Source organism: Ranitomeya variabilis, chromosome 3 (genome assembly GCF_051348905.1).
Source record: "Ranitomeya variabilis isolate aRanVar5 chromosome 3, aRanVar5.hap1, whole genome shotgun sequence".
Lineage (NCBI taxonomy): Eukaryota > Metazoa > Chordata > Amphibia > Anura > Dendrobatidae > Ranitomeya > Ranitomeya variabilis.
Window position 1 is genome coordinate 235,152,196 of NC_135234.1, and position 144,179 is coordinate 235,296,374.

General features: G+C 45.1%; 1 protein-coding gene across 1 annotated transcript; it reads left to right on the forward strand.

Moving 5' to 3' along the window:
• Positions 1 to 15,278: 15,278 nt before the first annotated feature.
• Positions 15,279 to 64,745, forward strand: LOC143817669 (uncharacterized). The gene is made up of 6 exons (XM_077299160.1): positions 15,279 to 15,831; positions 24,735 to 25,265; positions 61,827 to 62,042; positions 62,191 to 62,405; positions 63,531 to 63,648; positions 64,594 to 64,745. The coding sequence occupies exons 1-6, from the start codon at positions 15,279 to 15,281 to the stop codon at positions 64,743 to 64,745; spliced, it is 1,785 nt and encodes a 594-aa protein (XP_077155275.1).
• Positions 64,746 to 144,179: the final 79,434 nt, after the last annotated feature.

Sequence of the window (144,179 nt, forward strand, 5' to 3'; positions counted from 1 at the left end):
GTCACACTTGGGTATTTTCTATCATATAGACCCCTCAAAATGACTTCAAATGAAATGTGGTCCCTAAAAAAAATGGTGTTGTAAAAATGAGAAATTGCTGGTCAACTTTTAACCCTTATAACTCCGTCACAAAAAAAAATTTTGGTTCCAAAATTGTGCTGATGTAAAGTAGACATGTGGGAAATGTTACTTATTAAGTATTTTGTGTGACATATGTCTGTGATTTAAGGGCATAAAAATTAAAAGTTGGAAAATTGCGAAATTTTCAAAATTTTCGCCAAATATTCGTTTTTTTCACAAATAAACGCAACTTATATCGAAGAAATTTTACCACTATCATGAAGTACAATATGTCACGAGAAAACAATGTCAGAATCGCCAAGATCCGTTGAAGCGTTCCAGAGTTATAACCTCATAAAGGGACAGTGGTCAGAATTGTAAAAATTGGCCCGGTCATTAACGTGCAAACCACCCTTGGGGGTGAAGGGGTTAATGTTAAGTATAGGAAAAAAAACGCATGCTTTTTTTGCGTTTTTTAGTGCTAAAACGCAGCTTACAAAAACGCAAGTGTGAAACCAGCCTAAGTGTGCTTTCGAGGTAGGCCTTAATCAGAGTAACTACGTCAGAGTAGTTTATAATACAATGGAGAAAATAATTTGCAGGTTCAAGATCAAAGAGGTTTTGGTTAATTCAAAATAGCATAAACTTTTCTGAATTCATATAAAGACCACTAGATGAAATGATAAATCCAAAATGCTCCATGATACAATAATGATGCTCAAAGAGATATTCCTCCAGCTCAGTATAAAGATAGTTTTAGAACAGTCTTTTCAGAATGGAGCGGAAAGGAAGGCAATGTAAGTTTAGGTCTCTGGAGAAAATTTGGATGTAATCCAGATAAACTAGAATGTAGTGAAACAGGACATTACGAAAAAACTTAGTGCTGGACCACAGCCGATGCATTGCGCAATCCAAAAGGCAAGAAATTCATATGGTTCTGTACGTGGTTTTCTATTCATCATAAATCTCTTTAATGCTGTTTAGGTTATATGCAGAGCACAGGTCTAATTTGGTGATGATGGAAGGGGTGATGGCTAACTGTGTTTCCGAGTGATTTTATTCAGACCCCAATAGTTTATGCACAGTCTTAGAGGCTGCCTTTCTTTCTTGCCAAGAAGCCTACACCGCCCGGAGACAAACAATTTTAGATAAACTCCTTTTCCAGATTCTCTTCAAACTGGAAGGCGAATGTCGCTTTCTTCTCAGGGAGCGATAGAAGACAAACTCTGGGTGGTTTGCACAGTCAAACGGCGGATGTTGAGTTAGTGTCTCTGCCTTCTGGTTAGAAAAGACATCTGTGAAGTCCTGGTAAGAGGTCAGGCAAATTGGAGACAAAGTAGAGTTTCAGAGAAGGTGGTTGAGGTATAACTTTGAGGCAATCATGAAATCAAGATGATCCACACTGACCAATCTGGTTGTATGACTAATCAATGATCAGAGATTGTATTCAAACTTTAAAATGAAATAAAAATTGATGTATAGTGATTAGTGTTGAGCGATACCATCCAATACTTGAAAGTATCAGTATCGGAAAGTATCGGCCGATACCGGCAAATTATCGGATCCAATCCGATACCGATACCCGATACCAATACAAGTCAATGGGACTCAAGTATCAGGCGGTATCCCTGATGGTTCCCAGGGTCTGAAGGAGAGGAAACTCTCCTTCAGGCCCTGGGATCCATATTAATGTGTAAAAGAAAGAATTAAAATAAAAAATATTGCTATACTCACCTCTCCGACGCAGCCTGGACCTCACCGAGAGAACCGGCAGCGTTGTTTGCTTAAAATTCGCGCGTTTACTTCCTTACGTGAAGTCCCGGCTTGTGATTGGTCGCGTGCCGCCCATGTGGCCGCGACGCGACCAATCACAGCAAGCCGTGACGTAATTTTAGGTCCTTCAGGATTTTAAAATTACGTTCTGGCTTGTGATTGGTCGCGTCGCGGTCACATGGGCGACGCGACCAATCACAAGCCGTGACGTCTCGGGAGGCTGGACACGCGCGCATTTTAAAATGCGCGCTTGTCCTGCCTCCCGTGATGTCACGGCTTGTGATTGGTTGCGTCGCCCATGTGACCGCGACGCGACCAATCACAAAGCCGGAACGTAATTTTAAAATACTGAATGCCTAGAAGGACCTGAAAATTACGTCACGGCTTGCTGTGATTGGTCGCGTCGCGGCCACATGGGCGGCACGCGACCAATCAGAAGCCGTGACGTCACGGAAGGAAGGAAAAGCGCGCATTTTAAGCAAAGAACGCTGCCGGTTCCCTCGGTGAGGTCCAGGCTGCGTCGGAGAGGTGAGTATAGCAATATTTTTTATTTTAATTCTTTATTTTACACATTAATGTAGTTTCGATACCGATACCCGATACCACAAAAATATCGGATCTCGGTATCGGAATTCCGATACAGCAAATATCGGCCGATACCCGATACTTGCGGTATCGGAATGCTCAACACTAATAGTGATGCAAACTGAAGAGATACTTTCTCAGTCTGGAGACATGACCACCAGGAAGGAGGGAGTGATTCATAGAAGAGCCTGAAGACCCACATCTGCCGACAAGCCTACAACTTGCAGTAACCACCGATCGACCAAACCGCTGCATGACCAGCTCTATCCTCGCCTACTTTATTCTCACCCATCCCTTGTAGATTGTGAGCCTTATTATGTATACCCCTCCTCACATGTAAAGCGCCATGGAATAAATGGCGCTATAACAATAAATAATAATAATAATAATAATAATAATAATAGAGATTAGCTTCAGAGACTTCCGCAGGAAAACATAAGGATTCATCAGCCTTTTGGCTACAAAGAAGTGATTACAATTCTCTGCAGCTCTGGAAGCCTTGAAAATTACCCTATGAACTCAGAGGAACTAAAATGAATGGACATAGGAATGACTAGTTTGCTTCTCTTTTTCTCTGAAGAGGCAATTTGCATAATTTGCTTTTAGTGAAGGGTAGAGTTAGGCTACTTTCACACTAGTGTCGTTTGCAATACGTCGCAATGCGTCGTTTAGGAGAAAAAACGCATCCTGCAAAGTTGTCTGCAGGATGCGTTTTTTCCCCATACACTTACATTACCGACGCATTGTGACGTATCGCCACACGTCGCAACCATCGTGCGACGGTTGTGTCGTGTTTTGGCGGACCGTCGGCACAAAAAAAGTTATTTGTAACGTTTTTTTGTGCGTCGAGTCTGCCATTTTCGACCGCGCATATGCGGCCGAAACTTCGCCTCCTCCTTCCCGGACCTTACAATGGGGCAGCGGAAGTGTCGTAAGACTGCTTCCGCTGCCCACGTCGGGCATTTCTTTCACAACACGCGTCGGCACGTCGGGCCGACGCATAGCGACGGCCCCGTGCCGACGCTAGTGTGAAAGCGGCCTTAACCCCAAGAAAATCCCTCCTCTTAATAATAGGGTCTGAAGTTTCCCTGTTTCGCTTCGAGTTTGGAACAGCTTTTGCAAAAGTTATTCCATTCACCATAAAATTCATCAGCAACGTGATGGGATCTTTTGGCCGACGATCATTTTCACTTTGCATAGGTTCCAATATGGCTTCTCTAGGAGAAGATTTTGAAGATGCTTTGAAATGTAGGACACAGGAATCATGAGAATTTTCTTTTGATTGCTCTTTAAAATGTAAGCTTACTCAGTTAGTGAAAGAAATCAAATCATAAATGTGTGTAAGCTGCAATATGGGATTAACGATTAAGGGTACATGACCTGGTTAATCAAACACTCTACGGAAAATGACAGGAAAGATTGTAGAGAATACCGTAATGATACAGCCCATACCAAAGCATCACTAGCTGACAAATAAAAAATATATGCCACTTTTGACTGATTAGAAAAAAAGTTGTTGCAGACAAAGCACAAAGTGTATACTTTGGCTCACAAAGCGCTCCGCTAGATCTTATGATCTTCATCAAAATGGATAACAGTAGGCAAATATGGAGATGTTCCCGCACAGAATGTCACAAGTAAGAATTAGTATGTGGAACGTTTTAAGGAACTGGAGGTGTACCTACAGGAGTTTGAGGCAGAGCATACATGTAGATTGAGTGGTCACACATAGCCTATACAACCTCACATTATCGCGCATTAACTTGCGTAACCAGTCCAGATAAAACATCAGTATCCAATAGTAACATGCACCCTCGGAATTCTGAATATTCTATCGGGGCTCATTTGGTAAGATAAATTCACAAAGGCACTGTGCAAAGGCACAACAGCCTGGATTTTGCAACAGTGAGGACTTAGAAAACAGGCTATATTAGATGGCAAGTAAACAAGATGAGCAGGACACACCAGAACCAAAGAGCCAACATCTTAGACAAAAGCAGGAGACCAGATGAACAGTTAAACAGCAGGTCTGAACCAGGATATACTGTAGATGCAGGTTGTAGAAAGCACATAAGTTTGCAGAGATGATTGCAGTGTAACTGAACAGTATCTAGATAACAGTTTATAATGCTTACAGCAGATTGAGAAGAAGATGCAGGCTGTCAAAACAACAGGAGTTTGCAGAAATCACTGTATTTTTAGTAACTGGAAGGTGGCAAACTCCAAAACCATAGGCAACTGAACACAACACTGAATTGGTAACAGAGGAGGAAGAAGAAGCAACAGATACGATTGATGGGGCGGCTGATGGTTGTTGAGGTCCACTGGTCTGCATTTTTGCGCAGTGGGATTCCCACAATAATGCATGTTGATTGCGCATGTGAAGGTTCATACACGTAGTATTCAAATTATTTCACTTTTTACCTCGACTCAGTTTTTTCTGCAAAGTTTGCAGATTCCAAGAGTTGGCTCATCCTTTGCAGTGTCAAAAAAGTCCCATGCTTGGCAACCCTTGCCACCCCTGCAAGCTGCAGACACATGGATGCTGCTGTCACAGCCACAGTTGTGGTTGAGGATGCATTGCTCATTATGGCTGCATCACTGCGATGTACAGTGCAATGTAACCTTCTCGTCTTCATCCTCAGATGACCTACTCAACTGTATGCCTCTATGTTCATGTCATCTGGGATCTAACACCTCATCATCATCTTCTGTATTATCACATTCCTTGCCCTTGGAGTCACCCTCCTCCTCTTCCTGTCCTGACTGCACAGTACAGTCAGAGTGAGCCTCTGATATTTGAGTCTCATCAGGATCACCCCTTCCCCCTAGGGGTTAACGTCTGATGATGAGGGTCAGGATGCTGCATGGATCCTACTTTGTCCTGCCCCAGATCCAAGCTAGAAAAATATTGGGCATCAGTGTAGGTTTCCTTCTTTTGACTCTGTGAAGCTTTTGAGTACACTTCTGATGACCATGGCATAGAATGTGTGAACAGCTCTTCACACTCACCCATCTATGGTTCTGTACAGTCAGTTGTATGGTTGGACAGTTGGGATGTTGGGGGAAGCAAGAGGAATTTGGGTGCCACATCTTTGGACTGTACTGTGTGTGATGTTGAGATCGAGGAAAAGGAGGAGAGGCCACTTGAAGATGCGCTTGCCATCCACTCAAGCATATGCTCTTTCTGGGCCTCATCAACAAGGTGTACCGCTGTGCATCTGCCAAAGAAAGGTAGTGGAGTAGCCCGTCCAATAAAAGAGGTTACCAGATGTCTTTGCATAGGACGTGATGTTGTTGGTTTACTAGTACTTTCATTAACCTTAACACTTACCCCACGTACACACAGCTTAAACAACAAGCCTACTGTAATTCCTTTTCCACCACGGCCTCGCTTTTTCCCAGGCGTGTTGCTCAGATACTGTGGCAGGAGCACAGCATTTGCAACAAAAAATTAGATTTTAAACTCTGCATCACCTTTGCAAACAGCTGAATTTCAGCGACAGTCAATTCCCAGGTGAAATATGGAGTCCTGTATCGCATTAGTCACAGAAAAAAGAATTGATTGAGTGTGGATGAGGCCTGTTTGACAAAGAAGATATGCTACAAACAATTTGAAAGTCAGATGTCCCCTACTGTAGGAGTTTTGGAGCACAATTATTTTTTAGTGGCCCCTTGGCAAGGCCTCTATAATACACTAGATGCTGCAAACTGTTTGAAAGTCAGGTTCTCTACTGTATGTCACTGGAACAGAAGAATTTATTGTTGCCTCTGGATCAGGCCTCTATAACACACTAGATGCTACAAACAATTTTATAGTCAGGTCCCCTACTGTATGACACTAGGAACAGAATAATTTTTGGATGGCCTCTGGATCAGGCCTCTATAACACACTAGATGCTACAAAGTATTTTAAAGTCAGTTCCCCTACTGTATGATGTTAGGAACATAATAATTTTTGGATGACCTCTGGATCAGGCCTCTACAGCTTAATTCCAACCCAACAAAATGACAAAGTGTGATACGGCATGCTGTCTAACTTTTTGCAACTAAAAAATTCTTTTTTTTTAATGTGAGTTAGGTCTGCAGACAGTTTCATATCACCAAAGCACTAAATGACAAGGTGGGATACTGAGGGCTGTTTCACATTTAGCTACTGAAAAAATAATATTTAAAATGCTATACTCATGCATGGAGCACAATAGAAGCAGTGCACAACACACTTTTAGACAAGTGCCCTGCTGGCTTTGTCTGTGGACCTCAGTAATGGCCCCAAAAAATGCTGGAAGGTAAATTTAACAGCCACAGCGGACCCAGGCTAGCTACACTATCTGATGGATATACAGCCACCTAGCTAACTAGCTAAAATCTGGGATACAGCAGGCTGGTTCACATTTATCTAGTGAAAAAATATTATTTAGTACACTATACTTGTGCATGGAGCACAATAGAAGAGGTGCATAACACACTTGTAGGACAAGTGCCCTGCTGGCTTTGACTGTGGACCCAGTAATGCAACACCTGCAACTAGGATGTCCCATTTTCCCAATGTCATTCATCTCTGACACGTGTCATACCATTCGCCTCCTGATGAACTTTTATAATGGAAGGGAAAGGCGTTGAGGCCATCTCAGACTAGTCGGAACCCAGATAACATCTCACTTGCTATTTGGTGACGTAATAGATATAGTGAAATAGTGGAATAGTGCAATTGTGATAGATATATATATCATGTAGATCTCACTTGCATGTATACTCCTCTATAATCAAATATATACTTATATGCTCACAGCTAATATATACATTATAATAAATGGTTTAAAATGGTTGACACGAACTAATATAACCCAGACAGATCATATGGGGTTTTCCATCCCTAAAAGCAGAACAGAGTCAGATGTTTGGTGACTGCTGATCAAATGTCTCAACTCTGTCCTACATACAGAACTCAAGTTTAGTTGCTTAATCCGCTGTCATATGAGCATTAATCACAATATTCCATATATGTTTAGATAACCAATGACAGAGGAGCTAGACAATATGGTAATTAACTAACCACCCCTGACAACCCCTAACCACTCCTTTCTATGTGAAAATATAAAACTATGTATGTACAATAAAGTACCGGTATTGATGGAATGTTGTTCTGACACAATGGTGTTGCAGTCTCATTCCTTTGAGCGCTCAAAATACTCAGTCTAATTGGGAGCGGCCGCAGAACACACAGAGGGATAAATTTATCCAACCCAAATATTTCCATAACATTAATGGCGCCCAACGTGGGGCACGGATGAAACGCACGGGATCCTTCTGACCGGAGATACGGAGGTTGTAGCCGTGGCCTTGGCACAGGGGCAGGAGACTGCGCAGCTCCATAAGTAAGGTAAGAAAATGTTATCATCTTACCTGAAAGTCCCCTGTGCCCAGTCCTTGTCTATGACTCTTGCCGGTCAGGTGTGGTCTGGTCACAAATTCCCAGGTAGTGTAAAAAATCCGTAGCCACGAATCCAAACCCTGGGAGGTGTCTGCTGTGTGCCGTGTATGTGTTATGTGTTTGAGTAAAATCCGGGAGAGGAAGGAAAAAGTGACTTTTGCTTGTGGTTGCTGGGAAACAGACCGCAGGAGGTCAAATCGCTCGATAAGTTATTGCAGGATTCCTGTGCAATAGGAGAGACAGGAGGTCTTGGGACAGGCAGTCCCATGTTCCAGGCACGGGTAGTGATAACTTAGAGGGCTACTGCAGATTCCCGTAGCCGGCGGCCAGTCAGGCGACCGGAGCGGAGGGTGGTAGAACCCGGCATATGCGTGCCAGTGCGATTGGCAGTAGTCTGTTCCCAGCGCAACCTGCACGTGTCACAGAATTTAAAAAGGGAATCTCCCGGATTGTCTATCTGTATCTGTTTCTGTTTGGTTCTATTCATGTATTGCTGCTTTAAGAATACAACTGTAAAGGAAAGTTTGTTTTTTTTTCCTTTACTTTTTACTTCTCCTTTTCCGAGCAGAGATGTATTGTAAATCACACTGTCACATCTGTTTTTTGTTTTGTTTTCTTTTTCCCCTGACTGTTTTCAGCTGCAATGCTGGCTATGTGTAGTTTTTTTTTTAAAGAAGAAGTTAAATTAAATTGTATCTATCATTTTTGATGTGACATACGTGTTTTCAGATACGTGATTTTAGTGACATTTGATATTATTGCAATAGCATACGGAATAAAAAGAGGAAGTGTGTCTCTGACTGCATTTGAGAGCAGAGATTCTAAAAGAAAAAAGGAGAAGAGAAAAGCCGTTTTCATCTTTAATTTTGTTTACTCTCTTAAAGGGTCTTTTTCTTTTTGCGGCATTTTAAAAAATTTTAATTAAGTTTTCCTCAATCTTCAATCTCTTTACCTTTTTATTTTTTATTTATTTATTTATTTTTGAAAAAAGTTTTTTTTTCTTTCCTCTTGTATCAAAGTTTTGAGTTTTTGGTTGTGAACTAAGTTTTTGACGGTTTTTCTTATCGTTTTGGGTTTTTCTTAGAGTTTTATATACTAATTTTTAGAAGTTTTTTTAGTACTGTTTTCTTTTTTTCATTTTTGTGTGTTTTTCATTTTTTTTGCTTTTGCCATGGGGAATAAAGTGGCCGAGCAACAGGACAGTCTTTTTACTTCCTAATGAGAAAACAGCCCCTAGATAGTGGCAGAACACCAAGGTGTTGAGTATGTGAAGATTTTGGAAGGTATAAAGTACGTGAAATTCATTAGAATGGCAGACTTCAAGCTGCGGAGTGGCATGACGGTAGAAGGGAAAATAAGGGAAGTTAGCTGATGTTAGATTGCTGAATGCCAATACATGGTATGAAGTAGCAGCAGAGCTTACATCGTTTAGGTGGTACAGAAAGTTATGTGAGCAAACCAGGAAGTGATTTTTGTGGGTATGAGATGGGAGAATCTGCGCAGTAGGTAGTTATTTTTGCACAGTATGTGGTGCGCCCCGTCTCTCCCTACAGGGAGAGGGCATAATTGCTCCTCTCTATTATTCTTGTTGTTCTCCTCTATCCTCCTTTTTCTCTGTCAGTCTTTTCTCTCCGCATTCTTCTCTCTCTCTCTCCTTTCCTCTTCCTCCACACTTTTCTCTTCTCTGTCTCCCCCTCTCTATCTCTCTCCTCCATACCCTCCATCTTCTCCTCGCTCCTTCTCCACTCCCCCACCACACCTTTCTCCTCCTTCTTTTCCTTCTCCACACCCATCTCTCCTCACCCTCTCTCTCCCCTCCTTCTCCACTCCTCTCTTCTCCTCCCTCTCTCTCTCTTCCACACCTCCCATCTTCTCCTCCCTCTTGTCCACATTCTCTCTCCCCTCCTACTATTCCTTTGTCTCACTCATCAACCCCTCCTCCTTCTTCTTCGTCTTTTTTCCTCTTTGTTGCCAGCTGGGCCAACGCCCAATTCAAACAATATGGTGCTTACAGCACAAGGTTTCCCTCTATGCCCCTGGCACAAACAAGCCATTGCCAGTTGTGATATCGGGGAAAGAAAGTGAAAATCCCACTCACACAATGCAGTAGGCAACCCCCAGACGTGTCAGGCAGCAGACAGCTCAGCCCTGGGTGCAGAGGGGGGAGGAATGATATCATAACGAGCTCACTGACAGATCCTCCGTTACCTCATTTCACAGTCAAACAATATTGTAACCCTTAAGGTACAACTTCAGCACCGGTCAGAGCTGCCTACATTCACACCAACATAGAACTATAAGCCTAATCCATCACAGCTTCAGCAAGGGGGGAGACATCCTCACAGCAACTTCTAAGTCCAAAATCAGTCAGTGTATGACCCCAGTACAAGCTATCACAACTATTCCTCTGATGAAGATGAAGAGGGAACATCATACATGCTGTCCAGTACTAGGAAAAAGAAACCCACAGGCACCAAGAATGCAGGGGCAGATAGAAGCACCACCATTACACTATGTGCACTGCACTTCAAGTCAGGTGACAATCTTCCAGACCCAGGGATGCATCCCATGCCATTTTACCGAAGAATGTAGCAGAACCAGTGAAAATATGCAGCCACCTGGAATGATCTCTGGGCCATGAATGAAAATAGAAGCAGGTGATGCACTCTGGCCAATCATGAAGGAACAATTCAAACTTCCAGCAGAATCAGACGTACACGCTTGGGAGTCAGGGCCACAGCTAATTGAACAGCTCAGAGAGTGGGCCAAAGGCAGATTGGCAGGACAAGCCATGACATGAGCCAAGATAAGACAGAGTCTGTAAAGAAGTTTCATTGCAGAGTAATGCAAGTATTCCAAGACTTGGGCTTCACCATTCATGACCAGATACACAGGTCTTTGGGCATGGACTGAGACAGCCAATCAGGAAACCACTGATAGTGGCTAGGCCTAGGAACAGGTCAATAGCAGTGGACTGACCCAGAAAAAATGTTTTATGTGCGCCTAGGAGACTGTTTATTGCCAATTGTCACCAAAATTGCCACCATTATAGCACCACAAAAGAGCACAAAGAAGGAAAAGGGTGCCGTGCTGCTGAGAACGCCGGAAGGGAAGCCAGAGGTGAAGAGGCTGCAAAGTGCCGATCAACATACCGGAAGAACTGCTGCAGACTCCAGAGAGGAGACACCGACCTCAATAAGGTTAGCAAAGGGGAGAAGCTATATCGGAGCAGGAGGAAGAAGTGATTGCAGATGCAGCCACAGCCCCTGTAATGCCCCAAGACCTTGGCTTGGATGCAGCCGCCGGTCTCATGGCACCCCGGGCCTCGCCACGAATGCACCTGCAGGCCCCGTCTTACCACCGCAGCTTCAATCAGCAGGCCGGACCCCGCTGCCGCTACAGTGCCCATCATGCCGTTGTCCACAGTAGCCAAAGGGATTGAGTCCCAACCAGGGGTGCAGAAGACAGCCCCTCTCATGGTGACCACTGACCTGGAAGTGCAACCACCCTACAAAGACAGAAGAAGTGTCAAGAGTTACATCTGTGGCAAGTTTGGCCATTTCCAGTACCAGTGCAGGGCACCCACGCCCCTGAAGAGACTGGACCCATGCAATCCAAGAGTTGGTCCAGAGAAACAGGTCAAGGAAGAAGTGCAGAAAGCAGTAAAGTACCCCGTCCATAGGACAGAGGCAAGCAAGCCAGGTCTGCAAGACACTACGCTCCTGACATGTAAAACTTCATCTGCAGGACCAATACCTCAAATTACCCTTAAAATGGATGGCGTTGTCAGATCCAACGTGGTGCAGCCAGAAGTGTGATGACACCTGTGGAACTCGCTGATCCCACCTGCCTATCAGAATCCTCTGTGTCTCGCATGGGCATTGATGGTCAAGTCAGACATTCTCAGCTTACAAAGCCACTGAGCGTGTGCACTCAGCCAGGACACTCTATCCTGTCCCAGTTTGTGGTGTAAAGGACCTTCCACTCAACCTGCTGGGAGCGAACCTACTGCAGAAGCTGAAGGCAACCACAGTGTTTCAGGAAGATGGGACAGTGACACTTTCTTCATCCCTGACCCAAGAAGAGTCATGCTGGGGGCCCTACAAGAACCTTAAACAACTAATGAGGCCTACCCAAGGAGGTACTGGATGTAGTACCAGAAAGTCTATGGTCTAAGGGACCCCAGGTCATGGGAAAACCTCAAGTTGCCCCAGTACAGGTGTCAATCAAGCCAGGTACCCCGTACCCTCGTAAGGCCCTGAGTCAAGCTGCCTCTGACCAACTGAAGGTCTACCTGGAAATAGGAATCATTGTTCCTTGCACATCGCCTTGCAATACCCCGCTTTTCCCCGTCAAGAAAAAGACTGTAAAAGGAGAGCCAGCCAAGTTCAGAATGGTATATGACCTGAGAGCTGTGAATGACGCCACGGTGTTTGAAACTGCATTTATGCCGAACCCGCACACTCTGCTCTCAAATGTGCCTGCCACAGCAAACGTGTTCACAGTGAACAACCTGGCTAATGTTTTCTCCAGTGTTCCCCTTCATCTGGAAGACCAGTTCCTGTTTGCCTTAATGCACCAGGGGGGACACCACACATGGACAGTGATGCCACAGTGGGCCCAGAACAGCCCTCCACAGTTCACCAGAGCAATGTCCACAGTCCTCACCAACTGGGTCACAGAATATGCAGAAGTAACCCTGCTACAATACATGGACAATCTACTCCTTTGTGCAGTTGACTTTGACACGTGTAAAGCCCTTTCCTTGTATCTCCTACTCTACCTGGCGGAGCAGCACTGCAAGATCTCAAAGAACAAAGTCCAGTGGTGTCTGAAGCAAGTTACGTTCCAGAGACACTGTATTGCTCACCAGGCGAAACACTTGACAGATGACCGGAAGACCACAGTGGAGAAGATGGTCCCTCCAACAACTCCAAAGGTGCTACAGGCCTTCCTTGGTCTAGTTTCGTATTGCAGAGCCTGGATCCCTGATGCTTCCGTCCTAATGCAGCCTCTGTGTGAATACGTCAGCGTGACCCCGTTCCTCCAGACAGATGTGGCCTTCAGTTCGTTCAAGAAGTTAAAAAGCTCTGTAGTCTCAGCGCTAGCACTAGGCCTATCTGACTACAAGAAGCCATTCCGTCTCTACTTGATGAGAAGAGAAGGCCTTGCTACTGGAGTCCTGACACAGCTTCAGGGGGGGTGTTGTGAATTAGACTTTTTTGGCTCCCTCTTGTGGTCACTAGTGATATGACTCTGGGATTGTCTTTACTCAGTTTGGCACCCACCTGGGTCGTTAGTCCAGGGGTGTTGCTATATGAACTTCCTGAATTCTCAGTCTGGTGCCTGGCATCATTGTATCAGTTCTTTCTGTTTGCTCCTGTCTGCTGGTCCGGGTTCTTGCAAAATTAAGCTAAGTCTTGCTTCCTTGTTTTTTGGTTATTTGCATTGCTCTTATTTTTTGTCCAGCTTGTACTAAATGTGATTCCTGATTTTGCTGGAAGCTCTAGGGGGCTGGTATTCTCCCCCCGGGCCGTTAGACGGTTCGGGGGTTCTTGAATATCCAGCGTGGAAATTTTGATAGGGTTTTTGCTGACCGTATAAGTCATCTTACTATATTCTGCTATTAGTCAGTGGGCCTCTCTTTGCTAAATACCTAGTTCATTCTTACGTTTGTCTTTTCTTCTTACCTCACCGTTATTATTTGTTGGGGGCTTGTATCCAACTTTTGGGGTCTTTTCTCTGGAGGCAAGAAAGGTCTATCTTTTCCCTTCTAGGGTTAGTTAGTTCTCCGGCTGGCGCGAGACGTCTAGAACCAACGTAGGCACGTTCCCCGGCTGCTGCTATTTGTGGTGCTAGGATTAGATATATGGTCAGCCCAGTTACCACTGCCCTATGAGCTGTTTTTTTGTGTTTGCAGACTTGGTATTTATTCCTGAGACCCTCTGCCATTGGGGTCATAACAGTATGCCAGGCCAACATTGAATGTTTAATGCATTGCAGAAGTGGGATTATAAGAAAGGAAATTCTGAGTTTTTTTTTTTTTCCCTCTCTTTCTTCCTCCCCTTTACCTCTGAGTGGCTTATGCTTGCTGCAGACATGAATGTCCAGACCTTGATTACAAGTGTGGATCAGCTTGCTGCTCGTGTGCAGAGCATACAAGAATTTGTTACCAGTAGTCCAATGTCTGAACCTAAAATACCTATTCCTGAACTGTTCTCTGGAGACCGATTTAAGTTTAGGAATTTCAGGGATAATTGTAAATTGTTTCTATCTCTGAGACCCCGTTCGTCTGGAGACTCAGCTCAGCAAGTTAAAATTGTTATCTCTTTCTTGCGGGGCGACCCTCAGGATTGGGCTTTCTCGCTAGCGCCAGGAGATCCGGCATTGGCGAATATTGATGCGTTTTTTCTGGCGCTCGGATTGCTTTACGAGGAACCCAATCTTGAAATTCAGGCAGAAAAAGCCTTGCTGGCTAATTCTCAGGGCCAGGATGAAGCTGAAGTGTATTGCCAAAAATTTCGGAAATGGTCCGTGCTTACTCAGTGGAATGAGTGTGCTCTGGCCGCAAATTTCAGAAATGGCCTTTCTGAAGCCATTAAGAATGTGATGGTGGGTTTCTCCATTCCTACAAGTCTGATTGATTCCATGGCGCTGGCTATTCAAATTGATCGGCGTTTGCGGGAGCGCAAAACTGCTAATCCTCTGGTGGTGTTGTCTGAACAGACACCTGATTTAATGCAATGCAAAAATGTGTTTTTACTGTGGTGATTCTACACATGTTATATCAGCATGCTCTAAACGCCTAACAAGGGTTGTTAGCCCTGTCGCCATTGGGAATTTGCAACCTAAATTTATTTTGTCTGTGACTTTAATTTGCTCATTGTCTTCCTACCCTGTTATGGCGTTTGTGGATTCAGGTGCTGCCCTGAGTCTTATGGATCTGTCATTTGCCAGGCGCTGTGGTTTTGTTCTTGAGCCATTGGTAAATCCTATCCTTCTTAGAGGTATTGATGCTACGCCATTGGCGGAAAATAAACCGCAGTTTTAGACACAGGTAACCATGTGTATGACTCCTGAACATCGGGAGGTGATTCGTTTTCTTGTTCTGCATAAAATGCATGATTTGGTCGTTTTGGGTCTACCATGGTTACAGACCCATAATCCAGTCTTGGATTGGAAGGCAATGTCTGTGTCAAGTTGGGGCTGTCAGGGAATTCATGGTGATTCCCCACCAGTGTCTATTGCTTCCTCTACTCCTTCGGAAGTTCCTGAGTATTTGTCTGATTTTCAGGATGTATTCAGCGAGTCCAGGTCCAGTGCTCTGCCTCCTCATAGGGACTGTGACTGCGCTATAGATTTGATTCCAGGTGGTAAATTTCCTAAGGGAAGACTATTTAATCTGTCTGTACCTGAGCATACCGCAATGCGTTCGTATATCAAGGAATCTCTGGAGAAGGGGCATATCCGTCCATCCTCTTCCCCTCTTGGTGCGGGATTCTTTTTTGTGGCCAAGAAGGACGGATCTTTGAGACCTTGTATTGACTATAGGCTTCTGAATAAAATCACTGTTAAATTTCAGTATCCTTTGCCTCTGTTGTCGGACTTGTTTGCCCGGATTAAAGGTGCCAAGTGGTTCACCAAGATAGATCTTCGTGGGGCGTACAACCTTGTGCGCATTAAGCAGGGAGATGAATGGAAAACTGCATTTAATACGCCCGAAGGTCATTTTGAGTACTTGGTGATGCCTTTTGGGCTCTCTAATGCTCCTTCAGTGTTTCAGTCCTTTATGCATGATATTTTCCGGAAGTATCTGGATAAATTTATGATTGTTTATCTGGATGATATTCTGTTTTTTTCTGATGATTGGGACTCGCATGTAGAGCAGGTCAGGATGGTGTTTCAGGTCTTGCGTGAGAATGCTTTGTTTGTTAAGGGCTCAAAGTGTCTCTTTGGAGTACAGAAGGTTCCCTTTTTGGGTTTTATTTTTTCCCCTTCTGCGGTGGAGATGGACCCAGTCAAGGTCCGAGCTATTCATGATTGGACTCAACCCACGTCAGTTAAGAGTCTTCAGAAGTTCTTGGGTTTTGCTAACTTCTACCGTCGTTTTATTGCTAATTTTTCTAGCGTTGTTAAACCTTTGACGGATATGACCAAGAAAGGTTCTGATGTTGCTAACTGGGCTCCTGCAGCCGTGGAAGTTTTCCAAGAGTTGAAGCGCCGGTTTACTTCAGCGCCTGTTTTGTGCCAGCCTGATGTCTCACTTCCCTTTCAGGTTGAAGTGGATGCTTCTGAGATTGGGGCAGGGGCCGTTTTGTCGCAGAGAGGCCCTGGTTGCTCTGTAATGAGACCATGTGCTTTTTTCTCTAGGAAGTTTTCGCCTGCTGAGCGGAATTATGATGTTGGCAATCGGGAGTTGCTGGCCATGAAGTGGGCATTTGAGGAGTGGCGTCATTGGCTCGAGGGTGCTAAGCATCGTGTGGTGGTCTTGACTGATCACAAAAATCTGATGTATCTCGAGTCTGCTAAACGCCTGAATCCTAGACAGGCCCGTTGGTCATTGTTTTTCTCCCGTTTTGACTTTGTGGTCTCGTATTTACCAGGTTCAAAGAATGTGAAGGCTGATGCTCTTTCAAGGAGCTTTGTGCCTGACTCTCCTGGAGTCGCAGAACCAGTTGGTATTCTTAAAGAGGGAGTAATCTTGTCAGCCATTTCTCTGGATTTGCGACGTGTGTTGCAGAGATTTCAGGCTGGTAGACCTGATTCTTGTCCACCTGACAGACTGTTTGTTCCTGATAAGTGGACCAGCAGAGTCATTTCCGAGGTTCATTCCTCGGTGTTGGCAGGGCATCCGGGAATTTTTGGCACCAGAGATTTGGTGGCTAGGTCCTTTTGGTGGCCTTCCTTGTCACGGGATGTGCGGTCATTTGTGCAGTCCTGTGGGACTTGTGCTCGAGCTAAGCCTTGCTGTTCTCGTGCCAGCGGGTTGCTCTTGCCCTTGCCTGTCCCGAAGAGGCCTTGGACACAAATTTCCATGGATTTCATTTCAGATCTTCCGGTGTCTCAGGGCATGTCTGTCATCTGGGTGGTATGTGATCGCTTTTCCAAGATGGTCCATTTGGTATCTTTGCCTAAGCTGCCTTCCTCTTCCGATCTGGTTCCTTTGTTCTTTCAGAATGTGGTTCGTTTACATGGCATTCCTGAGAATATCGTCTCTGACAGAGGATCCCAGTTTGTTTCCAGGTTCTGGCGATCCTTTTGTGCTAAGATGGGCATTGATTTGTCGTTTTCGTCTGCCTTTCATTCTCAGACTAATGGACAAACGGAACGAACTAATCAGACTCTGGAGGCTTATTTGAGGTGTTTTGTTTCTGCAGATCAGGATGATTGGGTGACCTTCTTGCCGTTGGCTGAGTTTGCCCTTAATAATCGGGCTAGTTCCGCTACTTTGGTTTCGCCATTTTTCTGCAACTCTGGTTTCCATCCTCGTTTTTCCTCGGGACATGTGGAGCCTTCTGACTGTCCTGGGATAGATTCTGTGGTGGATAGGTTGCAGCAGATTTGGAGTCATGTGGTGGACAACTTAAAGTTGTCACAGGAGAAGGCTCAGCGTTTTGCCAACCGCCGCCGTGGTGTGGGTCCCCGACTTCGTGTTGGGGATTTGGTATGGCTGTCTTCTCGATTTGTTCCTATGAAGGTCTCCTCTCCTAAATTTAAGCCTCACTTCATCGGTCCTTACAAGATATTGGAAATCCTTAATCCTGTGTCCTTTCGCTTGGATCTTCCGGTGTCGTTTGCCATTCACAACGTGTTCCATAGGTCTTTGTTGCGGCGGTACGTTGTACCTGTGGTTCCTTCTGTTGAGCCTCCTGCTCCGGTGTTGGTTGAGGGCGAGTTGGAGTACGTGGTGGAGAAGATCTTGGATTCTCGTCTCTCCAGGCGGAGGCTTCAGTATCTGGTCAAGTGGAAGGGCTACGGTCAGGAGGATAATTCCTGGGTGGTTGCCTCTGATGTGCATGCGGCCGATTTAGTTCGTGCCTTTCACACTGCTCATCCTGATCGCCCTGGTGGTCTTGGTGAGGGTTCGGTGACCCCTCCTTAAAGGGGGGGTACTGTTGTGAATTAGACTTTTTTGGCTCCCTCTTGTGGTCACTAGTGATATGACTCTGGGATTGTCTTTCCTCAGTTTGGCACCCACCTGGGTCGTTAGTCCAGGGGTGTTGCTATATGAACTTCCTGAATTCTCAGTCTGGTGCCTGGCATCATTGTATCAGTTCTTTCTGTTTGCTCCTGTCTGCTGGTCCGGGTTCTTGCAAAATTAAGCTAAGTCTTGCTTCCTTGTTTTTTGGTTATTTGCATTGCTCTTATTTTTTGTCCAGCTTGTACTAAATGTGATTCCTGATTTTGCTGGAAGCTCTAGGGGGCTGGTATTCTCCCCCCGGGCCGTTAGACGGTTCGGGGGTTCTTGAATATCCAGCGTGGAAATTTTGATAGGGTTTTTGCTGACCGTATAAGTCATCTTACTATATTCTGCTATTAGTCAGTGGGCCTCTCTTTGCTAAATACCTAGTTCATTCTTACGTTTGTCTTTTCTTCTTACCTCACCGTTATTATTTGTTGGGGGCTTGTATCCAACTTTTGGGGTCTTTTCTCTGGAGGCAAGAAAGGTCTATCTTTTCCCTTCTAGGGTTAGTTAGTTCTCCGGCTGGCGCGAGACGTCTAGAACCAACGTAGGCATGTTCCCCGGCTGCTGCTATTTGTGGTGCTAGGATTAGATATACGGTCAGCCCAGTTACCACTGCCCTATGAGCTGGTTTTTTGTGTTTGCAGACTTGGTATTTATTCCTGAGACCCTCTGCCATTGGGGTCATAACAGGGGGGAAAGCAGAGACTTTCGGACTACTTTTCAGCTTGCCTGGATCCAGTTGCAAGGGGAGCCTCTTCCTCCCGCATGAGAGCAGCAGTTGCAGCACACGCCCTCCTGGACAGGACTACTGACATCAGTGGAAAAACCATTGGAAATCCTGGCTCTGCATGACATCTCAGCAATCCTCAACCAAACCCAGCCAAAACATCTCTCCACCGCCAGGCATCTTCGCCTCCAGTGCTCTCTACTCCTGCCCGACAATGTCACCATCTCCAGATGCACAATCCTCAACCCATCCACTCTACTCCCACTCCCAAGGGGGGATACAGATATGGACCTTCAGATAAAAAGTCTGATCAAAATCTGCATGATACCTTCTGCAGGGATCTGAATTTGCTCCGGACGGATGACCATGATTGCTTCAGCATCATGCAACAGGAAACAGCAGGACTACCCAAGGTGGCAGAAGAGCCACTGACCAACCCAGAGTTGATCCTCTATGTGGATGGCTCCAGATTTGCAGATGATGAAGGAAGATTCCACACGGGAGGTGCAGCGACCAGCAATCAAGAGACCCTGTGGTCCAGAAGTCTGCCGCCCAGTCTGTCAGCCCAGGAAGCAGAACTGATAGCGCTGATGAAGGCCTACCAGATGGCAGAAGACAAGACTGAGAAAATGTATACCGATTCAAGGTACTTGCATGGCATAGCACACGACTTCGGACCCATCTGGGCTGCAAGGGACTTCCTCACAGCAAGCGGAACAACCGTGAAGCATCATGGAGCTATTAAGGACCTGCTGAACACACTTCAACTTCCAAAAGTGGTGACAATACTAAAAGTCAAAGCGCATGGGAAACTGAACACAGTAGGGGCACGAGACAACAACATGGCGGATATGGCAGCGAAAGAAACAGTCAAGGGAAGACAATATGGACAAGTGGAAGAGGTCGTAGAGCTGGACGGCTACTACAGGATGGCTGAAGACAGGAAACCTGACAAGATGACATCCTGGGATCTGCTCAAAAAAGCTGCAAGAGCAAGCCCCAAAGGACAAGAAGGAATGCTGGATGCAGAAGTGAGCAACACATGAAGAAGGAAGGGTATACTCAATGGACTACAAACCCTGTTTACCCTGAAGCATGTACCCTATGGTGGTCCAGTGGGCACATGGGCCCACACACAGATTAAAGACACAGATGAATGATCCGATTGGTGCTTACTGGTTCGCTCCAGAAATCTCCACCCTAACAGCCAAGTTCATAAACAGCTGTCTGACCTGTGGCAAATGCAACCCTGGAAGAATGAAGAAAGTTCCCACACATCAACTTGCTAGACCACTGTACCCCTTCCAGAGGATCCAGATAGACCACATCCAGATGCCACCAAATGGAGGATTCGAATATGCCCTTGTGGCCGTGGACATGTTCTCAGGATGACAGCCAGAAGCTTTCCCAGTGAAGAACCAGTCAGCAAAGACTACTGCAAAGAAGCTACTCTCAGAGACGAGATATGCAGCTATGGGGTCCCAGAAGTGATAGAGAGTGACCAGGGACCCGCATTCACAGCAAATCTCACACGAGAGATCTAGCCAGCAGTAGGGTCAGACTTAGGCCAACACACTCCCAATCACACTACTCAGTGTTAGGCACACTCCCAGAGGCCCAGAAAAGCTGTTACCATATGAAATTTTGTTTGTGTCCAGTCCCAGGTTAGGGGTATCCTTTCCCTCAGCAGCTGACTATGTAATATGATACTTTGTCTGCTTATGTAATTGAAATCACCAAGAAACTTGCTAACATCCATTCTCGAGTTTTTTTCTTCATTGCCAGATCCAGATTCAGTGTCCGGTACGCACTCCTAAGCCAGGAGACTGGGAGTTGGTGGAAAAAAGTTTGTAAGGAGAACACCACTCGATCCCAGATTTGATGGTCCTGTTCAAGTGCTGCTGATGACACCAAACTCTGCGAAACTGGAGGGAAGACCCGCTTGGATCCACTCATCGCATCGCAAGAAAGCTCCCCTACCAGAAGATGACACCCAAGCCAGAATGATGTTGCGGCCTGACCGAATAGATGACCTACCTGATAAAGACTACACATCGCTCACTACACATGCTATTGACTAAGAGACTGATTGCAACAAACCCCCTTTAGGGACAGATCTCCTGACCGCCCATTTGCGAAAAGTCTGTACGGAGTGGGGCACAGGCGTTAGGCTTGTGTCAGTTCGCCGACAGCACAAAAGAGTTGCAGCGCTTTGGGACAGGAGGCTAGGATTAGGGCAAGTGATATCTAAGGGGGGCTTGTGATAGATATATATATCATGTAGATCTTACTTGCATGTATACTCCTCTATAATCAAATATATACTTATATGCTCACAGCTAATATATACATTATAATAAATGGTTTAAAATGGTTGACACGAACTAATATAACCCAGACAGATCATATGGGGTTTTCCATCCCTAAAAGCAGAACAGAGTCAGATGTTTGGTGACTGCTGATCAAATGTCTCAACTCTGTCCTACATACAGAACTCAAGTTTAGTTGCTTAATCCGCTGTCATATGAGCATTAATCACAATATTCCATATATGTTTAGATAACCAATGACAGAGGAGCTAGACAATATGGTAATTAACTAACCACCCCTGACAACCCCTAACCACTCCTTTCTATGTGAAAATATAAAACTATGTATGTACAATAAAGTACCGGTAATGATGGAATGTTGTTCTGACACAATGGTGTTGCAGTCTCATTCCTTTGAGCGCTCAAAATACTCAGTCTAATTGGGAGCGGCCGCAGCACACACAGAGGGATAAATTCATCCAACCCAAATATTTCCATAACACAATAGTGGCATGGTAACTTTAGAAACCCTGCTGTGAACATTATACAGGGTCAACGCTTGTAGTGCCAATAATGCTCAGAAGTTGATTTGAAAAGATTGGTTTCTATTTATATCACGACAAGTGTATTATCATTGTTGGACACAGGTGGGCCAGATTTGTGTCATGTTTACAAATATGTGAGTTTGCTGTGTGTTGCACTTTATCTATTTTCTGTATGGAAATTAGGACAAATATCAAGCACTGTAGCACTTTACTGCATCTCCTGAATACACCAGCTAGCGGTTGTGGGATATGACCTTTTTGTCTGCCTTTAAACATATAACCTTTGAGCCCCTCACACATCGTATTTTCCTTTTTCCTCTTACTATCTCTCTTATGGTTTGAGAGTAATTAAGGGATACCGTAAAGGGTAAGTGAGGGGAAGCTGACGTCGAGCGGGTCACCACTTGTTAGGGAGCCAACCTCCGCGGCAAGGTAGGGTTAATGATTTAGAGTGAGTGGAGGGTAAGTTAGTTCAGGCTTCTTCCTGATTCCTTCTCTACAACCTCGAGTGCATCATTTGCTGGGTATCTGTTGTCAATTCGTTTTTTTGACATTTGATTGTGTGATGCAGCGATCACTAATGGATTGGGGAATACTCGCTTGGCAGCAAGATTTAAGGTACAAAGGAACACTTTGTCAGGACTCTGAACATTTTTTACCTTTTGTGCATTACTTCCCTTTTTCAAGATGGCGTCTTTGGTATCATGTGCACTGTGTCTCCTGCTATAAAACTCCACCACAGCCTTCAGTCTGTGCTAGAGTATTCTGCCTTGCATCCAGCTCCTGACCTCTGATTACTCCCTGGCTATAAACCTGCTCCTGAGAACCTGTGTTTTGATCCTGCTACTCTGCTCTGAGTTCCTGCTGCATACACAAGTTTCCAGTAATCCTCCTTCATCTGCTGTTCGTGTTTACTTCCATCTGAATTTCCTGGTCATGTAAGCTGTTGCTGCTTTGCAATAACCTGAGACTATTAAACAGGCCTCCCTGGTGGAGCTAAGATATGATTTGAACTGCCTAAAAAGCATATCTATCTGTGCCTGGACTAAGACAAGGATTTATTCGTGTCAAGTATCCTCAAGAATAACTGTGCTTCATAGACTTTCTGCTTGATTGCATTTTCCTCTAAAGTTTCCTATAGACTGCTAAGCTGCGTTTATTATTTGCACCAAGTGTTGTGGACTTGAGTTTCTCTCTGCAACTGTTTGAATCACCGTGTGATAATATAGACTTTACCACTTATAAAACTGTGTCCTGTAGTTGTCTTGTTACACGCAAAGAGTCTCCTGAGTTATCCCCTATAATTATTACAGGATACTCTAGCCTAAAAAAAAAGGAGACTGCTGGAACAATGACTGCAGAAAGCAAATTAGAGCAGGTGTTTTCCATAATTAGATCACTGCAGAAAGATGTGGAAGGTCTGCAAAAGAAGTTTGGAAGCTTTGAACACAATCAACAAGTGTTTGGACAAACTTTGCAGGACTTGAGCAACCGCATGGCAGCCCAGGAAAACAAACTTGCTGGCATAGAGTCCCAGTATGGACGGGCTTTTCAGGACATAAGCACGCAAATAGCTGCACAAGTGACTTTACCCTCTGGACAACTGCCACCAGCTGGCCCACCTAAGTTGCTAAATTTCGTGGCTTTGTGAATCAATGTATGCTATATTTTGATGTGCATGCTGACTGTTTTCCTACTGATAGATCCAAAGTATTGTGTGTAATAATGCTACTGACCTCACGAGCGCTCGCCTGGGCGAATCCGATGATTGAGTATCGTGACCCACGGTTAAATGACTTGGATGATTTCTTGGCCGCTATGGCATTAATGTTTGATGACCATAATCACCGAGCCACCGCTGAATTTGCTTTGTTGTCTTTACGCCAGGCTAAACATTCTGTTATTGAGTATGCCACTGAATTTAGGAGATTGGCGGTAGATACCAATTGGGACAGTTATGCACAATTTCCTATTTTTAAAAGGGGTCTGTCTAGTATTGTAAAAGATGAACTAGCCCGCTCTGAGTCACCACAAGAGCTAGAGACATTTATACAGCATTGTGTGCGCATAGACATTCGCCTTACTGAGCGTAGGCAGGAGAAATTTGCTGCATATGACTGTGTTTCTAACTTTTCCCTTCCTTCTAAAGAGCCTGCAGGTAAAACCTCTCGGGAGGTGGAGAAGGTGCCCATGCAAATTGATTCCGTTCAGAGGCGCGAGAGTAATGAGCGTTGGGAGCATCACCTGCGTGAAAGTCTATGTTTCTACTGCGGCCAGTCTGACCACTTCTTGATCAATTGTCCTAAGTGTCCTAGACGGCCTAACAAGGTGCTAGCAGCAATAGGGGAGTATGACAACTGTGATGATGAATCTGATATCTCTGAATGTAGCCTGCCTTTAAACGCTGTATTCCATTCACTTTCTATGACTTCACCCCCCAAGGAGCTGAAGGAAAAGAACTCTCACTGTTCTCTCCCTATTAAGATCCTGTGTTCAGGACAGTGGATTTCCAGTTCAGCTATGATTGACTCTGGTGCAGGTGGCAATTTCATGGATATCGCATTTGCCAAGGAACATGGTATTAAAATTCAGCAAAGAGCCTCTCCAATTACCATGGAAACAGTGGATGGGTCACCTTTAATCTCTGGGCCTGTGGATCAGGAGACCGTACCCCTTGAAATTTTGTTGGAGTCTAAGCATCAGGAGCAACTTTCTTTCTTGCTAATTTCTTCTCCTCATTTTCCTGTGATTTTAGGCATTCCTTGGTTGCGTTCTCAGAACCTAATTATCAACTGGGAGACCAAGGAGATTATCTTCCCAACAAGGAGCAACTCAGCGTTAACAGAAGCTGTCCCTGAGTCCACGGCTACGGAACCACATGTACAGGTATTTTCTTTACCTCCAGCTTATAAAGAGTTCTCTGACATCTGTGACAAGAAGAATGCAGATCAGCTTCCTCCACACAGGCATTAAGACTGTCCCATTGAGCTGCTTCCCAGGGCAGCCATTCCTTTTGGTAACGTATACCCTTTGGCGGCACCTGAGCTTCAAGCCTTAAAAGAGTATATTGATGAAAATCTGGCCAAAGGCTTCATACGTCCTTCTTCCTCACCAGCAGGGGCACCTATCTTTTTTGCAAAGAAGAAGGATGGGACCCTGAGACCCTGTGTTCACTATCAAGAACTCTATAAGGTAACCGTACGAAACCGTTACCCTTTGCCTCTGATTCCCGAATTACTGGAAAGAGTCCGCCATGCTAAGGTGTTCTCTAAACTGGATCTTTGTGGGGCTTATAATTTGGTGCGTATTCTTCCAGGGGATGAGTGGAAGACAGCATTCAGATGCCGGTATGGACACTTTGAATCTCTTGTGATGCCCTTTGGGCTTTGTAACGCCCCTGCAACATTTCAACACCTTACTAATGACATTTTCAAAGATTTGTTGGACCAGTTTGTAGTGATCTATTTGGACGATATACTAATCTTTTCTGACTCTCTACAGGAACATGAAGAACATGTCAAAACTGTTTTAAGATGTCTGAAAGAGAACCATCTGTATATTAAGCCGGAGAAATGCGAGTTCCATCGTTCTGAGATACAGTTCTTAGGTTATATCATCTCTCCCCAGGGGCTGAACATGGAATCTGGTAAAATTCAGGCTATCCTTGACTGGCCGGTACCCAAGAACGTTAAGGAGGTCCAACATTTTATTGGTTTTGCAAATTTCTACAGATGCTTCATTCAAAATTTTTCTGATATTGTCCGTCCCATTACTTCCTTGACAAAGAAGGAAAAGCCCTTTAAGTGGTCATCACAGGCTCAAGAGGCTTTTGATCTACTTAAAGTCTGTTTCACGTCAGCACCGCTGTTGATACGCCCAGATCCAACACTTCCTTTCATTGTGGAGGTGGACGCTTCTGATAATGCTTTGGGGGCTATTCTCTCCCAAAGAACTGGAGAGAAGGGTCTGCTACATCCTTGTGCTTTTTTTTCCCGTAGACTAACCTCAGCAGAGAAGAATTACGACGTGGGAGACAAGGAATTGCTGGCTATTATTGCGGCTTTCAAAGAATGGAGGCATCATCTGCAAGGAGCTGCACAACAGATCATAGTGCTAACTGACCATCGCAATCTAGAGTTCCTTAGATCTGCTAGATGTCTTTCTCCTCGTCAGGCTCGTTGGAACTTATTTTTAAATCAATTTAACTTTGTTATCTTGTACCGTCCAGGTTCTTGTAATGGGACGGCTGATGCTTTATCCCGAATCCATGCTGCGGATTCCGTACCTGGAGCCCCATCCAAGACCATTCTATCTGATACCAATTTCATCGGAGTTATCCACGATCAGGACTTGTGGAAGGAGTGCAGGGAGGCCTATGAAGGTGATGTAATTCTGGTCAACCCACCTGTGGATATTAATCTTGTCTTTAAGAGTGGCATGTGGTTCAGAGATCGGCGTATCTACGTCCCGCAGGTCGTCCGTCTGCAGATCCTCAAGTTTGGTACATGACTCCAAGTTGGCTGGTCACAGGGGGGTACAGAAGACACAAGAGTTCCTGAGCTGATTCTTCTGGTGGCCAACATTTTCCTGAAGGATACCAAGGACTATGTTCTCTCTTGTGAGGTATGTGCCTGTTACAAGACTCCTCATGTGGCACCTACGGGTCTTCTACAGCCATTACCTGTTCCGTCCCGCCCTTGGTGGTCTATATCAATGGACTTTATTGTGGAGCTGCCTACATCGGGGGGCATGAATACAATCATGGTGGTAGTTGATCGCCTGATTAAAGCTGCTCATTTTGTTCCATGCACCGGCCTCCCCTCAGCTAAAGATACAGTGAACTTGGTTATGCATAATGTCTTTCGGTTGCACGGGGTTCCGGATGAGATCATCTCTGACCGTGGAGTACAGTTCACTTCAAGATTCTGGAAGGGGTTTTGCTCTGCACTCAATATTAATGTCTGTCTCTCTTCTGCTTACCATCCCCAGACAAATGGTCAGACTGAGCGTACCAACCAGATGCTTGAACAATATCTAAGATGTTATGTCAGCCATCTCCAGGATGATTGGTTGGAGTTGTTGCCGTTAGCTGAATTTTCATATAATAATTCTCAGAGCGCCTCCACTAAATTTACACCTTTCTTTGCCAATCTGGGTTATCATCCGTGTATTTTACCTAGGTCTCCAATTAATTCTCCGGTTCCGGCAGTGGAGGAAAGGCTGACTGCGAAGAGACAGAATCTGGAGGTTCTGAAGGAATCCCTGACCACAGCTCAAGAACGTTATAAGAGATCGGCTGATAGATTCCGTAAATCTGCACCCATGTTCCAGGTAGGAGATTCCATGTGGTTAGCAACTAAGAATCTGAAGTTAAACGTTCCTTCGCAAAAACTTGGACAGAAATTCTTTGGCCCTTTCAAGATCAACGGTATTGTGAGCTCTGTGGCCTGCCGGCTGAAGCTGCCTAGGACAATGAAGGTACACCCAGTTTTTCATGTATCTTTACTAAAGCCTGTATCTCCTAATACCTTCCAGGGACGTGTTGTGCCACCTCCGCAGCCTGTGGTGATTGATGGGCAAGAACAATTCGTGGTGGAGGAAATTATTGATTCCAGGATTCGCAGGAATCGGCTCCAATATCTGATAAGATGGCAGGGATATCCCACTGAGGAAGACTCTTGGGAACCTATGGAAAACATCAATGCCCAACAGAAGATTTCTTGTTTTCATCAGAGATTCCCTGAGAAACCAGGTCCAGGATCATCCTGAGGCCGCTTCTAAGGAGGGAGTAATGTCAGGACTCTGAACATTTTTTACCTTTTGTGCATTACTGCCCTTTTTCAAGATGGTGTCTTTGGTCTCATGTGCACTGTGTCTCCTGCTATAAAACTCCACCCAGCCTTCAGTCTGGGCCAGTATTCTGCCTTGCATCCAGCTCCTGACCTATGATTACTCCCTGGCTATACACCTGCTCCTGTGAACCTGTGTGGTGATCCTGCTACTCTGCTCTGAGTTCCTGCTGCATACACAAGTTTCCAGTAATCCTCCTTCATCTGCTGTTCGTGTGTACTTCCATCTGCATTTGCTGGTCATGTAAGCTGTTGCTGCTTTGCAATAACCTGAGACTATTAACCAGGCCTCCCTGGTAAATAATAATAATCTTTATTTATATAGCGCCAACATATTCCGCAGCGCTTTACAGTTTAACAGTTTCAAACACAAGAGTCATAGGTAACAATGTTAACAATACAGTAATAAAGCAAAATAAGACAAAATAAGACGACCCTGCTTGTGAGAGCTTACAATCTACAATGAGGTGGGGAGAGACAAAGTACAGGTGTGTATTTACAATGATGTATTTACAATGATGGTCCAGCCATCTTCAGGGGGTGGGAGGTAGATGGAGATAGTGAATGGGCTACACACACACAAACATAAAATGAGTTTGATTAGGGAACGTGATAGGCCGCTCTGAACAAATGTGTTGAGCTAAGATTTGATTTGAACTGCCTAATAAGCATATCTATCTGTGCCTGGACTAAGACAAGGATTTATTCGTGTCAAGTATCCTCAAGAATAACTGTGCTTCATAGACTTTCTGCTTGATTGCATTTTCCTCTGAAGTTTCCTATAGACTGCTAAGCTGCGTTTATTATTTGCACCAAGTGTTGTGGACTTGAGTTTCTCTCTGTACCTGTTTGAATCACCGTGTGATAATATAGACTTTACCACTTATAAAACTGTGTCCTGTAGTTGTCTTCCTCCACGCAAAGAGTCTCCTGAGTTATCCCCTATAATTATTACACACTTTTTGCACATAACAGTTTATGCAGTTTATTATAGAGTCATAAACCGTACCACAAACAGTTCATTACACACTGTATCAGGACATGACATTAAGTTACGGTCTTTAAACATGCTGGACCTCACTCCATCCAGTTACCATAGGTGACTGCATAGATCATAACGCTTCTTAGTACTCGGCTATAATATGAAGTCTCTAAATACACCAGACTTCTCTGTCCAGTTTCCGCATGAGACCACACGCCGAACAGTTCATTATATCCACTGGAGAAGCTGCATTACGGGGACCACCAACTTTCCTGACAGGCATATACCAGTCAGTTGCAGACCGACAGAAGGACGGTAGCTTCCCCAACACAGTAGCCATCACTGGATCTGCAGATCCATGGCCGCACCTCATGCTCTTTAGGGATCTGGTCCACACACTGGACCTCCCAACACAGTGGCCACTCAGGATCACGGCCTCACCAGGTGCTCTTCAGGGATCCGGTCCCCACTCTGGACCTCCCAACACATAGTCCTTTCCTCTCACAGGACCTTACAGCCAAAAACCATTCAGGTCTATACACTCAGAACATGTGACCCACACCCTGGCCACATTATGAGGCTGTAAGTACTCCCATAGGTGGGAGGTGTGTGTGGTTAGCCAGACCCACCCAGCTCTCCAGCTAACCCTGCAAGCCTCCCTTTAAAACTACACAAATACTTGTGGGACTATAGGTCACAGAACAACCTTACTTCAGGCTTACAGCGCAGAGTATCTTCCTCTGCGACACACATACCGGCCATTTACAATAATGTTGGACGTTGTCTCATCAACACAGTTATGCCTGCGACTGCCATGCATTCCTATGGCCTCAATATGCCTCCATGCATATTCTGAGGAGACCATGCAGCGCCCCCTACCAGTAATAGGGGTCACTGCATCACAATTGTTATAATTTTTGGGGGGATTTGATTGTCTGGGCTCCTTTGGAGGAGAACTATCTTTGGGACACCTCCTCCTTTGGTTCACTGGCTTTGATGTACACCATCTTCTTCCTTCTGATCACTACAGCATCATCCCTGTTATTTTGTATGTTGATTTTCTTACTGCTTGTGGTCATCATAAACTAGGGATTGTTAGGTGACATTCAGGGGGAGCCGATGATGAGCGGGGGTGCCAAATTGCAACCAAGCTAGGGTGCCAACCTCCGCTGTTAGGAAGGGTGCAGATAGGGTCCAGCAGGGCCGTTCATGGTGTTGGTGTCCTTAAAAGGAATCTGTCACCCCAAAATTGGCCTATAAACTAAGGCCACTGGCATCAGGGGCTTATCTACAGCATTCTGTAATGCTCCAGATAAGCCCCCCGATGTATCCTGAAAGATAAGAAAAACAGGTTATATTATACTCTACCAGGGGCGGTCCCCGCTTTGGTCCGGTCCGATGGGCGTCGTGGTACGAGTCCGGCACCTCCCAGCCTCATACGCTGATGTCCTCTTCTTGTCTTCTTGCTGCGGCTCCTGCACAGGCGTATTTTGTCTGCCCTGTTGAGGGCACATCAAAGTACTGCAGTGCACAGGCACTGGGCTTCTCTGACCTTTCCCGGCACCTGCGCAGTGCAGTACTTTGCTCTGCCCTCAACAGGGCAGACAAAGTATGCCTGTGCAGGAGCCGTGGCAGGAAGACAAGAAGAGGACATCATAGTATGAACATGGGAGACACCGGACCCGGACCCAGACTGCAACACCCAATGGACCGGAATGCAGCGGGACCGTCCCTGGGTGAGTATAATATGACCTGTTTTTCTTATCTTTCAGGATACATCGGGGGCTTATCTACAGCATTACAAAATGCTGTAGATAAGCCCCTGATGCTGGTGGCCTTAGTTTATAGGCCAATTTTTGGGTGACAGATTCCCTTTAATAATGAATCCTTGTTTGGATCTGCTGTTGCAGGCATTTGAATATTTGTCTTGTTTAATGATTGAAATAAAATTGGGTTTTTAGGTATCAGTTTGTGTTAGCCATCTGTGGACCTCAGTAATAGCCAAAAAATAAGCAGCGAAAATCTTTCTGCTATCAGTGCCAGCATCAGGAGCAGACTCTCGGCGCTGTTGCAGTGTCAAAGTAGCTCTAAAACAAGATGTCCGCTCTTTATATGGAGAGTGTCATGTGATTTCAGCAGCCAATGACACAAGCAGTGGTGTCAGGACATTGTGGATGTTTCCTGCACCCTGATTGGCTAGCCGCAATATGCACACATAAAGTTAGGGAAACAAAATAAAATACTGTTCACAAGGACGCTGCACTTCTGAGCTCTGCAAACCCCCTCCCCTCATCAAACACTTGCTAAACGCTCATGATACACTACCATTATCATTGCTAACGTGCTGAAAATACTTTTATGGCAACGCAAATAATTTCCTGCACTTTTTACCGAATGTTACCAATTTTTTTCTGTTCTGTTCTGTTTGGCATGTTCACACAGAAATACAGAGCATATGGCTCAAAGCCTATTAATGACTTGTAGGGTGGCTGCCTTATCGATATTATTGCACCTGTTTATTTGCCATCTTTATTTGGGCCCGCTGCACCTTGGTTAGTGCAATTGTTTGGAGGCCTTGGACAGGTAAGCATCTCTGCCTGCGTACTGGTGGTTTTTTGTCTAGAATACTGGAGGTTTTTCCTCTTATGGTGTTTTTTTTGTTAGATTAGGACCGGCAATATGTAAGGACCCTTGACGTGGGTTGCCGGCTTAAGTATTGTGGCCATAATATCAACCAATACCTTGCATATATTGTTATGTTTTTGTGCACTTTATATCTTTTCATGGTGCAGCTGGGCCCTAGACGGCTCTGTAAACTGTGGCCTCTGTTCACACAGGATGCATTACTGTCAGCAATGGTTAGCCCGCTGTATGGCGTCATTAATAGGCTTTGAGCCATATGCTCTGCATTTCTGTGTTAACATGCCACATACAGATTATTTATTAGTACAGGTGTACCAAGTGGCCAATTCCTGATTGTAGGCTGGCTGCATTATCGGTATTATTACACCTGTGTATTTGCTATCTTTATTTGGGTCTGCTGCACCTTGGTTAGTGCAATTGTTTGGAAGCCTTGGACAGGTAAGCATCTCTGCCTGTGTACTGGTGGTTTTTTGTCTAGAATAGTGGAGGTTTTTCCTCTTATGGTGTTTTTTTTGTTAGCCTCTGATGGTGAAGATAGGCTTTGGCAGCAGTAGTCACCAGGTACTACTCCAAGGCAGTCCCCGGGTCTGCAGCAGCTGAAGCACCGGTATGGGGTACAAGATGACAGAGGCAAAGATGTGGTCAAATAATCCAGGGTCAGAGCAGGTGGTTCAGGTTCAGTAAATGTAGCCGAGATCAGGAGCGGAGAGATCACAATAAGCAGAAAACGAGCAGGGTCAAAAGCAGAAGAGTCAAGTCAAACATGCACCAAAGCAAAAAACCTAGAAACAAACTGAAACTAAGAACCCATGATCAGGCAAGGAGTGGTGGGAGGAGCTGCCAAATAAACCCGTTGCTGCCTAGGTAAAGGCTGGGGAAGGCAAACTCTGCAAGACACATCAGGGCCAAATTGGTGTAGGATGTGGCCGCGCCTCCCTATAGCCGTGTGGAGATAAGGAGCAGAGCTGGCAGTAAACACAAGGCAGCACAGAAAGTTAATCTGATACTGGGGAAGCAAAATGGTGAATGCAGTGAGTAGAGAGGCGCTGAGAAGGCTTGCGAGAAGCTGGCGTGACACAAAGCTTCACCCTGTACAAGTAATAGTACAGTCAAGACTTGAATATTTCAATAACTTTAAACTTTATTTTTTTTTTACATAAGGAGGATTTTACCTTAAATTTGAAGACCTTAGCACAAATTCATATTAAATTGTGTGTTAGCCCAACTGCCGTGAGAAGGTGACTTCATTCAAGTGGGTTATTACAATGGCAAACATAATATGTGCTACCTCAGCATTTGCACAAGAGCCCAATGGTACCTTCCAAGAAGATTGCTACAATATTTTAGGGACTGGTATGATGAATGTCATCATTTTTCATTACAGGCATGAGTACACAACTCAAAGACGGTGATTACAGTTCTCCTCATCCTCCTTCATGGACAGGGCACAGTGCACACCTACAAAATTCAAAAACACCTCAAAGATTATCTTTAGTTGATTGTTGTCTATGGCAGGGGTGAGTATACCATTGGTGCAACCTGAGCAGCCTCATAGGAGCCCAAGAGATAAGGGGTCCATTGTCACCTCCAAAGCAGGTAGAATTTTGCATTCTGCTGAGTTATTGGACTGTACAGGGCCCATATAAGGTTCTTGCACAGGAGTCATATCTACCTGTGTTTCCCAGTCATCTAATAATAATAATAATAATAATAATAATTTTTATTTATATAGCGCCAACATATTCCGCAGCGCTTTACAACTTATAGAGGGGACTTGTACAGACAATAGACATTACAGCATAACAGTAATCACAGTTCAAAATAGATACCAGGAGGAATGAGGGCCCTGCTCGCAAGCTTACAAACTATGAGGAAAAGGGGAGACACGAGAGGTGGATGGTAACAATTGCTTTAGTTATTTGGACCAGCCATAGTGTATGGTCCATGTAGCTACTTTAAAGCACATCTCTAAATGCTTTTAATATCAACTTTGACAAGTTATTTTCCCCTATAATTTACAGAAAATAGAATAATAAAATGTACAATCAGTAAATAACAAATTACAAAAAAATAGAATATATTATAGTATTAAGTTCCATTGCAAAAATAAGTATTACATAAGGGGACTTGTTTGTCAAATTGATTGAAAAAGAAGCAGTTGGAAAATGAAATAAGGTTTTAGTTAATTACTTGATAATGCAGTTCTCAGAAATAAGTGAATCATAACGATTATTGGCCAGTGTTAAAGAGCCTTAAGATTAAATCTTCGTAATAGTATAGCAGCTACAGAAGTATAGATTTATCTGGAAATAGCCGAGTTCCAAAAGGAGCTTTTTAGTCTCTGTTTCACAATGCATCCAATAATGGTAGAGAAAAAAAGTATCCAAATTTATACAATTATACAAACAGCGCATTTTAGCACTGGGTCAATAGGATACCACAATGACTTATCCAACTACACTGACCACTTTAGCTTTTTCTTTCTGCCCAAAACTTTTCTTTTACAGTAATCTATATGTGAAAACCATAGACGGTGCAGTTTTATGAATGGAGCAACACATATTATATAATTTATTAAAAAATAATAAATAGTTGGACAAGGTTAGAAGTATGTTACTTGTCCATCATTATTACGTTTATTACTAATGTTTATAGAGCCACTAAAATCCCTGAGTAGAATTCCTGGTAATAAAATATCAATATTATTTTGTTCTGCGCACTCCCACCTGTAACACACACTTTATTTATAGAGGCCTCTCAAGTACACGTTTGACGTGGCAAAGCAATGACGTGGCAAGGTGAGAGTTAAAATTCGACAGCCCTTGAAAGCTGCGTACCCCCTCAAGCCCCATACAGGGGTCAGATACAGGACTGGCGTGTCAAGTTACAAGAATGTGAAGAAAGGGAGATTTAGGGCTGGAGATGCCACACAGAAGAGTGTGTTGTTTGTCTGCCTTTGAAATAAGATGCAGCCCAGAGAGCAGGAGGAGGGGAATCTACACCAAAATATTTCTATGAATTATAGCTTGCCCTTGGCTATGACTTGTGGGGGGTGGGGGCTGCTTTCTGGGGATCACATTTCCACAGGTGTTCCTCTGTTTGTCTTCCAAGTTCATTCTTTTTTTCTTGCCTTCTGTCCATCACTGAAAAATGCACCACCGAAGAGTGTCTTTTATCTAATGATAACTGTTCAACCATCCAAATGACTCCCAATGCTTACACTCCATTTCCTCAATCAGTGCGCTCTCACCCAATGACCTACAAAGCACCTTCATTAAGTTAAGAAAAACATTTCATCAGAAATTAAAACAAGGAGATGATTTATAATCATATTCCACATCCTTAAAACACTAGCAGGGCTATCCTTCCTAAATATCTTCATTGGGGCAAGGATTTAGTTTTTTGAGATTTTAGGATATATTCCACCAAACCATCCGTATTAATAATTTCCATAAAAATACACATAAAATCGAATCATGAACCTTCGGAATAGTTTGTGTGCAAGTTCAAAGATGGGGCCAAAATAGTCTAAAAAAGGTAGGAACTGTTAAAAAATATTTAATGTGATACTTACTCTACACTGCGACCAGTCACATATTTAGCGTTCCTTTTAAGTGTTTTGCAAAATGCAACTTTATGTTGCAGAATAAATACTATACATTTTGATAATTAGCTCTAGAATTATTTTAATATTTCAGACAATTGGATATGAGTATATGGTTTTCTTTATTTTGAACCTATATTCAGTACATTCATTTTATATTGTAGATCCGACATTGCCATTTATTGCTTTCAGACTGTGTATTTTAGCTTTCGGTAATTTTTCACGCAAAAAAATAGTCTGAGTGTCATCATTTTTTCATCAGATTTACATGCACTTGTATTGGTAATTGTGCTCTGTGATAAGGATAAAAATGGACATGCCTCCATATTTTTTTGGGGGGGCCTCATGGTCCGCAAAAGCCATGGAAATGTGAACTGGTGCATAGATTGTAATGGGTATGTGTTCTAAAGAGCACGTATGTGAAAAATGGACGTCTGAATGAGGCCTGAAGCACATTGCTAATTCTGCGCAGCTGTTTTCGAAACTCCCACAGAAGTGAGAGGCATGGTCATGCATTACCATCTCAAGTTTTATGCTCTAGATTTGGCAGATTGTGGCCTTTTCACCAAGTGGTTCTGGGGACCTCTGTTCACCACAAAGCTGTTGGCACGAGATGTAGGTGTTTGTAGTGCCATCTTTACATTCAAAATTCTGACAACTGGAGCTCATCTGACCATTAATAACCACTAACAACGTGCAGAAACCTATGGTGATAGTTGGCGTTTTGTATTTCAATCTCAATCAAGGTCCACTATGTAAGTATTTAGAGGGGTATTCTAATTTCAATAATTAAATAGCCTTCTTCATCCCTTAGGCTCACACTACATATATTGAAGGCTACAAACATCATATGCCCATCTGCCAAATGGACACCATTGGGGAAAAAAGCACAAATGAAGGCCATTTGATCATCTCCATTTGTGTCATTGCAGTCTATGGCTCTATTGGGGGTTCTGTCTGAATCTCATTTTTCAGATGCAACCCCCTGAATGTAATTTGGAAAAAGCCCTTACTTTCAGTGGATAAAATCTGCCCTAGTTATGTGACAATTACAAAGATGCAGTGCAGATTATGGTTCCAATATATATATCAGAGCTCTGTCTTAGGCCTCATTCAGACATCTTTGGGTTTTCAAATAGTGAAAAAAATTATCACATGTCATTAGTGTTTTGGATCTGAGTTTCAGCAGTGTTGGGTCAGTTAACACAGAAAACAAATAGATGTGTGATGGGTCCACTAAACAATATAAACCTATAAACATGACACATAACCAATATATCGAATAAAATGTATATTTATTGATTACATATGAAAAAACAAGAATAAAACTTCAAGGGAAAAAATACCTGAAAGTGCAGGCTACTGGAGTGTAAAGAAATATATGATCTGTGTGCAATGCTGTATAAATATACACTTATATGTAAGGTAAATACGGACCTATATGGCACGTATGCTGTATACCAGCTATATACAATGTGAATAGATGGTATACAGCATTTTATTCACTTTTATTCGATACCTTAATGTTTATAATTTTATAGTTTTTAGTAAGTGTTACAATTCTAACATCAGTGTGTTTCATCATTGGTTTCTTAAAAATGTTTGTATTCAATAATTATTAATAAAAAGCAGAAAAATATTTTTTTTACCAAACAATTTCCATGACTTAAAAAAGTATCATTATGAAAAAGGGATTCACACTATACAGTCTGTTCTTTAGGGGAGGAGGGGAAAGCAGCATGCCAAAATATGTTAAAAAGTAATTATTGTTATTTGTGCATTGTAAATAAAACAGAAATGTCTTATTGGGGTCAAGTAGGACCCCTTGATGTTAAAGTTTTCTTCCCAAAGATGGGTGGATTTAGCCTCACAGCAGACAGGACCTGTGGGTCAGAGCTGGCCTTTCAGACACATCTGACACTTGTATAATAATCTCGGCAGGACAGGAAGGTCCGTGGTGGGGGCATTCTTTGCCCATTCCTTCCCTCAATGCTGAAATATCCCCCTCTGTGGCCTCAGACAGTTCTCAAACAACAACTGTCTGCAGGGCCGGCTAATCCCTCACAGGTGACCAGCCGACGCCTCCGGCTCAATTTAGGCATTCCTAGGCCTCTGTTAACCCCTGCAGCACCGCCTATTGGAGAAATTTCAAAACTGTCATCATAGAACATTAAGCTCATTTTAATACATTGAACTACATGACAGTATACTTAATAAAGCTGAAAATAGGCACATGGATTTGCTTGCTAAGATTACATTTCCAATATTGGAACGTCAAATGTTTAAAGCCTCATGTATACCATCTTTTTCCTACATGTTCTGATTTAACATTTGCATTTTGCTAAAGAGGGAATTGAACTTTACTAATGGTGACTTTGGATTGAATAAATTTCCATTGGCCAAATGGATTTATAGAATTATTGGTGTAAATGTTCTGAAATGCTAGAATTGGCTAAAATGTCAAAGCTTCTACGTCATATTTAATTCTGGAAATGTTTTACTTCAGGACCGTATTGTACATGTCATCTATGACCAGCTTTAAACAAGTGAGTTAACATGATCTGAAGACATTTCCCCAAGGTCAAAGAAACCTTAGAAATATGAATCCTTGCTTTCCCTTGGAGGCACATTAGTTGTACAACCAAACCTTGTTCATAGACAAAAGAAATACCTGCCCCATAGAACTCAGAAGAGGTTGACACCATTCTCAAGGCCAGATCCTTACACAGATATGTTCCTTCATTTGATGTGTTGTAAACTCCTTGTGCACAACTAAAACAGACTTTACTTCAGCCGTCTTGACTGACAGGCTGAGCATTTAGGGAATCCTCCCTCTTTCCTGACCAGAGTCAAAGGTTAAAAGCTTGCCGCATTATTAAAATGAAGACAAAAGAATCCTTTCATATGTGAATCTCTAGCACATGTGGGATCCAGACCTTTATAAAAACTTAACACTGCACTGATCCTTCAGCTGTACGCAGTCATCTGCTCCACAAGGAGTATGGGACTACTTCAATAGGTGGAGAAAGCACCAGCCATATATTTCCCTACTAGCCTAATATTTATGTAAAGTACGAATGAAACTAGACCAAATGTGAAATGTCAGCATTTAGAAATTAAATAAAGTTTACAACATAAACAATACAGTGCTTTTATACAGATGGGTATGGCATCCAGTATAAGGTTTGAATGGTAGAAGAGCTACATATAAGGGCTATAGTATGGTGGAAGATGCTGCTTCTAGGTAAAAATAATATTGTAAAATTGTCCTTTATACATTTACTGTACATATTCATTGTTACATAGCTACCTGTGACTAGGGTTGAGCGACTTTCATTTTTTTAAGATCGAGTCGGGTTTTGGGAAACCCGAATTTGTCCAGAGTCGAGTCGAGTGCAGTCGGCCGATTGTCGCTAAAAGTCGGGGATCGACCGAAACACGAAACCCAATGCAAGTCAATGTGGAAGCATAGTCGGCAGTGAGTGGAGGCCAGGAAAACACCTACAGTGCCCATTTTAATGCCAAAAACATCCATTCTTGTTTCTGAAGCTTGTCAATCTTAATTAACTTTATAATAATAGTTGGGCATTGGAACTTGGGGGTCATTTGGCAAAAGTTGTTGGGGGTAGGGCTGGTTCAAGATTTTAATGGGCCCAGGAAACGTGGACTACGTCACGGCAGTGGAGCAGGGAGAGGTAAGTATTTCAACGTTGCAAGTGCTGTGATCCTGAGCAAGCAGGGGGGGCCCACTCATTCGCATTGGCACTGGCACAGGGCCCCTCAAAGTATGGCGGTGTGTTTGCATGGCGGGGGCGCCTCCCAACAGCAGCGACACTTTTGCGTACTCTGAGGTGCCCTGTGCCAGTGACGTCGCCAACGAGTATGCCCCCCCCACCTGATGAAGGAACCTGCACTTTCATCTGCACCTTCCTCTTTGTCCCTGTGTAAGGTGGTATAACATGCGGGAAGGGGAACCTTACTTTCAGCAGGGTCAGATTCTGGCTGTGTAGAGTGCAAGGGGAATGTAGTGGTCTAGGTCAATGTACCAGCAGACTCATCTAGCAGTGGCTGGGCAATGGGCAGGATGAGGAGGAAACAGATATAGGGCCAAAGAATAAATTAGGCTAAATGCAGTTCAAAATTGGTAACAGGACTAAACAGGCGGCATTGCTTTGTTCAGTGGAGTAGCAAAGCCAAGAGCAGCAAACACTTTTTCAAGGGCCCAACCACACCAGTAGGCCAAATGCAGTTTAATATCTGATACTATAGGCCAAAAGCCAGAAGGTAGAAGCTCAGCTGTATTCAGTTGAGGACAAACACCAGGCAGGGGCAGACACCGTTAGTAGGCCCTAAACACCATTTTTTTTAAAATAAACAGCACTTAATGAGAGCCAGAAGGTTGAAGCTCAGCTGTATTCAGTTGAGGACAAACACCAGGCAGGGGCAGACACCGTTAGTAGGCCCTAAACACCATTTTTAAAAAACACAGCACTTAATGAGAGCCAGAAGGTAGAAGCTCAGCTGTATTCAGTTGAGGACAAACACCAGGGAGCAGCAAACAGAGGTATTAGGCCCCATCCAGCAACTTAAAAAAAAAAAAAAGCTTAATAAGAACCAGAAGGTAGAAGCTCAGCTTTATTCAGTTGAGGACAACACCAGGGAGGGGCAGACACCGTTAGTAGGCCCTAATCACCAATTTTTAAAAACACAGCACTTAATCAGAGCCAGAAGGTAGAAGCTCAGTTTTATTCAGTTGAGGACAACACCAGGGAGGGGCAGACACCGTTAGTAGGCCCTAACCACCAATTTGTTTAAAAACAGCACTTAATCAGAGCCAGAAGGTAGAAGCTCAGCTTTATTCAGTTGAGGACAACACCAGGCAGGGGCAGACACCGTTAGTAGGCCGGAACCACCAATTTGTTTAAAAACAGCAGTTAATCAGAGCCAGAAGGTAGAAGCTCAGCTTTATTCAGTTGAGGACAACACCAGGGAGGGGCAGACACCGTTAGTAGGCCCTAACCACCAATTTTTAAAAACACAGCACTTAATCAGAGCCAGAAGGTAGAAGCTCAACTTTATTCAGTTGAGGACAACACCAGGGAGGGGCAGACACCGTTAGTAGGCCGGAACCACCAATTTGTTTAAAAACAGCAGTTAATCAGAGCCAGAAGGTAGAAGCTCAGCTTTATTCAGTTGAGGACAACACCAGGCAGGGGTAGACACCGTTAGTAGGCCAGAACCACCAATTTGTTTAAAAACAGCAGTTAATCAGAGCCAGAAGGTAGAAGCTCAGCTTTATTCAGTTGAGGACAACACCAGGCAGGGGCAGACACCGTTAGTAGGCCGGAACCACCAATTTGTTTAAAAACAGCAGTTAATCAGAGCCAGAAGGTAGAAGCTCAGCTTTATTCAGTTGAGGACAACACCAGGCAGGGGCAGACACCGTTAGTAGGCCGGAACCACCAATTTGTTTAAAAACAGCAGTTAATCAGAGCCAGAAGGTAGAAGCTCAGCTTTATTCAGTTGAGGACAACACCAGGCAGGGGCAGACACCGTTAGTAGGCCGGAACCACCAATTTGTTTAAAAACAGCAGTTAATCAGAGCCAGAAGGTAGAAGCTCAGCTTTATTCAGTTGAGGACAACATCAGGCAGGGGCAGACACCGTTAGTAGGCCCTAAACACCATTTTTTAAAAACACAGCACTTAATGAGAGCCAGAAGGTAGAAGCTCAGCTGTATTCAGTTGAGGACAAACACCAGGGAGCAGCAAACAGAGGTATTAGGCCCCATCCAGCAATTAAAAAAAAAAAAAAAAAAAAGCTTAATAAGAACCAGAAGGTAGAAGCTCAGCTTTATTCAGTTGAGGACAACACCAGGGAGGGGCAGACACCGTTAGTAGGCCCTAACCACCAATTTTTAAAAACACAGCACTTAATCAGAGCCAGAAGGTAGAAGCTCAGCTTTATTCAGTTGAGGACAACACCAGGGAGGGGCAGACACCGTTAGTAGGCCGGAACCACCAATTTGTTTAAAAACAGCAGTTAATCAGAGCCAGAAGGTAGAAGCTCAGCTTTATTCAGTTGAGGACAACACCAGGCAGGGGCAGACACCATTAGTAGGCTGGAACCACCAATTTGTTTAAAAACAGCAGTTAATCAGAGCCAGAAGGTAGAAGCTCAGCTTTATTCAGTTGAGGACAACACCAGGCAGGGGCAGACACCGTTAGTAGGCCGGAACCACCAATTTGTTTAAAAACAGCAGTTAATCAGAGCCAGAAGGTAGAAGCTCAGCTTTATTCAGTTGAGGACAACACCAGGCAGGGGCAGACACCGTTAGTAGGCCGGAACCACCAATTTGTTTAAAAACAGCAGTTAATCAGAGCCAGAAGGTAGAAGCTCAGCTTTATTCAGTTGAGGACAACACCAGGCAGGGGCAGACACCGTTAGTAGGCCAGAACCACCAATTTGTTTAAAAACAGCAGTTAATCAGAGCCAGAAGGTAGAAGCTCAGCTTTATTCAGTTGAGGACAACACCAGGCAGGGGTAGACACCGTTAGTAGGCCGGAACCACCAATTTGTTTAAAAACAGCAGTTAATCAGAGCCAGAAGGTAGAAGCTCAGCTTTATTCAGTTGAGGACAACACCAGGCAGGGGCAGACACCGTTAGTAGGCCGGAACCACCAATTTGTTTAAAAACAGCAGTTAATCAGAGCCAGAAGGTAGAAGCTCAGCTTTATTCAGTTGAGGACAACACCAGGCAGGGGCAGACACCGTTAGTAGGCCGGAACCACCAATTTGTTTAAAAACAGCAGTTAATCAGAGCCAGAAGGTAGAAGCTCAGCTTTATTCAGTTGAGGACAACACCAGGCAGGGGCAGACACCATTAGTAGGCCAGAACCACCAATTTGTTTAAAAACAGCAGTTAATCAGAGCCAGAAGGTAGAAGCTCAGCTTTATTCAGTTGAGGACAACACCAGGCAGGGGTAGACACCGTTAGTAGGCCGGAACCACCAATTTGTTTAAAAACAGCAGTTAATCAGAGCCAGAAGGTAGAAGCTCAGCTTTATTCAGTTGAGGACAACACCAGGCAGGGGCAGACACCGTTAGTAGGCCGGAACCACCAATTTGTTTAAAAACAGCAGTTAATCAGAGCCAGAAGGTAGAAGCTCAGCTTTATTCAGTTGAGGACAACACCAGGCAGGGGCAGACACCGTTAGTAGGCCAGAACCACCAATTTGTTTAAAAACAGCAGTTAATCAGAGCCAGAAGGTAGAAGCTCAGCTTTATTCAGTTGAGGACAACACCAGGCAGGGGTAGACACCGTTAGTAGGCCGGAACCACCAATTTGTTTAAAAACAGCAGTTAATCAGAGCCAGAAGGTAGAAGCTCAGCTTTATTCAGTTGAGGACAACACCAGGCAGGGGCAGACACCGTTAGTAGGCCGGAACCACCAATTTGTTTAAAAACAGCAGTTAATCAGAGCCAGAAGGTAGAAGCTCAGCTTTATTCAGTTGAGGACAACACCAGGCAGGGGCAGACACCGTTAGTAGGCCGGAACCACCAATTTGTTTAAAAACAGCAGTTAATCAGAGCCAGAAGGTAGAAGCTCAGCTTTATTCAGTTGAGGACAACATCAGGCAGGGGCAGACACCGTTAGTAGGCCCTAAACACCATTTTTTAAAAACACAGCACTTAATGAGAGCCAGAAGGTAGAAGCTCAGCTTTATTCAGTTGAGGACAACACCAGGGAGGGGCAGACACCGTTAGTAGGCCCTAACCACCAATTTTTAAAAACACAGCACTTAATCAGAGCCAGAAGGTAGAAGCTCAGCTTTATTCAGTTGAGGACAACACCAGGGAGGGGCAGACACCGTTAGTGAGCCGGAACCACCAATTTGTTTAAAAACAGCAGTTAATCAGAGCCAGAAGGTAGAAGCTCAGCTTTATTCAGTTGAGGACAACACCAGGCAGGGGCAGACACCGTTAGTAGGCCGGAACCACCAATTTGTTTAAAAACAGCAGTTAATCAGAGCCAGAAGGTAGAAGCTCAGCTTTATTCAGTTGAGGACAACACCAGGCAGGGGCAGACACCGTTAGTAGGCCGGAACCACCAATTTGTTTAAAAACAGCAGTTAATCAGAGCCAGAAGGTAGAAGCTCAGCTTTATTCAGTTGAGGACAACACCAGGCAGGGGCAGACACCGTTAGTAGGCCGGAACCACCAATTTGTTTAAAAACAGCAGTTAATCAGAGCCAGAAGGTAGAAGCTCAGCTTTTTTCAGTTGAGGACAACACCAGGCAGGGGCAGACACCGTTAGTAGGCCGGAACCACCAATTTGTTTAAAAACAGCAGTTACTCAGAGCCAGAAGGTAGAAGCTCAGCTTTATTCAGTTGAGGACAACACCAGGGAGGGGCAGACACCGTTAGTAGGCCGGAACCACCAATTTGTTTAAAAACAGCAGAATCAGAGCCAGAAGGTAGAAGCTCAGCTTTATTCAGTTGAGGACAACACCAGGCAGGGGCAGACACCGTTAGTAGGCCCTAAACACCATTTTTTAAAAACACAGCACTTAATGAGAGCCAGAAGGTAGAAGCTCAGCTGTATTCAGTTGAGGACAAACACCAGGGAGCAGCAAACAGAGGTATTAGGCCCCATCCAGCAATTTAAAAAAAAAAAAAAAAAAAGCTTAATAAGAACCAGAAGGTAGAAGCTCAGCTTTATTCAGTTGAGGACAACACCAGGGAGGGGCAGACACCGTTAGTAGGCCCTAACCACCAATTTTTAAAAACACAGCACTTAATCAGAGCCAGAAGGTAGAAGCTCAGCTTTATTCAGTTGAGGACAACACCAGGGAGGGGCAGACACCGTTAGTAGGCCGGAACCACCAATTTGTTTAAAAACAGCAGTTAATCAGAGCCAGAAGGTAGAAGCTCAGCTTTATTCAGTTGAGGACAACACCAGGCAGGGGCAGACACCGTTAGTAGGCCGGAACCACCAATTTGTTTAAAAACAGCAGTTAATCAGAGCCAGAAGGTAGAACCTCAGCTTTATTCAGTTGAGGACAACACCAGGCAGGGGCAGACACCGTTAGTAGGCCAGAACCACCAATTTGTTTAAAAACAGCAGTTAATCAGAGCCAGAAGGTAGAAGCTCAGCTTTATTCAGTTGAGGACAACACCAGGCAGGGGCAGACACCGTTAGTAGGCCGGAACCACCAATTTGTTTAAAAACAGCAGTTACTCAGAGCCAGAAGGTAGAAGCTCAGCTTTATTCAGTTGAGGACAACACCAGGGAGGGGCAGACACCGTTAGTAGGCCGGAACCACCAATTTGTTTAAAAACAGCAGTTAATCAGAGCCAGAAGGTAGAAGCTCAGCTTTATTCAGTTGAGGACAACACCAGGCAGGGGCAGACACCGTTAGTAGGCCCTAAACACCATTTTTTAAAAACACAGCACTTAATCAGAGCCAGAAGGTAGAAGCTCAGCTTTATTCAGTTGAGGACAACACCAGGGAGGGGCAGACACCGTTAGTAGGCCGGAACCACCAATTTGTTTAAAAACAGCACTTAATCAAAGCCAGAAGGTAGAAGCTCAGCTTTATTCAGTTGAGGACAACACCAGGCAGGGGCAGACACCGTTAGTAGACCGGAACCACCAATTTGTTTAAAAACAGCAGTTAATCAGAGCCAGAAGGTAGAAGCTCAGCTTTATTCAGTTGAGGACAACTTGAATTAGGGACTGCAGACAGACTTAGCAGGCTGTCCCGTGTGTGGACCATGCATCCAATACATTAACCCATTGAGCCACAAAGGACACGTAACCTTCCTTGGCCATGCCTACAGGTCCATGTGTCTGTTGTCAGGTGTACCTTTGGACTCACAGATTGACAGAATGCAAGGACAATGCAGTCTTTAACATGCTGGTGGAGGGGTGGGATGGCTTTTCTCGCAAAAGAATTGTCTACTGGGTAGCTCATATCGTGGTACATCGTAGTCCATCCTGGCTTTATTAATATTAAATAAAATAAAAAAATAGGCTATATGCACTTTATAATTGGTTCCAGGGGTACACGGGCAGCAGTGGTCTGGTCAGTGGAGTCCTAGTGGAAGGAGGGACCGCAGACAGGCTTCGAAGGCCTGACACAATAAAATGGGCTGGCTGGAGGCACTTTATAATTGGTTCCAGGGGTACACGGGCAGCAGTGGTCTGGTCAGTGGAGTCCTAGTGGAAGGAGGGACCGCAGACAGGCTTCGAAGGCATAACACAATAAAATGGGCTGGCTGGAGGCACTTTATAATTGGTTCCAGGGGTACACGGGTAGCAGTGGTCTGGTCAGTGGAGTCCTATTGGAAGGAGGGACCGCAGACAGGCTTCGAAGGCCTAACACAATAAAATGGGCTGGCTGGAGGCACTTTATAATTGGTTCCAGGGGTACACGGGCAGCAGTGGTCTGGTCAGTGGAGGCCTAGTGGAAGGAGGGACCGCAGACAGGCTTCGAAGGCCTAACACAATAAAATGGGCTGGCTGGAGGCACTTTATAATTGGTTCCAGGGGTACACGGGCAGCAGTGGTCTGGTCAGTGGAGGCCTAGTGGAAGGAGGGACCGCAGACAGGCTTCGAAGGCCTAACACAATAAAATGGGCTGGCTGGAGGCACTTTATAATTGGTTCCAGGGGTACACGGGCAGCAGTGGTCTGGTCAGTGGAGGCCTAGTGGAAGGAGGGACCACAGACAGGCTTTGAAGGCCTAACACAATAAAATGGGCTGGCTGGAGGCACTTTATAATTGGTTCCAGGGGTACACGGGCAGCAGTGGTCTGGTCAACGGAGGCCGATTGTAATGAGTGTCTGCCAGTTAGTAGTCAAAAACAACAATTAAATTTGAATGTCTTGCATTAAAACAAAACAAAGACACTAAAGGGTGCAATCATTATGTTCAGGGGTGGGATCCTCTGCGTTGTTTCAGACCTACTAATTTAGCGCAAAGTATTTACTGTGGTAAATAGAGGACACTGCCCCTGACTATGTTAAGAACCATCATACATGTCAACACAATGGTATTGTCAGTGGCAGGTATGGAAGGATGTCAGCGCATAGACTAAACATTGGTGGAAGTGTGAGAGATAACTGTGGAAGTGGTAGAGCAATGTTTGACCTGGGGGTGGGTGAACTCTCTTGTGGCCGGTGGTACAGGCCCAGGGCCCCTCATGTTACAACAGTGTGTCTGACGTTGGGTGCGCACCACCACCGCCAGAGACACTTTATTGTACTATGAGGGACCCAGTAGCAATGCCGTCGACCAAAAGCGAGCACACCCACCTCTTCAGACAAACAGCAGTCTCACGGGTGCTTGCGCCAAGTCGCGATACCACGGCCCCGTGTGGGGAGTTTGGCCATTTAGGGAGGTGTAAACATGTCGTATGCTGGACAATCAGCTGCAGAAAACTAGACATTAGAAAAGTAATTCACAGTAGTCCACAGGCAAGAGCTTTTCATAGGAAAGCTAGGTGTCGCCCGGGCAAGGTGGGGCAAAAGATTTCGAAATCCAGTTGTGGTTCATTTTAATGAATGTTAGATCGTCAACATTTTGGGTAGCCAGACGAGTCCTTTTTTCGGTTAATATTGAACCTGCAGCACTGAATACTCTTTCTGATAGGACACTTGCTGCCGGGCAAGCAAGCTCCTGCAATGCATATTCTGCCAATTCTGGCCAGGTGTCTAATTTTGATGCCCAGTAATCAAATGGGAATGACGGTTGAGGGATAACATCGATAAGGGATGAAAAATAGTTAGTAACCATACTGGACAAATGTTGTCGCCTGTCACTTTCAATTGATGCAGCAGTACCTGTCCTGTCTGCGGTCATAGCAAAATCACTCCACAACCTGGTCAGAAAACCCCTCTGTCCAACGCCACTTCTGATGTGTGCACCCCTAACACTCCTAGTCTGCTGCCCCCTGGAGCTCGTGTGAGAACGATCACGTGCGCTGTGTGCTGGGAATGCCTGAAGCAAACGGTCAACAAGAGTTGATTGTTTGGTTGCTAATATTAGTTCCAAGTTCTCATGTGGCATAATATTTTGCAATTTGCCTTTATAGCGTGGATCAAGGAGGCAGGCCAACCAGTAATCGTCATCGTTCATCATTTTCATAATGCGTGTGTCCCTTTTTAGGATACATAAGGCATAATCCGCCATGTGGGCCAAAGTTCCAGTTGTCAAATCTCTGGTTGTGATTGGTTGAGGGGCAGTTTCAGGCAAATCTACGTCACTTGTGTCCCTCAAAAAACCAGAACCCGGCCTTGCCACACAACCAATTTCCAGTGCCCCCGGGAAAGCTTCCGCATTAAAAATATACTCATCCCCATCATCCTCCTCGTCCTCCACCTCCTCTTCGCCCGCTACCTCGTCCTGTACACTGCCCTGACCACACAATGGCTGACTGTCATCAAGGCTTTCCTCTTCCTCTGGTGCAGACGCCTGATCCTTTATGTGCGTCAAACTTTGCATCAGCAGACGCATTAGGGGGATGCTCATGCTTATTATGGCGTTGTCTGCACTAACCAGCCGTGTGCATTCCTCAAAACACTGAAGGACTTGACACATGTCTTGTATCTTCGACCACTGCACACCTGACAACTCCATGTCTGCCATCCTACTGCCTGCCCGTGTATGTATATCCTCCCACAAAAACATAACAGCCCGCCTCTGTTGGCACAGTCTCTGAAGCATGTGCAGTGTTGAGTTCCACCTTGTTGCAACGTCTATGATTAGGCGATGCTGGGGAAGGTTCAAAGACTGCTGATAGGTCTGCATACGGCTGGAGTGTACAGGCGAACGTCGGATATGTGAGCAAAGTCCACGCACTTTGAGGAGCAGGTCGGAGAAACCAGGATAAGTTTTCAATAAGCACTGCACCACCAGGTTTAAGGTGTGAGCCAGGCAAGGAATGTGTTTCAGTTGGGAAAGGGAGATGGCAGCCATGAAATTCCTTCCGTTATCACTCACTACCTTGCCTGCCTCAAGATCTACTGTGCCCAGCCACGACTGCGTTTCTTGTTGCAAGAACTCGGACAGAACTTAAGCGGGGTGTCTGTTGTCGCCCAAACACTTCATAGCCAATATAGCCTGCTGACGCTTGCCAGTAGCTGGCCCATAATGGGACAACTGGTGTGCAACAGTGTCATCTGCCGATGGAGTGGTTGGCCGACTGCGGTCTGTGGAAGAGCTGTAGCTTCTGCAGGAGGACGAGGAGGAGGAGGAGGAGGGGGTGCGAACGCCTACAGCCAACTGTTTCCTAGACCGTGGGCTAGGCACAACTGTCCCGAAATTGATGTCCCCTGTGGACCCTGCATCCACCACATTCACCCAGTGTGCCGTGATGGACACATAGCGTCCCTGGCCATGCCTACTGGTCCATGCATCTGTAGTCAGGTGCACCTTTGTACTCACAGATTGCCTGAGTGCATGGACGATGCGCTGTTTAACATGCTGGTGCAGGGCTGGGATGGCTTTTCTGGAAAAAAAGTGTCGACTGGGTAGCTCGTATCGTGGTTCAGCGTACTCCATCAGGGCTTTGAAAGCTTCGCTTTCAACTAACCGGTAGGGCATCATCTCTAACGAGATTAGTCTAGCTATGTGGGCGTTAAAACCCTGTGTACGCGGATGCGAGGATAAGTACTTCCTTTTTCTAACCAGAGTCTCATGTAGGGTGAGCTGGACTGGAGAGCTGGAGATCGTGGAACTTTCGGGTGTGCCGGTGGACATGGCAGACTGAGAGACGGTTGGAGACGGTATTGTTTCCGCTGGTGCCCTAGATGCAATATTTCCTCCTACAAAACTGGTGATTCCCTGACCCTGACTGCTTTTGGCTGGCAAAGAAACCTGCACAGATACTGCCGGTGGTGCGGAAAATGGTGGCCTTACAGTGACGGAAGGGATGTTGCGTTGCTGACTAGCTTCATTGGCTGAGGGTGCTACAACCTTAAGGGACGTTTGGTAGTTAGTCCAGGCTTGAAAATGCATGGTGGTTAAGTGTCTATGCATGCAACTAGTATTTAGACTTTTCAGATTCTGACCTCTGCTTAAGCTAGTTGAACATTTTTGACAGATGACTTTGCGCTGATCAATTGGATGTTGTTTAAAAAAATGCCAGACTGCACTCTTCCTAGCATCGGATCCCTTTTCAGGGATTGCAGACTGAGCTTTAACCGGATGGCCACGCTGTCCTCCAACAGGTTTTGGCTTTAACACGCGTTTTGGGCCAGATACGGGCCCGGTAGATGGAACCTGTTGCGATGTTGATGCCTGCTGCGGCCCCTCCTCCACCTCCGCTTCTGAACTACTTCCGCCTGCACCCTGTTCCCCCAATGGCTGCCAATCGGGGTCAACAACTGGGTCATCTATTACCTCCTCTTCGAGCTCGTGTGCAACTTCGTCTGTGTCACTGTGTCGGTCGGTGGTATAGCGTTCGTGGCGGGGCAACATAGTCTCATCAGGGTCTGATTGTGGATCAGTACCCTGAGAGGGCAATGTGGTGGTCTGAGTCAAAGGAGCAGCATAGTACTCTGGCTGTGGCTGTGCATCAGTGCACTCCATGTCAGAATCTACTTGTAATGGGCATGGCCTGTTAAGTGTTTCACTTTCTAAGCCTGGGACGGTATGTGTAAAGAGCTCCATGGAGTAACCCGTTGTGTCGCCTGCTGCATCCTTCTCTCTTGTTGTAGTTTTTGCTGAAGAGGACAAGGAAGCGACTTGTCCCTGACCGTGAACATCCACAAGCGACGCGCTGCTTTTACATTTACCAGTTTCAGAAGAGGAGGCAAAAGAGCTAGAGGCGGAGTCTGCAATGTAAGCCAAAACTTGCTGTTGCTGCTCCGCCTTTAAAAGCGGTTTTCCTACTCCCAGAAAAGAGAGCGTTCGAGGCCTTGTGTAGCCAGACGACGAAACTGGCTCCACAGCTCCAGACTTAGGTGGAATATTTTTATCCCCACGACCACCTGATGCTCCACTACCACTACCATCATTACCAGCTGACAATGAACGCCCACGGCCACGACGACCTCTTGCACCAGACTTCCTCATTGTTTTAAAAACTTAACCAAAGTAACTTTATTTGTTGCTGTCAAACAACTTACATGGTGAGCTATAACTTCAGTATGATTTCAATATCCCTTAACAGGTTGGTGAGACCACAAGGAAAATCAGGCACAATGTTACACACTCTGTTTTCTGTGGCACCAAATCACAGAGATGCCACACACGCAGGACTGTCACTCAAGCACAAATGTCAATATTAATCTCCCACTGTTTTTTTTTTCTTTTCTTTTTCAGGGAGACTTTAGAAACAAAATAATAAAAAATAAATAGGCTTTCTATGGCCCACTGAGTGAGAGATGGCACACACAGGAGTCAGGAGTGGCACACAAGCAGAAAGGGCAATATTAATCTCCCACTGATTGATGTAGTGTTTTTTTTTCAGGTAGATTTTAGAACCCAAATCAAGCAAAAAAATTAATAGGCTTTCTATGGCCCACTGAGTGAGAGATGGCACACACAGGAGTCAGGAGTGGCACACAAGCAGAAAGGGCAATATTAATCTCCCACTGTTTTATTTTTTTTTTCTTTTTCAGGGAGACTTTAGAAACAAAATAATAAAAAATAAATAGGCTTTCTATGGCCTACTGAGTGAGAGATGGCACACACAGGAGTCAGGAGTGGAGCACAAGCAGAAAGGGCAATATTAATCTCCCACTGTTTTCTTTTTTTTTTCTTTTTCAGGGAGACTTTAGAAACAAAATAATAAAAAATAAATAGGCTTTCTATGGCCCACTGAGTGAGAGATGGCACACACAGGAGTCAGGAGTGGCACACAAGCAGAAAGGGCAATATTAATCTCCCACTGATTGATGTAGTGTTTTTTTTTCAGGTAGATTTTAGAACCCAAATCAAGCAAAAAAATTAATAGGCTTTCTATGGCCCACTGAGTGAGAGATGGCACACACAGGAGTCAGGAGTGGCACACAAGCAGAAAGGGCAATATTAATCTACCGCTGTTTTATTTTTTTTTCTTTTTCAGGGAGACTTTAGAAACAAAATAATAAAAAATAAATAGGCTTTCTATGGCCCACTGAGTGAGAGATGGCACACACAGGAGTCAGGAGTGGCGCACAAGCAGAAAGGGCAATATTAATCTCCCACTGTTTTATTTTTTTTTTCTTTTTCAGGGAGACTTTAGAAACAAAATAATAAAAAATAAATAGGCTTTCTATGGCCCACTGATTGAGAGATGGCACACACAGGAGTCAGGAGTGGCACACAAGCCCTGACTGAGGCCAATATTTTTCTCCCACTGATTGATGTAGTGTTTTTTTTTCAGGTAGATTTTAGAACCCAAATCAAGCAAAAAAATAAATAGGCTTTCTATGGCCCACTGAGTGAGAGATGGCACACACAGGAGTCAGGAGTGGCACACAATCAGAAAGGGCAATATTAATCTCCCACTGATTGATGTAGTGTTTTTTTTTCAGGTAGATTTTAGAACCCAAATCAAGCAAAAAAATTAATAGGCTTTCTGTGGCCCACTGAGTGAGGGATGGCACACACAGGAGTCAGGAGTGGCACACAAGCCCTGACTGAGGCCAATATTTTTCTCCCACTGATTGATGTAGTGTTTTTTTTTTCAGGTAGATTTTAGAACCCAAATCAAGCAAAAAAATTAATAGGCTTTCTATGGCCCACTGAGTGAGAGATGGCACACACAGGAGTCAGGAGTGGCGCACAAGCAGAAAGGGCAATATTAATCTCCCATTGTTTTATTTTTTTTTTCTTTTCAGGGAGACTTTAGAAACAAAATAATAACATATAAATAGGCTTTCTATGGCCCACTGAGTGAGAGATGGCACACACAGGAGTCAGGAGTGGCACACAAGCCCTGACTGAGGCCAATATTTTTCTCCCACTGATTGATGTAGTGTTTTTTTTCAGGTAGATTTTAGAACCCAAATGAAGCAAAAAAATAAATAGGCTTTCTATGGCCCACTGAGTGAGAGATGGCACACACAGGAGTCAGGAGTGGCACACAAGCCCTGACTGAGGCCAATATTTTTCTCCCACTGATTGATGTAGTGTTTTTTTTTCAGGTAGATTTTAGAACCCAAATCAAGCAAAAAAATAAATAGGCTTTCTATGGCCCACTGAGTGAGAGATGGCACACACAGGAGTCAGGAGTGGCACACAAGCAGAAAGGGCAATATTAATCTCCCACTGATTGATGTAGTGTTTTTTTTTTCAGGTAGATTTTAGAACCCAAATCAAGCAAAAAGTTAATAGGCTTTCTATGGCCCACTGAGTGAGAGATGGCACACACAGGGGTCAGGAGTGGCGCACAAGCAGAAAGGGCAATATTAATCTCCCATTGTTTTCTTTTTTTTTTCTTTTTCAGGGAGACTTTAGAAACAAAATAATAAAATATAAATAGGCTTTCTATGGCCCACTGAGTGAGAGATGGCACACACAGAAGTCAGGAGTGGCACACAAGCCCTGACTGAGGCCAATATTTTTCTCCCACTGATTGATGTAGTGTTTTTTTTTCAGGTAGATTTTAGAACCCAAATCAAGCAAAAAAATTAATAGGCTTTCTATGGCCCACTGAGTGAGAGATGGCACACACAGGAGTCAGGAGTGGCACACAAGCAGAAAGGGCAATATTAATCTCCCACTGATTGATGTAGTGTTTTTTTTTCAGGTAGATTTTAGAACCCAAATCAAGCAAAAAAATAAATAGGCTTTCTATGGCCCACTGAGTGAGAGATGGCACACACAGGAGTCAGGAGTGGCACACAAGCCCTGACTGAGGCCAATATTTTTCTCCCACTGATTGATGTAGTGTTTTTTTTTTCAGGTAGATTTTAGAACCCAAATCAAGCAAAAAAATTAATAGGCTTTCTATGGCCCACCGAGTGAGAGATGGCACACACAGGAGTCAGGAGTGGCACACAAGCAGAAAGGGCAATATTAATCTCCCACTGTTTTCTTTTTTTTTTCTTTTTCAGGGAGACTTTAGAAACAAAATAATAAAAAATAAATAGGCTTTCTATGGCCCACTGAGTGAGAGATGGCACACACAGGAGTCAGGAGTGGCGCACAAGCAGAAAGGGCAATATTAATCTCCCACTGTTTTCTTTTTTTTTTTCCTTTTCAGGGAGACTTTAGAAACAAAATAATAAAAAATAAATAGGCTTTCTATGGCCCACTGAGTGAGAGATGGCACACACAGGAGTCAGGAGTGGCACACAAGCCCTGACTGAGGCCAATATTTTTCTCCCACTGATTGATGTAGTGTTTTTTTTTCAGGTAGATTTTAGAACCCAAATCAAGCAAAAAAATAAATAGGCTTTCTATGGCCCACTGAGTGAGAGATGGCACACACAGGAGTCAGGAGTGGCACACAAGCAGAAAGGGCAATATTAATCTCCCACTGATTGATGTAGTGTTTTTTTTTCAGGTAGATTTTAGAACCCAAATCAAGCAAAAAAATTAATAGGCTTTCTATGGCCCACTGAGTGAGGGATGGCACACACAGGAGTCAGGAGTGGCACACAAGCAGAAAGGGCAATATTAATCTCCCATTGTTTTATTTTTTTTTCTTTTTCAGGGAGACTTTAGAAACAAAATAATAAAATATAAATAGGCTTTCTATGGCCCACTGAGTGAGAGATGGCACACACAGGAGTCAGGAGTGGCACACAAGCCCTGACTGAGGCCAATATTTTTCTCCCACTGATTGATGTAGTGTTTTTTTTTCAGGTAGATTTTAGAACCCACATCAAGCAAAAAAATAATTAGGCTTTCTATGGCCCACTGAGTGAGAGATGGCACACACAGGAGTCAGGAGTGGCACACAAGCCCTGACTGAGGCCAATATTTTTCTCCCACTGATTGATGTAGTGTTTTTTTTTCAGGTAGATTTTAGAACCCAAATCAAGCAAAAAAATAAATAGGCTTTCTATGGCCCACTGAGTGAGAGATGGCACACACAGGAGTCAGGAGTGGCACACAAGCAGAAAGGGCAATATTAATCTCCCACTGATTGATGTAGTGTTTTTTTTTCAGGTAGATTTTAGAACCCAAATCAAGCAAAAAGTTAATAGGCTTTCTATGGCCCACTGAGTGAGAGATGGCACACACAGGAGTCAGGAGTGGCACACAAGCAGAAAGGGCAATATTAATCTCCCACTGATTGATGTAGTGTTTTTTTTTCAGGTAGATTTTAGAACCCAAATCAAGCTAAAAGTTAATAGGCTTTCTATGGCCCACTGAGTGAGAGATGGCACACACAGGAGTCAGGAGTGGCACACAAGCCCTGACTGAGGCCAATATTTTTCTCCCACTGATTGATGTACTGTTTTTTTTTTCAGGTAGATTTTAGAACCCAAATCAAGCAAAAAAATTAATAGGCTTTCTATGGCCCACTGAGTGAGAGATGGCACACACAGGAGTCAGGAGTGGCACACAAGCAGAAAGGGCAATATTAATCTCCCACTGATTGATGTAGTGTTTTTTTTTCAGGTAGATTTTAGAACCCAAATCAAGCAAAAAAATAAATAGGCTTTCTATGGCCCACTGAGTGAGAGATGGCACACACAGGAGTCAGGAGTGGCACACAAGCCCTGACTGAGGCCAATATTTTTCTCCCACTGATTGATGTAGTGTTTTTTTTTTCAGGTAGATTTTAGAACCCAAATCAAGCAAAAAAATTAATAGGCTTTCTATGGCCCACTGAGTGAGAGATGGCACACACAGGAGTCAGGAGTGGCACACAAGCCCTGACTGAGGCCAATATTTTTCTCCCACTGATTGATGTAGTGTTTTTTTTTTCAGGTAGATTTTAGAACCCAAATCAAGCAAAAAAATTAATAGGCTTTCTATGGCCCACTGAGTGAGAGATGGCACACACAGGAGTCAGGAGTGGCACACAAGCAGAAAGGGCAATATTAATCTCCCACTGTTTTATTTTTTTTTTATTTTTCAGGGAGACTTTAGAAACAAAATAATAAAAAATAAATAGGCTTTCTATGGCCCACTGAGTGAGAGATGGCACACACAGGAGTCAGGAGTGGCGCACAAGCAGAAAGGGCAATATTAATCTCATGCTGTTTTCTTTTTTTTTTCTTTTTCAGGGAGACTTTAGAAACAAAATAATAAAAAATAAATAGGCTTTCTATGGCCCACTGAGTGAGAGATGGCACACACAGGAGTCAGGAGTGGCACACAAGCAGAAAGGGCAATATTAATCTCCCACTGATTGATGTAGTGTTTTTTTTTCAGGTAGATTTTAGAACCCAAATCAAGCAAAAAAATTAATAGGCTTTCTATGGCCCACTGAGTGAGAGATGGCACACACAGGGATGGCACTCTAGCAGAAATGCCAATCTTAATCTCCCACAAAAAAAAAAAAAAACAGGGACTGTCCTACAATTACTATCTCCCTGCAGTAATCTCAGCCAGGTATGGCAGGCAGCAATAAGGAGTGGACTGATGCACAAATTAAATAAAAAGTGTGGACAAACAAAAAAGTTAGCTGTGCAGAAAGGAAGGAACAAGAGGATATGTGCTTTGAAAAAAGCAGTTGGTTTGCACAGTGGCGTACACACAGCAATACAGCTATCAGGGAGCCTTCTAGGGCAGCCCAATGAGCTACAGCGCTGAGGAAAAAAAAAAAATGTAGGTTCCACTGTCCCTGCACACCGAAGGTGATGTTGGACAGTGGAAATCGCTACAGCACAAGCGGTTTGGTGGTTAATGGACCCTGCCTAACGCTCTCCCTGCTTCTAATGAAGCGGCAGCAACCTCTCTCTAAGCTCAGATCAACAGCAGTGAGATGGCGGTCGGCGGGAACGCCCCTTTATAGCCCCTGTGACGCCGCAGACAGCAAGCCAATCACTGCAATGCCCTTCTCTAAGATGGTGGGGACCAGGACCTATGTCATCACGCTGCCCACACTCTGCGTTCACCTTCATTGGCTGAGAAATGGCGCTTTTCGCGTCATTGAAACGCGACTTTGGCGCGAAAGTCGCGTACCGCATGGCCGATGCAACGCTGGGACCGGCTCGGTTTCATGAGACGCCGACTTTGCCAAAAGTCGGCGACTTTTGAAAATGAACGACCCGTTTCGCTCAACCCTACCTGTGACCAATAAAAAAAATTGTGAACACATCCAGTAGCTACCAGGGTTTTTGTCTGAAGACATAATAGATACATGTGATCTCACAGCTTTGAAAGTGGTATTATTGTGGTTCACGTAAATCTCAGCCGACTATTTCCTAACTTGCCTCAGAGAACAGAACAATATAAAAACTAAAGGCATAAGTGGCACTTACTAATGTGAACCCTTGCCACTCCAGTGCCACCATTACACTATGACATCTGTAAGAAAGTAGCTGGATTTTGGATCTGGGTTTTAGAAACAGCTGGAAGAGCTGGGTGGGACTGGTCATTCCCATCCTCCAATCCAGGAGGCCCAGCTGATATAAAATGGCAGCTGAGATGCTCCATAATGGTCTGTGTATGTGTGGAGGTGAAAAGACTTTGTATATGTTGCTTTGTCTCTGCCAGAGCCTGTGAAGAGGAGGTATCTCAACAGGTGAGCCCTTGCTATTGTATGGACTGGCTATATTCTGTTTGTTTTGTTTGCCTATATGCTGAAGGAAAGGCTTATTTTGTCTTCAAATATGCTGGAAAGTTTAAGAACTGTAATAAACTTTCCTGTTTGTATTAAGAAGCTTTGTAACTGTGTGGCCCTGAGGGCTACCAAAGATCATACATCCCCTTACACATTCTATTCATTCAGTCACCTGACTTCTGAGGCCAATGATTGACTGCAGGGAGGAGTGACTGATGGAAGTGAAGTCTTACCTTCCAGTGGTACAATAATGGCTGGAACTAAAAAGCAGTATTGACACTCATATCAAACCATGCAACATACAATATTGCCCCCTTTCTTCCTCCTCAAGATGAAAAATAGTTGTTTGTAGTGAATGCCATGCTGAATTGTGCTTTACTTGGTTGCACCTATCACCATTCCCTAATGGAATTTGTTAACAATTTATGTTTTTCAAGCATAATAATGAGACAATAACAAGACAGTCCCTGATTCCAGTGATGTGTAACTTACCAAGCTAATTGCTGTAGTTTTTAAATCACTGTTTTACTGCTTGCTGTAGATCAGCTAGCTCTCTCACTGATAAGTGCTATTTAAGTCCAACTGCACCACTGATTGATAACATTCTGCCTCTAAAACTTATTTTAAATGAATGGGGACATTACCAGTGAGAGATATGTATCTAAAGAATGAAAGTAGAACTGAACTTTATCTTATAACAATTATGTTAGCAGCTGCAGCTCTCACAGCTCTGATGTTTTTCAACCTTGGCTGCCTATAAGGTGGAAGCTGAAGCACTGTGAGGACACATGCAGATGTGTCAGTTATAATCACACACAGTTCTGCCGTGAGACAAGAAGAGCAGTGAGCTGCCCCTACATGTCACATTGGTAACGCCTACTTTTATTTAAAATAAGCTTTGGAGGCAGATCACTGTCAAAGATATACTTTTGAACTTTTGAATATCAAACGCTTTTGAATACCTTTGGGCCATGGTCCCGGCTAATACTTCAATCCTGTCCTACCTATAGCTATAGTACTTAAGTCCTTACAAAATACCACATGATAAGTTTTTGTCAACATTCTCATGTTTAAAGGATAGCATGATGACTTGACTTGACTACTAGTACTATTGTAAAGGAGTGGAGAAACTGTTGACACCCCCTTGAAGATGTTATAGTGATATAATGCATTGATATGTTTTGAATTTTGTTTTATCTTTGTTGCAGCATGCAGTACTTAGTTAGCCAGTGCATGGGATTAAGTAAGTGGGCATACAAAATTGACTTTCCTGTTTTGAGGCAGGTAGGGAAGAGCACTGAAAAAAGAAAGACCTATTGTCCTAATGTTAGCAGGTCTGCATTGAAAAGGGTGTTGTGTGGAAAGAAGGGAGACCATACTTGGATAGCGCATTCTAAAGAAAAGAAGTACAGTGCCAGAAATCTGCTGTGTGTACTCTGCACCCATATCTGTGGGAGTACTGTGCCTTTAAACCTCTGTATGTACTCTTCAGCCCTGCCTGTGGGAGTACTGTTCCAATAATCCTCTATGTACTCTGCAGCCGGGTGTGTACAAGTAGTGTGCCAAATAAATAATTCTTGTCTGCAACCATCTTTTTGTGAGTAGTGTGTCTAAAAAAGAATTCTACTCTGCAGCCATCTTTTTATGATTAGTGTGTCTAAAAAAATAATTCTACTCTGCAGATGTCTCTTTCCCATTTGTGGGAGAAGAAAATATTTTTATTCTACCGCTTTGTCTAAAGGAGTAGTGTGTTTAAAAAATAATTCTACTATGCAGCTGTCTGTTTTCCATTTGTAGATTTTGACTGCGTACTCTGCCAAAAAGTTGCCGTGTGTATTCTGCATCCTTACCTGTGAGAGTATTGGGCCAAAAGCTGCTGCATATACCCTGAAACCCAACCTGTGGAAGTACTGTGCCTTTAAGGTGCTGTGAACTCTGCAACCCCGCCTGTGAGAGTACTGCACCTTTAACCCCTTTCCGATATCGGGCATAAAAGTATGACGATGTTGGACTCCCTCCCTTTGATGTGGGCTCCGGTGGGGAGCCCACATCTTTCCCTGCACATATCAGGTGTTTTGAACAGCTGACATGTGCCCAGAATAACTGTGGGTGGAATCGCAATCCACTTGCGGCTATTAACCCGTTAAATGCCACTGTCAAACGTTGACAGCGGCATTTAACTTGCGCTTCCGGCAATCGGGTCGGAAACCTGCCCACCAGTGACCCCCCGTAATGTGATGGTGGGTCACCGGTTCATTGGCATGACAACCAGAGGTCTCCTGGAGACCTCTATGGTTGTTACTACTAGATTGCTGTGAGCGCCACCCAGTGGTCGGCGCTCATAGCAAGTGAGTAATTCTACTACATAGAGGCAATCAGATCAATGTCTCAATGAAGCATAGCCGATCGGGTTGTGGCAGCTTCTAGTCTCCCATGGAGACTATTGAAGCAGGCCAAAAGTAAAAAAAAAAATGTTTTTAAAAATATAAAAAAAATATATATAAAAATTCAAATCACTCCTTTCGCCAAATTCAAAATAAAACAATAACAAAAATCAAACATACACATATTTGGATCGCTGTGTTCAGAATCGCTCGATCTATCAACAACAAAAAAGGATTAACCTGATCACTAAACGGCGTAGTGAGAAAAAAGTCAAAACGCCAGAATTAAGTTTTTTTTGGCCACGGTGACATTGCAATAAAATGCAATAACAGGCGATCAAAAGATCATATCTGAACCAAAATAGTATCATTAAAAATGTCAGCTCGACATGCAAAAAATAAGCCCTCACCAAATCCGAGATCAAGAAAGATGGAGACACTACGACTATCGGAAAATGGTACAATTTTTTTTTAGCAAAGTTTGGAATTTTTTTCACCACTTAGATAAATAAAAACCTAGACTAGCAGGTCAGTTTTAGCACTTAGGGAACCTAGCAAAATAACATGTGTGCGATTGCACTTTTTTGGCAATTTCATTGCACTTGGAGTTTTTTTCCAAATTTTTAGTACAGCCATGGTAAAACCAATGGTATTGTTCAAAAGTAAGCAAAAAATGAAAACGCAAAACCGAAAATAGCTCCGGGGGTTAAGCCGCTATGCGTACTCTGCAACCACGCCTGTGAGAGAACTGTGCCTTTAATAAGCTGCTGTGTGTACTCTACTCCCCCCGACTGTGGGAGTACTGTTCTTTTAAGCCGCTGTGTGTAAATTGCAACCCCCCAATTGTGGCAGTACTCTACACCACCCGCCTGTGAAAGTATTGTGCTTTTAAGCTACTGTGTGTACTCTGCAACCCTGCCTGTGGGAGTACTGTTCCCATAATCCGCTGTATACACTCTGCAACCCCACCTGTGGGAGTACTGTGCCTTTCGTTGACATTTGTATGCTAAATAAATCATTTTTGTGGACTGCTGTGTGTTTTCTAATAGTGTTACAAACAAATAATTGGCATCAGCTTTCTTGCTGTCATGTGCAGGCCAAATAAATCTTTTTTTCTGGACTGCTGTATGTTTTCTAGTAGTCTGAGAAATATATAATTGGCATCAGGCATCTCATTGCCATTTGTAGTTCAAATAACAAATTTTTCTAGACCCCTGTGTGATTTCTAGTAGTTGCAAATAAATAATTGTCATCAGCTATCTCGTTGGCATTTGTAGGCCAATGAAATAATTTTTCTGGACCACTGAGTATTTTGTAGTAGTCTTGGAAATAAATAATTGGCATCTGCTATCTCATTTCCATTTGTAGCCCAATTAACTATTTTTTCTGGACCCCTGTGTATTTTCTAGTAGTATTACAAATAAATAATTGGCCTCAGCCACATCATTGCCATTTTTAGGCCAAATAAATAATTTTTTGGACTACTGAGTATTTTGTATCAGCCTTGGAAATAAATAATTGGCATCAGCTATCTCTTTTCCATTTGTAGGCCAATTAACTCGTTTTTTATGGACCCCTGTGTGTTTTCTAGTAGTGCTGCAAATAAATAATTGCCATCAGCCATTTCGTTGCCATTTGTAGGCAAAATAAATAATTTTTCTTTACCATTGTGTATTTTATACTAGTCTGAGAAATATATAATTGGCATCAGATGTCTTGTTGCCCTTTTTAGGCCAAATAACTAATTTTCTTGATGGCTGTTTGTTTTATAGTAGTCTGAAAAATAAATGATTGCTCTTCCCCATGGTAATGCTGTGGAAAAAATCATGTGTGCACTGTACAATGTTTACATTCTGAGTAATTTTGTAGGCCCAACTACCACTCTACTAATAGTGAGGGGCAGAAAAAGTAGAGGCAGTTTGAGACTGAATGGCTGAGAGTGCCTCCAGTTCCTTCCCTTTGTGTTACAATGGGCCCCTCTTAATCATGGCCCTAGTTCCAACAAACACGAAAATAAAAATGGAGTACAACTCACTAGCTAAAGTATTTAGGCATGGTTGCCTGCTTTGAACAATCATTTTTTCAAGGGAAACACTTTAAGCCTCTGGGACCCTTAGGCAACAGCATTGGGGAGGCATCCCAAAGCAAAGGGGCTGGGACTACAGGTAGCAAACCTCGCATCAGACTGCCAGCTGTATCAAAAATCAAACTACAAGCTTTTTATCAGCATCTGTTCTACTGTATGTCACGGAAGGTAAAAATTTGGCTCTGTGGGGTAACTGTGAAAATGTGATGCTAGTTACCACTCACGGATAGACCGTGAGGCAGAGAAGTCGTACTTTCCTGGGTCAGTAGTAAGAAAGCATGTAGAATACCAAGGGGAAAGACAAAAGCGTAAGTCAGGTGACTGTCTGGGGTCAAAATACCAGGAGATAGCGGATCAAACTAAAAGACAAGACAAAGGTATAGTTGTCATGCTGGCTTCGGACTCTGTTCACACTGGGGAGTCAGTTGTGCAGTCTTAGAACTTTCTGTTGCTCAGCCTGAGTTTGGGGTGGTTTGTTCACAGATGTTCAGCTTGGCAGGAGTTAACTTCTGATTAGTGGCTGAGGCTGCTGGGAGCGCCTTTTTCCTTTTAGTATGGTTCAGAACATTCCTGGACATCGACTATATCATTTGCTGGTTTTCTGCATACCAGTCCCGTGTTGGAGTAACTGCTGATACTCAAGTCTGTATTTAGGAGTTTGGTGAAGTATACTTTGTTGTTTGTTTATTTCCCTATTTGTATTGTGTTTCCCTCACACACATATTGTGTCATCCTGTTAGTTTGCTTTGTGGTGCAGTTTACTTATTCCCTGTCTTTCTTTATCTGTGGTTTCCATTAATGTTCACCTTCTGGGATGGGGGTTGGGGGTTTAGCTCTGGACTGGACAGGAGATAGGGACAGGTCAGTGACTCAAGCCTCCCTACCATCAAGGGTACTCCCGAGTTAAGGAAAGACAGGGCTCACCCTAGTCTGAGGGTCAGTGCATGGGCCCTGAATCCTCATCTCCTGTTATCCCATAGCTTCCCGTGACATTATAGAGAGACCAAAAACTTTAACTTCCATGGATCCCATAGCTTCCCTGACTAGACAGTTGGATGCTCTGTCTATCCAGGTTAAAGAGCTTAAAGGGGCGGTTCAGCAACAGGCCTTGTCAGCTTCTGCGGTGAAGTCCGTAGCATTGACTAGGTTATCAGAACCAAAATCGCCCTTTCCAGAGTGGTCTGCAGGAGATCGCAGTAAGTTAATTTCTTTCCGCAAATCCTGCAAACTGTATTTCCGTTTGCGTCCTCTCTCTTCAGGGGTGAGGTTCAGCTTGTGGGTATAGTGGTCTCATTGCTAAGTGGACTTTTTGTCTACCCTCTGATTCCCCTGTGTTTAAATCAGTGGATGTTTTTTTCTCTGCACTCGGCCTTTTCTGTGACGATCCAGATAAACTGGCTTTTGCCGAGTCCAAGATTCGTTCTCTCATTCAGGGGAACCGGCCGGCTGAGGATTACTGTGCTGAATTTCGCCGCTGGTCCATGGTTACTCAGTGGAACGACCGTGCTCTTAGGAGTCAGTTTTTGCAGGGAGTTTCTGAAAGGATCAAGCAGGCTTTGGTGATGTATGAGACTTCCACCTCTATGGAGGTTGCCATGGCACTTGTAGTCCGTATTGACCGCCGTTTTTTTTAGTCATGGGAGGGGGCAGCAACATTTATAGCAACCCCGAAGACCTTTGTAGAGCCAATGCACATCACAGGGATGTTGCATGAAAATAAAAAGCCTTTTATCTCTAAAGGAGGGGGGGGTCTGTTTTTTAAAAAGGGCCATTATATTATCGCTTGTCCCATGGTATCGAAAAAAGATGCACCGGCGGAAAACTGGTAGGCTCAGGGGGCTTGGAGGATCCCAGCCTGAGCCTACGTATATCCTCCATGATGGCATCTCAGTGTATTTTCCCTGCAAAGGTTATAATCGGGGGACAGGAGGTTTATATTGAGGTTTTCTTGGATAGTGGTTCTGCGGCGAATATTATTGATTAATATTTCGCCCGCACATCTGGGTTAAGAGTCGACAAGCTCCCTAGTCCTATTCGGATTGTGGCCATTGATGTGTCTCCACTTTCTCAAGGGGCTTTTACGGAGGTCTTACATTTGGAGCGTTTAACATGCACTGTGCTAAAAAAGCTACCTGCACAGGTAGTTTTGGGGTTCCCTTGGTTGTAAGTTCACAATCTATTAATTGACTAGAAGGCACAGGACATAGTCCAGTGGAGTGCATTCTGCAAAAGAGAACCACCTTGGCACGTGTATTTCAGCTGTGATTCCTGGTATCCCTGAAAATTAACTGGAATATTCAGATGTGTTCTCTGAAAAGGGGTGTCAAGAGTTGCCACCATACTTGCCCTATGACTGCACTAAAAGGTTGAAACCAAGGGCCAAACTTCCTATGTGCAGAATGTATAATCTGTCCTGTCCGGAAAGACAAGCCTTTAAGGAGTACATTACGGAGAGTTTGAGTAAGGGTCATATTATACCATTGAGGTCTCCAGTGGCAGCCGGTTTCTTCTTAGACAAGAAGAAAGATGGCGGATTACGCCTGTGTCTTGGGTTTTTCAAATTATTCAGGAAGTTCATCAAAAACTTTTCTGTGGTTGCTAAACCTTTAACCGACATGACTAAAAAGGGTATAGACTTTACTAACTGGTCTGAGAATGCTATGGGCGCTTTTGATTGTTTGAAGGGAAGCTTCACTTCGGCGCCCATCCTTGTTCAGCCGGATGTGTCCCTTCCCTTCACTGTTGAGGCGGATGCTTCTGAGGTAGAGGTGGGGGCAGTGTTGCCTCAAGAACCGCCTCTTGGTAAATTGCACCCTTGTGCCTTTTTCTCATAGAAGTTGTCACCAGCAGAGCGCAATTATGACATAGGTAACAGGGAATTGCTAGCCATTAAGTTGGCTTTTGAGGAATGGCAACATTTCTTGGAGGTGGCCGCTCATCCTGTTGTGGTGATTACTGACCACAAGAATCTCTTGTATCTGGAGTCAGCCAAGCATATTTCCTCTAGACAGGCTTGCTGGTCACTGTTCTTGAAAAGGTTCAATTTCTTCGTTACTTACTGTCCGGATTAGAAAAACACAAAGGCTGATGCATTGTCCAGAAGTTTTCCTGGTGGAGAACTACGTGAGGAGCCGGTGCCCATTCTCCAGATGGGTGTGATAGTGTCGGCTATCAGTACTGAGGTAGAAGCTGAGATAGCTGAGGCACAGGAGGAGGTACTGCTAGGTTTTCCTGTTAACAGGTCTTTTTGTTCCTTAGCACCTTCGCCTTAAGGTGTTGGGGAGCACCATGATTTCGTCCTGGTTGGTCATCCAGGGTTTAAGGACACATTGGAGCTTCTGTTGTGTCGATTTTGATGGCCCAAAATTCAGAGGGATATCACCTCCTATGTATAAGCCTGTTCCACTTATGCGCGTTCCAAGTCTTCACACTCTCATCCTTCTGGTACGTTGTTTCTGCTTAGTGTGCCTAGAAAACCATGGAAAGATATTTCCATGGGTTTTGTTATGGATCTACCTTCCTCTGCTGGTAACACTGTTTGGTGGTAGTGGACCGTTTTTCTAAAATGACACATTTCGCTGCACTACCATCCTTACCTAATGCCAAGACACTGGCTCAGATATTCATACGTGAAATGGTGAGACTCCATGGGGTTCCGTCTGACATTGTGTCTGATAGGGGTACCCAGTTTGTTGCTAATTTCTGGAGAGCTTTATGTTCGTGCTTTCGTCGGCTTTATATCCGCAGTCGAATGGACAGAGCACATGAATCAAAATCTAGAACTGTATTTGACCTGCTTTGTCTTTGACAATCATGTGGAGTGGTCGACTTTCCTTCCTCTCGTGGAGTTCACCATTCATAATCATCATAATGAGTCCTGTTATGATCTGGTGGCCTAAGCGCAGCATGAGACGTACTCTGGAGAAGGTGGTACCTGTACTGACCGCAGACCCTGAACTTAACACCGCAACTAGAAGTAGCTGTGGAATGTACCTATCACTCCCTAGACATCTCAACACAGCCGGAGGACTAATTACCTCTAGAGATAGAAAAGGGAAAACTATCTTGCCTCAGAGAAAATTCCCAAAGGATAGACAGCCCCCCACAAATATTGACTGTGAGAGGAGAGGGAAAAAACATACACAGACTGAAATCAGAATTTAGCAAAGGAGGCCACTTCTAGCTAAATAGAAAGAATAGGACAGAGTACTATGCGGTCAGTATTAAAACACTAGAAAATATCCCCACAGAAAATACAAAATCTCCACAGCTAACTAAAGATATGGAGGGTATATCTGCATCTCCAGAGATACCAGCTTGGCTAAACAAATCCTTATACAGACCAAGCTGGACAAGACAAAAACATAGAAAAGAACTGAACAATAAGGCCACAGCATGTGGACAGCAAAAATCAAGGCCAGAACTTATCTTTGTTGAAATGAACAGCAAAGCAGGAGAGAGCAGGCAGGGATGTGAATCCTCCAGGAACAATGGACAACTGGCACTGACTAAAGGGTCAAGCAAGGCTAAATAGCCCAGTCAGGATTGCAAAAACTTGACACACCTGATGAATGCTGCGATCCAGAGACAGCAGCACTACCACTTATAACCACCGGAGGGAGCCCAAGAGCAGAATTCACAACAGAGTCCTCTGGGAAGTGCCCTTTTTTCTGTGTGTATGGCCAACACCCTCAGTTCAGCACTCTTCGTCAAGGGTATTCTTCTGGAGTCCCTGAGGAGGATTGGGTGGGTGTGTCATTATTGTCTACATGGAGGAAAGTTAAACAGTGTTTACTTAGTATGGGTTCTAGGTATAAGAGTGTGGCTGACTGTAGACGTGTGCCTGGTCCAGACCTGAATGTGGTTGATTTGGTGTGGTTATCCACTAGGAGCATCAAACTCAAGTTAACATCATTTAAGTTGGGTCACCGCTTTATCGGTCCATTCAGAATCTTGGCCGTCATTAACCCACTGGCCTTCCGATTGGACTTACCTGCCGTGTACAGGAATCATAATGTTTTCCATAAGTCTCTTCTGAAGAAGTTTGTGAGTTCGGGCGATGTTACTCACGCTCCTCTGCCGCCAGCCTTAGTGGATGGCTCTTTAGAGTTTGACGTATCCAGGATTGTTGACTCTCGTATCGTTCATTGCTCTCTACAATATCTGGTGGATTGTGGAGACCATGGTCCAGAGGAGAGGACGTGGGTGCCTACGACAGATATCCATGCTGATCGACTAGTCACAGGTTTTCATTGTCGTCACCCTGATGAACCAGGTCTGCGACATCCTGAGGGCCCTGGGGTCCCTCGAAGAGGGCGGGGAACTGCTGTGGCAGCTTAGTTCAGAATCTTTACGCACTGGGGAGTCTGTTGTGCAGTCTTAGACCTTCCTGTTTCTCAGCTTGAGTTTGGGCGTCAGTGGTGGTTTGATCCCTGATGCTCAGCTTGGCAGGAGTTAACTTTTTGATTAGTGGTTGAGGCTGCTGGGAATGCCTTTTCCCTTTTAGTATGGTTCAGAACATTCCTGGACATCGACTAAATAATAATAATAATAATAATAATAATAATAATCTATAGCATTTGCGTGTTTCTTGCATACCGGTTCCGTGTTGGAGTAGCTGTTGATACTCAAGTCTGTATTTAGGAGTTTGGTGAAGTATACTTTGTTGTTTGTTCATTTCCCTATTTGTATTGTGTTCCCCTCACACACATATCGTGTCATCCTGTTAGTTTGCTTTGCGGTGCAGTTTACTTATTGCCTGTCCTTCTTTATCTGTGGTTTCAATTACTGTTCACCTTCTGGGGTGGGGGTTTAGCTCAGGGCTGGACAGGAGATAGGGACAGGTCGGTGACTCAAGCCTCCCTACCATCAAGGGTACCCTCGAGTTAAGGAAAGACAGGGCTCCCCCTGGTCTGAGGGGCAGTTCAGGGGCCCTGGTTCCTCATCTCCTGTTTCCCCATTACTTCCCGTGACGATAGTCAAAACATGGTCCAAAGGGGCAAACACTCACCAGGAAGCACAAACTACGTCTGGCAGGGATCAGAGGCAGAAGGTCAGTTAAGCATCTGGGCAATCTCCAGAGCAAAGAATACTTGGAGAAAATCCTGCACCTCCCAGTCATAGATTGGACAGCCAAGCTGTCAATGAAAGTATTGACAGCTCAGCACACCCATAACAAGAATGAAAGGCCGAGCCATCAATCAAAGCAATGACAACTCAACATGATCCAGACCCAGTCAGGACCTCCCTCTTTTGCTTCTGCTCACCAAGCCCAAGGGGCTGCATTGCAGCGCATACCTCGCTGTTGTAGGGAGCTTTTCTGGAGCTCCACAGCCATAAAAACAGAACAGCCGTGCAGCTACAAGCTCCCTCCGCCTCTTCTGTGATGTGCTGGTGTCAGATGATGGGGCCTACATAATGATGTAATCGCACTGGCACATACGCGTCCTGGGCACCGGAGAGGAGCTGCAGGGGATCATATGAGAGGTGTAAAAAACTTTTTTTTATTTTTCTGAAATTAATGAAATGGTGTGGGGAGCAAATGATTGACGGTGGAGGATGGGGGACAGTAAATGATGATGTAATAAAGGATCATTGGGGGAGTGCAAATATTGATAAATTGGGGTGAGGGAGAGCAAATTATGAATTGAGGGTGGAGGAAGGGGACAGCAAATAGTGAATTTGGGGTGAGGAGACTAAATTATGATGAATTGAAGGTGGAGGAGTGTAAAGGATTTTGTATTGAAGGTGAGGGAGTGGGTGGGTATGAAGTAGTGATGAGCGAATGTACTCGTTACTCGAGATTTCTCGAGCATGCTCGGGGGTCCTCCAAGTATTTTTTAGTGCTCGGAGTTTTAGTTTTTAGCACCGCAGCTGAATGATTTACATCTGTTAGCCAGCATAAGTACATGTGGGGGTTGCCTGGTTGCTAGAGAATCCCCACATGTACTTATGCTGGCTAACAGATGTAAATCATTCAGCTGTGGCACTAAAAACTAAAACTCTGAGCACTAAAAAATACTCAGAGGACCCCCGAGCATGCTCGAGAAATCTTGAGTAACGAGTATATTCGCTCATCACTAGTTAGAAGTAAATGATAATAAATTGAGACTGGGGGATGGGGTAGAGCAGGGGTCCCCAACCTGTAGCTCGGGAGCCATATGTGGCTCGCGGTCCCATGAATTGTGGCTCGCGGCTGTCTGTCAGCTTGGTGCATTATCTCCAGTTCTAGCAAACAGGTATGAAGAGCACATCTGAAAATGGTGAATTTTGTGAGCAGCCCTGCATAGAAGAGCAGATCTGGATGCACATATATTGGTCTTAGTGGTTTTGAGATGATTTAAGTATGGTACGCTGGAGACAGGATGACACCACATGTCAGAGGAGGTGCTTGAAGCTGGATGTGACAGTGTCTTGGGAGTGCTTTATAGGAGAATACTGAATGGGGGGTATTGTAGGAACCCCTTGATCTTTGTATACTGTTTCAGGGTGATTGATTTTTGTGGAAAAGCTTTAGTTACCATTATGCCTGTAATGGGGGCTTTGGTTGTCACTATTGTGAGGGGGCGGAAGCTGAATTTGGCTCACGAACCTCTCTCAAGGCTGGATGTGGCTCGCGACCCTCTCACAGAGCGGAATGTAGCTCTCAAGGTCAGAAACGTTGGGGACCACTGGGGTAGAGCAAATAATTATAAATTGAGGGGGCTCCCTGCGTGCGCCCATCAGAACAATGTGATTAGATTGCGTTGTTCTGAGGGTCTCCATGGAGACCCCCGGCCAAGAGCTCCTGAGAGTAGGAGCTGAGAAGCTACCTTCCCTGCCTGCCAGATGCTGATCTGATGCTCTGCAGTGCAGAAACATTACAGAGTATCAGATCAGCGATAAATATAATAAAGCGATACAAAAATAATTATTTTTTCTACAAAATAGTTTTTATTGCGTAAAAGCGACAAAACATAAAAAATATAAATGGGGTATCGCTGTAATCGTACTGACTCGAAGAATAAAGCTGCCTTAGCCTGAGCACTTACTCAAGGGTTTCCATGTAAATCTCTGTAGTACGTGATTCAGTCGGCCTATAATGAGGTAGATGGAGGCACAGTGGACGTTACCTCACCTGTGATCCACTGGTGTCCATCTTTTTAGGCGAGTATAAAAGTGCAGTTGACCACAGTTTTGTGCACTTCTGAAAAGAAGGACATTGCTGAACAGAAGCCAGATGGAATACAGAGTAACTATGCTGCATCATTATAGTGAATGGATTCTTTGGGGGTGTCTTCTGCTTCAAGTCACTCGGAGATTTAGATGGAAACCCCAAATTAAATGCTTAGCGTAGAGCGCCATACGGCGAAGCACACATATGGGGTATTTCTACATTCAGAAGAAATTTTGGGACATATTTTGATGCCATTTTTACTCATTTCCTAGTATGAAAATGTAAAATTTAGGGCTAACACACTTGTTTGGTGGTAAAACTAATGTTATTGTTAACTATTGTATGGTGCAATTTTACAGTTACTCATATGAAAATTTTAAAAAATTGGAATTTCTTTGTGAAGTTTAGTTTTTTACTTCCACATTCCATTAATTCTTGTGAAATACCTGAAGGGTTAATAAACTTCTTGAATGTGGTTTTTAGTACCTTGAGGGATACAGATTTTAGAATGCTGTCACTTTTGGGCATTTTCTGTCATATAGGTCCCCTAAAGTCACTTCAAATGTGATGTGATCCCCCCAAAAAAAAGATTTTGTAAATTTTGTTGTAAAAATGAGAAATCGCTGGTCAACTTTTAACCCTTATAACTTCCCAACAAAAAAATGATGTTTCAAAAATTGTACTGATATAAAGTAGACAAGTGGGAAATGTTATTAATTAACTTGTTTGTGTGACATAACTCTCTGATTTAAGGGAATAGAAATTAAAAGTTTGATAATTGCTAAATTTTCAAAAATTTCTCAAATTTCCAATTTAAAAAAAAATAAATATAAGTAATATCAAATAAATTTTACCACTATCATGAAGTACAATATGTCACAAAAAACAATCTCTGAATTAGTGGGATACATCAAAACCTTCCTGAGTTATCACCTCATAAAGTGACAGTAGCCTGGTCAGGAAGATAAAAACAGGCTTCAGGTTAAAGTGGTTAATCTTTATTTTCAGTTTTCAGCTAATGATATGCTTGTGCTCCAGGGTGGGCCTGGAGAGGGGTCTTTATGTGGTGCTGTGCTTAACTATTCATACTGATGGCTTGTGACATGTCACTGAAAAAAAATCACCTTCAGCAGGCAGGCGCTAGCGGCTGCGCCTGCACTGCAGCGTGTTCGCATGTATAATGAGCATTTAATTATTTTATTTGCTGGTATAAATAACTTCAGGGAAAAAAAAATCTGTCTCAAAATGATGCTGGCAACACCTGTACAGTAGCATCTATCTGCGATCCGATAGAGAAAAAAATATAGTTTCCACCAAGATTGCGCCTCTGGCACAGTATCAGTAGCGGGTACTATGTCACATTGGCAAAACCCCTGAGGTGCCAGAACAGCAGAACCCCACACAAGTGACCCCATTTAGAAACTACATCACTATATGACTTCATCTGAGGGTGCAGTGATTATATTGACACCATGGGTGTGTCACAGAATTTTATACCATTGTGAAGAAAAAATAACTACATTTTTACCACAAAAATGTAGTTTTAGCCCCAGATTTTACATTTTCACATGGGGAGATGGGTTAAAATGTCACCAAAATGTGTCACACAATTTCTGCTGAATGTGGCAATACCCCATATGTGACTGAACAGTACTGCCTAGTCCAACGTCAAGACTCGGGAGGTAATGAGCGCTATTTGACTCAAGGAGAACAAATTGTCTTAAAATAGTTTGGGTAATGAATATACAAAGCCCCTAAATGCCAGAAGAGCAGAATCCCCCTCAAGTAACAACATTTTGAAAATTATTCCCCTCTGGGAATTTATGTACAGATGTAGTGATAATTTTTCTCCATGGGTGTTTTCCAGAAGCAAGAAACAATGGATATTGCTAAGTGAAAATTGAAAAATCTGACATTATAGTTCCCGTATGTTGTAGTACCTATACATTGTGCCTAGCTCGTGCCTCTGGAGACATGGGCCACATAAATTAAGCATGCTCTCATTACTACATAAATGCCAAACATGCTATTTGCAGTTTAGGCACTGTGCCAGTTCAACTCACTCAGTGGTATATGGAGGTAGAAAAAAGGAACACTGTATCTTTAAATATTCAGTTGGCTTATTATATGGCTGCATAAACCAACAAGAAGGGGAAAGTAAATCACAGCACTTTGAGCAAAAACAGGAAAACAACAAAGAAAACAAAATGCTGTACACAGTCCATATATTGTGGGAAGCTGCCCTCTCTGCAGCACCACAGGTTCAGTCTTTCCTCCTCAGGAAACAAACCAGTACTGTTATCATTGACAGCAGACGTAGTCTGATGGCAGGAGTAGTCTCTCATCAGCTGGCGTCTACTGACCTGTGGGTCACAGTATCTCTGCGGGATCACGCTGACATCAGACAGCATGACCCTCCAGCGCTCTGACGGCGGTAACATTTTTTTTAAAATTTGAGCACAGGCATCGGTTGATGAGACCACTTCTCCCATCAGTGGCTCCTGCTATCACTGTTATCTCTGACAGCAGACGTAGCCTGATGGGAGAGTAGTCTCTCATCAGCCGACGCCTTTTACTACGGGTCACCTCTGCGGGGTCATGCTAGTGCAGCGCCCCAGAGTCCTGGTCGTTGCAGTGCTGTGGCTTCGCCGCTAAGGGGAGCCATGGTACGTTCGATGGCACCGAAGGAGTTCCTCCAATCAGGTATCACAGACACCAATATGTTTCACAGCTGGGCCTCCGGGGGGAGCTAAGGGTGCTATTCATTAGGCCACTCCCCACCATAGTGGGTAAACTGGGGGTCAGGCAGAAAGTTAGAGAGAACGCTGACGGGATTGAACGGAGCAACACCCTGTGGCAGGGGGTGTTGTGAAGGGAGAGACTGTAGGGTCTCTGCCAGGGGTGGGATCCTGGCAGAGGCTTGGCATTGAAAGAACGTAACGGGTCCGCGCAGGCTCCTGGAAGCGGCGGGACTCAAGAAAGGACTAGAAGCGAGATAGATTGTGCTGAGTGAGAAACGAGATCAAGCAGAAGGAGAATACCAGCAGGGGTTGTGCTGAAAGAGGCAGCACCTTGCCGAGGCGCAATACCGGTGGCCGGAACGCCGAGGGAGTGGATTAGAATACAGCTTCAAGCCATACTCCAAACAGCGGCAGGACAGTCGGTCTCAGGCGGGCTGTCTACCACATATCACCTATGAAGTCTTGGGGGGCAATTGCGGGAGAGGGGCGTCTCTAGGGTCCCGGAAGAACTCCAGGCCTACCTGACAAACGGGTGCCATTCCAACCTGAATACAGGGAAGGGGTGGATTACAGAGGAACATCAAATCGAGTTGTGAGGGAACTTAAGAAACAGACACAACCGTTGTGGGGTCACTTTCCGTGAGCACAGCAGGGAAGGACTACAACACATAGCGCTAAGAAGGAAGGCACAGATTTCCACCTGAGAGGAGAACTCTGGAGGTGCCATTGGACCGGCCGGACTTGCGTAGCCTGGTGAACCGTATTCCGGACTGAGGACTCAGAGATCTCCAGTAAAGAGGTAAAGAGACTGCAACCTGGTGTCCTCGTTATTTACCGCGACTTACACCCCACAACTGCACCGCTACATCGCTACCATTACTACCACCTATTGCACCGGACGTCCCCCACTGACGGACAGGGCCACGGACCGGGTCTAGCCACCGTGACAACCCCGAGACTGAGAACTAGAGGCCCGGCTCCGGGTACCCCTCGGCCCTGCGGCGGTGTGGGGGCGCTCCAATTTGGCGTCACGAACAGGATCTACTTAAGCCTGAAGAATCAGGTCATGTGTGCCTAGAGACTGTGATTTGTTGTGCTTGGACTGTACTTTATTACAAAGACTGTGCTGCGCCAGTTGCCGCCAAAATCTGCCGCCATTGTAGCGCTGAGGAGAGCGCAGGAAGAGAAGAGGGGCGTGGAGTGGGCGTAGACGAGCTGGAGAGCGCGAACAGTAATGGCCGCCCAGTCTAAGTATTTCTGTGTCCTGAGGACGTGCCCGTCAACAGCTGAGGTACGCCTCCTGATCTTGGTCGGAGGGTGGAGACCATGGGGACGGGGCCGCCCACGGAAGAGACCGCGAGAAGGAGACGCGGGAAAAGAGCAAGAAATGGCGGCACCAGAAGCACCACGCGGAGCTGAGTCGGCTCAGTCTGAGGCCGCGGCGTCCGAGACAGACTCCGAGGCACCGCTGCTGGGAGGTCTGACCCTTACCGAGTCCCCGATGGGCCGACTTCCGACGCCGTTATCGGAGGGACGTGTGGCTGCGGCTGAGGCCCGCCAGCTGGCCCGCCGACTGAGGGCCGATGCCCGCGTGCTCACCCGGGTGGGCCAACCCACCGAGATTAAGCTGTCTCCCATTGCTCCTTACCCGGGCCCGGCTGAAAGCACCCCACCTGCACCGGGTCTGAAGATCATGCCGGATGCGGAGCACTTACGGCGCCTTATGGCAGAGTGGCGGAGCCGGCCCCAGCCTGCAGAACAAGTGGACTTGGTTGGTGTCCCCGAGATTCCGCCCTCGCACTGGGGTGTTGTGGTGGCCTTCCATCCCCAGCAAGGGAGAGGGGTCATACAGGAGATTGGGGAGCCGATCCAGGTCCGGGTGGACCGAGAAGAGGTGGAACCTTCTGGCAGGCGGTTTGATTGTAACCTGGAGCCGGGGGACGCCGTCACCTATACGAGGTGGAGAAGGAACACCAGTGAGACGGGCTGGTTTGCCCGGGGGGTCCAACGATGTGTCGCCCTCCAGGCTGCTGCTGGGACACCAGAAGAGGATAGTCCTGGAGGAAAGGCAGCGGGACCTGACCCCGCGGAACCAGGGGAAGTTCGACCTCACCGCGCCCCGGAGAGGCGGGTACGCCTACCGACGAGAAGGACCTCCCGGAGAGGGATTCTATCTTTACTGGAGCCAGGATGGCGTCCTGGCTCACCGGACCGATCTGTGGGTCTGGTGAAGCCAGGAAGGAGATCACCTTCCGCTGAACCTCAGTAAGATATTGCTTTCAATGTTGATGAAAATGTAAATAGTTGCTACTTTATTGTTTTAACTGTTCTTTTAAGTTGCTGCTAAACCTGTCCAGGGTTAATGGATCCCTCTGTTGACCCGGGATCCCCTTTGTTTGTTTTCCTTTTTCTGAAGTTTTTGCACAAAGTTATACAAACTGCAGTAATCATGGACTGTGCATGATTCGAACTTCCTTTGTAAATAGTTTGCACCTTCTTAAAGGTGCTTCCTACTGGTTTTAGCCAAAGACACTTTGCGAAGATATTTGCCCTATTGGTTTGAGCCAAAGACACTTTGTGAAGATACCTTTCCTACCGGTTCTAGTTAAAGACATTTTGCGAAGATACCATACCGGAACCTTTGCGTGGGCTGGTAGGCTGAGGAGACGAGCTACCTCGGAAAGATTTGGTCCCCTCTTAAAGGGGATGTGAAGAATTGAACTTGAGAAAGATACTGTTGCAGAACAGTAATGCCATGATGATGCTTTGAAAAGAAATGTAACTGTTTTACATGCTAAGTTATATGTGTTGAATTTGTTGAAATGTGAAATCTAAATAATGTTTTGCAGAAAGAAAAGATGCAGAGAGCCCGTAGGGGTAGAGATAGAGATCTGCATAGCTGAAAGTAAGGAAGTAATGATGAAGGTGAGGATAGAAGGTCAACCCTGCGTCCCCATAGAAAGTTACTTTGTTACTAAGGACAGAAGGCGAACCCGTAGGGGTTAGAGAGTGAGTCCTTAAAGGAGCCGAGTAGAGCTGGCTCAGAGTTCTCTAAAAAGAAAGGAATGTTATGTCTATACTATGTATAGTAGCGAAAGGCAGTAGGCCCTGGCTGAACGGGGCGGTCCTGTAAAAGAAAGGAGAGGCAGTAGGTCTGGTGCCATAGGGACAGGCGGTCCTGCAGGTTCAAAGTAGGAGAATGTGAAGTTACCTTACCCTGTAATGTGATTATAGGAAGGCCTTTGGTAAACTAAGAGTGTATGTTTCTTAAAGGCAATGTTAATTTATTGTTCCAGAATTTGCACTAAGTAGAATACCCGGTTGGGTAACAGGAGATATGCATAGCCTGTAATTTATAATGTTGACTATGTTTGTAACGTTAAAAGTGTCCTCACCTCCCATAAAGGGAAGCCTGTTCAAGTATGCTTATTGTTTTACACTCAACAAAATTGTATGTCTTTTTGCTAATCTGTATTGTTGTTTTTCTTCCCAGTCCCGGAGTACTGTGTTTAACCAGGGGGGAGTGCAGCGCCCCAGAGTCCTGGTCGTTGCAGTGCTGTGGCTTCGCCGCTAAGGGGAGCCATGGTACGTTCGATGGCACCGAAGGAGTTCCTCCAATCAGGTATCACAGACACCAATATGTTTCACAGCTGGGCCTCCGGGGGGAGCTAAGGGTGCTATTCATTAGGCCACTCCCCACCATAGTGGGTAAACTGGGGGTCAGGCAGAAAGTTAGAGAGAACGCTGACGGGATTGAACGGAGCAACACCCTGTGGCAGGGGGTGTTGTGAAGGGAGAGACTGTAGGGTCTCTGCCAGGGGTGGGATCCTGGCAGAGGCTTGGCATTGAAAGAACGTAACGGGTCCGCGCAGGCTCCTGGAAGCGGCGGGACTCAAGAAAGGACTAGAAGCGAGATAGATTGTGCTGAGTGAGAAACGAGATCAAGCAGAAGGAGAATACCAGCAGGGGTTGTGCTGAAAGAGGCAGCACCTTGCTGAGGCGCAATACCGGTGGCCGGAACGCCGAGGGAGTGGATTAGAATACAGCTTCAAGCCATACTCCAAACAGCGGCAGGACAGTCGGTCTCAGGCGGGCTGTCTACCACATATCACCTATGAAGTCTTGGGGGGCAATTGCGGGAGAGGGGCGTCTCTAGGGTCCCGGAAGAACTCCAGGCCTACCTGACAAACGGGTGCCATTCCAACCTGAATACAGGGAAGGGGTGGATTACAGAGGAACATCAAATCGAGTTGTGAGGGAACTTAAGAAACAGACACAACCGTTGTGGGGTCACTTTCCGTGAGCACAGCAGGGAAGGACTACAACACATAGCGCTAAGAAGGAAGGCACAGATTTCCACCTGAGAGGAGAACTCTGGAGGTGCCATTGGACCGGCCGGACTTGCGTAGCCTGGTGAACCGTATTCCGGACTGAGGACTCAGAGATCTCCAGTAAAGAGGTAAAGAGACTGCAACCTGGTGTCCTCGTTATTTACCGCGACTTACACCCCACAACTGCACCGCTACATCGCTACCATTACTACCACCTATTGCACCGGACGTCCCCCACTGACGGACAGGGCCACGGACCGGGTCTAGCCACCGTGACAACCCCGAGACTGAGAACTAGAGGCCCGGCTCCGGGTACCCCTCGGCCCTGCGGCGGTGTGGGGGCGCTCCACTGACATCTGACAGCGTGACCCTACAGGGCTCTGACAGCGGTAACGATTTACCAGCAGTAACGTTACCGCCGATCAGAACCACTGCACCAGTGTTTCCCATCCTGTCACACAGCCTGGGAAACACCGGCATTTGTGTTATGTATGCATATGTTTTTTACTTCCATTGACTCCAATGGCGTTCGACTATAATCAGCGAATACTCGGCGATTAAGTCGGCGAATATTGCAAATTCGGCAATCATGATATGAACCGAACATTGAAATATTTATTCATCTCTAATTATCACACAGTGAAATATGCTTTTGTGCACAAAAATAAGTTTTTGAATAGTATTCTGAGAGCTATAATTTTTCTAGATTTCTGCTGAGTCGGCTGACAAATCATGTGAGGGCTTATTTTTTGCTGGACGAGTTGACGTTTTTATTGGTACTATTTTCAGGCACATAAAATGCACCTTTTTTCATTAAAGGGAGTCTAGAAGTGGATCTAGATTTTAAGCACCCAGGGCAAAAATTCAGTTTGGCGTCACCTCCTATACTACTCAAACTGCAGCTTATGCGTTTTTTAGTAGCTGTCATGTGACTGCTTAATTTGTATGTGATTTGTATTCTTACAGTCACGTGCCAATAAACTGTTCTTTCTAATTTCTTAATGTTTAGTGAAATACTACAGCCCCTGCTTCAGTCAGAGAAGCATGAAGAGAAACTAATCAGCACATAACTGAAAGTATGAAAATTGCATGAGTGGTCATGGTTAGCACAGCAGCCTTGCAGCGCTGGAGTCCTGGGTTCTAATCCCACCTTGGACAACATCTGCAAATAGTTTGTATGTTCTCTCCGTGTTTGCGTGGGTTTCCTCCGGGCACTCCGGTTTCCTCCCACATTCCAAAGACATACTGATAGGGAATTTAGATTGTGAGCCCCATCGGGGACAGCGATGATAATGTGTACAAACTGTAAAGCGCTGCGTAATATGTTAGCGCTATATAAAAATAAAGATTATTATTATTATGTGATGATGGCTGGAACTAACAAGCAAAACCAAATCCTGACAGTGAGTATGTTATATGCTGTTATCATTGGGTGACTTGAGTATGGTTCAGTGCTTAATTTTATAATTAAAGGCATTGTTCAGGTTCGTGATGAGTCTGCTGTCACTCCATGTGACATGTGACTTTAGACTTCTGAATCCTCATAGCATATGCACTGCATGCTGTCAGGAGTCTCCTGTGCAGGCGGCAAGAGCATGTTGTTATGTGACTGCAAGTATGCAATTTGCATACTTCTAGCAACATTCTAACTAAAAATGCGATTCCTCATTTAATAAAAATTAATTAAGGAAGGCAGCAGGTGTCTAGTCGGCACATGACCGCATGTATGCAAACTGTATGGCTAGGTGTCCTCCAGCTCTCACTGTCAGCACCAGAGTATTATGACATGGTGCATTGCGTACTGGAAGATTCAGAAGAATGCAGTCACAAAGAGTGAATTCAGACTTTCGTCAGAATCCTGAATGACCCATAATGCTCCTTACATAAATACAAATGTAGTAACCCTTAACTTGTCTGACAACACAATATTTATTTTACATGGCTAGGTATTAAGTAATCTTATAAGTTATGGATTGTTGCATGTGGTCAGGATCAGGATCAACAGCAGCACAGAAAAAAATCACTAGCACCCACATCAGTAGAAAAATATAGCAGCACAACCTAAATCAATGCAAAAATTCATCACCAGAACCACCATCAATACATGAGTACATTACAAGACCTCCCATTAGAACAGAAATACAGCAAGAGAACCACCATTAGTACATGAATACAACACCAGACCCACCATTAGTACATGAATACAGTTCTATCATATGAACCTACAATTCCTAGTATGTCAAAAAACAATGATAAGGAGATGCTGGAAGTTTGTTGTTTTTAATTATCATCAGACTGCAGACATATAGGAACCACAGTGCTGATGAGATGCAGGCAGTATCAAAAATAAACATTTACACACAAGTGCCTAAAGGTACCATCACACTAAACGATATCGCTAGCGATCCGTGACATTGCAGCGTCCTAGATAGCGATATCGGTGTGTTTGACACGCAGCAGCGATCAGGATCCTGCTGTGATATCGCTGGTCGTTGATTAAAGTTCAGAACTTTATTTGGTCGTCAGATCGCCGTGTATCGTTGTGTTTGACAGCAAAAGCAACGATACCAGCGATGTTTTACAATGGTAACCAGGGTAAATATCGGGTTACTAAGCGCAGGGCCGCGCTTAGTAACCCGATGTTTACCCTGGTTACCAGTGTAAAATGTAAAAAAACAAACACTACATACTCACCTTCGCGTCCCCCGGTGTCCGCTTCCTGCACTGACTGAGCACCGGCCATAAAGTGAAAGCACAGCACAGCGGTGACGTCACCGCTCTGCTGTTAGGGCCGGCGCTCAGTCAGTGCAGGAAGCGGACGCTGGGGGACGCGAAGGTGAGTATGTAGTGGTTTTTTTTTTACATTTTACACTGGTAACCAGGGTAAACATCGGGTTACTAAGCGCGGCCCTGCGCTTAGCAACCCGATGTTTACCCTGGTTACCCGGGGACCTCGGCATCGTTGGTCGCTGGAGAGCGGTCTGTGTGACAGCTCTCCAGCGCCCAAACAGCGACGCTGCAGCGATCGGCATCGTTGTCTGTATCGCTGCAGCGTCGCTTAGTGTGACGGTACCTTTATAGGTGACATCTTGCCAAATGCCAGAAGAGCCTGTCTGGCAGTGGGCTGCCTTGTCTGCTACATTGTTAACAGAATCAGTGTTCTCAAGACATCCGTACCATTAAGAGTTTTGATGGAGCACAAAGTCGCTGACTCCTTCACTTACCCCACCAGGCCACAGGTGTCATTATAAATGTTGGTCTTGTAGTAAATCTTCCTTTCCTCCATCCAGGGTAATATTAGTAATATATCCCATCTTGTTCATGGGGATGGGGACAACATGTGCCAGTGTGATTTCAAATGCCAGGACTAAATTTCAGCCCCAGTCCGTACCTGGTGATACCTATAGAGCCCGGGGCGTGCTAGAGTCCCTGTAAAAAGGGTCAAGTCACCAGTCATACAGGTTATGTCCTATCCTATGTGGGGGACAGAGAGAACAGCTGTGAGGACCTTATGTGAAGCCATAGGCAGTAAGGGAATACAACACCACCGCGCCACCTGGTAAAGGGAGACTCTGGACTCGCTTCCATGCCAGCCGGACCCTACCTGCCCTACGATCTGGTACCCTGGACTGTGGCTGCCTGAAGTCTTCAGTAAACCAGGTAAAGAGACTGCAAACCGGTGTCCTCGTTCTTTACTGCACCATTCACCATCTTCCATCTACACACTGGGAGCCCTGGGGATACACTTCACCTGTGGGAAGTTATACCATCTAGCTGCCATAATATCAACCCAGTGGACCACATAAAGGAGCGTTGGTCCCCACTGACTGAATACCACACGTGGCGTCACGAACATAAGCTCTATTCCCCAAATCCCTTTAAAGACTTTCCCCCTTTTACATGGGCGCCCAGGGCCATGGATCGGGTTGCCACCGTGACATCCCCCTGTGAACACCGGTGTAAAGATTATAACGGATAACTCAGGAGACTCTTTGCATGGAACAAGACAACTACAGGACAGTTTTATAAGTGGTAAAGTCTATATTATCACACGGTGATTCAAACAGGTGCAGAGAGAAACTCAAGTCCATAACACTTGGTGTAAATATTAAACGCAGCTTAACAGTCTATAGGAAACTTCAGAGGAAAATGCAATCACGCAGAAAGTCTATGAAGCACAATTATTCTTGAGGATACTTGACACGAATAAGTCCTTGGTGGTCCAAACACAGATAGATATGCTTATAAGGCAGTTCAAATAATATCTTAGCACAACCAGGGAGGCCTGGGTAAAAGTCTCAGGTTTAAGCAGAGCAGCAACAGCTTACATGTCCAGCAAATGCAGATGGAAACAAACACAAACAGCCAGATGGAGGATTACTGGAAACCGATGTATGCAGCAGAAACTCAGAGCTGAGTAGCAGGATCTCCACACAGGTTCACAGGAGCAGGTGCAGGTGCAGGTGCAAAGCCAGGGAGTCATCAGGAGCTGGATGCAAGGCAGAATACTCTAGCACAGACTAAAGGCTGGGGTGGAGTTATATAGCAGGAAGACACAGTGCACATGAGACCAAAGACACAGGGAAGTAATGCACAAAAGGTAATCAAAATGTTCAGAGTCCTGACATTACTCCCTCATTAGAAGCGGCCTCAGGACGATCCTGGACCTGGTTTCTCAGGGAATCTTTGATGAAAACGAGAGATCTTCTGTTGGGCATTGATGTTTTCCACAGGTTCCCAATAGTCTTCCTCAGGGGGATATCCCTGCCATCTTATCAGATATTGGAGCCGATTCCTGCAAATCCTGGAATCAATAATTTCCTCCACCACAAATTGTTCTTGCCCATCAATCACCACAGGCTGCGGAGGTGGCACAACACGTCCCTGGAAGGTATTAGGAGATACAGGCTTTAGTAAAGATACATGAAAAACTGGGTGTACCTTCATAGTCCTAGGCAGCTTCAGACGGCAGGCCACAGAGCTCATAATACCGTTGATCTTGAAAAGCCCAATGAATTTCTGTCCAAGTTTTTGTGAAGGAACGTTTAACTTCAGATTCTTAGTTGATACACACGGAATCTCCTACCTTGAACATGGGTGCAGGTTTACGGAATCAGGGATTCCTTCAGAACCTCCAGATTTTGCCTCATCTCAGTCAGCCTTTCCTCAACTGCTGGAACCGGAGAATTAATCAGAGACCTAGGTAAGATACATGGATGATAACCCAGATTGGCAAAGAAAGGAGTGAACTTAGTGGAGGCGCTCTGAGAATTGTTGTATGAAAATTCGGCTAACGGCAGTAATTCCAACCAATCATCTTGGAGATGGCTAACATAGCATCTTAGATATTGTTCCAACATCTGGTTGGTACGCTCAGTCTGACCATTTGTCTGGGGATGGTAGACTGACATTAATATTGAGTGCAGAGCAAAACCCCTTCCAGAATCTTGAAGTGAACTGTATGCCACAGTCAGAGATGATCTCATCCAGGACCCCATGCAGCCGGAAAACATTCTGAATAACCAAGTTCACTGTATCCTTAGCTGAGGGCAGGCCGGTGCATGGAACAAAATGAGCAGCTTTAGTCAGGCAATCAACTACTACCATGATCGTATTCATGCCTCCCGATGTAGGCAGCTCCACAATAAAGTCCATTGATATAGACCCCCAAGGTCGGGACGGAACAGGTAACGGTTGCAGGAGACCCGTAGGTGCCACACGAGGAGTCTTGTAATGAGCACATACCTCGCAAGAGAGAACATAGTCCTTAGTATCCTTCAGGCAAGTTGGCCACCAGAAAAATCAGCTTAGGAACTCTTGTGTCTTCTGTACCCCCTGTGACCAGCCAACTTGGAGTCATGTACCAACTTGAGGATCTGCAGACGGACGGCCTCAGGGACGTAGATATGTCGATCTCTGAACCACATGCCATCCTTAAAGACAAGATTAATATCAACAGGTGGGTTGGCCAGAAATACATCACCATCATAAGCCTCCCTGCACTTCTTCCACAAGTCCTGATCATGGATAACTCCGATGAAATTGGCATCAGATAGAATGGTCTTGGATGGGGCTCCAGGTACGGAATCCGCAGCATGGAATCGGGATAAAGCAACAGCCTTCCCATTACAAGAACCTGGACGGTACGAGATAATAAAATTAAATTGATTACAAATAAATTCCAACGAGCCTGACGAGGAGAAAGACATCTAGCGGATCTGAGGAACTCAGCTCAGCTGTCTTCCACTCATCCCCTGGTTGAATACGCACCAAATTATAAGCCCCACGAAGATCCAGTTTAAAGAACACCTTAGCATGGTGGACTCTTTCCATTAATTCGGGAATCAGAGGCAAAGGGTAACGATTCCGTACGGTTACCTTATTGAGCTCTCGATAATCCACACAGGGTCTCAGTGACCCATCCTTCTTCTTTACAAAAAATATAGGTGCCCCTGCTGGTGAAGAAGGACGTATGAAGCCTTTGGCCAGATTTTCATCAATATACTCCTTTAAGGCTTGAAGCTCAGGTGCCGCCAAAGGATATACGTTACCAAAAGGAATAGCTGCCCCAGGAAGCAACTCAATGGGACAGTCATAATGCCTGTGTGGAGGAAGCTGATCTGCATTCTTCTTGTCACAGATGTCAGAGAACTCTTTGTATGCTGAAAGTAAAGTAAATACCTGTACCTGTGGTTCCGTAGCTGTGGACTCGGGGACAGCTTCAGTTAATGCTGAGTTGCTCCTTGTTGGAAAGCTAATCTCCTTGGTCTCCCAGTTGATAGTTGGATTCTGAGAATGCAGCCAAGGGATGCCTAAAATCACAGGAAAATGAGGAGAAGAAATTAACAAGAAAGAGAGTTGCTCTTGATGATTAGGCTCCAACAAAATCTCAAGGGGTGCGGTCTCCTGATCCACGGGACCGGAGATTAAAGGTGACCCATCCACTGTTTCCATGGTAATTGGAGAGGCTCTTTGCTGAATTTCAATACCATGTTCCTTGGCGAATGCGATATCCATAAAATTGCCACCTGCACCAGAGTCAATCATAGCTGCACTGGAAATCCACTGTCCTGTACACAGGATCTTAATTGGGAGAGAACAGTGAGAGTTCTTTTCATTTAGCTCCTTGGCTGGTGAAGTCATAGAAAGTGAATGGAATGCAGCGTTTAAAGGCAGGCTACATTCAGAGATGTCAGATTCATCATCATAGTTGTCATACTCCCCTACTGCTGCTAGCACCTTGTTAGGCCGCTTGGGACACTTGGGACAGTTGATTAGAAAGTGGTCAGACTGGCCACAGTAGAAACATAGACTTTCTTGAAGGCGATGCTCCCGGCGCTCATTACTCTCGCGCCTCTGAACAGAATCAATTTGCATGGGCACCTCCTCTACCTCTCGAGATGTTTTACCTGCAGGCTCTTTGGAAGGAAGGGAAAAGTTAGAAATACGGTTATAGGCAGCAAACTTCTCCTGCCTACGCTCAGTAAGGCAAATGTCAATGTGCACACAATGCTGTATAAATCTTTCTAGCTCTTGTGGTGATTTAGAGCGAGCTAATTCATCCTTTACAATGCTAGACAGACCCCTTTTAAAAATAGGTAATTGTGCATAACTGTCCCAATTAGTATCTACCGCTAATCTCCTGAATTCAGTAGCATACTCAATAACAGAACGTTTAGCCTGGTGTAAAGACAATAAAGCAGATTCAGCGGTTGCACGGCGATTAGGGTCATCAAACATTAATGCCATAGCGGCCAAGAAATCATCCAAGTTATTTAACCGCGGGTCACGAGACTCAAACACCGGATTCACCCAGGCGAGCGCTCGTGCGGTCAGCAGCATTATTACACACAATACTTTGGATCTATCATTAGGAAAACTGTCAGCATGCACATCAGAATATGGCATACATTGATTCACAAAGCCACGAAATTTGTTGCGATCACCATTAAATCTGAATGGGGGCAACTTAGGTGGGCTAGCTGGTGGCGGTTGCCCAGATGGTAAAATCGCTTGAGCAGCCATTTGTGTGCTTATGTCCTGAAAAGCCCGTCCATACTGGGACTCTATACCAGCAAGTTTGTTTTCCTGGGCTGCCATGCGGGTGCTTAAGTCCTGCAAAGTTTGTCCAAACACATGTTGATTGTGTTCAAAGCTTCCAAACTTCTTTTGCAGACCTTCCACATCTTTCTACAGTGATCTAATTATGGAGAACACCTGCTCTAGTCTGCTTTCTGCAGTCATTGTTCCAGCAGTGTCCTCTTTTGAGGCTAGAGTATCCTGTAAAGATTATAAGGGATAACTCAGGTGACTCTTTGCATGGAACAAGACAACTACAGGACACAGTTTTATAAGTGGTAAAGTCTATATTATCACACGGTGATTCAAACTGGTGCAGAGAGAAACTCACGTCCATAACACTTGGTGTAAATATTAAACGCAGCTTAACAGTCTGTAGGAAACTTCAGAGGAAAATGCAATCACGCAGAAAGTCTATGAAGCACAATTATTCTTGAGGATACTTGACACGAATAAGTCCTTGGTAGTCCAAACACAGATAGATATGCTTATAAGGCAGTTCAAATAATATCTTAGCACAACCAGAGAAGCCTGGGTAAAAGTCTCATGTTTAAGCAGAGCAGCAACAGCTTACATGTCCAGCAAATGCAGATGGAAACAAACACAAACAGCCAGATGGAGGATTACTGGAAACCGATGTATGCAGCAGAAACTCAGAGCTGAGTAGCAGGATCTCCACACAGGTTCACAGGAGCAGGTGCAGGTGCAAGTGCAAGCCAGGGAGTCGTCAGGAGCTGGATGCAAGGCAGAATACTCTAGCACAGACTAAAGGCTGGGGAGGAGTTATATAGCAGGAAGACACAGTGCACATGAGACCAAAGATGCCATCTTGGAAAAGGGCAGTAATGCACAAAAGGTAATCAAAATGTTCAGAGTCCTGACAACCGGACCCGGTACCGGGTACCCCACGGCCCTGGCGGGCGACTCATCTTGGCGTCATGAACAGGATGGACCGACGACCCTGAAAATCGGGTTATGTGTGCCTAAAAGACTGTGTTGTGTTGAGAGACTGTGAATTGTGAATTGCCGCCAAAAATGGCCGCCATTTCTGCCGCCATTATAGCGCCACGAGAAGCGCCGGAGAAGAAGGGCGTGCCAGCATGGGAGGAGACTACCAGAGCGGCGTGAACTTTGATGAACGCCCCCTTTACATGTTATGACACGATGAGGACGTGCCCGTCTGCCAAAGAGGTCAGCCTCCTGATCTGCTATGGCGGGAACAAGGGGGAAAAGAAGCCCCAACCCCAGAAGACAGAGCAGCAGTGTGCATGTGTGGCCGCAGACCTGGGAGAGAGGATGGCAACCAGCAGTCACCCGGAGCGTGGGGAAGCAGCCGAAGAGAATCTGGACTCACCATTGCCAGAGAATCCGGACTTCCTGGAAGCGCAGGTGGAGGAGCTGAGCCACCAGCTCCTGGACACCGAGCTGACTGCAGTGAAGAAATGGAAAGCAGCCCTGCGCCAGAAGATCGTGCTGGAGGAGCCGCAGCAGCAGCCAACATCAGCAGCCTCACCAGCGGAGCGGACCGACACATCAGACTCAGGTATAGGAAATGACCCTGCCCCAGTGACCAACCCCGCTCCCGTGGCTGCTCCTGCCCCAGCCAGTAACCATGTTCCAGTGACTGCTCCTGCCTCAGCTACCAACTCCGCTCCCGCGACCGCCCCTGCTCCAGCTGAAGGCCCTGCTCTAGTGACTACTACCGCCACAACCAACGAGACACAGGTAGGCCCGCTCCCCGCTCCATCAGCCCCCCGACCTGGTTGGGGTCACTATAACTTCCCCTGGGATCAGGAATCCGGGATGGAGAGGCACCTGAGTGCTCCACTAACACCCATCAGCACCCCACTGGAGGTGAGCGCAGAGGGGGTAGTCTTCCAATGGGAAATTCAGGGAGCAGAACTGATCGGGTTCCCTGGGAAGGCCCAGCCAGAGGGATCCCATATAGAAGTCCTCACTTTGGTGGAGTACAGCCAGCGTTTAGACCTGAAATGGTGAAAAGAGAATGAGGAGTGCCAAGCCAGGTGCAGAGCTTTTAATGAAAGGGATCTACACGCTGAGGCTCAGGCCAGCAAAAACCGACAAACAAATCAGGGCCCGCTAAGGCAGGGCACAGTGGTAACCTTCAAGCTAAGGGAAGGCTGGGGGTTTATTAAAGAGCCAGGCCTGTATGCTGAGGTCTTTGTCAACAGACGAGATGTAGAATCGCACCTCTGGGAAGGACCAAACAAAAGGCTCCAGCAGCGCCACCTACTGTGCTCAGTAAATGATCGATTAATTAATGTGTGTCTATAAAAAGAAACCCAGCACCCCAGACCTTCACTTGAACTGCAACTTGAGCTCTGACAACATGCCAAAAATCCACCCTGCGACCAAAGCCTGGACTATGAAGAGGCTGAAGACCAGATCCACTGCAGAGGTGGCTGGCACCTTTAATGTGTCTCAGCGTGAAGTACAAAGAATTAAAAAAAGATTTGAAGAGACGGTGTTAAGGTTTGCGGAACGCACCGAATATATTTATTGATGTGATTGGTGCGTTCGCAACCCGGGATCCATGGTGCAGGAAATATCCTGCCGCTAAGTGAATGGCGGCACAGTATGGCGGTATTAACCTGCTCTGTTAGCTTCTCAGAGTGGCTGAGAAAGCAAAGCTCTGTGCCCTGTTAACTCTCACAGAGACACAGGCTAACTACCCAGAAGAGAGCAGTCAGTGGTCATTCATGCACACAACACTCCTCGCCGGAGGTGCCAGCATTCTAGGGGCTTATTTCTGCCGCGTCCCTGAATACTCTCATACACAATCTCCTCGCCAGAGGTGCCAGCATTCTAGGGGCTTATTTCAGCCGGGTCCCTGAACACATTCACGCATATGACCACAGTGGTGCAAAGCATGTAACTTTAGAAGATACTAGCGCATGACCGTGGGGCCATGCGAGCCTTAAATAGCTGCAGCACGTACAAGACCTTCCAAAAGAGGACCAATGAGAAACTGCTACAGAGCCTGCGTACCTACAGGACCTTCCTAGAAAGACCAATAGATTTGGCTGCAGTATCTGAACATGTGACCCTTGATCTCCAGTGAGAGATCTTACCCTGGGCATGCTCAGTGTGTGCAAAGCAGGACTTAGTCCCAGAAAAGCCTGTTCGCCGTAGATCAGTGCAGGGTACAATAGCAGAGCCTGGAGAGGCAGCAATAACCCTTTGCACTGAATCAGACTCAGTGAGACGCTGGGACCGACATCTCCGCTGAGCAGGCTCCACTGCGGCCGATGGAGAATGGGAGACCGCAGCAGACACGGATCGAGATTCCCCCTGTGCAGCAGAGGAAACTCGACTCCTAACATTACCCCCCCTCCTAGGGCCCCCCCCTCCTTGAGCCTCGCTACACTCAAAAGCTGCAATGAGCAGTGGAGCCCGAATGTGCTCCACAGGCTCCCAGGTTCTATCCTCTGGACCGTGACCCTTCCAATTTACCAGATAAAATTTCTTGCCACGTACCACCTTGCACCCCACAATAGCATTCACCTCAAACTCATCCGTGGATGAACCCGATGTCCCGGCAGATGACTCAGAAAACCGGGACAAATGAAAGGGCTTTAAGAGGGAAACGTGAAAGGTATCGGTGATACCAAGGCGTGGAGGAATAGCCAAATGGTAGACCACAGGGTTCACCTGTTCCAGAACCTTGAACCGGCCAATGTAGCGAGGCGCAAACTTAGTGGACTCAACTTGCAGCCTGATGTTACGGGTGGAGAGCAACACTAAGTCACCAGGAGCAAAGGTCGGAGCGGGGCGCCGGTGTGTATGAGCCGAGACCCTCATTCTCTCTGTGGAGGCCCGGATGGCATCCTGTGTGCGGTCCCAGATGTCACGTGCCTCCACCGCCCAGTCTGCCACCCTAGAATCGGTGGATGACACGGGCATGGGCACAGGGACACGCGGATGCTGGCCGTAATTAAGGAGAAAAGGAGTCTGACCAGTGAAATCGGCTACGGCGTTGTTCAAGGCAAATTCCGCCCAAGGTAGCAAAGATGCCCAGTCATCCTGCCTAGCAGAGACAAAATGATGTAAGTATGTCACCAGAGTCTGATTGGTTCTCTCTACCAACCCATTCGTCTCGGGATGATATGCAGAGGAGAGATTCAGCTCTATGCTGAGTAAACGGCAGAGCTCTCTCCAAAACCGAGATGCAAACTGGGGACCCCGGTCGCTGACAACTTTATCAGGCATTCCATGTAAGTGCCAGAAACACATGGGCTACTTGCACACTGAACAAGTCTGTAGGAACCTGTTCACACCACCAAAAAACTTGAAGACACAAAAGCACAGTGAGGTAAAAAATACTCTGTTGTAAAAAAAATCACAGTAATAAGCAAGTGCTAGTCAAAAGATGTAAAGAAAACAGGGTATTTAGTTGATACGTTTTTTTGCAAAAAAATGTATACTAAGCTGCTCCACCAAATCGCCAAGGTATACCCTTATAGAGCAGTCCTAACTAATGTATGCAATCCCTATCTGATGTATTTAAAACCTGATTATCTGTATAGTACCTGTATAAGCAGGGTTCAGAGAGAAAAAAATATACATGTGGACATGCAGGATGGAACAGCTTAAATGCAAATGACCCACAGAGGAGTGGTGGACTCCCCAGTCTTGTAGAAACAAGAGAACAAATATAGAACCAGAAACACATGGGCTACTTGCACACTGAACAAGTCTGTAGGAACCTGTTCACACCACCAGAAAACTTGAAGACACAAAAGCACAGTGAGGTCAAAAATACTCTGTTGTAAAAAAAATCACAGTAATAAGCAAGTGCTAGTCAAAAGATGTAAAGAAAACAGGGTATTTAGTTGATACTTTTTTTGCAAAAAAATGTATACTAAGCTGCTCCACCAAATCGCCAAGGTATACCCTTATAGAGCAGTCCTAACTAATGTATGCAATCCCTATCTGATGTATTTAAAACCTGATTATCTGTATAGTACCTGTATAAGCAGGGTTCAGAGAGAAAAAAATATACATGTGGACATGCAGGATGGAACAGCTTAAATGCAAATGACCCACAGAGGAGTGGTGGACTCCCCAGTCTTGTAGAAACAAGAGAACAATTATAGAACCAGAAACACATGGGCTACTTGCACACTGAACAAGTCTGTAGGAACCTGTTCACACCACCAGAAAACTTGAAGACACAAAAGCACAGTGAGGTCAAAAATACTCTGTTGTAAAAAAAATCACAGTAATAAGCAAGTGCTAGTCAAAAGATGTAAAGAAAACAGGGTATTTAGTTGATATGTTTTTTTGCAAAAAAATGTATACTAAGCTGCTCCACCAAATCGCCAAGGTATACCCTTATAGAGCAGTCCTAACTAATGTATGCAATCCCTATCTGATGTATTTAAAACCTGATTATCTGTATAGTACCTGTATAAGCAGGGTTCAGAGAGAAAAAAATATACATGTGGACATGCAGGATGGAACAGCTTAAATGCAAATGACCCACAGAGGAGTGGTGGACTCCCCAGTCTTGTAGAAACAAGAGAACAATTATAGAACCAGAAACACATGGGCTACTTGCACACTGAACAAGTCTGTAGGAACCTGTTCACACCACCAGAAAACTTGAAGACACAAAAGCACAGTGAGGTAAAAAATACTCTGTTGTAAAAAAAAATCACAGTAATAAGCAAGTGCTAGTCAAAAGATGTAAAGAAAACAGGGTATTTAGTTGATACGTTTTTTTGCAAAAAAATGTATACTAAGCTGCTCCACCAAATCGCCAAGGTATACCCTTATAGAGCAGTCCTAACTAATGTATGCAATCCCTATCTGATGTATTTAAAACCTGATTATCTGTATAGTACCTGTATAAGCAGGGTTCAGAGAGAAAAAAATATACATGTGGACATGCAGGATGGAACAGCTTAAATGCAAATGACCCACAGAGGAGTGGTGGACTCCCCAGTCTTGTAGAAACAAGAGAACAATTATAGAACCAGAAACACATGGGCAACTTGCACACTGAACAAGTCTGTAGGAACCTGTTCACACCACCAGAAAACTTGAAGACACAAAAGCACAGTGAGGTCAAAAATACTCTGTTGTAAAAAAAATCACAGTAATAAGCAAGTGCTAGTCAAAAGATGTAAAGAAAACAGGGTATTTAGTTGATATGTTTTTTTGCAAAAAAATGTATACTAAGCTGCTCCACCAAATCGCCAAGGTATACCCTTATAGAGCAGTCCTAACTAATGTATGCAATCCCTATCTGATGTATTTAAAACCTGATTATCTGTATAGTACCTGTATAAGCAGGGTGCAGAGAGAAAAAAATATACATGTGGACATGCAGGATGGAACAGCTTAAATGCAAATGACCCACAGAGGAGTGGTGGACTCCCCAGTCTTGTAGAAACAAGAGAACAATTATAGAACCAGAAACACATGGGCTACTTGCACACTGAACAAGTCTGTAGGAACCTGTTCACACCACCAGAAAACTTGAAGACACAAAAGCACAGTGAGGTCAAAAATACTCTGTTGTAAAAAAAAATCACAGTAATAAGCAAGTGCTAGTCAAAAGATGTAAAGAAAACAGGGTATTTAGTTGATACGTTTTTTTGCAAAAAAATGTATACTAAGCTGCTCCACCAAATCGCCAAGGTATACCCTTATAGAGCAGTCCTAACTAATGTATGCAATCCCTATCTGATGTATTTAAAACCTGATTATCTGTATAGTACCTGTATAAGCAGGGTTCAGAGAGAAAAAAATATACATGTGGACATGCAGGATGGAATAGCTTAAATGCAAATGACCCACAGAGGAGTGGTGGACTCCCCAGTCTTGTAGAACCAAGAGAACAATTATAGAACCAGAAACACATGGGCTACTTGCACACTGAACAAGTCTGTAGGAACCTGTTCACACCACCAGAAAACTTGACCACTCCTCTGTGGGTCATTTGCATTTAAGCTGTTCCATCCTGCATGTCCACATGTATATTTTTTTCTCTCGGAACCCTGCTTATACAGGTACTATACAGATAATCAGGTTTTAAATACATCAGATAGGGATTGCATACATTAGTTAGGACTGCTCTATAAGGGTATACCTTGGCGATTTGGTGGAGCAGCTTAGTATACATTTTTTTGCAAAAAGAGTATCAACTAAATACCCTGTTTTCTTTACATCTTTTGACTAGCACTTGCTTATTACTGTGATTGTTTTTTACAACAGAGTATTTTTGACCTCACTGTGCTTTTGTGTCTTCAAGTTTTCTGGTGGTGTGAACAGGTTCCTACAGACTTGTTCAGTGTGCAAGTAGCCCATGTGTTTCTGGTTCTATAATTGTTCTCTTGTTTCTACAAGACTGGGGAGTCCACCACTCCTCTGTGGGTCATTTGCATTTAAGCTGTTCCATCCTGCATGTCCACATGTATATTTTTTCTCTCTTAACCCTGCTTATACAGGTACTATACAGATAATCAGGTTTTAAATACATCAGATAGGGATTGCATACATTAGTTAGGACTGCTCTATAAGGGTATACCTTGGCGATTTGGTGGAGCAGCTTAGTATACATTTTTTTGCAAAAAAACGTATCAACTAAATACCCTGTTTTCTTTACATCTTTTGACTAGCACTTGCTTATTACTGTGATTTTTTTTACAACAGAGTATTTTTGACCTCACTGTGCTTTTGTGTCTTCAAGTTTTCTGGTGGTGTGAACAGGTTCCTACAGACTTGTTCAGTGTGCAAGTAGCCCATGTGTTTCTGGTTCTATAATTGTTCTCTTGTTTCTACAAGACTGGGGAGTCCACCACTCCTCTGTGGGTCATTTGCATTTAAGCTGTTCCATCCTGCATGTCCACATGTATATTTTTTTCTCTCTGAACCCTGCTTATACAGGTACTATACAGATAATCAGGTTTTAAATACATCAGATAGGGATTGCATACATTAGTTAGGACTGCTCTATAAGGGTATACCTTGGCGATTTGGTGGAGCAGCTTAGTATACATTTTTTTGCAAAAAAACATATCAACTAAATACCCTGTTTTCTTTACATCTTTTGACTAGCACTTGCTTATTACTGTGATTTTTTTTACAACAGAGTATTTTTGACCTCACTGTGCTTTTGTGTCTTCAAGTTTTCTGGTGGTGTGAACAGGTTCCTACAGACTTGTTCAGTGTGCAAGTAGCCCATGTGTTTCTGGTTCTATAATTGTTCTCTTGTTTCTACAAGACTGGGGAGTCCACCACTCCTCTGTGGGTCATTTGCATTTAAGCTGTTCCATCCTGCATGTCCACATGTATATTTTTTTCTCTCTGAACCCTGCTTATACAGGTACTATACAGATAATCAGGTTTTAAATACATCAGATAGGGATTGCATACATTAGTTAGGACTGCTCTATAAGGGTATACCTTGGCGATTTGGTGGAGCAGCTTAGTATACATTTTTTTGCAAAAAAAGTATCAACTAAATACCCTGTTTTCTTTACATCTTTTGACTAGCACTTGCTTATTACTGTGATTTTTTTTACAACAGAGTATTTTTGACCTCACTGTGCTTTTGTGTCTTCAAGTTTTCTGGTGGTGTGAACAGGTTCCTACAGACTTGTTCAGTGTGCAAGTAGCCCATGTGTTTCTGGTTCTATAATTGTTCTCTTGTTTCTACAAGACTGGGGAGTCCACCACTCCTCTGTGGGTCATTTGCATTTAAGCTGTTCCATCCTGCATGTCCACATGTATATTTTTTTCTCTCTGAACCCTGCTTATACAGGTACCATACAGATAATCAGGTTTTAAATACATCAGATAGGGATTGCATACATTAGTTAGGACTGCTCTATAAGGGTATACCTTGGCGATTTGGTGGAGCAGCTTAGTATACATTTTTTTGCAAAAAAACGTATCAACTAAATACCCTGTTTTCTTTACATCTTTTGACTAGCACTTGCTTATTACTGTGATTTTTTTTACAACAGAGTATTTTTGACCTCACTGTGCTTTTGTGTCTTCAAGTTTTCTGGTGGTGTGAACAGGTTCCTACTGCTTGTTCAGTGTGCAAGTAGCCCATGTGTTTCTGGTTCTATAATTGTTCTCTTGTTTCTACAAGACTGGGGAGTCCACCACTCCTCTGTGGGTCATTTGCATTTAAGCTGTTCCATCCTGCATGTCCACATGTATATTTTTTTCTCTCTGAACTCTGCTTATACAGGTACTATACAGATAATCAGGTTTTAAATACATCAGATAGGGATTGCATACATTAGTTAGGACTGCTCTATAAGGGTATACCTTGGCGATTTGGTGGAGCAGCTTAGTATACATTTTTTTGCAAAAAAACGTATCAACTAAATACCCTGTTTTCTTTACATCTTTTGACTAGCACTTGCTTATTACTGTGATTTTTTTTACAACAGAGTATTTTTGACCTCACTGTGCTTTTGTGTCTTCAAGTTTTCTGGTGGTGTGAACAGGTTCCTACAGACTTGTTCAGTGTGCAAGTAGCCCATGTGTTTCTGGTTCTATAATTGTTCTCTTGTTTCTACAAGACTGGGGAGTCCACCACTCCTCTGTGGGTCATTTGCATTTAAGCTGTTCCATCCTGCATGTCCACATGTATATTTTTTTCTCTCTGAACCCTGCTTATACAGGTACTATACAGATAATCAGGTTTTAAATACATCAGATAGGGATTGCATACATTAGTTAGGACTGCTCTATAAGGGTATACCTTGGCGATTTGGTGGAGCAGCTTAGTATACATTTTTTTGCAAAAAAAGTATCAACTAAATACCCTGTTTTCTTTACATCTTTTGACTAGCACTTGCTTATTACTGTGATTTTTTTTACAACAGAGTATTTTTGACCTCACTGTGCTTTTGTGTCTTCAAGTTTTCTGGTGGTGTGAACAGGTTCCTACAGACTTGTTCAGTGTGCAAGTAGCCCATGTGTTTCTGGTTCTATAATTGTTCTCTTGTTTCTACAAGACTGGGGAGTCCACCACTCCTCTGTGGGTCATTTGCATTTAAGCTGTTCCATCCTGCATGTCCACATGTATATTTTTTTCTCTCTGAACCCTGCTTATGCAGGTACTATACAGATAATCAGGTTTTAAATACATCAGATAGGGATTGCATACATTAGTTAGGACTGCTCTATAAGGGTATACCTTGGCGATTTGGTGGAGCAGCTTAGTATACATTTTTTTGCAAAAAAACGTATCAACTAAATACCCTGTTTTCTTTACATCTTTTGACTAGCACTTGCTTATTACTGTGATTTTTTTTACAACAGAGTATTTTTGACCTCACTGTGCTTTTGTGTCTTCAAGTTTTCTGGTGGTGTGAACAGGTTCCTACAGACTTGTTCAGTGTGCAAGTAGCCCATGTGTTTCTGGTTCTATAATTGTTCTCTTGTTTCTACAAGACTGGGGAGTCCACCACTCCTCTGTGGGTCATTTGCATTTAAGCTGTTCCATCCTGCATGTCCACATGTATATTTTTTTCTCTCTGAACCCTGCTTATACAGGTACTATACAGATAATCAGGTTTTAAATACATCAGATAGGGATTGCATACATTAGTTAGGACTGCTCTATAAGGGTATACCTTGGCGATTTGGTGGAGCAGCTTAGTATACATTTTTTTGCAAAAAAACGTATCAACTAAATACCCTGTTTTCTTTACATCTTTTGACTAGCACTTGCTTATTACTGTGATTTTTTTTTTACAACAGAGTATTTTTGACCTCACTGTGCTTTTGTGTCTTCAAGTTTTCTGGTGGTGTGAACAGGTTCCTACAGACTTCTTCAGTGTGCAAGTAGCCCATGTGTTTCTGGTTCTATAATTGTTCTCTTGTTTCTACAAGACTGGGGAGTCCACCACTCCTCTGTGGGTCATTTGCATTTAAGCTGTTCCATCCTGCATGTCCACATGTATATTTTTTTCTCTCTGAACCCTGCTTATACAGGTACTATACAGATAATCAGGTTTTAAATACATCAGATAGGGATTGCATACATTAGTTAGGACTGCTCTATAAGGGTATACCTTGGCGATTTGGTGGAGCAGCTTAGTATACATTTTTTTGCAAAAAGCGTATCAACTAAATACCCTGTTTTCTTTACATCTTTTGACTAGCACTTGCTTATTACTGTGATTGTTTTTTACAACAGAGTATTTTTGACCTCACTGTGCTATTGTGTCTTCAAGTTTTCTGGTGGTGTGAACAGGTTCCTACAGACTTGTTCAGTGTGCAAGTAGCCCATGTGTTTCTGGTTCTATAATTGTTCTCTTGTTTCTACAAGACTGGGGAGTCCACCACTCCTCTGTGGGTCATTTGCATTTAAGCTGTTCCATCCTGCATGTCCACATGTATATTTTTTTCTCTCTGAACCCTGCTTATACAGGTACTATACAGATAATCAGGTTTTAAATACATCAGATAGGGATTGCATACATTAGTTAGGACTGCTCTATAAGGGTATACCTTGGCGATTTGGTGGAGCAGCTTAGTATACATTTTTTTGCAAAAAAACGTATCAACTAAATACCCTGTTTTCTTTACATCTTTTGACTAGCACTTGCTTATTACTGTGATTTTTTTTTACAACAGAGTATTTTTGACCTCACTGTGCTTTTGTGTCTTCAAGTTTTCTGGTGGTGTGAACAGGTTCCTACAGACTTGTTCAGTGTGCAAGTAGCCCATGTGTTTCTGGTTCTATAATTGTTCTCTTGTTTCTACAAGACTGGGGAGTCCACCACTCCTCTGTGGGTCATTTGCATTTAAGCTGTTCCATCCTGCATGTCCACATGTATATTTTTTTCTCTCTGAACTCTGCTTATACAGGTACTATACAGATAATCAGGTTTTAAATACATCAGATAGGGATTGCATACATTAGTTAGGACTGCTCTATAAGGGTATACCTTGGCGATTTGGTGGAGCAGCTTAGTATACATTTTTTTGCAAAAAAACGTATCAACTAAATACCCTGTTTTCTTTACATCTTTTGACTAGCACTTGCTTATTACTGTGATTTTTTTTACAACAGAGTATTTTTGACCTCACTGTGCTTTTGTGTCTTCAAGTTTTCTGGTGGTGTGAACAGGTTCCTACAGACTTGTTCAGTGTGCAAGTAGCCCATGTGTTTCTGGTTCTATAATTGTTCTCTTGTTTCTACAAGACTGGGGAGTCCACCACTCCTCTGTGGGTCATTTGCATTTAAGCTGTTCCATCCTGCATGTCCACATGTATATTTTTTTCTCTCTGAACCCTGCTTATACAGGTACTATACAGATAATCAGGTTTTAAATACATCAGATAGGGATTGCATACATTAGTTAGGACTGCTCTATAAGGGTATACCTTGGCGATTTGGTGGAGCAGCTTAGTATACATTTTTTTGCAAAAAAACGTATCAACTAAATACCCTGTTTTCTTTACATCTTTTGACTAGCACTTGCTTATTACTGTGATTTTTTTTACAACAGAGTATTTTTGACCTCACTGTGCTTTTGTGTCTTCAAGTTTTCTGGTGGTGTGAACAGGTTCCTACAGACTTGTTCAGTGTGCAAGTAGCCCATGTGTTTCTGGTTCTATAATTGTTCTCTTGTTTCTACAAGACTTGGGAGTCCACCACTCCTCTGTGGGTCATTTGCATTTAAGCTGTTCCATCCTGCATGTCCACATGTATATTTTTTTCTCTCTGAACCCTGCTTATACAGGTACTATACAGATAATCAGGTTTTAAATACATCAGATAGGGATTGCATACATTAGTTAGGACTGCTCTATAAGGGTATACCTTGGCGATTTGGTGGAGCAGCTTAGTATACATTTTTTTGCAAAAAAACGTATCAACTAAATACCCTGTTTTCTTTACATCTTTTGACTAGCACTTGCTTATTACTGTGATTTTTTTTTTTTACAACAGAGTATTTTTGACCTCACTGTGCTTTTGTGTCTTCAAGTTTTCTGGTGGTGTGAACAGGTTCCTACAGACTTGTTCAGTGTGCAAGTAGCCCATGTGTTTCTGGTTCTATAATTGTTCTCTTGTTTCTACAAGACTGGGGAGTCCACCACTCCTCTGTGGGTCATTTGCATTTAAGCTGTTCCATCCTGCATGTCCACATGTATATTTTTTTCTCTCTGAACCCTGCTTATACAGGTACTATACAGATAATCAGGTTTTAAATACATCAGATAGGGATTGCATACATTAGTTAGGACTGCTCTATAAGGGTATACCTTGGCGATTTGGTGGAGCAGCTTAGTATACATTTTTTTGCAAAAAAACGTATCAACTAAATACCCTGTTTTCTTTACATCTTTTGACTAGCACTTGCTTATTACTGTGATTTTTTTTTTACAACAGAGTATTTTTGACCTCACTGTGCTTTTGTGTCTTCAAGTTTTCTGGTGGTGTGAACAGGTTCCTACAGACTTGTTCAGTGTGCAAGTAGCCCATGTGTTTCTGGTTCTATAATTGTTCTCTTGTTTCTACAAGACTGGGGAGTCCACCACTCCTCTGTGGGTCATTTGCATTTAAGCTGTTCCATCCTGCATGTCCACATGTATATTTTTTTCTCTCTGAACCCTGCTTATACAGGTACTATACAGATAATCAGGTTTTAAATACATCAGATAGGGATTGCATACATTAGTTAGGACTGCTCTATAAGGGTATACCTTGGCGATTTGGTGGAGCAGCTTAGTATACATTTTTTTGCAAAAAAACGTATCAACTAAATACCCTGTTTTCTTTACATCTTTTGACTAGCACTTGCTTATTACTGTGATTTTTTTTACAACAGAGTATTTTTGACCTCACTGTGCTTTTGTGTCTTCAAGTATTCCATGTAAGTGGAAGATGTGTTTAATGAACAACGCCACCAAGGCCCGTGCAGAAGGTAACCGTGGTAGCGGCACCAAATGCACCACTTTCGAGAAATGATCGGTGATGACCAAAATGATGGTACAACCGCGAGACTTGGGCAAACCCACCACAAAGTCCATCCCGACCATCTCCCAGGGCCTGTCTGCCACCGGCATGGGGTAAAGTAACCCAGCAGGCCGTTGTCGTGAAGACCGATTCTGGGCGCAGGAGACACACGCCCGAATACAGTCCCCGACGTCACGGGCCATATGCGGCCACCAGTACGTCCTCGCCAAAAGCTCAGATGTCCTCTTGGTTCCAAAATGTCCACCCACTCTGGACGAGTGAGCCCAAGAGAGAACCTCCAGTCGCAAATTCGCTGGTACAAAAGTCTTACCTGGGGGCACAGACTCTAGCGAAACCGGGGCCACAGTTTTCAGGCTCTCAGAGGGGACAATAAGCCGAGGCTCCTCATCCTCCTCCTCAGATGACACTACGGAGCGGGAGAGAGCATCAGCACGAATGTTCTTCTCCCCAGAGAGAAAATGGAGAGTAAAATGGAACCAGGAGAAGAACAGGAACCATCTGGCCTGGCGAGAATTCAGCCACTGGGCCGTCTGTATGTACACCAAGTTTTTGTGGTCGGTGAATACTTGGAAGGGAAAGCGAGCTCCCTCCAAGAGGTGTCTCCACTCAGAAAAAGCCAACTTCATTGCTAGCAACTCCCTATCCCCGATGGAATAATTCCTCTCCGCTGGTGTGAAGGTCTTGGAGAAGAAGAAGCAAGGATGCTTCCGACCTTGAGCATCCTTTTGGAAAAGGACTGCTCCAGCACCAACGGATGAGGCATCCACCTCCATAATAAATGGCTTATCTACATCGGGGCGATGTAGAATAGGAGCGCTAGCGAAGTGTGACCTAATCAAAAGGAATGCCTTGGAGACATCCTCCGACCACAACTTGGGATTTGCTCCCTTCTTGGTGAGGGTGACCAAGGGAGCTACCAAAGTTGAAAAGTGTGGAATGAACTGGCGATAGTAATTGATGAACCCCATAAAGCGCTGCACCGCTTTAAGTGAATGGGGTTCCTGCCAGTCCATCACAGCCTGTAGTTTGGCAGGATCCATAGCCAAACCCTGGGCAGAGATGATATAACCAAGGAATGGCAAGGACTCCTGCTCAAACACACACTTCTCCAACTTGACGTAGAGGGAGTTTGCCAATAAGAGGTCGAAGACTTTGCGAACATCTCTCCGGTGCGTGTCAATATCTGGAGAGTAGATGAGAATATCATCCAGATAGACTACGACCGAGGTGGTGAGCATCTCCCGGAAGATGTCATTCACAAAGTCTTGGAAAACGGCTGGGGCATTACAGAGCCCGAAGAGCATCACCAGATTTTCATAGTGCCCATCCCTGGTGTTAAAAGCCGGCTTCCACTCGTCCCCCTCACGGATGCGAATCAGGTTATAAGCACCCCGCAGATCTAATTTAGTAAATACCCTTGCTCCCTGTAGCCTATCAAAGAGCTCAGATATCAGGGGTAGAGGGTACTTGTTTTTAACGGTGATGGCGTTAAGACCCCTGTAGTCAATGCATGGACGTAATTCTCCACTCTTCTTCTGAACGAAGAAGAACCCAGCCCCTGCAGGTGACACTGACTTCCTAATAAAACCCCTTGCCAGATTATCTTGGATATACTGAGACATTGCCTCCGTCTCCGGGAGAGATAACGGATAGACTCGACCCCGGGGAGGCTCAGCACCAGGCAAGAGATCGATAGGACAGTCATAGGGGCGGTGAGGCGGAAGGGTCTCCGCAGCCCTTTTGGAGAACACGTCCGCATAAGGCCAATAGTGCTTGGGGAGAGAAAGATCTGCGGGTACCTCAGTTGTAGCAACCTGAATGCACTCCCTCTGACATCTACCCTCACAGGATTTACTCCATCCCAAAATTTTCCCTGAGGACCACTCTATATGAGGAGAATGAAAACGAAGCCAGGGTATCCCCAACAGGACCTCATCAACTCCCTCAGGAAGGACCAAAAGAGAAATAATCTCCTGATGTGATGGAGATACAGAAAGAGTGAAAGGGATGGTTTGGTGTGTAATCTGTGAAGGTAGTGTCGACCCATTTACCACTCGAATGGTTATTGGCTTGGCGAGCATCACCAGGGGTATTGCGTGTCGCTGAGCGAAAGCGGATGACATAAAATTACCTTCCGCCCCAGAGTCCACGCAAAGCTCTACCATAAGAGTGGATGGGCCTATGGTAATTGTCCCCTTGAAGGACAATTTTGAGGTAAACGTCGCCGTGTCTAATGTACCTCCTCCAACTGCCACTAGACGCTGACGTTTCCTCGACCGCTGCGGACACTTGGAGGCAAGATGTCCGGACTGCCGGCAAACAAGACAGACCTTAAGGGCACGAGCGGCCTGGGACTTAGACCCCGCTCGCGACCCCCTTATGGCCTCATGTGACTCGAGCGCCTGGACCGGAGATTCCAAAGGTCTGGCGAAGGTGGGAGCCAGCCGAAACCTCTGCTTACACTGGGCTCGCTCCAACCCTCGCTCGTGAAAACGAAGGTCTATGCGAGTTGATATAGATATGAGCTCCTCCAGTGTAGCGGGAATCTCCCTAGTGGCCAAAGCGTCCTTCACATGGTCAGCCAGCCCCCTCCAAAATACTGGGATGAGGGTTTTATCTGACCACTCCAACTCAGATGCTAAAGTCCGGAAGAGAATGGCAAATTGGCTGACCATGGTCGAACCCGGAGTCAATGCCAGCAGTTGGAGCGCCGTATCATGGGTAACTTGAGGTCCTACGAAGACCTGCTTCAGAGTACCCAGAAACCGAGGAACGCTCTGCACCACATGATCGTTGCGCTCCCACAGCGGCGTAGCCCACTCCAAAGCTCTGTCCGATAGGAGAGAAATTACAAATCCCACCTTTGCCCGCTCTGTGGGAAAACGTGCAGCCAGGAGCTCGAGATGTATACCGCACTGGCTCACGAATCCCCTACAGGACTTACTGTCCCCAGAGAATTTTTCAGGCAACGGAAGGTGGGATAAGGTTGGAACAGAGGTGGCAGTGGGTAAAGCTGCTGCAGCCACGCTAGCAGCCTGAACAGCAATTGCGGTAACATCCACCACCGAGGTTGCACGCTCGAGAGACGCCAACCGGCTCTCCAGCAGCTGGATGTACCCCTGCAATCGCTGTTTGTCCGCCATTACTTAGCCAGACCCTGGCGCTAGTATACTGTTAGGGTTTGCGGAACGCACCGAATATATTTATTGATGTGATTGGTGCGTTCGCAACCCGGGATCCACCGTGCAGGAAATATCCTGCCGCTAAGTGAATGGCGGTACAGTATGGCGGTATTAACCTGCTCTGTTCTTCACAGAGCGGCCGAGAAAGCAAAGCTCTGTGCCCTGTTAACTCTCACAGAGACACAGGCTAACTACCCAGAAGAGAGAAGTCAGAGGTCATTCATGCACACAACACTCCTCGCCGGAGGTGCCAGCATTCTAGGGGCTTATTTCAGCCGGGTCCCTGAATACTCTCATACACAATCTCCTCGCCGAAGGTGCCAGCATTCTAGGGGTTTGTTTCAGCCGGGTCCCTGAACACATTCACGCATATGACCACAGTGGCGCAAAGCATGTAACCTTAGAAGATACTAGCGCATGGCCGTGCGGCCATGCGAGCCTTAAATAGCTGCAGCACGTACAAGACCTTGCAAAAGAGGACCAATGAGAAACTGCTACAGAGCCTGCGTACCTACAGGACCTTCCTAGAAAGACCAATAGATTTGGCTGCAGTACCTGAATATGTGACCCTTGATCTCCAGTGAGAGATCTTACCCTGGGCATGCTCAGTGCGTGCAAAGCAGGACTTAGTCCCAGAAAAGCCTGTTCACCGTAGATCAGTGCAGGGTACAATAGCAGAGCCTGGAGAGGCAGCAATAACCCTTTGCACTGAATCAGACTCAGTGAGATGCTGGGACCGACATCTCCGCTGAGCAGGGTCCACTGCGGCCGATGGAGAATGGGAGACCGCAGCAGACACGGATCGAGATTCCCCCTGTGCAGCAGAGGAAACTTGACTCCTAACAGATGAGAGATGTGTTTGACAAGCCCAGGTCCAGCAGACCCAGCAAGACAACTGCTCAGTAGGAATGTTTGCTGGTTAGAAAATCGAAAGCAAGCCCCTCTTCCACTGCAGCAGAGCTCCAACAGGCCTGGTCACCTCAAGTCCCTGTGTCAAGTAGAACAGTTTGTAGGATTCTGTCTCGAAATGGTTTATAGTCGAATCAGTGCCCAGAAGCCAGCACTAAACAAAAGGTAAATAAAAAAAGTGTGGCATTTGCAAAGTCCCACAGCCTGCTAAACAGATGGACGCTGGAAAAGTGGCAGAAGGTGGATTTCTCTGATGAATCTTCAGTAGAATTTCACCACAGCCACCGCAAATACTGCAAGAGACCTACTGGAGCCCGTATGGATCCAAAATACATCCAGAAAACAGTTAAATTTGGTGGTGGAAAGATCATGGTCTGGGGTTACATTAAGTATGGGGATGTGCGAAACATTTGCAAGGTGGAAGGCAATATCAATAGCGTAAAATATTAAGAAGTATTAGCTATCTCTTATATTCCAAATCATAAAAGGGGTCAAATTCTGCAGCAGGATAGTGCCTCATCTCATACATCCATCTCTACAACAAAGTTCCTCCAGGCAAAAAAGCTCAAGGTGCTCAATGACTGGCCAGGCCAGCCCAGTCACCAGACATGAACATCATTGAGCATGTTTGGGGTAGGATGAAAGAGGAAGCTTGGAAGACAAAACCAAAGAATCTAGATGAACTCTTGGAGGCATGTAAGACTGCATTCTTTGCTATTCCTGATGACTTCATTACTAAATTGTATGAATCATTGTTGAACCCCATGGATGCAGTCATTCAAGCTCATGGAAGTCACACAAAATATTAAATATGACTCGAATAGCACCACAACTTCATTCACCAATGTTATGCAACATATATTTGTATTTTAAGTTAATTATTTGTTTGAATATCACATTACTTTCTCTGGGCAACAAAACTTTTGTCTTGCCAAAATCTGACCATTCTGTATCCATTAACTGATCAATATTTCTGCATTGATGACAATTAGTGTTGAGCGATACCGTCCGATACTTGAAAGTATCGGTATCGGAAAGTATCGGCCGATACCGGCAAAGTATCGGATCCAATCCGATACCGATACCCGATACCAATACAAGTCAATGGGACTCATGTATCGGACGGTATCCCTGATGGTTCCCAGGGTCTGAAGGAGAGGAAACTCTCCTTCAGGCCCTGGGAACCATATTAATGTGTAAAATAAAGAATTAAAATAAAAAATATTGCTATACTCACCTCTCCGACGCAGCCTGCACCTCACCGAGGGAACCGGCAGCGTTGTTTGCTTAAAATGCGCGTTTAATTCCTTACGTGAAGTCCCGGCTTGTGATTGGTCGCGTGCCGCCCATGTGGCCGCGACGCGACCAATCACAGCAAGCCGTGACGTAATTTCAGGTCCTTCAGGATTTTAAAATTACGTTCCGGCTTTGTGATTGGTCGCGTCGCGGTCACATGGGCGACGCGACCAATCACAAGCCGTGACGTCATGGGAGGCAGGACAAGCGCACATTTTAAAATGCGCGCGTGTCCAGCCTCCCGTGACGTCACGGCTTGTGATTGGTCGCGTCGCCCATGTGACCGCGACGCGACCAATCACAAAGCCGGAACGTAATTTTAAAATCCTGAAGGACCTGAAATTACGTCACGGCTTGCTGTGATTGGTCGCGTCGTGGCCACATGGGCGGCACGCGACCAATCACAAGCCGGGACTTCACGTAAGGAAGTAAACGCGCGAATTTTAAGCAAACAACGCTGCCGGTTCCCTCGGTGAGGTCCAGGCTGCGTCGGAGAGGTGAGTATAGCAATATTTTTTATTTTAATTCTTTATTTTACACATTAATGTTGTTTCGATACCGATACCCGATACCACAAAAATATCGGATCTCGGTATCGGAATTCCGATACAGCAAATATCGGCCGATACCCGATACTTGCGGTATCGGAATGCTCAACACTAATGACAATTTATTTTCTTAACCTAAACCACATTTTGGAGTGTTTCAGCTTTCAAAAGAATAATTATACAACCAATGGATGAATTTAACTTCAGGTTGTAAGCTTTTATTTACATAACACGGATAAGCAACATAACTAGAGATGAGCGGTGTTCGAGTCGAACTGTTCGCCAATTTCAAATTCGAGCTGTTTTGGGCGGTGTTCGAGTCATTCGTTGAACTCGAATAATTTGCTTAAAATTCGGCTGTTCGAGTTTTTGTTCGATAACTGTTCGTTCACCAAAAGCCTAACTTGATTTGCACATTAAAACTGTTTATCATTGTTAATAGACTGTTTCAGTGTATAGTGGGCGGGGGATAGATCTGAGCTGAAATAATGTCGATCTCCATTTTTTTTTCTTTCCCGCATTTACAGTGGGGCAGTGCAGTCTCTCAGCCTATCAGCAGTGCACACACACAGCAATGTGCATGTGATGCACACAAGCAAGGGCATGTGTCATTGGCTGTGTATGTCACATGTCCTTGCCTTGTAAGAACCAGCCATTTGCCCCGTCGCCACCATTTCCTCACTGCTGCAGCTTAGTGTTAGACGGCACCGCTGCTGCTGTGAGCGCTATAGAGTATAAGAGTGTGAATTGTGAGCGAATTGTCAGAGAGATAGGTTAAGGGAGTCGGGAGGAGTCGGGACTAGTTATAATATCAGCCCTTTTCAGGGTAAGTTACAGCAGTTCCTAGCACTTTTTGCCAGGCAGGTCTGAGCCAGTGCTGTGCAAGTGTTTGTCACAGCATTTGGTGTAATCTAGCTCAGCCAATCCTTTTGGGCTAGTAGCATTGTCTGATAGCCATCTGAGTAGCCCGTCTGTGAATCTAGCTACACCGCCTGTGTATCTCAATTTTTACTGCATCTAACCCAGTAAATAGTTTTAGGACTAGGAGCAGTGTCTGCACGCCTGTGTATCAAAATTTTTACTGCATCTAACCCAGTATATAGTTTTGGGCCTAGGAGCAGTGTCTGCACGCCTGTGTATCTAAATTTTTACTACATCTAACCCAGTAAATAGTTTTGGGCCAAGGAGCAGTGTCTGCACGCCTGTGTATCTAAATTTTTACTGCATCTAACCCAGTAAATAATTTTGGGCCTAGGAGCAGTGTCTGCACGCCTGTGTATCTAAATTTTTACTGCATCTAACCCATTAAATAGTTTTGGGTCTAGGAGCAGTGTCTGCACGCCTGTGTATTTAAATTTTTACTGCATCTAACCCAGTAAATAGTTTTGGGCCTAGGAGCAGTGTCTGCACGTCAGCGGAGTAGCCCGCCTGTGAAGCTAACTAGACCACCTGTGTATCAAAATTTTTACTGCATCTAACCCAGTAAATAGTTTTGGGCCTAGGAGCAGTGTCTGCACGTCAGCGGAGTAGCCCGCCTGTGAAGCTAACTAGACCACCTGTGTATCAAAATTTTTACTGCATCTAACCCAGTAAATAGTTTTGGGCCTAGGAGCAGTGTCTGCACGCCTGTGTATCTAAATTTTTACTGCATCTAACCCAGTAAATAGTTTTGGGCCTAGGAGCAGTGTCTGCACGCCTGTGTATCTAAATTTTTACTGCATCTAACCCAGTAAATAGTTTTGGGCTTAGGAGCAGTGTCTGCACGCCTGTGTATCTAAATTTTTACTGCATCTAACCCAGTAAATAGTTTTGGGCCTAGGAGCAGTGTCTGCACGCCTGTGTATCTAAATTTTTACTGCATCTAACCCACTAAATAGTTTTGGGCCTAGGAGCACTGTCTGCACGCCTGTGTATCTAATTTTTTACTGCATCTAACCCAGTAAATAGTTTTGGGCCTAGGAGCAGTGTCTGCACACCTGTGTATCTAAATTTTTACTGCATCTAACCCAATAAATAGTTCTGGGCCTAGGAGCAGTGTCTGCACGCCTGTGTATCTAAATTTTTACTGCATCTAACCCATTAAATAGTTTTGGGTCTAGGAGCAGTGTCTGCACGCCTGTGTATTTAAATTTTTACTGCATCTAACCTAGTAAATAGTTTTGGGCCTAGGAGCAGTGTCTGCACGTCAGCGGAGTAGCCCGCCTGTGAAGCTAACTAGACCACCTGTGTATTCAAATTTTTACTGCATCTAACCCAGTAAATAGTTTTGGGCCTAGGAGCAGTGTCTGCACGCCTGTGTATCTAAATTTTTACTGCATCTAACCCAGTAAATAGTTTTGGGACTAGGAGCAGTGTCTGCACCCCTGTGTATCTAAATTTTTACTGCATCTAACCCAGTAAATAGTTTTGGGCCTAGGAGCAGTGTCTGCACGCCTGTGTATCTAAATTTTTACTGCATCTAACCCAGTAAATAGTTTTGGGCCTAGGAGCAGTGTCTGCACGCCTGTGTATCTAAATTTTTACTGCATCTAACCCACTAAATAGTTTTGGGCCTAGGAGCAGTGTCTGCACACCTGTGTATTTAAATTTTTACTGCATCTAACCCAGTAAATAGTTTTGGGCCTAGGAGCAGAGTCTGCACGCCTGTGTATCTAAATTTTTACTGCATCTAACTCAGTAAATAGTTTTGGGCTTAGGAGCAGTGTCTGCACGCCTGTGTATCTAAATTTTTACTGCATCTAACCCAGTAAATAGTTTTGGGTTTGGGCCTAGGAGCAGTGTCTGCACGCCTGTGTATCTAAATTTTTACTGCATCTAACCCAGTAAATAGTTTTAGGCCTAGGAGCAGTGTCTGCACGCCTGTGTATCTAATTTTTTACTGCATCTAACCCAGTAAATAGTTTTGGGCCTAGGAGCAGTGTCTGCACACCTGTGTATCTAAATTTTTACTGCATCTAACCCAATAAATAGTTCTGGGCCTAGGAGCAGTGTCTGCACGCCTGTGTATCTAAATTTTTACTGCATCTAACCCAGTAAATAGTTTTGGGCCTAGGAGCACTGTCTGCACGCCTGTGTATCTAATTTTTTACTGCATCTAACCCAGTAAATAGTTTTGGGCCTAGGAGCAGTGTCTGCACACCTGTGTATCTAAATTTTTACTGCATCTAACCCAATAAATAGTTCTGGGCCTAGGAGCAGTGTCTGCACGCCTGTGTATCTAAATTTTTACTGCATCTAACCCACTAAATAGTTTTGGGCCTAGGAGCAGTGTCTGCACACCTGTGTATCTAAATTTTTACTGCATCTAACCCAGTAAATAGTTTTGGGCCTAGGAGCAGTGTCTGCACGTCAGCGGAGTAGCCCGCCTGTGAAGCTAACTACACCGCCTGTGTATCTGAATTTTTACTGCATCTAACCCAGTAAATCCTTTTGGGCCTAGTAACACAGTTTGGCCACTCAGTTCTGCTCAGTTTTCATCCATAGGTTCTTGTGCCAACAACTACAGATACAGAGTTGCCAATTAGTTAAGCACCAAAATGAGTGGCAAAAGGCCTGCTGCTGGTGGAAAGGGGAATAGGTGTGTTGGAAAGGGAAAAAAAGGTTGTGTCCATGGGGTAGGTGGTAAAGCAACAGTAACATCTGCAGAAGAAAGACCATCTTCCAGCCAAAGTAAGATGTCTACTTCTTTTTGTGGACAATCTGATATGATCCCTTTCTTACAACCATCGCTACGAGCATCGCCAAAAATTCCAGATGAGGCACAAAAACAGCAGGTGCTTGAACGGATATCAAGTGCTCATTCAAGTGGGCTCTCCTCCATGTCAAATTCAACATCACAACTACTCCAGTCCTCAGAGTTGTCACCCCAATCGCACTTGCTTCCTCACAGCTCCCAAGTCTCCAGCCGCGCGTCTGAGCATGGGGTAACACAGATGGTTGAGTCTGCAGAGCTGTTTACTCATACTATAGCCTGGGAATCAGAGGTCTGCTCCAGAGCTTCTGCGAATCCAGTCGAGGAAATAATCTGCACTGATGCCCAGAATCTTTTTGAGTCGGATCCAGGCCCAGATGAGGAAGGTTCTGAGCATAATGTAGACCCTCGTTCCCAAACTGTAACTCCTATTGGTGGAGACAATGAGGAAGATGATGAGACTGAGATACCTGATTGGAAAAAAAACTTGACTTTTTAGTCAGGGCAGGAAGAGGTTGTCTCTGAGGACGACGGGTGTGAGAACACAAAGGATGATGATGGCGAGGTTGGAGACCCCACTTACTGTCAACCCACAGTCCGCCTGTCCATGAGGTCAGCAGAGGAGGTGCAGGAGGATGCTAGTGATGAGTCTGATGATGAGGTTACGTTGCGCCTTCCTGGACAGAGACGGAGTACTGGAAGCACGTCAACAACTGCATCCTCAACCCCAACTGTGCCTCTGAGCAGAAGTCGTGGTGGCTCTTCAGGTTGCACGGGCTCTGAGCCTTGCATAGCCTGGGCATTTTTTAATATCGCAAAGGATGACCCAACTCATGTTGTTTGTAAGATTTGTCAACAAAATCTCAGTAGAGGCCAAAAAATGACTAGCTTGAGTACTTCATGCATGAACCGTCACATGGATATGAGGCATAAGTTGCAGTGGGAAGCTCACTGTGCTACAATGCGGCCTAGTGGGCCGGGTCAACCACCGTCTGCCCCATCAAGTGCATCCGCGTCCTCTTCATCCTCTGTGACTGTGGGGACAGCAGTCGCACATGGTTTTGGACGCAGACCTTCCACCTTTTTACCCACAACAGCCAGTGAGATTGGCAGGTCGTCAGGATATTTGCAAGTGGAAACACCTGCTGGTGTTGAGCGCTCTCCGACATCGACACCACATTTTGATCAAGGCAACATAACATCTCCGCCTGCACCTTCCTCACAGACCAGCAGTTTGCCGGGGACACCCTACTCAACTCCGTCTAAGCACGGCAGCCAGCCCTCAGTCCCTCAGATGTGGACAAGTAAAAGACCATTTCCTCCTAGCCATGACAAAGCTAAGAGGTTGAATTTCACCATCTGCAAGCTGTTGGCTACAGAACTGCTGCCTTTCCGCCTGGTGGACACAGAGGATTTTCGAGACCTTATATCCATCACAGTGCCCCAGTACCAGATGCCCAGTCACTACTACTTCTCAAAGAAAGCTGTGCCTGCGCTACCCCAGCATGTTGCACACAAGATTACCACTTTCTTAAGAAACTCTGTGTGTGACAGGGTGCATTTCACCACAGACACTTGGGCGAGTAGACAGGGACAGGGTCATTACATGTCAGTGACTGGGCACTGGGTAACTATGGCGACATCAGGAGAAGGGGCTGCTGTCCAAGTCTTGCCGTCCCCACGAGTTTCTCATCGATCCTCTGTATCTAGAAGTTCCTCCACTGCTTCTGCCTCCTCAACTTCCTCTCGGTCCTCCACCTGCACCCAAAGCTTGTCTGGTAATGCCACCCGCGTTCTAACTGCGCAGAAGGAATCCTGCACACCTCCTTACCATGCTGTCACCAGGGCTCAACGGCATCAGGCAGTGTTTACATTGAAATGTCTGGGAAATGTGAGTCACACAGCTGAGGAGTTGTGGTCAGCTCTGGAGACCGAGTTCCATCAATGGTTGTCTCCACTCAACCTGCAGCCAGGGAAGGCCGTGTGCAACAATGCTGCAAACCTGGGTGCGGCCCTTCGCCGGGGCAATGTCACACACGTGCCTTGTATGGTTCACGTTTTGAACCTGGTTGTCCAGCAATTTTTATCCCACTATCCCGGACTAGATGGGCTTCTGCAGAGGGCACAGTCGCTGTGTGCTCACTTCTGCTGTTCGCATCCCACAGCTCACCGACTTACATCTCTACAGAAGTCGTTGGGCCTGCCAGTACACCGGCTGAAATGCAATGTGCCCACACAGTGGAATTCAACCCTGCACATGTTGCAGCGACTGTGGCAGCACCGACTAGCCCTGGTGCAATACGTTATGGGCCAACGAGATCCAGAGGTGGGGCAAATCACAATGCAGGAGTGGTCTCAGATCAGGGACCTATGCACCCTTCTGCACAATTTTGAAATAGCAACGAAGATGTTTAGTGCTGACGATGCCATTATCAGCATGACTATTCCGGTGATTTACCAGCTGGAGCACACCTTAAACAGTATTCGGAGTCAGGTGGTGGAACAAGAGGAGGAGGAGGAGGAGGAGGAACAGGAGGAGTCATATGCGGAAGGGATAATATCTCCAAGGTCCAGATGGTTGGCAGCACCAAGGCGGCTGGCATTGGATGCTGGGGGAGAGGGATTACCGAGGGTGCATGGTAGCAGCCAAACTGTTAAGGTGCAGGAGGCAAGGAAGAAGTGGGGGACGAACTGGCGCTGGGCATGGAAGACTCATCAGATGAGGGATACCTTGATCAAATTTCTGTTGTGTGAGGTTGGGGGGAGAGGGCAGAGGAAGGAAGCATGATTCACACCTCGCCACCACCAAGACAACAAGGACTTGGTCCTCCTGGATGCGCAAGACACATGACGTCTGGAGTACACTTGACTCACCAGTGCCTCCGATACTATCCCCTTATTCCCAAATTCTTATCCATACCGCCCCCACCCTATAGTAACATCAGTTGTAATACCCAAAAAGAATGACATTACACCTGTTTTGGATTAAATGGCCACAGCAGCCTTTTATTAACAAACAATTACACAATTAAATAAAAAACCCAAACTAGGAAGAGGTGGTCCTCGAAGCCACAAAATTAAAGATTTTCAATGTTCCTATTTTATATATTCCTTTTGGCCTCCAGGCTTAGTCTTGCCCCCAGCCGCAAAGCACCAGCTCGGAGGCAGCTAATGACCAGCCCGGCCAAAACCAACCAATACCAATTCCCCAAAATTATCCAATCCACCGACTGATCGACCACATTTCCTCGTAAACTACTCCGGGGGAGTCCAGGACCAATATAGATCCCCCCCTGCAATCCGCCATCGCCCTTTCCACCAACTTCGAGGACCTCCCTCCCCCGCCTTACTGCTATGACAGAAAATTAACACTCACTATTTAACATAAGCATAAATACCGTTAACAAACTTAACAAATCAAATCCCGATTTTGAAAATTAAGGGAGGGTGGGAGCTTCGCTTGCTGGCAGACCGCAGGTAATTACGTGCTCCAGCCGAATGCTGACTCATCCTTGGCAGCTTTCCAATAACTGCCCTGCAGTCTCTCAGCCCAAAGCCCCTTCACTCCGCCCCTCTGGGTCCCTCCCCCCTCACCAATTCAAATAACTCCCTGCAGCCCACTTAACCCTGTAACTGCCCATTAACCCCTTGTGGCCCTGATTTTGCATGTGACCCCGTCATGTCGGCCTCCCCTGATGGCCCTAGGGGCCAGTACGGCCTTTCTTGAGTGCCTTCTTGCTGCACTACCTGCAACATGACCCTCGGATTGTCAGAATCCGAAGTAATGCCGACTACTGGGTTGCCACACTCTTAGATCCCCGGTACAAAAGTAAATTTGGCGAAATAATACCTGCCATAGAAAGGGATTCATGCATGCAGGAGTATCAGCAGAGACTATTACAGAATCTAACATTTGCTTTTCCACAAAACACCAGTGGTGCACGTAGTGAATCTCTGAGTTCTAACTTGCCAACCGTGGGACTATCGAGTCATCACTCAAACTGTAACAGTAACATCATATCTGGTGGTAACAGCAATTTTTTCCAATCGTTTCAAGATTTTTTTAGACCATCCTTTGCAAGGCCACAGGAGACAAGAAGTCTGACGCACCTCCAATCCAATCTTGAAAAATGGCCTGAGCTCGCCACTCACGCCTTGGAGATCTTGTCGTGCCCCGCAGCCAGCGTTCTCTCTGAACGTGTGTTCAGCGCTGCTGGTGGTGTGCTGACAGATAAGGGCACGCGGCTGTCCAGTGACAATGTAGACAGACTAACGTTCATCATGATGAACAAATCCTGGATCCGCAAGGATTTTTCTACCCCTGTGTCATCCTGGGGAGACTAAAAGCTTGATGATTTTTGAAAATCACCTCACCAAGCATTTTAAAAAACTCTGGCGAAATTGATGCCACTTAAGTGGTGTCTGTGGCCGAATTTTTTGAAAAAATGGAGATTCTTTCTTGAGTCCCCTTGCTGTGTTTTACATGACGTTGCCATCGTCAATTCCAGGTGGGTGGGGTCGTCTGCAGAGTTATTTACTCATACTATGGCCTGGGATTCAGAGGTCTGCTCCAAAGCTTCAGTGTCTGCTAGTCAGCAGAGTAGCCCACCCACCCACTGCCTGTTTACCTAAGTACTATTTTTTAATGGCATCTAGCCCAGGAAATCCTTTTCGGCCTACTAGAATTTTGTGCTACTCAGCAGCGTACCCCACCCATTAAGCAAGCTACACCGCCTGTTTACCTCAGTACTATTTTTTAACGGAGTCTAGCCCAGGAAATCCTTTAGGGCCCAGTAGCAATTTCTGCTACTCAGCAGAGTACCCCACCCATGAAGCAAGCTACACCGCCTGTTTAACAAAGTACTATTTTTTAACTGCATCTAGCCCAGAAAATCCTTTTGGGCCTAGTAGCAATTTCTGCTACTCAGCAGAGTACCCCACCTGTGAAGCAAGCTACGCTGCCTGTTTACCTAAGTACTATTTTTTAACTGCATCTAGCCCAGCAAATCCTTTTGGGCCTAGTAGAATTTTGTGCTACTCAGCAGCGCACCCCACCCATGAAGCACGCTACACCGCCTGTTTACCTAAGTACTATTTTTTAACTGCATCTAGCCCAGCAAATCCTTTTGGGCCAAGTAGAATTTAGTGCTACTCAGCAGCGTACCCCACCCATGAAGCAAGCTACACCGCCTGTTTACCTAAGTACTATTTTTTTAACTGCATCTAGCCCAGGAAATCCTTTTGGGCCTACTAGAATTTGTGCTACTAAGCAGCGCACCCCACCCATGAAGCAAGCTACACTGCCTGTTTACCTAAGTACTATTTTTTAACTGCATCTAGCTCAGGAAATTCTTTTGGGCCTAGTAGCAATTTCTGCTACTCAGCAGCGTACCCCACCCATGAAGCAAGCTACACCGCCTGTTTACCTAAGTACTATTTTTTAACTGCATTTAGCCCAGGAAATCCTTTTGGGCCTAGTAGAATTTTGTGCTACTCAGCAGCGTACCCCACCCATGAAGAAAGCTACACCACCTGTTTACCTAAGTACTATTTTTTAACTGCATCTAGCTCAGGAAATTCTTTTGGGCCTAGTAGCAATTTCTGCTACTCAGCAGCGTACCCCACCCATGAAGCAAGCTACACTGCCTGTTTACCTCAGTACTATTTTTTAACGGAGTCTAGCCCAGGAAATCCTTTAGGGCCCAGTAGCAATTTCTGCTACTCAGCAGAGTACCCCACCCACGAAGCAAGCTACACCGCCTGTTTAACAAAGTACTATTTTTTAACTGCATCTAGCCCAGAAAATCCTTTTGGGCCTAGTAGCAATTTCTGCTACTCAGCAGAGTACCCCACCTGTGAAGCAAGCTACGCTGCCTGTTTACCTAAGTACTATTTTTTAACTGCATCTAGCCCAGCAAATCCTTTTGGGCCTAGTAGAATTTTGTGCTACTCAGCAGCGCACCCCACCCATGAAGCACGCTACACCGCCTGTTTACCTAAGTACTATTTTTTAACTGCATCTAGCCCAGCAAATCCTTTTGGGCCAAGTAGAATTTTGTGCTACTCAGCAGCGTACCCCACCCATGAAGCAAGCTACACCGCCTGTTTACCTAAGTACTATTTTTTTAACTGCATCTAGCCCAGGAAATCCTTTTGGGCCTACTAGAATTTTGTGCTACTAAGCAGCGTACCCCACCCATGAAGCAAGCTACACTGCCTGTTTACCTAAGTACTATTTTTCAACTGCATCTAGCTCAGGAAATTCTTTTGAGCCTAGTAGCAATTTCTGCTACTCAGCAGCGTACCCCACCCATGAGGCAAGCTACACCGCCTGTTTACTTAAGTACTATTTTTTAACTGCATCTAGCCCAGGAAATCCTTTTGGGCCTAGTAGAATTTTGTGCTACTCAGCAGCGTACCCCACCCATGAAGCAAGCTACACCACCTGTTTACCTAAGTACTATTTTTTAACTGCATCTAGCTCAGGAAATTCTTTTGGGCCTAGTAGCAATTTCTGCTACTCAGCAGCGTACCCCACCCGTGAAGCAAGCTATACCGCCTGTTTACCTAAGTACTATTTTTTAACGGCTTCCAGCCCAGGAAATCCTTTTGTGCCTAGTAGCAATTTCTGCTACTCAGCAGAGTACCCCACACATGAAGCAAGCTACACCACCTGTTGATCTAATTGCTAATTTTTAACTGCATCTAGCCCAGGAAATCGCTTTGTACCTAGTAGCATTTTGTGCTACTCAGCAGAGTACCCCACCCATGAAGCAAGCTACACCGCCTGTTTACCTAAGTACTATTTTTTAACAGCATCTGGCCCAGGAAATCCTTTTGGGCCTAGTAGCAATTTCTGCTACTCTGCAGAGTACCCCACCCATGAAGCAAGCTACACCGCCTTCTTCCTTTCTCAATCTAACCCCTCGGCTCTGGGGTGTCCACTCTCCCTCCAGCTCTCTCCTTCTCACAGGTGGACTACCGTGTGTATTCACACTGTGGTGAATCTTTTATGCCCAGGCATAAGAAGTCGTCGACGTAATGGATAATATGTGCCGCCTTACAAACGTCCATGACGACACATTCGAGGAAGCAACTAAACGCCTCAAATAGTGAGCAGGGTATGGAGCACCCCATGGGCAAAGAGCGATCTATGTAGTATGCTCCTTCACAGAAGCAGCCCGATGGGAGGACACTATTCGGAGGCACAGGTAGTAACCGGAACGCCCCCTCAATGTCTGTTTTGGCCATTAGGGTGCCCCTTGCCAACTTCTTGACCCACCTGATCACCTCGTCAAAGGGGGTACAGTACATAGTACTGTACTTGGTTCCGCGTCAATGTTGTCGTTTACTGACCTGCCCCTTGGATATGACAAATGGTGGATTAGTCTGAATGTATTGGGTTCCTTTTTTGGCACAACTCCCAATGGGGGTACCACTACGTCTTCTAAGGAAATGTTCTGAATGGATCCGCCGCCATTCTACCTAAAGATATTTATTTTTTAATTTTTTTTGTCACGACGTCTGGGTGTTGGTAGGTTGATTTTAGATTTTTACTCCAGCCTTTCTTGATTTTAGAAGGGCATGACATGCCTATATCTGTTTCTCCTCCTCCTTTTACTCCTCCACCTCTTTTATTTTCGAATGACTATATGTAGTTGTGACTTTTCCATGTGTTTGTTGTGTCTTCTGTGCAGTTTGTCAGCTTTTGGACACCTTTTAAGGTGTTTTCTATGTGTTTTCTATGTGTTTGTATGTGTTTGTGTTTGCCTGCCATTGGTTTCAATGGGGTTCGACGGTGTTCGTCGAACGTTCGACAAACATTCGTCGAACACATCTCACTTCGACGAACCGAACTCGAACACTAGGGAGGTGGCTCAACACTAGACATAACTTCTGTCAGGGAGTGTATGTGGCATACTTTATTGCATACAGTAAGAGGGTCCATTACATTACTGTCTGCTGCTGCCTATTACAGATACAGGTATCAGTGGCCAGGAATAATTTTTTTTGCATCTTAATCCTGATTATTTTATTTAAAAGCAATCCAGAGCACACATATTTTTTTTCCATTTGCTTGTTGGTACGACATAATACAGCCAGATCCTTTCCATAGTACAGCGTTAAAATTCAGCTATTTTAAACAGGGGTTTGGCTGTTACAGCGATCACATCTGAGTGCGCATAAAATTCTGCCATTTTTGTGGTACTGTAAAAATTATTTGGAGTGTCTTTTACAAGTTCTTGACACCAGTTGGCTTAAAAAAAATCTTTACCTACAAGGCAGATATTTTACTCTGTGTTTTGTCCTCCACAAAATTGTGCCATTTCAGGGCTCCATTGAATATTTTTTACTGTGTCTTAGCCTACTTTATGATACAGTTTTGCTATTAAAAAAAAAACAGGCCAGATAATTAAAACTGGGGGATCTCCGTCACAGGCCTCACCTATCTGTGGGCTAAAAATTGGGGCATTTTTTTGGCTCAATTGAACTGTTGTTGCTGTGTCTTAGCCTAGTTATTGACACAATTTTGCTGTTAAAAAAAAATCCAGGCAAGATAATTAAAAGTGGGGATCTTTGTCACAGGCTTCACCTATCTGTGGGCTAAAAATTGGGGCATTTTTTGGGCTCAGTTGAACTGTTGTTGCTGTGTCTTAGTCTAGTTATTGACACCAGTTTGCTTACAAAAAAAAGGTGTTACCTACAGGCCAGATATTTTAAACTGTGGTTTTCCCGCCGCACACTGATCAAATATAAGTTCGCTCCAAAGTCAGTCATTTTTAGTGCACGTGCAAAATATTATAGTCCATTTAAGGCTGGTTTCACACTGGCGTTTGGCTGGTTTGCGTATGGCTGCGTACATCCTCAGTTAAGCTCCTCCTATGCTCCGCCTACTTCCACATGCGTCCTGCATCGTCCTGCATACCTATCTTTAACATTGGGTATGCAGGGACATGCGTCATATGTGGATGCGTCCGCATGCAGCATTTTGATGTGCCCGCCGCCTGCATGGTAACGCAACTTTTTGTGTTAGGTCTTCCCGAGTCTGGTTGTTTTTTAAAGACTCTGCCGATAACCCCAAACAGGCCATTTGCACCACCTGCCATGCCCGCATAAGCAGGGGTAGCAAAACTACCAGCCTGACCACCACCAGCATGATCAGGCACATGGCAGTAAAGCACCTGACTTTGTGGGCCGAACCCCAGCATCCAGGAACACTGTCTGCGGGTGACACCACTGCTTCTTCCGCTATTGTGTGTGGAAGTCAATCCCCTGTCCATGGTGCCTGCGAAGATGCCTCCTGCCCTGCACCTGTCGCTGCACACACTCAACTAGCACCATCATCATGCACCTCCACGTCCTTGTCCCAGCGCAGCATTCAGGTGTCCATACCCAAGTCATTGGAACACAAGCAGAATTATGCTGCCAACGCCCCAAAGGCCACCCTACTAAAATCACACATTTCTCATCTGCTTGCACTCGAAATGTTGCCTTTCAGGCTCGTGGAGAAGGAAGCTTTCCGCAACCTGATGGTGGTGGCCTTTCTAAGGTACTCGGTCCTCAGCCGCCACTATTTCTCCCGGTGTGCCATCCCCGCATTACACAATGCTGTTACTGGGAAGGTCCACCTAACCATGGACACGTGGAGAAGTGCTTGTGGGCAGCGATGGTACATCTCGCTGACAGCACACTGGGTTAACATAGTGGAAGCCCGGATCCAGTCTGACCTTGGGATCGAACACGTCCTCCAGATGCCAAGGATTGCGGGCCCTACATCAATCAGGGTTGCCCTCACAGTCTTCAGCTCCTGCACCTCCTCCTCCTCTTCAGCCTCCATCTCCGAAATAACCACATAAGTTACAAACTGGAAGCACTGCAGCACTGCCTCAACCAAGCGACATCAGGCTGTGCTGAAGCTATTATGCTTAGGTGACAAACCGCACAATGCTAAAGAGTTGTGGACAGCTCTGAAAGAGCAGGCAGATCTGTGGCTGACACCGCTGAACCTACAGCCAGGCATGATCGTGTGTGACAATGGCCGGAACCTGGTGGCGGCTCTGAGGTGAGGCAAGCTCACAAATGGTATATGCCTGGCCCATGTGCTTAACCTCGTTGTTCAACGGTTTCTCAAAAGCTACCTGGAGCTGCCGGATCTGCTTGTGAAAGTACGCTGCCTGTGTGCACATTTTGGAAAGTCAGCTACAGCTTCCGCCGCCCTTGCCGTGCTTCAGCAGCATTTGCAGCTTCCGGCTCACTGACTGGTGTGTGATGTCCCCATGCGTTGGAACTCTACAATGCATATGCAGCACCCCAGAGTCCTGGTTGTTGCAGTGCTGTGGCTCCGCCACTACGGGGAGCTATGGTGCGTCTGATTGCACTAGGGAGTTTCTCTGATCAGGTACACTCACACCACACTTCACACTCCGGCCACCAGGGGGGGTGGTCCTATCTAGTAGGCCACTCCTCACAACTCTGGTAAAACTGGGGGTTGGACAGGAAGACAGGGAGAAGTAGCTGGGAAGAGCTAGTGAGAGGACCTGTCAGGGATGGGATCCTGGCAGACTCCTCAGAGCAGAACTAACCAGTAAACAGCGGGAATACAGAAAAGGAGAAATACCAGAAGGGGTCTTGCTGTTAGACCAAGGCAACATCCTTCTGAGGCGCAAACAGTCGGTGGCCGGAACGCCGAGCAAGTAAGAGACTTTAAGTACATTGCAAACCACGGCAGGGCAGCTAACTACAGGTTGGCTGTCTCACTTAACACCTAAGCAGACAACGGAGGCAGCTGTGGGAGAGGGGCGACTCTAGGGTCCCGGAAGAACTCCAGGCCTACCCCGTCATACGGGTGCGTCCTACCATATCAACTGGAGGATGGAGAAGGAACAATAGAGACAGAAAGAAACAGTTGTGAGGACTATCCCGGGAGCTCAGCAGGGAAGAACTACAACACACAGCGCTAGAAGGTAGATACTGATTCCCACCTGTAAAGAGAGCTCCTGATGTGTCGTTGGACCGGCCGGTCTCTGAAACCCAGTTAACAGCGCTCTGGACTGAGGTCTCCCACATCTTCAGTAAAGAGGTAAAGAGACTGCAACCTGGTGTCCTCGTTATTTACCGCGACCTGCACCCCACAACTGCACCGCCATACCACCGTTAACAGTACCTATTTGCAACGGACGTCCCCCACTGACAGACAGGGCCACGGACCGGGTCTAGCCACCGTGACAACCCCAGGACTGAGATCCCAGAGGCCCGGCTCCGGGTACCCCTCGGCCCTGCGGCGGTGTGGGGGCGCTCCACATATGTTGGAAAGGATTTGTGAGCAGAAGAGGGCAGTTGTTAACTACCAAGGCCATCGGTATTCAGTTCAGACTCCACACATAAGACCTCAGGAGTGGACATGGATGTCAGACATATGTACACCATCCTCCAAAACTTTGAGGACTGCACCAAGATGGTGAGCGGTGATGATGGCATAATTAGCATAACCATCCAGCTTCTCTGCATTCTGAAAAGCTCTCTGCTCACAATGAAAGATGATGCATTGCAGGTGGAGCACGAGGACATGGAGCAAAGAACCATTCAGGGTGATTACATACAGCCCAGCCTCATGTCATCCCAATGTGGATTGGTTGACAAGAGGAGGAAGAAGAACAGGAGCTACTTTGATGTGGTATAGACCGTACTACAAGCACAACTGTCATACCGTCTGTTCGTTGATGGCCTGAGGACAGGGAGGAGGAGGAGTTTGAGGAGGAGGAGGACACCTTAGTCAGTCATTCTTTTGTTGAGGACACAGGAAGGCTTTCCCGTTACCAGTCTGGTACGCATGGCTGATTTTATGTTGCGCTGCCTTTCCCGTGACCCTCGTATTGTAAAACTTTTGGGTGACAGTCATTACTGGGTAGTGACACTATTAGACCCACACCAAAAGGAGAACTTTCAATTTCTTGTTTCAGAGTCAGACAGATGTACTAAAATGGTGCAGTACCAGAGGGCCATTGTTGCAGAATTATTAAAAAAAATCCCGTCTGAAAACACTGGCAGCAGACGTCACAGTGCGTTGGACAACCAAGGAGTACAGGCGACAGAGACACAACTCCAATCCAGCAGTGGCAGGGCAACACTGGGAAAGTTCTGGGAGAATTTTCTTAGACCCTCCCTTCGCCCTGGCCCAGAGGCGTGGGGTAATGTTACAAGGAATGGAATGTTTGGGAAGATGGTGAGGGAGTACCTTGCTGACGCTGACCATACCAGCATCGTCAGTGATTCCTCTGTGCCTTATAATTGTTGGGTATCCAAGCTTGACACGTGGCATGAACTGGCTCTCTACGCTTTGGAGGTCCTGGCCTCCCTGCCGCTAGCATTTTGTCATAGCGGGTTTTTAGTGCTGCTGGTGGAATTATAACAGATAAGCGCATTCGCCTGTCAACTGAAAATGCAGACAGGCTGACTCTTATAAAAATGAACAAGGGCTGGATTTGGCCAGACTTCTCTACAACACCAAATGATAATAGTGAAACATAGCCTCCAATACAGTGACTTTTTGGGAGGTGAATTCCCATGCACCCTCTTCACACCCACACATGGGTATACGCTTCCTGATTTTGGCTATTTGGTGTCCTCCTCCTCCTCCTTCTCCTCATCATTCACCACCACTAGAACACCAGGGTGAACGTGTTCTGTGATGCTACAGCCAGTCTATTTTTTTGCAAAGGTGTCATTGAGGCCCGTACATTTTTTAAATTTTTTTTACCCCACATGGGGAAATGTTTGTCAGCCCATGCACTTAGTGTATTGGCATTACAAGTATAGGAGATCCACTCCTTTACATTGGGAAATCATTCATATTAGGTCAACCTCCACATCTCTTCAGACACCACTACTAGAACATGAGGGTGAACGTATTCCGTGATGCAACAGTCACCTAATTTGTTAGCAAGAGTGTTTATGATACCCGTAAATAATTTTTTTTTTAAAAAAGAGACCCCGAGGGGGAAATGTTTATCAGCCCTCACACTTAGCGTATGGGTATTACAAGTATAGGAGACCTGCTTCTTTAAATTGGGAAAACATTCTTAGGAGGACATCATCCATGTCTATTCAGACTGCACCACTAGAACCCGAGGGTGAATGTATTCCGTGATGCAACAGTCACTCAAATTTTTGGCAAGGGTGTTTATGATGCAAGAAATTTTATATTATTTTTTAAAAAGGAGACCCCCCCAGGGGGAAATGTTTGTCAGCCCTCACTCTTAGCGTATGGGCATTACAAGTATAGGAGACCCACTCCTTTAAATTGGGAAAACATTCGCAGGAGGACATCGTCCATGTCTTTTCAGACACCACCACCACCAGAACACGAGGGTGAATGTACTCCATAATGCAAAAGTCACTAAAATTTTTGGCAAGGGTGTTTATGATGCTCAAAATTATTATTTTTTTTTAAAAAAGGAGACCCCCCAGGGGGAATGTTTGTCAGTCCTTACACTTAAGGTACCGTCACACTAAACGATATCGCTAGCGATCCGTGACGTTGCAGCGTCCTGGATAGCGATATCGTTGTGTTTGACACGCAGCAGCGATCAGGATCCTGCTGTGATATCGCTGGTCGTTGATTAAAGTTCAGAACTTTATTTGGTCGTCAGATCGCCGTGTATTGTTGTGTTTGACAGCAAAAGCAACGATACCAGCGATGTTTTACAATGGTAACCAGGGTAAATATCGGGTTACTAAGCGCAGGGCCGCGCTTAGTAACCCGATGTTTACCCTGGTTACCAGTGTAAAATGTAAAAAAACAAACAGTACATACTCACCTTCGCGTCCCCCGCCGTCCGCTTCCTGCACTGACTGAGCGCTGGCCGTAAAGTGAAAGCACAGCACAGCGGTGACGTCACCGCTCTGCTGTTAGGGCCGGCACTCAGTCAGTGCAGGAAGCGGACGCCGGGGGACGCGAAGGTGAGTATGTAGTGTTTGTTTTTTTACATTTTACACTGGTAACCAGGGTAAACATCGGGTTACTAAGCGCGGCCCTGCGCTTAGCAACCCGATGTTTACCCTGGTTACCCAGGGACCTCGGCATCGTTGGTCGCTGGAGAGAGGTCTGTGTGACAGCTCTCCAGCGACCAAACAGCGACGCTGCAGCGATCGGCATCGTTGTCTGTATCGCTGCAGCGTCGCTTAGTGTGACGGTACCTTTAGTGTATGGACATTACAAGTATAGGAGACCCGCTCCTTTAAATTGGGAAAACATTCAAAGGAGGACATCCTCCACATCTCTTCAGACTCCACCACACCACTAGAACACGAGGGTGAACGTGTTCCGTGATGCAACAGTCACTCTAATTTTTGGCAAGGGTGTTTATGATGCCCGTAAAGAATTAAAAAAAGAAAAAGGAGACCCCCAGGGGGAAATGTTTGTCAGCCCTTACACTTAGTGTATGGGCATTACAAGTATAGGAGACCCGCTCCTTTAAATTGGGAAAACATTCATAGGAGGACATCCTCCATGTCTATTCAGACACCACCATTAGAACACGAGGGTGAACGTATTCCGTGATGCTACAACCACTCTAGTTTTTTGCAAGGGTGTATGATGGCCGTAAACAAATTTTTTAAAAAAATTTACCCCCCATGGGGAAATGTTTGTCAGCCCATGCACTTAGTGTATGGGCATTCCAAGTATAGGTGAAGCGCTCCTTTGTGATGTTAAATTTTTTGAGACCCTCCTCCACGTTTCTTCCAAGGAGGATTGTGGTGCATTCAAATTATGTCCAGGCCTTTCATTCACTTCATGGACAAAATTTATGGTATTAAAAAAAAAAAATAATGGGAACTTTTGTTTCATGTGGCCATCCAGTATGTGGTTTCAAAGGGTTATTGGAGTGCATGTAACATTGGTGCCAGGCAGGCCTTGCATTCACTGCATAAGCAATCAGTATGGGAGACACACTTTTTTCTAATGGGAAAAATTTTGTCATGAGACCCTCAAGTACTTCTACTGAAAGGGTTATTGGGGTACATGTAACATTGTTGGAGGGCTGGCCTTTCATTCAGTGCATAAGCAATCAGTATGGGAGACACACTTTTTTAATGGGAACAATTTTGTCATGAGGCCCTCAAATACGTCTGCTAAAACGGTTATTGGGGTGCATGTAACTTTGGGGCAGGCCAGGCCTTGCAATCAATGCATAAGCAAACAGTGTGGGATGCACACTTTCTTCTAATGGGAACAATTTTGTCATGAGACCCTCAAGTACTTCTACTGAAAGGGTTATTGGGGTACATGTAACATTGTTGGAGGGCTGGCCTTTCATTCAGTGCATAAACAATCAGTATGGGAGACACACTTTTTTAATGGGAACAATTTTGTCATGAGGCCCTCAAGTACGTCTGCTGAAACAGTTATTGGACTGCATGTAACTTTGGAGCAGGCCAGGCCTTGCATTCAATGCAACAATTTTTCAGGAGGCCATCCTGTAGGTCTCTTGAAAGGGGTATTGGGGTGCGTCCTAATTTTTGGCAGCCCAGCCACTCACTGCATAGGCAATAACAGTATAGGAGACCCACTGTTTAATGGCCCTTTAAGATGATTAATGCTGCTTGATGCCCCTCTAAAAATAGGCTTTGTGACTTTTAGAGTCCCTCCTTCGGAAATGAAACAAGATGTGTGTGCTCATGTGTCACACAACACATGGCCAGCTAGGGTTGTTAAATGTTACAATGACATTACCCAGTGAATGTATTTGTATTGGTTGAAAGCAATGTTAAAGTTGAAAAACGCTTCTACTCAACTGAAACTGCCCTAACTAAAGTGACCAACGGCCTACTAACCAAGAGCAAGTAACACTACCCTGTCCTCCTCCTCCTGGACCTGTCTTCTGCCTTTGACACTGTGGACCACTCACTCCTGTTACAGATTCTCTCATCTCCTGGCATCACAGACTTGGCCCTAGCCTGGATCTCATCATATCTAACAGACCGAACATTCAGTGTCTCCCTCACCCACACCACCTCCTCATCTCACTCCCTGTCTGTCGGTGTTCCCCAAGGCTCAGTTCTAGGACCACTACTCTTCTCCATCTACACCTTCAGCCTGGGACAGCTCATAGAATTCCACGGTTTACAATATCATCTCTACACTGATGACACGCAGATCTACATATCTGGACCGGACCTCATTTCCTTACTGACCAAAATCCCACAATGCCTGTCTGCTATTTCATCTTTCTTTTCTGCTCGCTTTCTAAAACTGAACATGGACAAAACAGAATTCATCATCTTTCCCCCACCTCACTCTACCCCTCCACCCAACCTTTCCATCAATGTCAATGGCTGCTCACTTTCCCCGGTCCCACACGCTCGGTGCCTTGGGGTGATCCTTGACTCTACCCTCTCTTTCAAGCCATATATCCAATCCCTTGCCTCCTCCTGCTGATTCCAACTCAAAAACATTTCCTGGATCTGTGCATTCCTTGACCATGAAACCACAAAAACACTTTGTACATGCCCTTACCATCTCCCGCCTCGACTACTGCAACCTCCTACTCTCTGGCCTCCCATCTAGCACTCTGGCACCACTCTAATCCATCCTAAACTCTGCTGCCCGACTAATCCACCTGTCCCCCGTTATTCCCCAGCCTCTCCTCTCTGCCAGGCCCTTCATTGTCTTCCTATTGCCCAGAGGCTACAGTTCAAAATGCTAACAATGACATACAAAGCCATTCACATCCTGTCTCCTCCATACATCTGTGGCATGATCTCCCGGTACCTACCTACACGCAACCTCCGATCCTCTCAAGATCTCCTCTACTCCTCTCTCATCTCTTCCTCCCACACCTGCATCCAAGAATTCTCCCGTGCTTCCTCTACACAGTACTCTGGAACTCTCTACCCCAACACATCAGGCTCTCGCCTACCAAGGAAACCTTCAAAAGGAACCTGAAGACTCACCTCTTCTGACAAGCCTACAGCCTGCAGTGATCCGCAACCTACCAGCTCTACCCTCTCCTAGTGTATCCTCACCCATCCCCTGTAGACTTTGAGCCCTCGCGGGCAGGGTCATCCCTCCTTATGTACTTGTGTGTGCCTTGTTTTACTCATGTTTATTGTACTTTTCTATATTTGCCCCGTTCACATGTAAAGTGCCGTGGAATAAATGGTGCTATAAAAATGTATAATAATAATAATAATAATAATATTGGTTGAAAGCAATGCTAAAGTTGAAAAACGCATCAAAAACGCTGCCTGTGAGCATAACCCAAATTGTGGAGGAACATTTTTGTGTGGGGTTAATTATTTTGTCTTATATACAAGTCATTACCCAGGAAAGAATGTTCCTTAACATATTTCCCAGCAAAATCAATTTGGCTTTCGGTTTTGTATGTTTTTTTCTGCACCCGTAAAAATGGCAGTGAAACTCTGACAACATTGCTTACAGCTGTGACCTAGGAGTCAGAAATGCTTCCAGGGACATTTGTCATGATGTTCCTGTGTCATTTGAGCAGTGTTTCCATCATTTTCAGATGTTTTTAGACCTTAAAAGGACCCCCGGGGGGATTGCGGTAAAAATCCTTGGGTCTTCCATAGACTTACATTGGGCTTGTTGTTCTGTCCGAGTACCTGAGTATTACAAATTGCTCGACCCGAGCAACAAGCACCCGAGCATTTTAGTGCTTGCCCATCACTAGTAATGGCAAATGGGCAACTGGTACTGGGGGGCTGCAACGGCCATCAAGTTTCGGAAACCATCTGTATCCACCGGGTGGAAAGGCAGCATTTCTGTGCCCAACAGATTGGAGATGGTTGATTTCATGCTCTTAGCTTTGGCATGGGGAAAAACGTTCTTTTACGTGACTACAACTGCGGGATCGAGGCATGGCTGCTCTACTGAGAGCGGGTGGAGTAGGGTGAACGTGACACACTGCTGGACTGTGAGTGAGGTGCAGGTGTAGATGTTATGGTGGATTGAGAAAGAAGTGGTGTGTTCAGTGAAACAAGAACAGCAGGCATGTTCACTTCCTTTACAGTTGACGGGCTCTCACTCACCCCAACTGTGGGGGGTAAACAAGTGGAGGTTCCACGGCCAGAGACCTGTGTGACAACACTTTATAATGTGATGGAGGAGGAAGAAGCATCAGATGTAGTTGATGGGCCATCCGGTGCTTGGCAAGGCATGCCAGTCCTCATTTTAGCACAGTGAGATTCCCAGACTAATGCATTTTGATCATACATATGCTGGTTCATGCATGTAGTAGTCAAATAATTGCAATTTTTGCCTCTACTGAGTCTTTTTTTGCAAACTTGCCAGATATTGTGAATTGGGTGGTCCTTTGTGGTCGCAAAAATGGCCCAGGCCAGGTAGCTCTTGCCACCCCTGCGAACTGCAGCACTGCAACTGCTGTTGGCCACAGTCAGAGTTGTGGCTGAGGATGCAGTGCTTGTCATGCTTCCTCCTCCACCTCCTCTGCTGAGCTACTCAGCTACATGCCTCTGAGTTCACACAAAGTGTGATCTACAACCTGATCATCATCTTCTATGTTCCCCAGCTTCTTGCCCTGATAGTCACCCTCCTCCTCTTCCTGCCCTGACAGCACAGTACAATCTGTGCATGCCTCAGGTATCTGAGTCTAATCATGATTATCTCAACCCTGGGGGTTAATGTCTGGTGACATATGTCTGGATTTTGCTTGGACCCTACTTTGTCCGGCCCCGGAACCAACTGAAAAAAAAATTACGCATTTGGTGCAGTTGCTTTTCTCCTCTTGATTCTGTGAATTTTTGGAGCAGACCTCTGATGCCCATGGAATAGAATGTGTGAACAGTTCTGTGGTTCGCCACAGTTTGTTGGGTGGCTGGAGAGTTGTGACATAGGGGGAAACAAGGGTAATTGAGATCCCACCTCTGAGGATTGTACTGTGTGTGATGTTAAGGTGGAGGAGGAGGATAGGTCACTTGATGCAGTGGTTGTCATCCACTGGAGCACATGCTCTTCTGGCCTTCATCTACAAGGGATAGCACTGTATGGCTGCTAAAGAGAGAGAGTCGAATAGCACCTCCAGGAGCAGATGTTGTCAGTGTTCTTTGGTTGAGACTGTGTTTGTTCAGTAGTGGTTTCAGTAACATTACCACCTAACCCACATATACATCGCACACCTAGCCTATTTCCCCTTCCGCCGCAACCTAGCTTTTTCCACTCATGCTGGATGTACTCTTTCCCTCTTTTAACCAGCTGTTTCCCAACCTAGGCCCAGACCTGTCAGTCACCTGTCACTAAATTAATAATCAGTATTTATTTTCTGAGATAGTGTGTCTGGACAACACTATATGCCGAAAGGATTCAGATTCAGAAATGTGGACTGGCGTCTGGACCACACTAATAGCAAAAAAGGATTTAGATTCTGAAATGTGGCTTCCTGCCTGCACCACAATATTAGCACAAACAATTTAGATTAGGAAATGTGGCCTCGTGCCTGCACCACAGTAGTAGCACAATCAATTTCAATTAGGAAATGTGGCCTCCTGTCTGCACAACAGTATTAGCATAAACAATTTAGATTAGGTAATGTGGCCTTCTGCCTGCACCACAGTATTAGCTCAAACGATTTAGATTAGGAAATGTAGACTCCTGCCTACACTACAGTATTAGCACAAATGACTTAGATAAGAAATGTGGCCTCCTGCCTGCACCACAGTATTAGCCCAAACAATTTAGAGTGGGAAATATTTCTTCTGGCTTGCACAACAGTATACACACAATTGATTTAGATATGTAGCCTGGTGCCTGCACCACAGTATTAGCCCAAATGATTTAAATTAGGAAATGTGGCCTCCTGCCTGCACCACCGTGTTAGCACAAATGATTTTGATTAGAAATTGTGGCCTCCTGCCTGCACCACAATATTATCACAAACAAGTTAGATTAGTAAATGTGGCCTCCTGCTTGCACAACAGAATTAGCCAAATCGAGTTTTGATTAGGAAATGTGGCTTCCTGCGTGCACCACAATATTAGCACAAATAATTTAGATTCTAAAATCTGGCCCCCTGCCTGCACCACAGAATTATCCAAAACTATTTTGATTAGGAAATGTAGCCCCCTGCCTGCACCACAATATAGGCCCAAACAATTTAGAGTAGAAAATGTGGCCCCCTTCATGCACCACACTATTAGCTTAAAGGATTTCCATTAAGAAATTCGGCTTCCTGCCTACACCACAGTATTAGCACAAACAATTTAGTTGAGGAAATCTGGCCTCCTGCCTGCTTCACCGTATAACCCCAAATAATTTTGATTAGGAAATGTGGCCTCCTGCCTTCACCACAATATTAGCACAAATGATTTAGATTATGAAATGTGGCCTCCTGGCTGCACCACAATATTAGAACAAATATATTAGATGCTGGAATGTCAATTTTACACAGGATCCTATCTAGCTGAAGTATATGACAATAAACCGCCTATCTAACTTGCAGCAGCAGTAGGAGTAGACTCTCTGCACTGTTACAGTGACAGAATGGAGCCACCAAAACAACATGTCCACTTTTTATATGGAGAGGGACATGTGAATTCGGCAGCCAATGACAGAAGTCCTTGTGTCTGGACGTTGTGGGTGGTTTCTGCACCCTGATTGGCTGCTAGAATCTCCACAGATTAAGTTATTAAAAAAAAAGAATAACAGTCCGCTGCTCCTCTGACCTCCCCACCCCCTCCATTCATCAAACACGTCCCCTCCACTCATCATGCAGCACTACTATCCCAGACAAAGTCTTGAGAAAAGCATTTTTAGAATTTATTGGCTTTTTAATTGTTTTTATAAATCTATTGTTTGTATTTTTCATCGATAAAATGTATTATATTTTATCATTGGTGATCCTGACTATTTCATACACACTTTCTTTTTTAGTTTTTAAGCATTTCCATTTTCAAGTGTGTGGTCACTGATCCCTTAGGCATTTGTTGTGCCCTCAAGTCTTTTCCATGGCGGAAGAACAAAAAAAAAGGAGTAGATTTCCAGCATGAAAGCTTGGATAAAAGTCCAATTTATTTAAACATCCAGTAAAATACAAGTTTCATGGTGATACAGCAAATGGTGAAGTTCATAATGTGACCAACTTCACCACTTGCTGTATCACCATGAAACTCGTATTTTAATGGAAATTTAAATAAATTGGACTTTTATCCAAGCTTTCACGCTGGAGATCTACTCCTCTATTTTTCTTCTTCTGTTGTGGACAACGCCTCTGATCAAGGCACCTCCGTGCGTCATTTCTACTCATAGTCTATCAAGACAGCTGAGCAGTGTTAATCCCAGATATATTCAGACTTTAGTCTGATCTATTTATCTGTCTAATTCCATCTTTCAAATTACAGATTTATAATTACATTACTTTGAATTAGACTTGAATTGGACTGCAATTGACTGTAAGGTAATGGAATATAAAACCACTGCAATGTTTCGGTTTCTTTTCACTTTCACACCTATACAACTCTATTTTTTCCTACCTCCTGTAATCCACCCTCCTAATAAGGAACTAGAAATTTCACCCTCAATCCTCAGCCATCTCACCTCTTCCTCACAGCTGTTCCTCCACATACAATCCTTTTTCTCCAGACACACATGGCCACATCATGTCCTATCCTGCTCCCACCTTCTAACGCTCTATCTGCTACTTCTCATCGCTGGTGATGTATCCCCAAATCCTGGCCCTCCTCAACACATCCCCACACTCATTTCTAACCCCCTGCCACGATACTCTACACGTTTTCCAAACCATGATAACCTCATACCCATTCATCCAGCCCTCACTCCCCCGACCCCCTACCTGGAGCACTATGGAACGCAGTCTTCATCTGCAAAAAACTGCCATTTATCCATGACCTCTTCATCACCAACAAACTCTCCTTCCTCGGCATCACTGAAATCTGGCTCACCCCCTCTGACTCAGCCTCTCCAGCTGCACTTTCCTATGGCGGATTCCACCTCTCTCACACCCCTCGCCCCAGCACCAAATGTGGTGGAGGAGTTGGCTTGCTCCTGTCCAACACCTGCTCCTTTATTCCAATCCCGCTACCACCCTCCACTAGAGTTGAGCGACTTTTACTTTTTTAGGATCGAGTCGGGTTTCGCGAAACCCGACTTTGTCAAAAGTCGGGTCGGATGAAATCGGCCGATTATCGCGAAAAGTCGGGGGCCGACCGAAACACGAAACCCAATGCAAGTCAATGGGGAATCAAAGTCGGCAGAGAGTGGAGGACAGGAAAACACCGACAGTGCCTATTTTAATGCCAAAAACATCAATTCTTATTACTGAAGCTTTTCAATCTTAATTAACTTTATAATAATAGATAGGCATTGAAAATTGGGGGTCATTTGGCTAAAGTTGGGGGGGGGTAGGGCTGGTTCAAGTTTTTCGTGGGCCCAGGAAACGGGGACTACATCACGGCGGTGGAGCAGGGAGAGGTAAGTATTTCAACTTTGCAAGTGCTGTGATCCTGAGCATGCAGGGGGGGCCCACTCGTTTGCATTGGCACTGGCACAGGGCCCCTCAAAGTACGGCGGTGTGTTTGACGGCAGGGGCACCTCCCACCGGCGGAGACACTTTTGCGTACTATGAGGGGCCCTGTGCCAGTGACGTTGCCAACGAGTATGCCCCCCACCTGATGAAGGAACCTGCACTTCCATCTGCACCTTCCTCTTTGTCCCCGTGTAAGGTGGTATAGTATGCGGGAAGGGGAACCTGACTCTCAGCAGGGTCAGATTCTGGCTGTGTAGAGTGCAAGGGGAATGTAGTGGTCTGGGTCAATGTACCAGCAGACTCATCTAGCAGTGGCTGGGCAATGGGCAGGATGAGGAGGAAACACAGATATAGGCCCAAATAATAAAGTGGGCTAAATGCAGTTAAAAATTGGTAACAGGAGTAAACTGGCGGCATAGCTTTGATCAGCGGAGGACAATTGTAAGGAGTGGCAGACACAGTTAGTAGGCCCAAAAAAGTACGTAGGCTAAATGAAGTTCAAAATTAGTAACAGGAGTACACTGGCGGCATAGCTTTTTTCAGCAGAGGACAATTGTAAGGAGTGGTGCAGACAGACTTAGTAGGCCTAAAATAAAAAAGTAGGCTCAATGCAGTTTAAAATTGGTTACAGGGGTACACAGGCGGCACAGCGTTGATCAGCGGTGGACAATTGTAAGGAATGGCGCAGACAGACTTAGTAGGTCTAAAATAAAAAAGTAGGATCAATGCAGTTTAAAATTGGTTACAGGGCTACACAGGCGGCATAGCGTTGTTCAGCGGAGGATGATTGTAATGAGTGGCGCAGACAGACTTAGTAGGCCTAAAGTAAAAAAGTAGGCTCAATGCAGTTTAAAATTGATTACAGGGGTACACAGGCGGCATAGCATTGTTCAGCGGAGGACAATTGTAATGAGTGGCGTAACAGACTTAGTAGGCCTAAATTAAAAAAGTAGGCTCAATGCAGTTTAAAATTGGTTACAGAGGTACACAGGCGGCATAGCGTTGTTCAGCGGAGGACAACTGTAAGGAGTGGCTGACAGCCTGACACAGTTAGTAGGCCAAAATAATAAAGTGAGGTAAATGTCTGCCAAAAAATGTTTCAAAAATAAACAGGTGGCATAGCTATGTACAGGGGTGGGCTCCTCTGCTGAGTAGCAGACAGTGGTAGTTGGCGCAAAGTATTAAATGGTCTCAATGGAGGCCAGGGCCCCTGTATATTTTAACTATCATCTATCATTTCAACAAATTTGTATTGGCAGTGCCATTGAAGGATTTCTCAGCACAGACTACACTGTGGTGGAGCAGGGAGAGGTAAGTATAGCAAGTGGTAGAGCACTGTTCGACCGGGGGGGACACTCTCTCATGGGTACTGGCACAGGGCCCCTCATATTACGACGGTGTGTCTGACATTGGTTGTGCACCACCACCGTCAGAGACACTTCATTGTACTATGAGGGACCCTGTGCCAGTGCCCTCGCCCAAGAGTGGGCACACCCACCTGTCCAGGCAAACGGCACTCGCACGGGTGCTTGCGCTAGGTGGTGACCACGGCCCTGTGGGGGGAGTCAGCCCATTTAGGGAGGTAAAAAAATGGCCTATGGTGGACATTCAGCAGCTGCAAATGGAGGAATTGGAGCAGTCAGTAAGAGGAGGCCAAAAGCAAGACATTTTTCAGGCAAGCTACGTGTCAGCAGGGGAAGGTGGGGCAAAATAATTAGAAACCCATGATTGGTTCATTTTAATGAAGGTTAGATCATCAACATTTTGGGTAGCCAGACAAGTCCTTTTTTCGGTCAGTATTGAACCAGCAGCACTGAAGACTCTTTCGATAGCACACTAGCAGCTGGGCAAGCGAGTTCCTGTAATGCATATTCTGCCAATTCAGGCCAGGTGTCTATTTTAGATGCCCAGTAATCAAAGGGGAATGACGTGTGAGGGAGAACATCGATAAGGGAGGAAAAATACTTCGTAACCATACTGGACAAATCTTTTCTCCTGTCACTTTCAATTGATGCAGCAGTACCTGTCGTGTCTGCGGTCATTGCGAAATCACTCCACAACCTGGTCATAAAACCCCTCTGTCCAACGCCATTTATGCACCTCTAGCACCTCTGCCATGTTGCCCCCTGCAGCTCGTGTGAGAACCATCACTGCCGCTGTGTGCTGGGAATGCCTGAACCAAACGGTCTGCAAGAGTTGCTTGTTTGGTAGCCAATATTTGGTCAAGGTTCTCATGTGGCATGATATTTTGTAATTTCCCTTTGTAGCATGGATCCAGGAGGCAGGCCAACCAGTAATCGTCATCGGTCATCATTTTTATAATGCGGGGGTCCCTTTTTAGGATACGCAAGGCATACTCAGCCATGTGGGCCAATGTTCCAGGTGTCAATTCACTGCTTGTGCTGGGTTGAGGAGCACTTTCTTGCAAATCAACATCACTTGTCTCCCGCAAAAACCCTGTACCTGACCTTGCAACACCACCAGTTTCTATTGGCCCCTGAGAAGCATCCTCCTCCCATAAATATTCATCCCCATCATCCTCCTCCTTCTCCTCCTCTTCATCCCCCTCCTCGTCCAGGAGAGTTCCCTGAGCAGACAATGGCTGACTGTCATCAAGGCTTCCCTCATCCTCGGCTGCAGACGCCTGCTCCTTAATGTGCATCAAACTTTGCATCAGCAGACGCATTAGTGGGATGCTCATGCTTATGATGGCATTGTCTGTTTTTTGTGTGGGAGACTGCAGCAAAAACCAGGCCCACTGTATTAAACTACATAATGTAAGTGGCAAAACGTGGCTGGCAGATATACGACAAACAGAGCTGACAAAGATCCACTTAGTGGCAATTTAAATCTCACTTTATTATGTGGGAGACTGCTGCAAAAACCAGGCCCACTGTATTACACTACACAATGTAAGTGGCAGAACGTGGCTGGCAGATATACGACAAACAGAGCTGACACAGATCCATTTAGTGGCAATTTAAATCTCCCTTTATTATGTGGGAGACTGCTGCAAAAACCAGGCCCACTGTATTACACTACAAAATGTAAGTGGCAGAAAGTGGCTGGCAGATATACGACAAACAGAGCAGTCGCAGATCCACTTAGGGGCAATTTAAATCTCCCTTTTTTGTGTGGGAGACTGCTGCAAAAACCAGGCCCACTGTATTACACTACACAATGTAAGTGGCAGAAAGTGGTTGGCAGATATATGACAAACAAAACTGACGCAGAACCACTTAGGGGCAATTTAAATCTCCCTTTATTATGTGGGAGACTGCTGCAAAAACCTAGGCCCACTGTATTACACTACACAATGTAAGTGGCAGAAAGTGACTGGCTGATTTACGACAAACAGAACTGAAGCAGATCCACTTAGGGGCAATTTAAATCTCCCTTTATTATATGGAAGACTGCTGCAAAAACCAGGGTCAATGTATTACACTACACAATGTAAGTGGTAGAACGTGGCTGGCAGATATATGACAAACAGAACTGATGCAGATCCACTTAGTGGCAATTTAAATCTCCCTTTATTATGTGGGAGACTGCTGCAAAAACCAGGCCCACTGTATTACACTACACAATGTAAGTGGCAGAAAGTGGCTGGCAGATATAAGACAAAAAGAGCTGACGCAGATCCACTTAGGGGCAATTTAAATCTCCCTTTTTTGTGTGGAAGACTGCTGCAAAAACCAGGCCCACTGTATTACACTACACAATGTCAGTGGCAGAAAGTGGTTGGCAGATATACGACAAACAGAGCTGATGCAGATCCACTTAGTGGCAATTTAAATCTCCCTTTATTATGTGGGAGACTGCTGCAAAAACCAGGCCCACTGTATTACACTACACAATGTAAGTGGCAGAAAGTGGCTGGCAGATATAAGACAAAAAGAGCTGACGCAGATCCACTTAGGGGCAATTTAAATCTCCCTTTTTTGTGTGGAAGACTGCTGCAAAAACCAGGCCCACTGTATTACACTACACAATGTCAGTGGCAGAAAGTGGTTGGCAGATATACGACAAACAGAGCTGACGCAGATCCACTTAGTGGCAATTTAAATCTCCCTTTTTTTGTGTGGGAGACTGCTGCAAAAACCAGGCCCACTGTATTACACTACACAATGTAAGTGGCAGAAAGTGGCTGGCAGATATACGACAAACAGAGCTGATGCAGATCCACTTAGTGGCCATTTAAATCTCCCTTTATTATGTGGGAGAATGCTGCAAAAACCAGGCCCACTGTATTACACTACACCATGTAAGTGACAGAAAGTGGCTGGCAGATATACGACAAACAGAGCTGACGCAGATCCACTTAGTGGCAATTTAAATTTCCCTTTTTTATGTGGGAGACTGCTGCAAAAACCAGGCCCACTGTATTACACTACACAATGAAAGTGGCAGAAAGTGGCTGGCAGATATACGACAAACAGAGCTGACGCAGATCCACTTATTGGCAATTTAAATATCCCTTTATTATCTGGGAGACTGCTGCAAGAACCAGGCCCACTGTATTACACTACAAAATGTAAGTTGCAGAAAGTGGCTGGCAGATATATGACAAACAGAACTGACGCAGATCCACTTAGGGGCAATTTAAATCTCCCTTTATTATGTGGGAGACTGCTGCAAAAACCAGGCCCACTGTATTACACTACACAATGTAAGTGGCAGAACGTGGCAGGCAGATATACGACAAACAGAACTGACGCAGATCTACTTAGGGGCAATTTAAATCTCCTTTTTTGTGTGGGAGACTGCTGCAAAATCTAGGCCCACTGTATTACACTACACAATGTAAGTGGCAGAACGTGGCTGGCAGATATACGACAAACTGAACTGATGCAGATCCACTTAGTGGCAATTTAAATTTCCCTTTTTTGTGTGGGAGACTGCTGCAAAAACCAGGCCCACTGTATTACACTACACAATGAAAGTGGCAGAAAGTGGCTGGCAGATATTCGACAAACAGAGCTGACGCAGATCCACTTAGGGGCAATTTAAATCTCCCTTTATTATGTGGGAGACTGCTGCAAAAACCAGGCCCACTGTATTACACTACACAATGTAAGTGGCAGAACGTGGCTGGCAGATATACGACAAACAGAGCTGACACAGATCCACTTAGTGGCAATTTAAATCTCTCTTTTTTGTGTGGGAGACTGCTGCAAAAACCAGGCCCACTGTATTACACTACCCAATGTAAGTGGCAGAAAGTGACTGGCTGATTTACGACAAACAGAACTGAAGCAGATCCACTTAGGGGCAATTTAAATCTCCCTTTATTATATGGAAGACTGCTGCAAAAACCAGGGTCAATGTATTACACTACACAATGTAAGTGGTAGAACGTGGCTGGCAGATATATGACAAACAGAACTGATGCAGATCCACTTAGTGGCAATTTAAATCTCCCTTTATTATGTGGGAGACTGCTGCAAAAACCAGGCCCACTGTATTACACTACACAATGTAAGTGGCAGAAAGTGGCTGGCAGATATAAGACAAAAAGAGCTGACGCAGATCCACTTAGGGGCAATTTAAATCTCCCTTTTTTGTGTGGAAGACTGCTGCAAAAACCAGGCCCACTGTATTACACTACACAATGTCAGTGGCAGAAAGTGGTTGGCAGATATACGACAAACAGAGCTGATGCAGATCCACTTAGTGGCAATTTAAATCTCCCTTTTTTGTGTGGGAGACTGCTGCAAAAACCAGGCCCACTGTATTACAATACACAATGTAAGTGGCAGAACGAGGCTGGCAGATATACGACAAACAGGAATGACGCAAATCCACTTAGGAGCAATTTAAATCTCCCTTTTTTGTGTGGGAGACTGCTGCAAAAACCAGGCCCACTGTATTACACTACACAATGTAAGTGGCAGAACGTGGCTGGCAGATATACGACAAACAGAACTGACGCAGATCCAGTTAGTGGCAATTTAAATCTCCCTTTTTTTGTGTGGGAGACTGCTGCAAAAACCAGGCCCACTGTATTACACTACACAATGTAAGTGGCAGAACGAGGCTGGCAGATATACGACAAACAGAGCTGATGCAGATCCACTTAGTGGCAATTTAAATCTCCCTTTTTTTGTGTGGGAGACTGCTGCAAAAACCAGGCCCACTGTATTACACTACACAATGTAAGTGGCAGAAAGTGGCTGGCAGATATACGAGAAACAGAGCTGATGCTGATCCACGTAGTGGCAATTTAGATCTCCCTTTATTATGTGGGAGACTACTGCAAAAACGAGGCCCACTGTATTACACTACACAATGTAAGTGGCAGAAAGTGGCTGGCAGATATACGACAAACAGAGCTGACGCAGATCCACTTAGTGGCAATTTAAATCTCCCTTTTTTATGTGGGAGACTGCTGCAAAAGCCAGGCCCACTGTATTACACTACACAATGTAAGTGGCAGAACGTGGCTGACAGATATACGACAAACAGAACTGACGCAGATCCACTTAGGGGCAATTTAAATCTCCCTTTTTTGTGTGGGAGACTGCTGCAAAAACCAGGCCCACTGTATTACACTACACAATGTAAGTGGCTGAAAGTGGCTGGCAGATATATGACAAACAGAACTGACTCAGATCCACTTAGGGGCAATTTAAATCTCCCTTTACTATGTGGGAGACTGCTGCAAAAACCAGGCCCAATGTATTACACTACACAATGTAAGTGGCAGAACAAGGCTGGCAGATATACGACAAACAGAGCTGACGCAGATCCACTTAGTGGCAATTTAAATCTCTCTTTTTTTGTGTGGGAGACTGCTGCAAAAACCAGGCCCACTGTATTACACTACACAATGTAAGTGGCAGAAAGTGGCTGGCAGATATACGAGAAACAGAGCTGATGCAGATCCACTTAGTGGCAATTTAAATCTCCCTTTATTATGTGGGAGACTGCTGCAAAAACCAGGCCCACTGTAATACACTACACAATGTAAGTGGCAGAAAGTGGCTGGCAGATATACGACAAACAGAGCTGACACAGATCCACTTAGTGGCAATTTAAATATCCCTTTTTTATGTGGGAGACTGCTGCAAAAATCAGGCCCACTGTATTACACTACACAATGAAAGTGGCAGAAAGTGGCTGGCAGATATACGACAAACAGAGCTGACGCAGATCCACTTAGCGGCAATTTAAATCTCCCTTTATTAGGTGGGAGACTGCTGCAAAAACCAGGCCCACTGTATTACACTACACAATGAAAGTGGCAGAAAGTGGCTGGCAGATATACGACAAACAGAGCTGACGCAGATCCACTTATTGGCAATTGAAATATCCCTTTATTATCTGGGAGACTGCTGCAAGAACCAGGCCCACTGTATTACACTACAAAATGTAAGTTGCAGAAAGTGGCTGGCAGATATATGACAAACAGAACTGACGCAGATCCACTTAGGGGCAATTTAAATCTCCCTTTATTATGTGGGAGACTGCTGCAAAAACCAGGCCCACTGTATTACACTACACAATGTAAGTGGCAGAACGTGGCAGGCAGATATACGACAAACAGAACTGACGCAGATCTACTTAGGGGCAATTTAAATCTCCTTTTTTGTGTGGGAGACTGCTGCAAAAACCAGGCCCACTGTATTACACTACACAATGAAAGTGGCAGAAAGTGGCTGGCAGATATACGACAAACAGAGCTGACGCAGATCCACTTATTGGCAATTTAAATATCCCTTTATTATCTGGGAGACTGCTGCAAGAACCAGGCCCACTGTATTACACTACAAAATGTAAGTTGCAGAAAGTGGCTGGCAGATATATGACAAACAGAACTGACGCAGATCCACTTAGGGGCAATTTAAATCTCCCTTTATTATGTGGGAGACTGCTGCAAAAACCAGGCCCACTGTATTACACTACACAATGTAAGTGGCAGAACGTGGCAGGCAGATATACGACAAACAGAACTGACGCAGATCTACTTAGGGGCAATTTAAATCTCCTTTTTTGTGTGGGAGACTGCTGCAAAAACTAGGCCCACTGTATTACACTACACAATGTAAGTGGCAGAACGTGGCTGGCAGATATACGACAAACTGAACTGATGCAGATCCACTTAGTGGCAATTTAAATTTCCCTTTTTTGTGTGGGAGACTGCTGCAAAAACCAGGCCCACTGTATTACACTACACAATGAAAGTGGCAGAAAGTGGCTGGCAGATATTCGACAAACAGAGCTGACGCAGATCCACTTAGGGGCAATTTAAATCTCCCTTTATTATGTGGGAGACTGCTGCAAAAACCAGGCCCACTGTATTACACTACACAATGTAAGTGGCAGAACGTGGCTGGCAGATATACGACAAACAGAGCTGACGCAGATCCACTTAGTGGCAATTTAAATCTCTCTTTTTTGTGTGGGAGACTGCTGCAAAAACCAGGCCCACTGTATTACACTACCCAATGTAAGTGGCAGAAAGTGACTGGCTGATTTACGACAAACAGAACTGAAGCAGATCCACTTAGGGGCAATTTAAATCTCCCTTTATTATATGGAAGACTGCTGCAAAAACCAGGGTCAATGTATTACACTACACAATGTAAGTGGTAGAACGTGGCTGGCAGATATATGACAAACAGAACTGATGCAGATCCACTTAGTGGCAATTTAAATCTCCCTTTATTATGTGGGAGACTGCTGCAAAAACCAGGCCCACTGTATTACACTACACAATGTAAGTGGCAGAAAGTGGCTGGCAGATATAAGACAAAAAGAGCTGACGCAGATCCACTTAGGGGCAATTTAAATCTCCCTTTTTTGTGTGGAAGACTGCTGCAAAAACCAGGCCCACTGTATTACACTACACAATGTCAGTGGCAGAAAGTGGTTGGCAGATATACGACAAACAGAGCTGATGCAGATCCACTTAGTGGCAATTTAAATCTTCTTTTTTTGTGTGGGAGACTGCTGCAAAAACCAGGCCCACTGTATTACAATACACAATGTAAGTGGCAGAACGAGGCTGGCAGATATACGACAAACAGGAATGACGCAAATCCACTTAGGAGCAATTTAAATCTCCCTTTTTTGTGTGGGAGACTGCTGCAAAAACCAGGCCCACTGTATTACACTACACAATGTAAGTGGCAGAACGTGGCTGGCAGATATATGACAAACAGAACTGACGCAGATCCAGTTAGTGGCAATTTAAATCTCCCTTTTTTTGTGTGGGAGACTGCTGCAAAAACCAGGCCCACTGTATTACACTACACAATGTAAGTGGCAGAACGAGGCTGGCAGATATACGACAAACAGAGCTGATGCAGATCCACTTAGTGGCAATTTAAATCTCCCTTTTTTTGTGTGGGAGACTGCTGCAAAAACCAGGCCCACTGTATTACACTACACAATGTAAGTGGCAGAAAGTGGCTGGCAGATATACGAGAAACAGAGCTGATGCTGATCCACGTAGTGGCAATTTAGATCTCCCTTTATTATGTGGGAGACTACTGCAAAAACGAGGCCCACTGTATTACACTACACAATGTAAGTGGCAGAAAGTGGCTGGCAGATATAAGACAAACAGAGCTGACGCAGATCCACTTAGTGGCAATTTAAATCTCCCTTTTTTATGTGGGAGACTGCTGCAAAAACCAGGCCCACTGTATTACACTACACAATGTAAGTGGCAGAACGTGGCTGACAGATATATGACAAACAGAACTGACGCAGATCCACTTAGGGGCAATTTAAATCTCCCTTTTTTGTGTGGGAGACTGCTGCAAAAACCAGGCCCACTGTATTACACTACACAATGTAAGTGGCAGAAAGTGGCTGGCAGATATATGACAAACAGAACTGACTCAGATCCACTTAGGGGCAATTTAAATCTCCCTTTACTATGTGGGAGACTGCTGCAAAAACCAGGCCCAATGTTTTACACTACACAATGTAAGTGGCAGAACGAGGCTGGCAGATATACGACAAACAGAGCTGACGCAGATCCACTTAGTGGCAATTTAAATCTCTCTTTTTTTGTGTGGGAGACTGCTGCAAAAACCAGGCCCACTGTATTACACTACACAATGTAAGTGGCAGAAAGTGGCTGGCAGATATACGAGAAACAGAGCTGATGCAGATCCACTTAGTGGCAATTTAAATCTCCCTTTATTATGTGGGAGACTGCTGCAAAAACCAGGCCCACTGTAATACACTACACAATGTAAGTGGCAGAAAGTGGCTGGCAGATATACGACAAACAGAGCTGACACAGATCCACTTAGTGGCAATTTAAATATCCCTTTTTTATGTGGGAGACTGCTGCAAAAATCAGGCCCACTGTATTACACTACACAATGAAAGTGGCAGAAAGTGGCTGGCAGATATACGACAAACAGAGCTGACGCAGATCCACTTAGCGGCAATTTAAATCTCCCTTTATTAGGTGGGAGACTGCTGCAAAAACCAGGCCCACTGTATTACACTACACAATGTAAGTGGCAGAACGTGGCTGGCAGATATACAACAAACAGAACTAACGCAGATCCACTTAGGGGCAATTTAAATCTCCCTTTTTTGTGTGGGAGACTGCTGCAAAAACCAGGCCCACTGTATTACACTACACAATGTAAGTGGCAGAAAGTGGCTGGCAGATATATGACAAACAGAACTGACTCAGATCCACTTAGGGGCAATTTAAATCTCCCTTTATTATGTGGGAGACTGCTGCAAAAACCAGGCCCACTGTATTAAACTACACAATGTAAGTGGCATAACGTGGCTGGCAGATATACGACAAACAGAACGGACTCAGATCCACTTAGGGGCAATTTAAGTCTCCCTTTATTATGTGGGAGACTGCTGCAAAAACCAGGCCCACTGTATTACACTACACAATGTAAGTGGCAGAACGTGGCTGGCAAATATACGACAAACAGTACTGACGCAGATCCACTTAGGGGAAATGTAAATCTCCCTTTTTTGTGTGGGAAACTGCTGCAAAAACCAGGCCCACTGTATTACACTACACAATGTAAGTGGCAGAAAGTAGCTGGCAGATACACGCCAAACAGAGCTGACACAGATCCACTTAGGGGCAATTTAAATCTCCCTTTTTGTGTGGGAGACTGCTGCAAAAACCAGGCCCACTGTATTACACTTCACAATGTAATTGGCAGAAAGTAGCTGGCAGATATATGACAAACAGAACTGACTCAGATCCACTTAGGGGCAATTCAAATCTCCCTTTATTATGTTGGAGACTGCTGCAAAAACCAGGCCCACTGTATTACACTACACAATGTAAGTGGCAGAACGTGGCTGGCAGATATACGCCAAACAGAGCTGACACAGATCCACTTAGGGGCAATTTAAATCTCCCTTTTTTGTGTGGGAGACTGCTGCAAAACCAGGCCCACTGTATTACACTACACAATGTAAGTGGCAGAAAGTGGCTGGCAGATATATGACAAACAGAACTGACTCAGATCCACTTAGGGGCAATTTAAATCTCCCTTTATTATGTGGGAGACTGCTGCAAAAACCAGGCCCACTGTATTACACTACACAATGTAAGTGGCAGAACGTGGCTGGCAGATATACGCCAAACAGAGCTGACACAGATCCACTTAGGGGCAATTTAAATCTCCCTTTTTTGTGTGGGAGACTGCTGCAAAAACCAGGCCCACTGTATTACACTACAAAATGTAAGTGGCAGAAAGTGGCTGGCAGATATACGACAAAGAGAGCTGACGCAGATCCACTTAGTGGCAATTTAAATCTCCCTTTTTTGTGTGGGAGACTGCTGCAAAAACCAGGCCCACTGTATTACACTACAAAATATAAGTGGCAGAACGTGGCTGGCAGATATACGACAAACAGAACTGATGCAGATCCACTTAGTGGCAATTTAAATCTCCCTTTTTTGTGTGGGAGACTGCTGCAAAAACCAGGCCCACTGCATTACACTACACAATGTAAGTGGCAGAACGTGGCTAGCAGATTTACGACAAACAGAGCTGACACAGATCCACTTAGTGGCAATTTAAATCTCTCTTTATTATGTGGGAGACTGCTGCAAAAACCAGGCCCACTGTATTACACTACACAATGTAAGTGGCAGAAAGTGGCTGGCAGATATACGACAAAAAGAGCTGACGCAGATCCACTTAGTGGCAATGTAAATCTCCCTTTTTTGTGTGGGAGACTGCTGCAAAAACTAGGCCCACTGTATTACACTACACAATGTAAGTGGCAGAAAGTGGCTGGCAGATATACGACAAACAGAGCTGACGCAGATCCACTTAGTGGCAATTTAAATCTCCCTTTATTATGTGGGAGACTGCTGCAAAAACCAGGCCCACTGTATTACACTACATAATGTAAAAGGCAGAAAGTGGCTGGCAGATATACGAAAAACAGAGCTGACTCAGATCCACTTAGTGGCAATTAGTGTTGAGCGATACCGTCCGATACTTGAAAGTATCGGTATCGGAAAGTATCGGCCGATACCGGCAAAGTATCGGATCCAATCCGATACCGATACCCGATACCAATACAAGTCAATGGGACTCAGGTATCGGACGGTATTCCTGATGGTTCCCAGGGTCTGAAGGAGAGGAAACTCTCCTTCAGGCCCTGGGAACCATATAAATGTGTAAAAGAAAGAATTAAAATAAAAAATATCGCTATACTCACCTGTCCGACGCAGCCGGGACTTCAGCGAGGGAACCGGCAGCGTTGTTTGTTTAAAATTCGCGCTATTACTTGGTTACGTGAATTCCCGGCTTGTGATTGGTCAGGTCGGCCATGTTGCCGGGACGCGGACCAATCACAGCAAGCCGTGACGAAATTACGTCACGGCTTGCTGTGATTGGTCCGCGTCCCGGCAATATGGCCGCCCTGACCAATCACAAGCCGTGACGTCACGGGAGGCTGGACACGCGCTTATTTTAAAATGGGCGCGTGTCCAGCCTCCCGTGACGTCACGGCTTGTGATTGGTTGCGCCGCGGTCAACCAATCACAAGCCGGGAGGCTGGACGCGCTCATTTTAAAATGGGCGCGTGTCCAGCCTCCCGTGACGTCACGGCTTGTGATTGGTTGCGCCGCGGTCAACCAATCACAAGCCGGGAGGCTGGACGCGCTCATTTTAAAATGGGCGCGTGTCCAGCCTCCCGTGACGTCACGGCTTGTGATTGGTCAGGGCGGCCATATTGCCGGGACGCGGACCAATCACAGCAAGCCGTGACGTAATTTCGTCACGGCTTGCTGTGATTGGTCCGCGTCCCGGCAACATGGCCGACCTGACCAATCACAAGCCGGGAATTCACGTAACCAAGTAATAGCGCGAATTTTAAACAAACAACGCTGCCGGTTCCCTCGCTGAAGTCCCGGCTGCGTCGGAGAGGTGAGTATAGCGATATTTTTTATTTTAATTCTCTCTTTTACACATTTTAACATTAATGTTGTTGCGATACCCGATACCCGATACCACAAGAGTATCGGAATCCCGGTATCGGAATTCCGATACAGCAAGTATCGGCCGATACCCGATACTTGCAGCATCGGAATGCTCAACACTAGTGGCAATGTAAATTTCCCTTTATTATGTGGGAGACTGCTGCAAACACCAGGCACACTGTATTACACTACACAATGTAAGTGGCAGAAAGTGGCTGGCAGATATACGACAAACAGAACTAACGTATATAAACTTGTTGGCAATTGAAATCTCCCTTTTTTGTGTGGAAGATTGCTGCAAAAACCAGGCCCACTGTATTACACTACACAATGTAAGTGGCAGAAAGTGGCTGGCAGATATGCGACAAACAGAACTGACGCAGATCCATTTAGGGGCAATTTAAATCTCCCATTATTATATGGAAGACTGCTGCAAAAACCAGGGCCACTGTATTACAC

Bases quoted from the DNA above. Each gene is read 5' to 3' on its own strand.
- LOC143817669 (XM_077299160.1), top strand. From the start codon at position 15,279: ATGCGTTCGTATATCAAGGAATCTCTGGAGAAGGGGCATATCCGTCCA. The intron at 62,043-62,190 runs GTAAGTTAATTT...TGTTTAAATCAG, and splicing joins GTGGTCTGCAGGAGATCGCA to TGGATGTTTTTTTCTCTGCA. The intron at 62,406-63,530 runs GTGATGTATGAG...GATTGTTTGAAG, and splicing joins AAAGGATCAAGCAGGCTTTG to GGAAGCTTCACTTCGGCGCC.